Raw genomic sequence first — 121,896 nt, 5'->3', positions numbered from 1 at the left:
TGTATGCCTTAAGTTAAGGCATACAATCAGATGCGATGCGATATCGCATCGCATCGCATCGCATCCGATATCGGATGCGATGACCCGATTTTTCCATAGGAATCAATGTTAAAATGATTCCTATGGAAAAATGGGTCCTTTTCATACCCCTACTATCCAAGTGGGCATGGAGTTGGATATAAACCTGTGGCGAGCGTAGCGAGCCACCGAGCCCGAAGCGTGGCGAGCGAAGCGAGCCCCGCGAGGGGACGGTATTCGTCCCCTCGCGGGGCTCGCTTCGCTCGCCACGCTTCGGGCTCGGTGGCTCGCTACGCTCGCCACAGGTTTATATCCAACTCCATGCCCACTTGGATAGTAGGGGTATGAAAAGGACCCATTTTTCCCATTGAATTCCATGTTAAAATGGACTCAGTCCATTTTAACATTGATTCCTATGGAAAAATCGGGTCATCGCATCGCATCGCATCGAATCGCATGGTCGCATGCGATGCGATGCGATCTCCCGATCCGACCCGATTTAGAAATCGGCAGCCCAGATACTACATAAGTACCCAATATTTTAGACTGCACACAATAATTGCTTAAAAAATAATACACAAACACAATGGTATGCGGCTAGACATTTTTACTTCTGTATACTTTCTCAGACGCAATCTGCATTTTTGCAGGTGAAAAATAACAACTCTGGGGGCATGTTACAAGATGATTGGGAATGGGAAAAATAATGAAACATATGTAGGAGCTACCTTCTCCCAGCATCAGGCACCCCTACACCACTTCTAGACCCTGTACCAAGCCCACCACGGGTCCTAACACTCCGACGGGGTGGGGAAGTGGGGGAGCCACTTATTGGGGTGCTGGATACACTGCTGAGGGTGGATGCTGTGCCACCTCCCACATTGGCTTCCAGCTGCTGGATTTGGGCCTGCATAGCTAGTAAGGCATTAGTCTGCGCTGTGCATGATTGGGTGAGTGCAGCAATACTTTGCGCCAGGCTGCCAATATGCCTATTCTGCTCCCTTACAGCAGCAGTTAGCTCAGCAAGACGGGTGTCAATGCTGTTAGCAATGCGCACATGAGTGCCTACACCTACCCGTACACTACGTGCCATTTTCCGTAACTGAAGGAAGGTGTCACGCATGTACCCCTGGATATTACCTATTTGGAGGCTTTGGGAGGCCATGAATTCTATCTGTTTTTCCTTGAAATTAACCAAGGAGTTAGCTACTTGGGAAGCCGAAGCGGCTGTATGGGGTGTGTTGGTGGGTGGGGGTGGGTTGGGAGACACCCCACTTGGGGGAAGATCACTCTGTGACGAGGTCTGTATTTCTTCCTCTGCCGCAAAGGTGTCCACTGGTTCAAGAATGATGTCCATTTCGTCTAGCACCATCATTGAAGAATCTGTTTGGTTTGACCCTAGTTGTATAGCACCTGTGGATACAGAGAAGAGGTAAGTACTCATGCATATATAGGCCACACTGTCCTCTATACTGTTTTACATAGGGCTTGAGATGCTGGACGCAAATACCTAGGGGTGTTATGTACTTACACATGTACCCCGATACAGCATGTAACATTCACATTAATAATATGTCACATGCGTAGCTCAGATGACATTCATTTCTGTTGCAATGTAGCAACAGGAGTTGAATGTGGTATGAGATATTGTTGAGGTGACATGGGTGTGTGTACTGTATGTGTAATGGTGTGTTTTTTGTTCATTTACCTGCTTCCGCAGATTCTGCAGCAACGGGCCTTCTGGTCTTGGATGCGTGAGCACTTCGGGATTGACAATCTGTAGAAGGAAAGATGGCCAGGCATTATGGACCTTGCAATGGGGAAGCATTTTGTGCAAACAGGCATTGAGATGACAATAATGGACAATACCCTTTGGACAAGGACTGCTTTATTTCTTTGGCACCATTTTGTTTTGGAACCCACAGATTTTTCTGTGACATTAATAAAATTACACTATTGTACACATGACAACTATTGTATAATCTTTGCTATGTAGGCATGGCAGCTAAACCACCAGTACACCTCTGGGTTTTTGTCCACATACATGTTAGGCTGCTAGAAAGAATGTTACAGTGTTAATCAATGTGAGCAGTTGTGGAACAACAAGGCCCAGCATTATCAGCAATTTTAAAGGAGTAGCAGGCAATTTCTTGTGCATGACCTTGCTGGGCTATGTAGTTCCACAGCAGCACTTTACTTAGCATAACAATACAAGTGAACATTATAGTTATAATACATTAGCATGTATGTTTAGGATTGCATGTGGTCACACTTACCAGCTCTAGATGGCGTTTGTGGCCTATCGGTATCCGCCACGTGCATGCCAGGCAGGACCTCAGGGGGGATGATGCGCTTCAGCTTCACCTCATACGAATTGTAGCACACAGTGGTCGGGCTTCCTCCTCCAGTCTTGGTGGCCTCCTCCAACTCCATGGCCATTTTATTCTTCAACTGCCTTTTGATGTCGTTGAATCTCTTTTTCACATTGCGGACCAGGCGCTTGTGCTGACTCACAGCGTTCACCGCCTGGGTGATGTCCTTCCACATAGCCCTTTTGCGCTGTGCAGTGGTCTTGTGGTGAGATTTGCCAAGCAAACGCTCAAACACTGGCAGGATAGCCCGGACAAGTGCTGCATTTTCTTCATAGGAAAAACGCACCTTTCTGCCACTTTTGGTGCGGCCAGCTTCAACCTCCTCCTCCTCATTTTCAACACCAGCCATGTAGCCCTCCTCCTCCATGGCAGTGTCTTCCTCCTCCTCACCACCATCTGCCTCCACCTCTGACATGTGGCCCTCCTGCAGCTGGTGTGGGGTATGATCAAGGTCTTGGCTGTAGGATGGGGATGCCAGCGGATCCTCCACCTCCTCCTGCTGGGGCTGGACGCCCAGGGCCTGGTGTGAGGCTGCCCTTGCTGTGGCCATGCTGCCTGCCACACTGCTGCCTCTCACACTTGTCTGGCTGCTGCCACTGGTCCCTCTGCCACTGGTCCCTCTGCCACTGCTCCCTCTGCCACTGGTCCCTCTGCCACTGCTCCCTCTGCCACTGCTCCCTCTGCCACTCCTCACTCTGCCACTGCTCCCTCTGCCACTCCTCACTCTGCCACCAACACCTGTTCCTGAACGCACACTGCCACTGCTCCTCTCCATGCTCCTTACTTCCTATCAAAGAGTGAAATGGCGCCAATGACCCTTTATATAGGGGGTGTGATGCATAATGGAGGGGACACAGGTGGGCCTATAGGTTGGGGGGTTCTTACTCATGCGGAGACAGTTTTGTATATCGCACTCCGGTTGGTCCAAAAATCGCACATGACCGGCGGAAGAATTCGCACTATTTTGTTACTTAAAAGCGCACCACTTCGCCGCAAATCGCACCTATTCGCACTTTTCAGCCTCCAAAACGCATCACATTAAATATGCGAATTATGACTGAAAAGTGCGATTTGTAAAAGTGCGATTTGCGGCGATGTGGTGCGCTAAAAAAACATGCGCATTTATGTGCAAGCATAGAATGTCACCCATCGTGTGTATCTATGGCAGCCTATCTGTATGGCACTGGCTTACTGACTCTTTGCGAGTAACGCACACGTCGCATTCCCCCACACTCATGCGAATGGATGTTTTGCATAAACATCCATTCGCTGCTTGCATGCGGGGAGGAAATCATTCGCTGCATGAGCAGTTGCTCAAGAGGGAAGCGTGCAAACCAGAATAAGACCTCATAGTAAACAAGGTAATGATTTGGGGTCCTCCTCAAGCACTTCATAGCAATCCCCAAAAGAAACTTCCCCAGTGGGGAGCGCTCCCTAAAAAAACACCCTACCACTAAAGGGGTTAATTGCAATTAGGGCCTGATTCAGACCTCCTTGCTGGACTGCAAATGTTCAGAGCTCAGTGTGCAGTTAGCCCCCTCATCCAGAATGCACGCCTCCCTGCCCCTGTACACGGCTGTGAACAATTACGCAGCCCTACACACGGGGGGAATCATTCACCATGCAATGATATTCCCCCTGCGTTGAGTGAGCCAGGACTCACTTGGCAATGCGAAGGCCATGGGAGGGAGGAGGCCACTGATGAAGTCAGCGTTCTTCTCCCCAATGGCCAGACCTCCTGGTAAGAAAAGTAGGAGATGCGCTATCTTGAAGGCCGTTTGAGAGATCTTACAGCTCACACACCAGGAGACATAAAACTTCCATATACGGTAGTGATGGGCCAAGGTCACCTGTTTCCGAGCACTCATCATGGTCGGAAGGACCGCAGAGAGAATACTTGTCTTCCCCCAGATGGACCTCTCAATAACAACGCCATAAAATGAAGACGCCTTAAGTCCGTATAGGCGAAAGTCCAGTAGAGGCAGGGCAGGGGCCATGGCTCATCAATGAGGAGAAACGTGAGATTAGTGTACCAGGCTCTGTAAAGCCAATCAGGGGCGATTAGCAGAACAGTGTCCTCCCTGGGAATGCGTTGTAGGACCCGAGGCAACATTGGAAAGAGGTAAAGGAGCCGCTGGATCCTCAGTACATTGCATAGAAGTTCATATGTGGAATGCTGAAGCTGACATTTTGAATATTTGCGCACTTGCAAAACTGAGGGTATGGGTAAACACCGGACCAGGACAAAACCCCCGGACCGCCGTACCGGACATCAAACTCTGCATTTTGGAGCTTGTAGTGTCCAGTTTGGGGGGGTGTCCTGTCCGGGGGGGTGTCCTGTCCAGGAGGGGCTGACTGTGACACCTGTAACCAGGTAGAGGAGGAGGAGTAGAATAAAGTCTCCCTGTATGGTCCGGGCATGTAGCAAAAACCGGACAGTCTGGACTACACGGGGAGGCTGTAATCTCCCCTCCCCCATGTCCCTGGTGATAGCATTTTGGAGCTTGTAGCATCCGATCCTGGGGGGGGTGTCCTGTCCGGGAGGGGCTGACTGTGACACCTGTAACCAGGTAGAGGAGGAGTGGTAGAATAAAGTCTCCCAGTATGGTCCGGGCATGTAGCAAAAACCGGACAGTCTGGACTACACGGGGAGGCTGTAATCTCCCCTCCCCATGTCCCTGGTGATAGCTATCACAGAGACCCCCCCCCCCCCGGACAAGACACCCCCCGGATAGGACCCTACAAACTCCGGTCTGCAGATTTTGATGCCCTGTCCAGCAGTCCGGAGTCTAGTCCGGGTCCGGTTTTTACATAGTCCCCAAAACTGATAGAAAACGCAGCGGCACATTGGATGCATGTACTGTACCTCTGAATCATCATCATTAGGGTAATGCGTCAGATCTACAAACTTGGGCCGTCCAACAACTGCTAGCCGGCACATTGTGGAGTGGATAGCACATCAGAAGTGGCTTCAAAATTTAGAGTGGTTCTGGAAAGGATTACAGCAGCACTCCGAAGATGATCGGCCTTTGCAGCAGCTATTTGTGCTGAATATTCCTGTGCTCTGTGTGAAACAGATCCCATAAGTGGTAACTATATTTCAATTATATTGCATCTGACCATCTAACCTATCACAACGTGACTAACTTCTGTTACTGCCTGCACTTTAAAAAGACTGCTATTACATTAACTTAACAAACAATGACGGCTTATTAACCATTAATCAACTAAAATACCATCAGTGGATCAAAAATCCTTTTTTTCCCAGACTGCCAGACTGATCATTATTAATATATATTTTAATAATAATATTTTTTATTTATATTTATATTCTTTTAAATTGTATCGACCAGTACTTATGAGGTTGTTGGTTTATAAGTAGTTGTTATTTTATCTTAATTTTTATATATGTCTAGGAATTATTTTGTAATATTTCATGTTTCTATAAATGTCGACAAATATACATTTTTTTTAAACGAATTCTGATTGGCTTTTATTTTGCGTTGCTCCCATCTGTCTCCGATTGACCTCCTTCATGGCCACGCGACTGCGCATGCCTCCCTGTTTGTTTATGTAAGCCACACCTGTGGCATTGTCAGATTGTACTCTGATCGCCTTGCACTAAAGGAGATCCTGCGAATTGAACAGCGAGTTGAACACTGCCCGAAGCCCGAGGACATTTATAGAGAAATTTGCTTCCTCTGATGTCCTGGAACTGGCAGTCCACCGTGACCGCTCCCCAAACTCGGAGACTGGGATCACCCAATGCGGAGGCTGGTGAGGAGGGTCCAATCCCAGATCCCAAATCATTTCCTTTCCAGGAGATTCACAGAAATGAGCTACCAGAGTAGAGAGAGGTGAGCCCTGCGAGACAGGGTCATCTGTTGCTGGAGGGATAGGTGGGAACCTGACCATTGTTACAGGAGACAAAGCATTGGAGTGAAACCCAATTGTACTGCTTCAAACGTGGCCACCATCTTTCCCAGAAGGTGGGAACAAAGATGAACAGAGACCAGTTTGTGCTGTAGCACCAGACTAACAGTTGGAGGGACTGAATCTTGTCCAAAGGCAAGATTCTCTTACGAGATGTATCCATAATCAGGTACTTATGTAATATCTGGGCTCCCGTTTTTCTTATGAGACCGCGTCCGCTCGCCACGCTTCGGGCACGGTGGCTCGCTGCGCTCACCACACTATATAAAATCAACTCCATACGTAGTTGGATAGTAGGGGTATGAAAAAACGGGGTGCATTTAACATGGGAGCCCAGATAATACATAAGTACCGTAAAATGCTAAAACCATTGTCAGCTGTGTGTGATTATAGGTGTGGAATACAATAAAATGTTGCTCAAAATGAAGCAATTGGAATTGCTTAACCTGAATATTAGGTATATTAAACCTTTAGCTCACAAATGATATTCAGAAATAGACATTATTCTTGCATCTTCACTCATCTAGGTAGCATAAAACTACCTGAATTGGCTGTGGAATGTTAGATCAATGTTGCACTGATGTTATAGTTTAGTGAATAGAATGAATACTATTTGGCAAGTGTCTATTTGTACATCTTTCGGTACTTATGTATTATCTGGGCTCCCATGTTAAATGCACCCCATTTTTTCATACCCCGACTATCCAACTACGCATGGAGTTGATTTTATATAGTGTGGCGAGCGCAGCGAGCCACCGTGCCCGAAGCGTGGCGAGCGGACGCGGTCTCATAAGAAAAACGGGAGCCCAGATATTACATAAGTACCCATTTCACTTTAATATACCTATTACACAGTTTTTCACTAATAAAATAACTGAATAATATTTAGCAAATTTTTAACAAAATAATGGTACTTATGTATTATCTGGGCTCCCATGTTAAATGCACCCCGTTTTTTCATACCCCTACTATCCAACTACGTATGGAGTTGATTTTATATAGTGTGGTGAGCGCAGCGAGCCACCGTGCCCGAAGCGTGGCGAGCGGAGGCGGTCTCATAAGAAAAACGGGAGCCCAGATATTACATAAGTACCCATCTTTCATAGCTGAAAATTGGCAAAAGAAGCTAGTCTAATGATTCTTGCTTCTGAGCTCATCTCCCCCATCTTAAATGTAACTACCTCTCAGTCGTATGTCAATAAAGGTTCCCATAATAGTGTTATTTATTTCAGTTTCTTGGACTGAAATTTATAATTCACTGGAACTTATATTACAGATGGGGTGCACTTTGTATCTATATGCATACCAGAAGCCTCATCCTAATTTTCTGAACATCTAAGTAGGTCTATTGAGATGATAATTCAGTGGCATCTATAGTTTATCATGTATTATGAATGATTGTGCATACAGGGTGAAGGGAATTGGCAGGTGGGAATCCGCGGCTGGTGAGGCGATTCGTGCAAACTAAACAGGTTTTTATTAATAGATTGTTATTCACAATATTTCATTCCACATAAGAACATGTTTGGTATTTTGTATTTTCATCATGTGCCCTATAGCATGTCAATGTTGTTCAAACAATGTCGTGTTAGGCCCTGCTGTATAGCGCTTATATTCGCTGTTAGGAGTATAGGATTGTTACCACATGGGTTTGCTTAATGGGACTGCAACAGTTATAAGGCATGGAATGTGTCAGGACTTGTCTTCATGCCATACATCATTTAATATACTTGTTAATTCGCTATTCCTGCTAGGGTGGCCAATCCCAGGATCGGTGGGATCCCAGGATTTCGCCCCAAAAATGCCAGGATTTCAATTGGAGTTTCCAATCCCAGGATTAGACTGCCCATGCGCAGTCTAATGCCGGGTAGCATCTGAGCACTAGCTCAGATGCTGGCTGGCTGTTCCCGATGCCCAAAAGGAAAAAAGTGTATACAGCGCTTGGGTTATTCTGAATGATGGTCAAACACAAATAGGTTGAAAAAGTACAAAGACATTTATTATATAACACAATTTAAAGAGAATTCTCTGTGTATAAAAAATAGAAAAAAGATTGCGTAATGAATTAAAAATAGGGGGGGGGGGGGGGGGGGGTGATAAAAACAGTCAATGCATGCACATTGCTCCAAAGAAGAAGAAAAGGCAGTTCTTTGGGCCCAAATGGTTGAGTATAATTACCGCCAGTGGTGATCAAACTTCATGGTCTCAATGACTAAAGGATAATTCCGGTCAATTTCCCAGCATGTGGGTCCAGGTAGCCTCAGATGGAATTGGAGCAGGAATGGTTGGTTTTTGGCTACCTGGACCCACATGCTGGGAAATTGACCGGAATTATCCTTTGGTCATTGAGACCCTGAAGTTTGATCACCACTGGCGGTAATTATACTCAACCATTTGGGCCCAAAGAACTGCCTTTTCTTCTTCTTTGGAGCAATGTGCATGCATTGACTGTTTTTATCATCCCCCCCCCCTATTTTTAATTCATTGCGCAATCTTTTTTCTATTTTGATCGTGGGGTGGCATAAACGACTTTTGGGGGGACATTTCACTGTTCAGCTGTGTTTTTTGGGTTTTCTGGCCCATTTACCATTGTTCCCTATGATGATTTGGGTAAATTGAGCCATTTAACATTGATTCCTATGGGAAATCGGGGGCATCGCGGGTAAATTGAGGTATTTAACATTGTTCCCTATGGGGAAATCGCAGGCATCGCGTTGGTACCATCGCTCCCGATTTTTTAGTGCATGCGATGGCCGCGATGCCCACGATCAGGATCGTTGTGGCCGTGCTAGGAAACAAGTACCAAATTTATTCCACTCAATTAATGCTATGGCTGGTGAGTCAGATCGCAGTGTCCTTTATGCGATCAGACACATATTGTGCAGTCTTTAAAATATTGTGTGCTGCTGAACACCAGCTCAATAGTCCTGACGTACATATAAAGTTAGCCTTGTAAGTGCTGGGATTCAGTTCCCTATTAACAGCCCTGAATTGCTTCTGACCGCAGCTGCTACTGAGTCTATACCTAATACAATTACGCAAACAGCGGACACTTGGGCCGGGCACACGTGTCAACTGTACACGTGTCAACTGTATGTTGTGCAACAAGATCTCCCATGTGGCATGGGACATCCATTTGTCCAATTCTGGACTGAACAGGACTGTACCATTGAAGGCCAAGGCTTCCTCAACCCGTTTGGATTTAGCATCACAATGCAGACATCAAGCAACTGCCTCAAAATGTAGTCCGCTAGCACCACAAGGTCACCTGCTGCTGGATTATTTTTCAAATCTTGTGCAAACCTGTGCAGGACGCTGTAAAACCCCTGCAGCAGTGTAAATGGTCTTTAGGCTAGTCTGTCATTTCCTGTCAGAAGGCTCCTTAAGAGACGAGGCTTCTGGGATGGGAAGTACAAGCTTCTTGACAGTCTGAAAACTGAAGGGTCAACAGAAGGTGGGGTTTCACACACCATCCAGCTATCCGCATGGAAGGGAGAGGAAGCTGAAAATCTACAAGAGATCTCAGTGTGTTGTCAGGGTTTTTCCAAGCCAAGGCAGCTTTTTGTGTCTTTTACTAATTACGGTAAGTCGAGCCAGGGACTGATCCTCATCCTCCACCAGCAGAGCTAATTTAACCATGGCAATTAAATCTTCCAAACCCTGTGAAACATGGTCAGACTCCTCCACAGTTGGTTATCTAATCTGGGTATTTACCTTCCTCTAAGGCTGGCATGTAATTATCAGACTACACAAACTGAGGAAACAGTCTCTTGTGTTGTAATGGAGTAGGTGCTAGAGGAGCAGAGAAGTCCCTCTATCTCACGGAGAGGCACATAATTCAGGGGATAAGCTGGAACACCACATCTGAGAGCTGTGAGGTCCAGGCAGGGATTTCCTGGGAAGGTAACAGGAGAAATTCTCTTTCTAATGGACAAAACCATGTGTACTGCAGGTGGGGCAGATGTAACATGTTCAGAGAGTTACATTTGGGTGAGAAACTGTTTCTGTGCAGGGCAAATAAGGGCTGCTTCATTTTTACACTGCAATATAGATATCAGTTTGAAGTACAAACCCCACCCAAAAGTAACTCTGCACGTTACATCTGCCCCACCTGCAGTGCACCATTTTGACCATTAAAGGGAGAATTTGCTTTTGCAAGTGAACCAGAATCAGGGTCTCAGAACTTATAAATTTGAACCCCTAGAGCAGTGGATTCCAAAATGTGTTCCGCGGAACTTGCAGAGGTGCTCTTGATTGGTGTTCTAGGACCAATCAAATAATTTATGGTAAATGGAATTGTCAAAACTAGCGCTGGTGCATTAAAAAGATAAAACTTGTGGACAAACAGAAGTAAATCCTGTCCCTCATTACACAACTGAAACTAAGGACCACATATAAAACTATTTCTTAAGAAACTTGGGTATCTGTTTCCTAGCACGGCGCCTTCGATTTTGATTTTATCCATCAGGTCCAAAAAAATTGCATAGATCGCATCGCATGCAACCAAATCGCATGCGATGGACGTGATTTTTAAATCGGAACCAATGTAAAATGGTCCCTGAGTCCCGATTTTACATTGGGCCCAATGTAAAATGCCCCCCAGACCCCAACTTTCATTGGATACCCACCCTGATGGGTCACATGCGCCCCGCCCCCCCCCCCATTGTTAACGCCACCCCACGATGAACGCCAACCCGAAACGTGGCGAGAGCAGCGAGCCAGTGAGGGGCGGCGGTACGCGTCCTCCGACCTTTTCATACCCTCACTATCCACGTCAGCTTGTAGTTGACTATATATAGTGTGGCGAGCGCAGCAAGCCACCGAGCCCGAAGCGTGGCGAGCCCCAAGAGGGGACGCGCATTACTTCACAGGTATTACGCGTCCGCTCGCCACGCTTCGGGCTCAGTGGCTCGCTGCGCTATATAAAATCAACTCCACGCCGACGTGGATAGTGGGGGTATGAAAAGGGCGGAGGACGCGTACCGCACCCCCTCTCAACCTTAAGTTAAGGTATGCAATCACCTGCGACGGGCGCCGTGCTAGGAAACAAGTACCAAAACTTGTGACTAAGGGCAAGAAGCATATTTAAGGGTTGTCGCTTCGAGGAAAAAATATTATTGGATCACCCCTTAAATGCCTTCAGCCTTAACAGTCATGGCTGTTAAGAGCTAGCTCTCTATAGCCATTATTATAGTGCCACTTTTAGGTGACACCATTATGGCTCAGGCTTTGCCTTCCTGATCCCAAAGCTGTAGCCTCCCAGCAGACGGCAAACAAGCTGGTATCGCCCCAACCTCTCATGCATGCAAATTGCCACCTACAATCTCTTCAGCGGCTTTGGTGCAGGGTGGCCTGCAAAGCCACACCCCTAGGCACTTGAGGCCTAGTGTGAAATCTGACACTGCCTAGATGTGATGTAAAAAAGTTTGGGAACCACTGCCCTAAGGGATTACGTGAGGGGAAGGAAGAGTAATAGGCATTAAATCACACCGTGATTTCAAAGCATTCTGGCTAGATTGCTTAGAAAATAAAGCACGTATGTACAGCATCCTTCACAGAGATAGACAGTGCATGCACTGTCTATCCTGTTTAGATCGCAGGGTTTTGCCTAGAAGCATAGTCAAAACACTGCTACCCAGGTGCATCGCATGTGTGCTGAGCAATTTTAGCTTAGGCAGCTCGCTCAGCATGGGGCACCAGTTGCCACATGTGTACGGGGCTTTAGAACAGAAGCCTGTTTCAGCATCTATCGATGTGGCTGCGATACAAAGCAGAAACAATTATTTCAGTACACAATAAGGTGTAGCTGCAGCGCTGAATCTCTGAAACGCTACAATGCAGATTCTAACATTCAGAACTCCACTTAAGTCAGACATAAAAAACCTCCTTCCTAATTAGCAAAGTCTAAATGAAACTGATGTAGCTAGATTTTACTAGAACATTACACTAAAACCCATTTTATTTAATAAAAGCCAATTCTGATATTCGTCTAAACACCAACATTAAAATCACATGAATAATTGACCATTTCCCTCTTTTGATTAGGAAAAGTTTTGTTTTTCTAAAGAGAAGTTGGTGAATAGTATTTATTCTCAATAAATAGATACATTGTTTTATTACTAACTTATATTGCTATATTTAATAATTACCAATATAAAAAGGCAACTGTAGATGTATAAACGCTAACCTGCTAACCGTAGAAACCTCCACTGCCATGTGCTTCTACACACATATACATTTAAAGCCAGAAGTCAAATATTTGTAGTTATTTTTTTATTATTTCCTAAATGATTCAGTGTTCATATTATTCATCAATCCATATTTTTAATTAAATAGGTTTTAAGGACAGAGTGGAAAAAAAAAATGGGGAGGGGGGTTCAGTGCATGATTTAAAAAACAAAACAAGAGACAACCTAAAGGCAAAATGGTAGGACAATCCCTGGTATGAAGAGTTTTTGAAAAAAATTGATGTCGCAATGTTTCATCCTGAGTACCCGCAGAGAAAAGTCTGTTTCTTACAGGCCGAAGGGACAAATTTGCGAACCTGTTCCACCACGTTTATGGCAAACTAGCATTCCATTTTGATCAAAGCACTTTATAAGAGAAAGGGTTGATGTTGAGATCCATGCACAGGAGTTAAAAGATTATGTTGAAATTCAATCTCCAGTGCTTAAAAACATTTTCCTGGTAGCAAAACTCCTGAATGTTTGCATCCTTACAGCTGTTTTGGCTTCCAGGCGACTCTCTGGACTAGCCTGTAAAGCATCCCAAAGTTCTGTAAAGAAAGAAGCAAAATGAAATAGACATGTCCACAAAAGTAACCGTCCCGTCTAGCCAGATAGAAGCACAAACCAGATGCAAAATTAGCCAGCCACTACAGGATTTGTTTCTTTCTACACATCGTATATCTGCATAGAGAAGGGAGGCTAGTAGTATTACACTAAAATGGTTTAACTGAGTGGGCAATGTGTTTTGTACATTATCTGTTCAGTGAGCATGTAAGATACATTAGTGCTTGTATTCAAAAGGTATATTTGATGAGCGCATTTAACAAGATAGTGTATAATGAAAAATTACTAAAAATACTGTACTTAATCTTAACCACTTGAGTGGTATGCCCAGAAAATTTCCCATGTAGTAGGTGCGCTCCAGTGGTGCCTCCGTCGGCCCCTCCACCCCCTCTGGCGATCGTACACCGGAACTCCCCTGCCGCCATTCGCCATTTACAGCAGTGACGTAGGCGGCGGGCTCAGGAATGTTCGGGAGGCTCGAGAGTGCTCAGGAATTCAGGCGCCGGAGTCCAACAGAGCCGCCACGAGCATCCCCGAGCCTGCCGCCTGTGGTCAATGCTTACTGTGACTGGCGGCTGGGGCAGCAGGGAAGCTACGGCGTACAAATGCCAGAGCGGAGGTGAGGGGGGCCTCCTACATCCTGTGGTGGGTTTTGCTGGGGCAGGTGGTAGGTTTGTCCTGCCCCAGCAAAAGCCACCACTCAAGGGGTTAATACCCACCTTACTATAGGCATTAAAAGCTCCCTATACTGATGCCTGAAAGTGTGGGAGTACAAATTTTATACTTCCGGCCACCTTAATGACCAACAAATACTAACTCCCTTTCACAAGGATTTCTGTAGTGTAGGAACTCCTTCCTTACTCACAGGGACCACTCCTCTCAGCAAAGAGAACAAAAAAAAAAAAACTTCAATTTTCATCTACTGGACCTTTAAACCACTAACTACACATTTAGAAAATATATTTTGCTGTCAAAATTGTGATCACACTTGCAAAACTGCAGGACAATTTCTCAATATTTTTTGTGGTGTTGAAGCACGCATTGACAACATTAGCAGTTAGCCATTAGCCCCTTCTATGATTGAAGTAACAACGTATTATGCCACCTGTTATTTACCACTCTAAACATTTAAGAGAGGAAAAAACAAAAAAACACATCACAAATATTTTCTACCAAACAGTGATATTAATAGAAACGTAATTAATAATCTTGGTACCTGAACCGCAAGGTAAGATAGGCCAAGGTATGCTGCAATGCAAAGCGCTAAGAGCAGATCAAATATGGCTGGCTTCACTCTGAAAGAGAATAGAAAGAAACAGTTACAGCTGCGTTCCCAATTACAGCATAGACATGGGTCTTTGATATTTAAACAATGAGAAAAATGACAGTGATATTTTTTTTAAATTTATTTTATTTTCTAAATTTCAGTTGATAAATTTGTTTATGTTTGCTATGTTTATCTGTGTACTAGAAAATTTAATAAAAATCACTCAATGAAAGAAAAAAAAAAAAAAAAAAAAAGAGGATGGGATTTATCTTTTAGTTCTAATATCAGGAAAGGAATATTTTTACAGTACAAAAACGAAAGCAAAGTTTCAATAAAAGATTTTTTAAATGCAGTAAATTGGAGGTAAAAGAGGTTTTACTCACCGATATGCATTCATCGTCTGCTTCAGCTGATCATAAAATACAAATTCAGGGTCTCTGCAGGAAGATCACGGTGATCATTACATACTGTATGTTATGGGGTGCTTTTGCCGTGTTAGACAGAGCGGAGTTGCCCCACAAACTCCTTAGAAAGCATATATCATTCATGGATTTGAAAAGTCACATCAAATCTACAATCTCAGCCTCTGCTGCAGGGACTGCAATTATTGCCATTACTTTGTATATACTCAGAAAAATACGCAGTGATGAAAGTTTTTAAGCAATATCCTATTAAAATATTTAGGATTTGTGTTGGACAAACAGTAATTGTTTTTAAAAAAAAAAAGGCTGCAATTATAGAACGGCAATTGTTACCTTGATTAATCTGGGTACATTCCACAGAGAACATGTGCAAGCCACACACAACTGTTTGCCAATATATCACAGCTGCTTACCTTTTATCAGCCTTAACATGGTAAACTTTGACATCTTTCAAGTATCGACTCATATAATATTCAAGAGTGTTTAGTACATTGCTGTCCTTATCAACCAGCTGTGCTGCCCGGGGCTGGCTGGTCAACCATTGCATCAATGCTTCTAGCTGATCCTTATGGACTTGCTGCAGAGAGAGAGTGTGCAAACTTCTAGATATGGACATCACATACAAATACTGTACACCCAATACTACCAAAAAGCACGATATTTACTAAACTGAAGGATGATGCCCATAGCAACTAGATTCTAGCCATTAACCCACTCATAATAGTCCATCTTCAATTTACTATGATTTTAGTTTTTAGAAGTGCAATGTAGTTTAACTTTTGGGGTATCTTCCCACGAAACATTAAATGGTAGCCCATGTCTATTCGGTCAGGCTTGTGTTGTCTTTTAATAAACACTCCATTAACACAACACATTTTTGTTACACTCACCATCTGCTGTGTAAAGATCTGAAGATCAGATGGGGCTCCCTGCAAAGAAGGAGAACTTGAATATGGACAGGTAGTCTAGGTGGACATCACAAATAAAGCTAGAGGTTTAGGCAAAGGAAAAAAACAGTGTACCTTCTCTGTCAGATTATAAAGGACACGGGTTAGTGCCTCAGCAATGATACGGGTGTTACGGGTAAGAACCTGTGTGTCCACTTTCCACCTGTAGAGCAAACAGTCCCATTTAAATACATAAAACAAAGGAGCATATTTGTCGCTAGAAAATACATTAACATTTCACACATAACATTTGTGTTGAGAAGATTGCCCTCCACACGCAGTGACAATGTTTGATTTTACTGGTGGTTCACCAGGTCTTTCATGATATAAACACTGGCATTACAGTTATATAATGTAATCTTCTGTTCTATGGAGCCCTAGGCATAGAGGAATTGCTTTGGTCATGATGCAGACGATGTGTATGATTGTAAAAAATATGAATGCACCGTATTTCTGTTCAAGGATGCCCACAGCATGTTTTGGTGTCACTAGATAAGTACTGCCTGAAGATACGTTTTGTGCTTTACAATATTGTACCTGCGGGGACACGCATCGCATCCATGCAGGTACATGGTGCGATTATCGCACATGCAATGCGTTTTGTACTTTAAAAGTACAAAACACATGCGATAATCGCAGCGTGTATGGGCACCTTAAGTGCTGGATAAAGTACAACGATGCAAGGTTGTAGGGAAATGACTTCAATGGTAACACATATACTACGCAGTTAAGGAATCAGAAAATACTGTCCATAGGCTTAAAGCACCTCTATAGGCCCTTTGATTTAGTTACACCCTGATGCGAACCATTACTTTGTAATATTGGTACATGCTGAACGTGTTCCTTAAATTTAGCTACCAGTACTTTTGTAAAGAATAGTGTAAAAGGCTCTTGATCAGCAGCTCCTCAAACTCTCTCTCTCACTTGTCCTGCCCAGCAGCTGCTGCCGCCACTCTTCGATCCCTCATCTATATGCATATATCCACAGGTGGCACACAGCTGTCAGTGGAGGCACTCCTGGGTCCTGGTGCTTCAGAGCTTTAGGACCCTGGTGCAGGACTCTGAATATGTGAAGAACCTCTTGTAAGTGCAGCATTGGTGGGGGACTTCATTTGTTTTTTTGCCTCTGCAATGTTACTGTGCATGTGCGGTCTGCTAACCAGACATATGGAGGCCATTCAGCAGTAACTTACTAGGGGGTCCTGTAGTAATGTTTATTAACTGATGGGGTCTGAGCAATATAATTTCAGAACCCATGATCTTGAAGATTTTTGGGTACTCTTTACTTAGAAGGGCGCCCATCTCGGGCATCTCGGGGATTGAATGCACTAAAAAATCGGGTGCGATCAACCGACGAGATGCCCGAGATTTCCCATAGGGAACAATGTTAAATGTCTCAATTGACCCGATTTTCCTGTTCAATGCCTCAATTGACCCAATTTTTCCATAGGAAACAATGTTAAATGGGCCACAGAGGCCAAATAGGCACCCTGAAGTGAATAATGGCCACCCGAATTGTTAACGCCACCCCACGATCAACGTCAACCCGAAGCGTGGCGAGCGCAGCGAGCCCGCGAGGGGCAGCGGTACGCGTCCTACGACCTTTTCATACCCCCACTATCCACGTCGGCGTGGAGTTGAGAATAGAAAGTGTGGCGAGCGCAGCGAGCCACCGAGCCCGAAGCGTGGCGAGCGGACGCGGATACCTTCACAGGTATCCGCGTCCCCTCGCGGGCTTCACAGCTGTCCGCGTACCCTCGCGGGGCTCGCTGCGCTCGCCACGCTTCGGGCTCGGTGGCTCGCTGCGCTCGCCACACTTTCTATTCTCAACTCCACGCCGACGTGGATAGTGGGGGTATGAAAAGGTCGTAGGACGCGTACCGCCTCCCCTCGCGGGCTCGCTGCGCTCGCCACGCATCGGGTTGACGTTGATCGTGGGGTGGCGTTAACAATTCGGGTGGCCATTATACACTTCAGGGTGCCTATTTGGCCTCTGTGGCCCATTTAACATTGTTTCCTATGGAAAAATCGGGTCAATTGAGGCATTGAACAGGAAAATTGGGTCAATTGAGACATTTAACATTGTTCCCTATGGGAAATCTCGGGCATCTCGTCGGTTGATCGCACCCGATTTTTTAGTGCATTCAATCCCCGAGATGCCCGAGATTTTTTTACTAACGATCCCCACGATCAAAATCGTGGGCGCCCTTCTAAGTAAAGAGTACCGATTTTTGTGTCAAGGGATAGCTTGTTCACCAAGCATCATTCCAGGCAACAATTGGTGAAATGTGTGTCCAAGTGGGATGAGGATTGGAAGTGCTGCCCAGTTGTAAAAACAAATACTGCACTTTATTTCACTAAATTTTGACCCTGTCCTCTGTAATCTCAGCTACCCATCCACTGTTCTTAGCAACACTTGGGTGGGTAGTAGAAGCAGGGTTATGGCCATGTGAGTATGTTTATGAGTGGAGTGTCCTCACCTTGCTCCCGCTAGGGACCACTCGGCAGGCCAAATTACTTCTGAACAGAAAGTGAAACAAAATTATGTTTCAAACTTCCTAGATAAGGATAGAGGGAACTGTGAAGACAGATTGGAGTTAGGAGCCGTCCTTTTGACAGGCGTTTAACTATTGTATGTATAAATGGTGTCTGTCTCCCCAACTCAACTAGATCAATTACTACTTTTCCTATATGCATATACTCCTTTGGGAATTTAAAATGCAATTTATCAGACACATTGCGCTAACATGGGATCCTTATAAGTAAAAGTTATACAGTACACATGAGTATCAGTTACAAGGTACTCCAATCATTGTTTCTCATCATTTCACTTTTACATTATTTTGTACAATAGCCAACCCAAATAAAAAGGCTCCTTAAAATGGGATATTAGCAAAGCTATTTTCTGAGTCTACTTCCCAAAGACACATCCAGGGGGATGTCCATGCCACTGTTGCTGATGCCATATACCTTGCTGAAAAAGCAGTGGTCCAAATAAGCCTCACACAGGAATTCTCTATCTAGTTACAGGATTGAGACATTATTACATTACATTATATTATTGCCCGCTTACATTACCCTGAACTTCTGTATGGAGTGTTATGTAGAAGGCTCTGGTCACTGAGGTAGCAGCTGACTTAAATGTGGTTTCTGCTTAAAGCTTTATACCTTTGACCTTCTAGGGACATCATTTATACTGTATATATAGTAGTCTTTGCTAACAATAATTGATTTAACTTCTAAATCAGCTTAGAAAAAATTACTGCTGTTGCATTTAAGTGCGAGTTTTAATTGTAATCAAAACAGGCTGATTTAGCTGGGCACCAGCATTATTTTTGTTGCCAATACAACGCTCTGCAAAACTCTTCATTTGACAGAGTAATTGGACGTCTGTGTTGGCGATTTCTGTTCCATTGGACGGTGGGAAAGGCTAACTCTGTCCGGCATCCATCCTTGGTGCGGCGCAGGGACAACAGGCTGGAAACTAGGTCTACTCTGCAAAACCCAAAGATGTATTGTTTTTAAATTGCCTCCGGCAACTCGAAGGGTTAGTTGCACAAGGTAGGAGACAGCTTACACCTCTCCAGCTGTTGAGAAACTACACATCTCAGCATGCATTCCATAATAGCAGGACAATGGCAGGGCATGCTGCAACTTTCACAACAGTGAGAGAGACACAGCTTGGCCAGGCCTGTCATACACAGTCCCTAAAAGCAACAGTAAAAAAAAAAAAAAAATGCTACTAACCACTCAGGTGATCAAGGTCACGTTACCTTAAATCCAAGACACTATTGCGGTGACCACTGCGGTGTCCATCTAGGTGAGAGATGGTGAAAGAAGGCAGCCGGCGGATAGCAAAGCGCTCATGTTCCCATGCCAGTGTGTCATCAGCCAGGTTTATCTTCTTATGTACCATGGAGAACTTCACCTCAGGGTACTGATTTGAAATAATCTAAATAGCAAGAGAATTTTTTTTTTATATATAAAAAGATAAAACATTAAATATTGAACTATTCCAGAAAGCAAACTATCCTTAAGAACAAAGTGGCAGCGAGAGAGCAGAATATCTGCCCTGGTATTTACCGTTTCCATTTCCTTGAGGAAGGTGTGTTGCAGGGTGCCTTCTTTGGGAGGTTTGGAGACATGAAGGTGCAAGCTGTTTTCACTTCCTATAGTGTCCAAGCAAAGTACAAAGGCCACATTGTCCTGAAGAAGGCTGGAATCTATATAAAAAAAAATGGTAGTTTTTAAAATAAAAAAACATGTCCAATGCAGTCCCAAGTGCCCCCAACATCCATACATTAAATAGTGACAGAAGCAAACACGTCTCATTCACAGTAAACTGTGATAACGCAACTGGCAAAGTCACATTTGCTGCTCATCAACCACACTCATCATCCTTCCGTCTCTTCAGTTTCATTCCCAAAGCTGCTCTTAATGCAATAATACCTGTGTGATCCAGATGATCCTCTATCCATCTCTTTGTTCCCTGATAGTTAAACTTCCCCCCTCCTGATGCGAAAAACAGCAGATTGTAACTGTACAGGGGAGAAATGTGAATGTAACCGCACGTGATATTAGATAGTAATGCAGCAGACACATACTATTTATATAGCATTAACCAATACTAGTCTAATTTACACCTAATGCATTAGTGCAGTGGTTCCGAAACTTTTTAGAATCACGGCACCCTATAGTATCAGACTTTTATCCTAGGCCAAAAGTTTGTTATTAAGAAACTAACAATTAACTAAACTGTATATTAAATCACAGACCTTGTATTTAAATAACATCTTTAGGTTTATTTATGTTGTGAGGGACACAATTTGCCACATATGTTATGTCTGGAAGTCACAAACACTGGTTTTTGCCTAGCACATTGGCAAGAATTGAATTTGAATTAGTCCTGGGCAGCCAAGGCACCCCTACAAGAGTCCCGAAGCACACCAGGGTGTGGGAACCACTGCATTAGAGGAAAGCTGTATTACTGAAAAATAGCTGGCTTCTTTGTGGAAGATTAATAATTAATGGTCGAGTAAAACAGCTACTTTATTTAGCATTAGATTTCCACATCACTACAAATAATAGGATTTTGGGTACCTACCAGTAAATCCTTTTCTCATAGTCCATATGGGATACTGGGTTGTATACTATGGGGATAGAGATCCTCCGCAGGAGAGACAGGCACATTAAAGCTTTCAGTGTGGGTGCACTGGCTCCTCCCCTCTATCTCCCTCCACTAGTCAGTTAATGAAAAACTGTGCCGAAGGAGAGCTATGTGAGGAGGTATGTGAACAATAACGTGGTGAGATTCCCACAGCACACCCAAACCAAAATAATAAACATAAAATAACGAAAGAGGTGAATCATAACAACTTTTGAGTTCACCAATAATCATTGAAGAAGGTCAATATATATGACAACAAGGCAACAAGCCCTAACCGTGATAGTAACAGTGTCGTTACAGCAGAAAGCCGCACAGAGGCGGGCTCCCAGTATCCTATATGGACTACGAGAAAAAGATTTACCGGAAGGTATCCAAAATCCTATTTTCTCTACCGTCCAATGGGATACTGGGTTGTATACTATGGGGAGGTCCCAAAGCTACCAGAACGTGCGGAGCCTGCTGTAGAACCGCTTGTCCGAACTGGGAATCCTCCCTGGCCAGAGTGTCAAATCTGTAAAACTTGACAAACGTGTTACTCCCTGACCAAGTTGCGGCCCTGCACAACTGCAGAGCCGAGACCCCCTCGGGCAGCCGCCCAAGAAGTCCCAACAGATCTGGTGGAATGGGCCTTCAACGCTGGAGGAAGGGACAACCCAGCCGATGCATAGGACTGTTGTATCGTGCATCGAATCCACCGGGCTATGGTCCTTGTAGATGCAGGAGAGCCCTTCTTTTGCGCATCATACAATACAAACAAACTATCCGACTTCCGGATTCTAGCCATAAGTTTAACATACGCCTTGAGGGTATGTACCACATCCAAAGAGAGAGGTATATCAGGATGTACCGCGCTGGAAGGAACCACAATAGGTTGGTTCAGGTGGAATGCGGATACAACCTTTGGCAGAAACTGCGGCCTGGTTCTGAGCTCTTCCCTATCCTCGTGGATCACCAGGTGAGGGCTTTTACAAGACAATGCCCCAAGCTCAGACACCCGCCTGGCTGAGGCTAAGGCCAGCAGGACAACAGTCTTCCAAGTAAGATGTTTTAACTCCAATTGTTCCAAAGGAATGAACCAAGAGGACTTGAGAAAGGTGAGGACCACATCCAAGTCCCAAGGCGCGGTGGGTGGTACAAAGGGAGGCTGAATCCTCAGCACCCCTTGCAGGAAGGTGTGGACCTCCGGCAACAGCGCCAGTTTCTTCTGAAAAAATACTGACAGAGCCGAGATCTGTACCTTCAAGGACCCCAACCGGAGGCCCAAGTCCAAACCGGCTTGAAGGAATCTTAACAGATTGTTAAGACGAAATACCGCTGGTGGCAAAGCATTTCTCTCACACCAGGCTATGTACTTCTTCCATATCACATGGTAGTGAGAAGCCGTGACTGGCTTCCTGGCATGGTTGTAATTACAGAGGGATGTAGTCCCTTGAGGCCTAATATCTGCCGCTCAACCTCCAGGCCGTTAAACGCAGCCGCGGTAAGTCCTGAAAGACAAACAGTCCCTGGAGGAGAAGATCTTTTCTTAGAGGAAGACGCCACGGGTCTTCTACCTGCATGGCCTGAATGTCCCCGTACCAGGCCCTTCGAGGCCAGTCTGGAGCCACTAGAATGGCTTCTACTCTCTGGTGTCGAATTCTCTTTAGCACCCGTGCCAGCAACGGGAGCGGTGGGAACAGGTACGCCAGCTGAAAATCCCACGTCCAAGTCAGGGCATCTACTGCTGTCGCCCCTGGATCCCTGGTCCGGGCACAGTACCTGTCCAGCTTGTGGTTCAACCGTGAGGCCATAAGGTCGATCTGAGGGAGCCCCCAAAGATCTACCAGGTCCTGGAACACCTGAGGGTGAAGTCCCCACTCCCCGGGGTGGAGATCGTGATGACTGAGGAAATCCGCCTCCCAGTTGTCGACTCCTGGTATAAAGATGGCCGACAGGGCTTTTACATGGCGTTCCGCCCAGGAGAATATCCTGGTGGTTTCCCTCATACAGGGCATGCTCCTTGTCCCTCCTTGGCGGTTGATGTAGGCAACCGTAGTTGCATTGTCCGACTGGACTTGTACCGCCCTGCCCTGCAGCATAGGCTCCGCCTGTAATAGGGCATAGTGAACAGCCCTCAGTTCGAGGTTGTTTATATGAGAAGGACCATCATTTCTGCCGTGAGCTTGGTAAAGACGCGCGGGGCAGTTGACAGCCCGAAGGGTAGCGCCTGAAACTGGTAATGGCTGTTTCCCACAGCAAATCTTAGAAAGACTTGATGGGGAGGCCAAATTGGGACGTGCAAATAGGCGTCCTTGATGTCTACAGAGGCCAGAAACTCCCCTTTTTCCAGAGAGGCAATCACCGACCTGAGCGACTCCATTTTGAATTTGAACACCTGCAGAAAGGGGTTCAGCGACTTCAGATTCAAAATGGGCCTTACTGAACCGTCCGGTTTGGGGACAAGGAACAGGTTTGAATAGTAACCCTGACCTTGTTCCTGTATTGGTACAGGTAGGAATACTTTGGACAGGAGGAGCTTGTGAATTGCTCCCTGAAGTAGCAACTGATCCTCCACTGAGGCTGGGAGGGCCGACTTGAAGTAGCGTCAAGGAGGGGGCCTGGCAAACTCCAGCCTGAAACCTAGCGAAATAAGACTCCTGGCCCAGGAATCTAGGCACGAGGCGTCCCACACCTTGCTGAAGTGTGACAGCCGAGCCCCCACCTCGAGACAGTCTCGTGGTGGGTGCACCCTGTCATGCTGCCGGCTTGGAAGCGGCAGGGGCGGTGGAACGGTCCTGATGACCTGAGGGGTTTGGCTTCCTGAATTTCCCGCTAGTGCCTCGGCTAGCATTAGAGGCGCCTCTGGCCTTAGGGCGGAACTTGGACCCACGAAAGGACTGCTGGGAGGGACCAGTGAAAGGGCGCTTTGCCGGAGTGGGTGCTGATGGGAGGAAAGTGGATTTGGTACTTATGTAGTATCTGGGCGCCCGATTTAGAAATCGGGTCGGATCGGGCACATCGCATCGCATGCGATGGACCCGATTTTTCCATAGGATTCAATGTTAAAATGGTCTGAGTCCATTTTAACATAGAATTCAATGGGAAAAAGGGGTCCTTTTCCTTTTCCCACTATCCAAGTGGTCATGGAGTTGGATATAAACCTGTGGCGAGCGTAGCGAGCCACCGAGCCCGAAGTGTGGCGAGCGAAGCGAGGGGACAGTATTCTGTGTCCGCTCGCCACAGGTTTATATCCAACTCCATGCTCACTTGGATAGTAGGGGTATGAAAAGGACCCCTTTTTCCCATTGAATTCCATGTTAAAATGGACTCAGACCATTTTAACATTGAATCCTATGGAAAAATCGGGTCATCGCATCGCATGCGATATGGTCGTATTCGATATCGCATCGCATCTGATTGTATGCCTTAACTTAAGGCATACAATCAAAAAATCGGGCGCCCAGATACTACATAAGTACCGGATTTCCCTGAAGTAGCCTTAGAAATCCAGTCGTCCAGCTCACTACCAAAGAGCCTCTCCCCTGTGAAAGGTATGCTTTCCACACTCTTCTTGGAATCCACATCAGCCACCCACTGACACAACCACAGAGCCCGCCTAGCCGACACGGCCATTGCAGAATTCCGCGCATTTATAGCGCCCAATTCCTTTTGTGCCTCACAAAGCACCCGTGTCGTGTCCTGAATGTGACGCAGGTTTTCACCTATCTGAGCCACAGCCATGTCCCCCAACAAACCCTCTTGGATCTGCGTGGACCAAGTATAAATGGCCTTAGCCATCCAGCAACTGGCCAATACCGGGCGTTGTGAAGCCCCACTGGCCGTGAACATAGACTTAAGTGTTGCTTCAAGTCTCCTATCTGCACCATCCTTGAGCGTAGACACCCCAGGAACTGGTAACAGCACCTTCTTTGAAAGGCGGGAAACAGAGGAATCCACCGCTGGCGGTTCCTCCCACTTCTTCCTACCAACAGGATCAAAGGGATACGCATTTGTGAACCTCTTTGAAAGCTGGAACCTCTTTTCAGGGTTCTGCCAAGCACCTTTAAAAGCACTTTCTAATTCAGCCTGTTCTGGGAAATACACCGGCTGTTTTCTCTGGGTCATGAAAAAGTAATCTCCCTCAGAGGGTTCCTCCATAGGAAGCTCTAACACTTCCCTAATGGCCTTAATAAAGCCTCACAACCATGAACTAAAGACTGCTCCTGAACAGTATCCCCCTCTCCCACTTCAAGGATGTCATCATCATCATCAGAGTCAGGGGCCATTCCAGTAGCAGTGAAGGCTGAGCAGGGGGAGGGGTGAGAATATCAACCCTGGCAGACAACATGGCTAATTCCCTTTGCACCCTCTGCGTCTGCTGCGTATTTGCAGAGAGCTGGGAAGCAACAGAGTCCATCAGCGTTTTTATGCTGCTGGCCCAGGCAGGCTCTTGACTATCAGCCTGTGACCCATCCACAAGTTGTGGGGGCACCCCACTGACCTGAGTGGTTACACCACTGGGCTGTGGCAGCATACACGGCTCACAGGTAACCTGTGACTGTGAAGCTGGAATAAACTTTGTGCTGCACACCATGCATGTTAACTTTTTCACCATGATGAAGCAACAGGACACCCCCAGAAGCGCACACACACAACACCCACACTTGATGTACTGTAACTCTACACAGTATAAGTGTAATACACCTCTGTATTAGAGACTATGGTGTGTGTACAAGTGGTTAACTAGCCAGTGGGGTAGACTCAGAGCAATATGAGGAGACCAGTACACCCTAAACCTTAACTCACGGATTTGAGTGAGCTGGTAACGCACAAAACACACAGTGATAGGTCATACACAGTGTAAATAACACAGCTAAGCAACGCTGCTGCGCTGTTATAACTTGCGGTCTCTGCCGCTGCTGCAAAGGATCAAATCCACCACGCCGCTGAGGAGATGTAATGGCGACCTCTGGATGTGTGAAGAAGCAGGAAGCAGAGACAGGGCGCGCCCAGCAGAGCCTGGTCCCGCTCTGAGCGAAGCCCCGCCCCCTTTACACGGAGCTGGCGCTTCCAGTATATTTAAACTGGCATAAGAAGCGCTTTTCACATAAAATGCTTAAAAAACGCACTGGGCATCCCTGGTGGTCCAGCGGCATCACCCTACGCCATCTTGCCGCACGGAATGGTTTGGGGTGTCCCCTTGTGGGACCCCCAACCTGTACTCACCACAGACGTCTTCGGACCAGTCAGGGGGTGTGCGGCAGCTGGGGGGCCTGCTCGCTACAGCGCAATGCTGTGCGGTGACAGGCCCCACTCAGGACAGATTATCCTGCAGTAGGGTCAGCTCTGCACCTTAAGAGGTCGGGGATTGACCCTACACCTGACACCCTCGAAGTAGGACAGCTGCCTGGTCAAAGCAGCGCCCCAAAATAATAAACTAAATAAAATTTGAAGAAAAAGTCTGGAGCATCCAGAAAGCACTGCCTCTCCTGAGGCACATTTTTCTAAACTGACTAGTGGAGGGAGATAGAGGGGAGGAGCCAGTGCACCCACACTGAAAGCTTTAATGTGCCTGTCTCTCCTGCGGAGGATCTCTATCCCCATAGTATACAACCCAGTATCCCATTGGACGGTAGAGAAACATGATTTAGCTACACACAAAAACGTACACATTTCTATGGATTATGATTATACTTTACACTTCTAGTAACTCTGTGACCTTGCTAGAGAAGAGGTTGTGGCGATTTTGCATTTCCTGGTAGATACATACAGAAATATGTGAGGCTGGTATGACAAGCCCAGAGTTTCTGGGTGTGGGAATCTTACCTGGCATGGGTACGCTTGTACGTGTACAGACGAGAGAAAAGACGTGCCAACTCCAGTAGAATGGCAACACCACTGCCATTGGAATCTGCCCCATAAGACAACCACTAAAAGCAACAAGAAACTAAGTGCCTTTAGACTAAACTGGTTATTTCAAGACCAATACATTTTCAGAAGCCACAGGGATTGCTCAGTTTTTCATATATACGTACTGTATATTACAATGCAAAAAAAAAAAAAAGGTACTTGTTTAGTTTCACGGCGGCAGCATGGCCGCCCGCTACTTCCTGGTTCGGCGCTCGGCAAACTATCTAAAATAAAGTCCATGCCAATGCGAAATAGTTCATACCCCCAATATCCACATTGGCATGGAGTTGATTCTAGATAGTGTGGCGAGCGCAGCGAGCCCGCAAGGGGACACAGACGCTGCTGCCGTGAAACTAAACAAGTACCCAAAAAAATACATATATTGTATTTGCAAACTGAGTGACAACCTACAAAATAATAAAAGATACATAGTTCTCCAAAATGTAATATAATATAATTTAATGTGTGCTAGACTTACTGGAGCAACTCCAAAGGCATCATAGTGAGCAACAATGGCAATAGTGGGTAGGTCTTCAGAACCAAGACCAGATAGACGTCCCTGAAATACAAACAATGAAAAGTATATTAGGGTTTTTTTTTTTAAATAAAGTCCCATACACACTAGAGGACATTGTAAAAGATATCGCTCAGAAAGGGTGTTCTGAGCGGTATCTTTTACAATATCTTCTAGTGTGTACACTCAATAGCGTAACTGATATGTGCATCATTAATGATCCTTCTTGTCTGCTGAACATGCAGGTTAATTTTGGAAAATTGGGGGATTGATATACTGCGCTCACCTATGTTTTATGTGTTTCGCAGGCGCTGCTGTGTCTTTAGGGTTTCCCAAACCCTTTAGATTTAAATGCAGTCGGTACAGTGGGCTTTAGCAAGGTTGAAAAAGGCTTACTACAAGCCGGAATGCGTAGGAGAGCATAAACATAATCATTATATCATCACTCTCAACAATTCTCCCCAGCACCAACAGGGAGAAAAGAACAGCGGCATTTGCCGCAGCCATCGAGATTCACAGTGTGTCCGGAGACCCGCGTGAAGTCATCAGTATGCGCTGGGAAAAGGAACACTGCAGACAGAGAGGACCCCAACACCGCGGCTCCACGGTCCAATACAGACGGGCACCGCCAGACACTGGCAATTATCACCAACAACCTGGACAGCGGGACCAAGGAGCATCTAAAATCGACAAGCGTCAGAATTGTACGTCCAAACACTTGCACAGCAACTCACCACCTAAGACACAATATAGACAGCACAGTTCAGACTTAATCCTGGTGGGAGAGGACAACCCTTAGCCTATGAGATTGTAAAGGGGTCATGCTGAACGACAGAAGCCACTAACCTGGCTACCTCCGACTCAGATTATTTTCCAAGAAAAGCACAGCAACATCACTCAGAGAAATGTGCCCCTCCCCCCCCCCCCCTACTATTCTAACTTTAGAAAGACATAAGTGAGAAAGGACATAGGCTTTTAATAAATCTATGCGATTGTAAAGGAGCTCCACCGGAATTGCCTTAAGCCCTCAGAGCTCCTTTCCACTCACAGTTCCTAAGACAAGACATGTCAACCAATTTTTCAGTGTATATCACCCAGAGAGACCATAGATCCCGGTTAAACAAAGAGACCTACGGGAGTTTAAAGGAGCCCCTTAAGGGATTACCTGAACCCGTTATGGGACCCTCTCTGGAGTGACACTAAACTGAAAATTCCCCACTGGGGGGACCCCAAATAGGCGTATCAGAAACACCATTTAATCAATACCCACAATTATAAATCACCAATAAACACCAGTTTTTAAACACACTATCTTTTCCATCTGTCTTCTTTCCTCACACCACACTATACTATTTTTACTCAAAGGTCCATCTCAACACACAGGCAGCGCTAAAGCCCACTGTACCAACTGCATGCAGGTTAATTTGGCTATATAGCCAATGACCCACGTGTTTAGCGAGTCCTGATGATGTCACTGAACGATGATCTTGTTCAGTTGGTGCACTCAGAGCATCCATACGTGGCCAATATTGTTAACTAGTGTGTATGGGGCTTAAGTAACAACAGGTTAGAGAATGGCAACTACAGTTTAATGCCAAAAAATGCAAAATCATGCACTTGGGTCTCAGAAATCCAAAGACTAAATATAGTATAAATGGCACTATAATGGAAACTACTGAGAAAGAGAGGGATCTAGGTGTCACTATTTCAGGGGACTTAAAAGCAGGTAGGCAATGTAACAAAACAAAGAAGAACGCAAGTCAGATGCTTGGTTGCATAGGGAGAGGTATCAGCAGTAGAAAGAAAGAAGTAATAATGCCACTGTATAGGTCATTGGTACGACCTCATCTAGAGTATTGTGTTCAGTTCTGGAGGCCATATCTCCAGAAGGATATAAATACATTAGAGACTGTACAAAGAAGAGCAACTAAAATGGTGCATGGCCTACATCACAAAACGTACCAGGAAAGACTAAAATATCTTAATATGTATACTTTAGAGCAGAGAAGGGAAAGGGGGGACATGATAGAAACTTTCAAATATATCAAGGGTTTTAACAAGGTACAGGTGGGAGACATTCTTCACAGGAAGAGGAGCAACAGAACACGAGGACATGCACTGAAACTAGAGGGAGGAAGATTCAGGGGAAATGTGAGGAAGAATTTTTTCACAGAAAGAGTAGTATATAAGTGGAATAGCCTACCATCAGAGGTGGTAGATGCAAATACAGTAGTACAATTTAAACATGCTTGGGATAAGCATATTGAGATCCTACAAAAAAATAAGGATCAAATATGGTTTAAGGTAACATGTTTAAAAAAAGGGGCAGACTAGATGGGCCAAGTGGTTCTTATCTGCCGTCAAATTCTATGTTTCTATGTAACAGGTAATAGACAAAAAGCAACATTTTACTCGTATAAATACAATAAAGCGAGACATCACATTGGTCTTTATGAAGCATAAAATAAGGAATGAAAGACAATTTCTACTGTATATAGTGGTCTCTGTGAACAATATATTGTAATAGGTAAACATTTGGCACAAAATAAAATTTTATGCATTTTACCTTTATCAAAAACATGACAGTATTGTAGTCTGAAGCAGAGGACATGTCTTTATATATCTTTATTTTTCTATTTATTGAGCTTGATGATTTGATAAGGAGAATAAAGCACTGTACGGTTCATTTCATAAACTTTATTCCCCAGCTAAAATATAAGCAGTTTACAGCTTCGAAATAAGCTTTCTAATTTCAGGATTTGTTCAACTTCTCTTGTATCGGTTTAAGTTTTTCTTCATCACCAGCTAGTAACAATGATGGAACATCATAACAGTAATGTAACACTTGAATGCCCCTTTCCCACTGCAGGTCTAAAACCGTAAATTGCCGATTTTTCAGCGCAATTTACCGTTTAAGGCTGCAGTGGGAAAGCGCCAGAGTTGAAATACCGGTTAAAGATAACCGGTATTTCAACCCGTTTAAAAAGCAGAGTCCTACACGGTTAAATACCGTTTTTAAGGCAGTGGGAATGCCTTTTAAACGGCATTTAAATTCCAGGCAGTCCCAGTGCCTGATGAGAACTAGTAGTTCCCACTTTGCGCATGTGTCATGAGTGCAGTGCATAATAAGCAGCTCATTACATATGCACATATGTAATGAGCGGCTCATTATTATGCTCTGCGCTCATGACACATGCGCAAAGTGGGAACTACTAGTTCTCATCAGGCACAGGGACTGCCTGGACCCCGTATGGACCCCCGCTGCCTCCCCACTGCCCTGCATCCCCGGCCTGGATCCCTGTGCAGGTAAGTACAAGGGGAGGGGGGGGGGGGGGTAGGCACACTTTACACTTGGGGGGGGGGGAGGGGGGGGGGGGGAGAGGAGGCACTCTTTACACTTGGGGGGGGGGGGAGGCACTCTTTACATTTTAAATGGTTCACTGCAATGGGAATGGTACTTAAGCGGTATTTAAAAAGGTAATCTGCTGCAGTGGGAATGCTAATACCGTTTTAAATACCGTTTAAAAATACCAGTACTTAAAATGGGTCTGCAGTGGGAAAGCAGCAGAACTGTCTTATCAGGCACAACACTGCACAATGCCTCACATATGGAGGTGAATATAAGCAACTATACATTGCTTTCTAAAAAAGATGTGCTGAAACTTTGAACATGCAGATCTCCTTTGTTTAAAAGGTGATTGCACAGCTTACAGCACTAAATAGATAACCAGCAAATAGTTGTAAATTTGAACTTCAAGCAGATTTAAAGGCAGATAGTAATAGGAAAATAGAATTTAAAGGCAGATAAGAATCACTTGGCCCATCTAGTCTGCCTCTTTTTTGAACATGTTACCGCAAACCATATTTGATCCTTATTGCTTTGTAAGGATATCAATATGCCTATCCTAAGCTCTACTGGATTTGCCTCTACCACCTCTGATGGGAGGCTATTCCACTTATCCACTAGCCTTTCTGTGAAATAATTTTTCCTCAAATTTCCCCAGACTCTTCCTCGTTCTAGTTTCAGTGCATGTCCAGGTGTTCTGTTGCTCCTCTTCCTGTGAAGAATGTGTCCCACCTGTACCTTGTTAAAATGGGGGATCCTATAACGCCACAAGAAGGTGGGAAATCTGGCCCTGGCTGCTGCGCTGCAGGTTCCCCCACTGCCAGAAGTGTCCCCACGGTCCTCTGCACCAGCGCCACAACTTTCATCAATGTCTATTACACTATTATACAGCCTCCTGCTCTCATGCACCTTCACTCCCTCACAGTGGGAGGAGACACAGACTACGCTGGACGCTCACCCATTGCCGGGAGCTGCATACTGTCCCCCACCTTCCTCCAGTTCTAGGGATGGCCATCAACCATCAATGATTTCAAATCATCGATGGTTTATGGCCGATGTTGAATACTTTTGCCATCGATGTGGGAGGACCAGATGGTTTCCCTACATCGATGGCAAAGGAGAACCGATCAAGTTTAAAAAAATTTTAAGGTGCCGGGACACTGAGCATAGCTCCGCACCCCCACACCCGGAAGTCCCGCCACTGAGTTCTGATTGACCCACGGCCTATTCAGTCAGATAAAATGGATGACCATCGATAGCTACAACAATCGATGGATGTCCAAGTAATATTTTACGACTATCGATGGCAGGGTGCAAAATCGCCATGAATGCCAATGGCGTCTGCACCAATGGCCATCCCTACTCTGCAACAGCCAAAAACCTTTACTACCCCTCATGCCCACACACCCCTATCACTGCCCTGCCTCCTATTCTCCTGCCCCGTAACTTCCGCCAGTGGGGACCCGCTCACCCTGTTGCCCACATTACCCTATCATGCTTTACTGCCCAGCCTTCTGCTCTCATGCACCCTTACTGCCTCGCAGTGGGAGAACACACTGACTCAGGGGAACCGTCCTGTACGCCTGTGCTGGCATGCTGGATGCTCACCCACTGGCTGGAGCTGCGCAGTGTCCTCCACCCTCCTCTGCACCAGCGCAAAAGCTTTAGTCCCCCTCATACCAACACACCCCTATCACTACCCAGCTTCCTGCTCTCCTGAACTGGAACTTCCACCACTGGAGAGTCGCTGACGCAGTGATGCCCACATACCCCTATCATGCCTCATAGGGTGCAGGAGGCTGGGCTAACTCCCACCCAGTAGGATGAGACGCTGAATCAGGGCCACCATCCTGTACTCCTGTGCTGCCACACTGGACCCTCACCCATTGGCAGAAGCTGCACAGTGTCCCCCACCCTCCTCTTTAGTCCCCCTTATGCCCACACACCCCTTTCACTACCCAGCCTCCTTTTGTCCTGTGTCGTGATCTCCGCCAGTGGGGAGCCGTTTACTCAAAAACGCCCTACTATACTATTGCGCACACACACACACACGCCCCCACAAATGTCACTCCACCCTCCACACTATCAATGTACATCTTACTCCATAACCGCTTTTTAATTAAACAAAAGAATACACACCCCCTTCCAAATCATATGCTCTCTATTTAACACATTTCACCTATAACTCAAGTTGCAATACAGGGCATCTTTCATACAATTCTAACCATATTTCACACAATACAAAAGTTCACAAATTAAGGGGGCGCAGCCCCTTACGACGGTGTGAAGAGCGCCCATAGGGCGCGATGAATCACATAGTTTTCTATATAAAAAAGGTAAACATTACAGGTCATTTAGATGAATAAAAATGTTTGACAATTTTCACACCTATTTTGAAAAATTAACTTGGGACCCAAAGGATTAAAATTTTGGTACTTCTTTACTTTCACGGCGCCACTAGAAATCGCGGTCATCGCGGGCATTGAATGCACTAAAAAATCGGGTGCGACGCGATGCCCGCGATTTCCCATAGGGACCAATGTTAAATTTCTCAATGGACACGATTTTCTGTTCAATGCCTCAATTGACACGATTTTTCCATAGGAAACAATGTTAAATGGCCCACAGAGGCCAAATAGGCACCCTCAAGTGTGAAATGGCCCCCACAATTGTTAACGCCACCCCACGATCAACGTCAACCCGAAGCGTGGCGAGCGCAGCGAGCCCGCGAGGGGCGGCGGTACGCGTCCTCCGACCTTTTCATGCCCTACTATCCACTAGGGCGTGGAGTGAGAATAGAATAGTGTGGCGAGCGCAGCGAGCCACCGAGCCCGAAGCGTGGCGAGCGCAGCGAGCCCCGCGAGGGGACGCGGATACCTTCACAGGTAAACGCGTCCCTTCGCGGGCTTCACAGGTATCCGCGTGCGCTCGCCACGCTTCGGGCTCGGTGGCTTGCTGCGCTCGCCACACTATTCTATTCTCACTCCACGCCCTAGTGGATAGTAGGGCATGAAAAGGTCGGAGGACGCGTACCGCCGCCCCTCGCGGGCTCGCTGCGCTCGCCACGCTTCGGGTTGACGTTGATCGTGGGGTGGCGTTAACAACTTGAGGGTGCCTATTTGGCCTCTGTGGGCCATTTAACATTGTTTCCTATGGAAAAATCGTGTCAATTGAGGCATTGAACAGAAAATCGTGTCCACTGAGAAATTTAACATTGGTCCCTATGGGAAATCGCGGGCATCGCGTCGCACCCGATTTTTTAGTGCATTCAATGCCCGCGATGACCGCGATTTTCTATCTGTCCTAATCTAGTGGCGCCGTGAAAGTAAAGAAGTACCAAAATTTTAATAGTAGCGGTCAGACAGGTAGAGTAAAAAAAATAATAAAAGCTAGGTTCAACAATTTACCTCCACGCTAGTCACCAGCCAGTCACTAATTGCCTTACTCTGAGCTCCACTAGTCACCATCTGGAATCCATTTGCCGTAGCTGTATGGAGGAGTACTATATGGGCAGAAAGGATGCAGTCAGCAATTTATACATCATACTTGATTATGCTTAATGACATATCTCCTTACCCATTCACCCACTATTACTCTGCATAATAACTCACCTTCAGCAGCAGAGGAGGTGCCCTGGCTGGCAGAAGCTGTAAGTGTCTGCTCATAGATAGATATAAGCTCTGCATCCTCAACCGCAAAATATACTGGAACTGGAGTCTCCATTGACAGCATTTCAGGCTCTATGTCCATAAATTGCTGCTAAAACAAGATCAAGTATTACCAACGCATACAAAACCTACAATTCAACATTTCTGTAAGATTAATGGGTGATTTATGGGGCATACACACAGAGCGATTTTGTGCTATTTTCTAAGCAATCTGACTAGATTGCTTAGACAATAAGAACAGTTCTCTGTGTGTATGCTCTGAGAGATTAATTATCTCCTGCTAACTAAGTCAGTGCATGCAGTCAAAATCTAGTCAAATTGCTTAGCAAATGACTGCAAATATCTGTGTGTACAAAATGAGAGATCTCTCTCATTCTGAACCACTACCCGCCCTATTTTTTACTTAAGCAAAATTGCTTAGCACAATCTCTGCATGTTTATGTGCTCCCCATGGGAGATCTGGACGCCAGGAAGTTTCCTACCCTAAATAGCTTTGCAAAAGTGCTTAGCACACATCTCTATGTGTGTATGCCCTTTTAGAGTTCATCAGCCACAATAAATAAATAAATAAATAAATAAATAAATAAATATAGTACATAATATATACATACAAGATCAGCAGAAGTGACCGGTAGATGTATTAATTGCAGAGTCAAGCAGTAAGGGTACTTACTGTGAGAGAAGGTCACCCATATTTTCTAGTTTGCAGATGTATTTAATATCCCCCATGAAACAATTAACAAAAGGATTGAGTCAAATTACAGGGTAGCATGTACTTCTAGGAAATGGGAATACAATTTGATAGTTATTACCATTTCAAGTTTAGTTAATTAGCCATTTGGTGCATTGTGCCCATTATATTTATTAAAAGATCAAGCACAACTATCCAAACAGATTAAGATATTGCATGGCAAGTGTAACCAACAAAAGGTAAATGATCACTGATGGCACTGACTATGCACACGTCTGTAAAACTGTGGGCTTCTAAACACAAGACCCCTATGGGTTCTGCCTGGTGAAAGCAAACATGGTAAAGGAAGGGTTTGTGAAAAGTTTATATCAGTGGTTTTCAAATTTTTTCCTCAGGACCGCAAAAAGCTACATTTTCCAGGTCACCTAGCAAGTACACTCATTATTCACTGTTACATTTAAAAAGATCCACAGGTGGAGTCAATTCTTTGTTATAGGCTGGACATGAATGCATACATTGCGTCAGATGTCACACATGAGGGGTGCAGTTAAATAGCAAAGTAAAAAAGTGGACAAAGCTGTTTAGGTTATTAACTTGATAAAACAGGACATTAATGATCCCATTAGGATGAAGGCAGGGAACAGCCGCCCTCTCAAAACAGTGCAACCTTACCAACATTGTCATGAGCATCATTATAGGGGGCATATGCCTGGTCTCCGACATCACTGATGGGGATTTGCCCACAAGCTCTCCACTTAATGTGAACAGATGCCATGCACATGGCATCTATTCATTGGCAATGGTAGTAGTTTGTTTATTTATAAGGTGCCACAAAGTGTCCGCAGCGCCGTACATAGCAAACAAATTACAAGGTAACACACAGGGTGTGTTGATAAAATACAGCATAAATAGGGGTATAGCTGGTATAACTAAAATCAGCATCAGTTCAGAAGTAGGTGTCGAAATTGTCGAGGACGCTGAAGATGAAGTAGAGGAAGGCAAGAACAAGGCAGGAGCACAGGTGAGGTAAAGAGGTAGGATGAGTACGTGAGGAAGGAGGGCCCTACTCATAAGAGTTAACATACTAAAAGGAGGTGGGTGGACGGATGAAAAACAATAGGATAAGTAGGAGCGGATGGGAACGGAGGCAGGATAGGAGGATCAAAAGAGGTTAGGAGGAGGGATCGGCTAGTCGAAAAAAGTGGGTTTTGAGGGAGCGCTTAAAGGAGGTAAGGGAATCAGAAAGCCTGATGGGTGGCGGGAGGTTGTTCCAGTGCAGGTGGGCAGCGCGAGAGAAGTCTTGGACACGGGAGTGGGAGGAGGTGATTAGGTGAGAGGTCAGTCGGTGGTCAGCGATGGAGCAAAGAGGACGGAAGGGAGTGTGGATAGAGATCAGTAAGGTAAGAGGTAAGGAGCGGTGGAGGAGGAGAGAGCATTGTAGGTGGTGGTGAGGAGTTTAAAGAGAACTCGGAAAGGAATGGGGAGCCAGTGAAGAGATAGACAGAGGGGGAGGCTGAGGTAGAGCGGCAGGAGAGGAAGATGAGCCTAGCAGCAGCGTTAAGAATGGATTGGAGAGGTGTGAGGTGGGTGCGAGGTAGCCCAGAGAGAAGGATGTTGCAGTAGTCAAGGCAGAAGATGACAAGAGAGTGGATGAGAATTTTGGTCGCGTCAGTGGAGAGGAATAGTCTGATGCGTGAGATGTTGCATAGGTGAAAACGGCAAAACTGTGAGAGCACGAATGTGGGGGGGTGAAAGAGGGAGGAGTCAATGATGACACCGAGGCAGCGCGTTTTGGTCGGTGGAGGTGATCTCGGTTTCACCAATGCTGATGGAGATAGTGGGAGAAGAGGGGATGGAAGATTAGAAATTCAGTTTTAGCCATGTTTAGTTTCAGGAAGCGTTGGGTCATCCAGGCTGAGATGGCCGTGAGGCATTCGGAGACCTTGGACAGGAGTGATGGGGATAGGTCGGGGGAGGAGAGATAGCTTAGGGCAGTGGTAGCCAACCCTAGCCCTTGAGAGCTACCAACAGTGCACATTTTCCAGACAACCTAGCTGCTGCACAGCTGTACTCATTAATCACTGACACATTTTAAAATATACACAGATGGAGCTAATTAGCTCACATGTGATTCTGTGAGGAGACCTGCAAAACATGCACTGTTGGTAGCTCTCGAGGACTAGGGTTGGCTACCCCAGGCTTAGGGTATCATCAGCATAAAGGTGGTAATGGAAACCATAGGAGCTGATGAGGGTGCCCAGAGAGGTGGTGTAGAGGGAGAAGAGGACCAAGGACTGACCCTTGGGGAACACCGACTGGCTGCGGGGTAGTAGGAGAGGAGGAGCTCGGAGTGGAGACGGAGAAGGAGCGATCGGAGAGGTATGAGGTGAACCAGGAAAAGACTGTGCCAGGGAAGCACGATCAGATCTGAATGAGGGCCATAATCTGCAATCACATTGTTACCACAACTGCAAAATAGGAAAATAAACATATCGGGTTATTACCTGAACTATATCTTGTGGCAGGGCTGCCATGTCACGAGGCAGGATGATCACAACCGCACCCGCTGACTGACGCAATGCTTTCTGGTATTGCTGAAAAGAGAAATCTGCTAAGCGTATAAGCACACATCGCCGACTCAGCACATCTGCTTCCGCTGTACGAGCCTCTGTGTTTAGCACTGAATTCCGAGTACCTGCAGCCAAAGTCAAGTTATGTGTGTGTTATTGAAAGTAAGGTATCTACATAAAATAAAGGTTACACTTATTATGCGTGGATCGGGGAATAAATACCAGGTACACCAAAGATGGAGTCATCCATCACCAGCACTGAATAAAATACTTCCCTTATTTGTGATTATTCCTCTCAACAGGATCGGTATATATCGTATATCCTTGGGCTCATATTCATATATAAATCCTGATGTATTTTTGTGTGTGATGTACTAAAACAGTATACACTATGTGAATTATATGCTCTCTTTTCATGTATAAATGAATATGAGCCCAAGGATATACGATATATACCGATCCTGTTTAGAGGAATAATCACACATAAGGGAAGTATCGTTTTATTTATCCAGAGTTGGTGGTGGTTGAATCCATCTTTTGTCTACCTGGTCTCTACTTTTTTTTGGGTGTTAGAGAAACACCCTAGGGAAATATTTACCCTAGCAGTTGGTGCACACTTGGATATACACTTTACCCCTTTTTTGTGCGGGGAATAAATACATTACCTAAAAAAAAATACGTTTTTTTTAAATTAATAGTATGTTTTCCTGCTGACAAGAAAATGTGCTACCCACACTGCAATCTAAGCAATTTATCCAGCTACAGTTTATGTCACAGGTGTATGAGAACTAGACATCTGGTATAGGAACTCAGGTCATGAAAAAAATGCAACCCTTAACAGCTGTATGTGGCTATTTAACAGCTGTTGGAGCAGTAAATCTGCTGCAATGTCACCATATCAAGCAAAACTCACCAAGCCCCATACATACTACCCAGTTTCTTAAGTTATCACTTATGGGCCCTACACACGGCGCAACATTCAGGCATTTTCTGATTTTACTAAATTACTCAGAAAATACCTGAAAACACATGTAACTCACTGTGTGTGTAGACCACACAGTGATTTAAGTGCATGGCCCAACCGGTCTAAATCTGGCCGCAATTAATAACCTGCACAAAGGTTATTAATCAAGCTGGGCCAGCGTTCTCATTGGAGAACACTGACCCTGACAGCTCGCTTAGCACACAACGCCCTGCAGTAGAAGTAGCTTCGCTCAGAACACTTGTCGGCCCGTGAGCAGGGCCCTTTAGAGGAGCTCTTCTGAACAATATCTTTAAGAAAAAAAATATTTGTAGTGTGTACACTCTATATAGTTAATGTATTAAATAACAACCTCATCAGGACATGAAGGTTAATTTCGGCTATGTAGCCAATGACCTACGTGTTCAGCGGTCACAGGTGACGTCACTAGATGGTAACGTCCAGTGTGTATGCATGAATCACCGGGGGTCAACATCGTCCGCGGTGTGGGTTATCTAGTGTGTAGTGGGCTGTAAGGTCCCTATCCACTAGTGTGAGGTATCATATGCGAAACCCCGCCATCTCACGTGGTAGATACATCATATACCATACATCATATGCAGTACTTTTGCATATGATTTATATTATGCAATCCCAGTCATTGCTGCAGGTGCCGGATGACTGACTGTCGAGATTCCGACAGTCGAAATATCGACTGTTTAAACCCCAACAGATGGGCAGCAGCTATTCTCCCTCGTGGGGTCCACGATCCCCATAGAGGGAGAATAGAATAGGTGGCGAGCATAGCAAGCCACTGTGCCCCCAGCGTTGCAAGAACAGCGAGCCCGCATGGGGCTTTGTTGCGCTCACTCTGCTGTCTGAGTCCCAGCAGTCGGGATTCTGACGTTGGGCTAATGACTGTCTGTGTGCTATACCACACCTATGGCTGCAAGAGCCAACAAATCCTTGTGGAAGCCATGATGATGTCCGAATGTGAGCCGACCCGCATGGGACCACCTATCGGATCAAAATCACAGGAATGAGCTAACTGAATTTATTCCATGATACAAAGACCTACAATTGAGGTCAATTCACATAGGAGTCATGCATTGAAGACACCAGCATTTGATTACGGCCAATGGCATCACTCTATCTCTATGTATTATTGTTCACAGCACCCTAGGGGCAAAATTTAGGAAGTTTTGCGCACTGCACAACTAAATTATTCGCCACTGTAAATTGACCCAGGTTGTAAATAAATGTGATAAATGTTAGCATAAGCAATACAGGGTATTTCCTATCAGAAGCTCTGTACATTACCCCATATACGCCAAGCAGCAAGGGCAGGCAGGACAGGGTTGGGCTGCATACTACAGAAGGATCACATATAGGAGAATACAGAGCGCCTGACTATGTATGCAGTGCTAGTGACAGCCCCAGTTATAGCAAGGCGCAGGTGGCCGGGCCCATGGGAAGAAGACGCCGACACTGACCGTAGCTCTGGCCCTGCAGGTCGTACTGCTGCATGCGGTACACGGTGAACTCATGAGCCGCCTCGGCCTGCAGCGGGGACACGAGGAGCAGCACCGCCGGGATGAAGACGATGAAGGTTAGCGGGAGAGACGCCTTCAGCATATTATCGAACACCTCGCTGGCTTCTTCCAGCATCCTGCCAGCTATACGGGAGTGGGGACCGGGCGGCGAGGGGGCTGCAGCGGGCCGGGTGGAACCGTACAGACACAATGGCGAAGACGCAAATGCCCACAGCTTCCTCAGCACTGACACCGGGGACCAGCAGGCACTGCAAAAGGCAGCTCACACGGGGGCCTGTGAGAGCACCAATCAAATTCCGTGCAGGCGATCCCTGGGCACCTGAAAGCAAGGTCCTCTGCAGACAGTTGTCAGCTGGCTAGTAGTAGTAGAAAGTGTAATGCTATCATAGGTTCCCTTCGTTGTAATGACCTGCGGGTCCCCTAGTGGTCAGGTCCAGCACACGTGGGGCAAATAGCCAGCACTCTACAAGATAGGTATTTCCCTTTCGTTGAACCGTCCTTCTCATTTGTGAGGTCCCGGGAAGGAATGTGAATTAAGCAACTTGCCTACCTGACCCTCTCCATAAGGGAGAAAATGCTCTGTTCCTGGACTTCCTTTCTTATAAATTACCTAGCTCCCCACACGTGACGGCAATCATGCCTTAGTCCATACCTCCCAACTTTTCGCGGGAACGTCCTGGTTTTTTGGGACAGCGGCGAAAACAGGGGTGTGACCTCACAGCAGCACTGCGAGTAGAGACCACGCCCCTAAAATTTCGGTGCAGGCACTTCAAGGCATCAAATGTTGGGAGGTATGCATAACCAGAGAAGTCCACAAACAGCCGATTTTACAGCATTTTCCTATGTATTAAAACCCAGCCGCACCGATACCGCATTGTAGGGTATCGCCACCTTTGGGTGGTGATACCCTATAGAAGCCTATGCACTTCTTTTCGCCACCCGCTACCTCCGACGCAACCCCGCCGCCTCGCCGACCCCCCCCCTCTCCCCCTCCCTTGGGCTTACCTTCCTGAAAGGTCCTCCTGGACCCCGGGAGGTAAACCCCTCCTCCCCCTAGCAAGGCAGCCGGACGTCCTTCCGGCTGCAGGGGGAGGAGGAGGTGCTGGGGACAGCCTGCTTAGCTGTCCCCGGCGTGAGGGGAGAAGCAGGTGGCAGGGAGATGACTGAGACCCCCCGCACACCACAGTACAGGTATCACGGGAGGCCTCTGTCACCGCACCGTGATGCCAGCCGCATATGTTAGTACATATGCGCTGGCATCGCGGCGGGCGGGTGGTGATGTATTTTAATACATCCCTTCTCAGTGAGAGGTTCAGGTAGACGAGTATGATGTTAAGGTGGTCTACATCAGAAATACATGCTTACAATCATGATTGTGTCCAACTTTCCCTTTAACTCCCCAGTAGTTCTTGATGATTTTTGGACACAGAATGTACTAACAATCCATTCCACGATTGTGTGCACACAATCCATCATCCAATCCAGGGCCGGCAATACCCACTCAGCAGCTCCTGCAAAGCAGGGAGGTGCCATGCTGAAAAGGCGCTGTCTCCCTCTCTGCTCTGCTAAAGCTGCCTCAGCCCTCACTGTCACTGCCTCCTGCACGCCACCCGCATTGTCTGTCTGACAGCAGGCAGGCGGCAGTATAAACAGCTGATCCCTGCACCGCGAGTGCACACAGCCTGCATGCCGCCCGCAGTGCCTGTCTGACAGCAGGCGGCAGTATGGAGAGGCTGAGCAGCTCCCTGCACCGCGCACACACTGTCGTCCTCCTCCTGCGACCTGCCCCCTCTTCCTCGCGCTCAAGGACACTTGCGCTGAGGCATGTAGCGCTATCTGTGAATGCCTGGATGACATGTCATGTCTGGATCCGCCCCCTACCCATTGCTCACTGCGCCTGTCAGTTGTCAATCAAATGACGAACAGGCAGCAGTGCCGCCTCCCCTTCCATCCCTCTTCTCAGTGTGCTGTGCCAGTGCCACTGCCAGTCCTCAACACTCCGCCCCCTCTATCTCCTCCACTCTTCTTCCATCTCCTCCTTCTCTCCCCTCCTTTCCTCCTCAGTCACGAGAGGGGTGTAATGGCGTCCTCAGCGTCCTGCCTACGCAGATAGAAGAGGAGGGACTGCAAAAGAACAGCGAGTCTTTTATTATACATGTTTATAACAAATTTTTTAATAATTTTAGATTTTTTATATTAATTTAGACACTTTTTAAATAATGGGCTGGGTTATGTGCCTAAAGGTGGCCATACACGCTGCAATAGCAGCGTGCGATGCGATGTGCGCTCCTGCGGGCATCGCATTGCACAGTACAAAATGTGCTGCACATACTTTTTGTACTGCTTTCAGATCACATTGCACAAACATTGCATGCATGCCGTGCGATGCGATCTAGCCCATAACATATGCGATTCTCGTGCCTGCAACATTTTGCGGACACAGCACTGAGATGGTGTATTGAGGAATAGAACACAAGGTTCTGAAGCAGCGCTACTAAAATATGTGTGGTTCTAAAATAAACTAAATTTAAATTAAATGAATTAAAGATTGGATGATCTATTACAATGAATGTCATTATTTATTTTAATAAACTGATATTATTATTAAAATGGACAATGGTTAAAAATTTACGTACTTAAAAAGCATGATGTTGAACATTGTATTGCACACTCTGTATTATGGACATTGGTGAGTAGTCCCAAAATAAATAACGATTTGGTGGACAGAATACAGTTTGTGTTATCTGGATGTAGTTACCACTCCAAAGGTGACATATGACGCTGGTAATAGGAGTCCTCCTGCCAGATGGTTTGTGGGGGATGGATGTACCGATAGTTTCCAATGTGGTTCTCCTATTATATGTGGAGATTGATGGTAAAGCCCCAATAGGCTAGTAGCGTGAATGGCTCCTAAACGCTGGATCCTCTCTAGAAAATGGCCTCGGAAAAGGGGATGGAATTCCACGGCCACTAGAGGTTTTCCGGTTGTATTGTCAACAGTTCAATGGAAGTGCTGAGTTGTTATTGTATCCAGTTTGTTTGTATGTCCGGAGTTCGGCAATGGGTGTTCAACAGAGCGGTGGTGCAGAATAAAAATGGGTCACCAACGCGTTTTGCTGCTTACCCACAGTGCAGCTTTATCTTGATAAAAAACTGGGCCTCCAATGCGTTTCGCTGCTTACCCACAGTGCAGCTTTATCTTGATAAACTTGATAAACAGTGACTGTGTTATACAAGGAATTCTTTTTCGGTATTTTTTCTGTGTTTTTTATTTGAAAGTGACTTTTTAGATGTGAAGTTTTTTTTTTTCCGAATAAATGCTTTTTATAAATCTTTAAGAGAGGAGTGGACTGCAAAATTTCCTGCAAATAAGGACCATCCAGTTTACACTGATTCCAAAGGTCTAGCGCTGTGCTGAAAACCTCAGAAAAAAATCTTTTTTGATCTGTTTTTGATCTTTTTTGATTTTTTCCTCTTTTCTATGTTTTGCTAGTATACAGTTGTACTACTTGGGGATAAGTAGCTGCAGGACTATTTTTTGGCGCTTAAGAGCCACTTTGTCATTTGTGTGGTATATAGCTGCAGCATTGTAATTGGTCATCAGCATCCTGCTTAGAAGAAGCCTGTGCTTCGTTCAGTGCACCTAGCACAGTGCAGGCAGCACAGCTGAGGCGGGGGGGGGGGGGGTTATGGTGGGCAAAATGAGCTGCCTGCACCCTTCCAGAGGCCGGGGCCCAGGACAGCTGTACCAAGAGCACCCCCTATCAGCGGCCCTGCGGCGATGGGACACTCCTGAGAAGGTAAATCTGTGGAGCGGGGTATTACCGGATGTATCTACAGAATTGATACCCTTGGACCCTGCGCAGGTACTGCTGCTGCTAACTGCCCCCATTTCCTTATCAGACAGCAGTACCGTAATTAAGGAATCCCCCAGCGGCTGTGTGGGAGATACTCCAAGAAGTGCTGCTGGAGCCAGTTCCTGGCTGAAAGAGGTCACAGAGGGGTGCTATCCATCATTGGGACACTTCTGAGAAGGTGAACTACAGAGCGTTGTTGGAGCCAACTGTTTACTGCTTGAGTTTACTTTCTAACTTAAGTGTTAGGCAATGAGGCTCCACCTGATAGCAGGACTGACCTGCATTTGCAGGACCCCGCTTGAGGGTAATAGCTTGGATTGCTATAGTACCAACATTGTATGTGTCCCCTTTTTCTTACTAATCTTTTAGCTGCTCTTCCCTCTCAATTATCTCCCTCCTCTCCATGGCCCTTATTCTGATTGACGCGGACTTTACCGCGTACTTACGGATCGCGTCTTTATGACGTCTGCGCATGCGTGGAGAACGCTACGCGCATGTGCCACGCCTTGACTCGGTACCAGTTCGGCCAAATCCCGTCCAAAACTGTTCACCGCTATCAGTCGGGAAATAGGGGCGTATTATGGGCGTCATGCGGAATGACACATGGGCGTAGTTTCAAAGTGGGCAAAACGGGGCGGAAACATGGGCGGACACGGGGGAGTACACTTATGTTGGGGGGCGTACATTCGGAAACCACTCCGAATGCACGCGATCAAAAAGGGCAGAAATGTGCGGTGTCCACAAGTGTACTATTGCTTTGCGGACACCACTCGTTCATGCGGTAGGCGAACGTACGCCTAATGACTACAACCATTAACACCTGAACCCAATAGAATCTACTCCTTTACTCATTACTCACTAATAGGCCGCTTGTCAGTGCTTTAATTGAAACCATTGCTGCTTCAAGGAAACCTTACTAGTCCCCCACATATGCTGTACTTGTCAGACACTTTCAAACTGCTAACAATGGACATGACAGAATATTAATACTAGCAATACACATGTGTATTTGACATGTACTCATGAAACCACACATTTTGGGTAAAGTAAACACATTTATTTATATTCAGGTAATTGAATAAGTGGGTCATGTGATGTATTGCAGAATTGACATAATAGTGGGTTGTTTGGCGTAAATACTCCGCTTACGTGCGGTAGCACCGCTTGGCTCCCGTTCGGATGCGGTATTCCCGAGCATACTCTGTAATACTCTGTAATACCGTGCCGAATCGGAGTGTTTCTTCCGCACACGCATGGTTTGTATGTCGTCCGTAAACACGCCCTGTTCTTAAAGAGTGAGTCCGTCCGAATGCGGAGGACACGTGGGCGTTTCTACGGACGATGGCCGCACGCGGCAAAACACCGTGGCGTGCGGACCGCACCGTAAGAATGCGGGAATATCCGCACCGATCAGAATAAGGGCCCATATATGTGGCCCTTTCCCTACTTAAACCTTCTTCCCTTACCTTGTTTCTTACCCAACCCACTCCGTTTTACCCACTGTGGAGAGCACTTAGGACATCTGACTGGAACCAGCTGATAGCTGTCTATCATTAAGACTGAGCCCCACTGAACTGTGATCTTGGCCTGCAGACTCCTACATGGCAAAATTGCTCCTAGTCCTTGTAAATCACCTAATTATTGTTTCAAACCTGCGGTCATACTATATAATCCCCCCTCACCCCTTTTATTATTTATATTTCTTACTCTTATCAGTGTTATGCTCAGGGGCATAGGGAGGGCAGAGCCAGTGGAGCACCAGCTCCGGCGCTGGGAGATCAAAGGGCGCCGGAGCCGTGCACCACTGGCTCCCCCTCCCTGCTTGCCCGCTCCCCCGCTGCCTCCCCGCCTGCTCCCTGCTCTGCCCAGAGATGCGCTGTGTCCGCTACTATTTTCAATTAAGGATCACGCTGGACCGCTAGCCAATAGGCGCTTGCTGGACTTCGAGTGCCTATTGGCTAGAGGTCCAGCGGGAGACTTAATTTAAAATAGCAGGGAAGCTCAGCCAGGCACAGCGGGGCTGGGGCAGGGGGTGTGGCCTGCACCCTTCAGTGGGGTGACACCAAAAGAGACCCACTCTGCCTGCATCCGTGGAAGACAATTAACGCCCGCACCCCCTACACACACCGTCATAGCCGGGACCAGGAATCACGCTGCTGCAGGCAGAGAGATACTCACTGCGCTGCTGTGGGTAACATTCAGGAGCATCGGAATGGGAATGTAAGGGAACTTCACACAGTGGAGAGACAAAACACTAAAAATGCAAGGGGGGGGGGGGGGGCATAATGATAGTCAGCTGGGGGGAGGGGGCATAATGGTGGTTAGCTAGGGGTGGAGGCGCATAATGATGGTCAGCTAGGGGGACGGGTGCATAATGATGGTCAGCTAGGGGGAGGGGTGCATAATGATGGTCAGCTAGGGGGAGGAGCATAATTATGGACACATAGAAGGAGGCTGGGATAATAATGGACAGCTACGGGGAGACTGACGAAGGGGTAACACCCAAACTTTAAAGCAAATAAAGTAACCTTAAAGCTACCTGCCACTTGGCAGTTTGTTATATAATATGTAATGGGCATCATGTGTGGCCTTATGTGTAATTGGCATTACGGTATGTGGCCTTATGTGTAATTGGCATTACGGTATGTGGCTTTATGTGTATTGGGTATTACAAAGTTCGCTAAAATGTGCAATGTGCATTACGGTGTGTGGTATAATGTTAGGCTGCTCCCCCTTTTTGCCGCACAAGAGCCCCTCCTACTACAAATGGGGGGGCGCAAAACATGCCCTTGCTCCGTGCACCGTGGCACCTAGCTACACCACTGGTTAGGCTGTGTACACAAGGTGAGATTCCCTTGATTTTCGACTTAAGATTCAAGTGCTATGGAATTTTTGCTAACTCTGTTCTATTTACATACAATTCATGCTATCTACATTCAGTTTGCACTATATAGTCATTGCAGTCCTGGGATTTGATATTGCAGCCCTGGGTTTCGATTTGTGTTGCCATGGGAGCGAGTATTGGGATTGCAAGGTAAAAAACCTGTGCGATCTGCATACGCAGGGCCGGCGCCACCACTAGGCAAATCTAGGCATTTGCCTAGGGCGCCGGCCACTGGAGGGCGGCATTTTGCCCCCCCGTGCCGCCCGGGTACCTGTCCTGCGGCGCTGTGTATTTAAAGCTGGCGGCGGAGGCAGCGGGGGTCCCTGCAGTCCATTAGAAATAACGAGCGCTATCCGCCAGGCTATGCGGAAGCGCTTCTGTTGTGAAAACACTGGCAGCACGGCGCACGCTGATCTCAGCCAATCAGCGTGCTGCCAGTGTTTTCACAACAGAAGCGCTTCCGCATAGCCCGGCGGATAGCGCTCGTTATTTCTAATGGACTGCAGGGACCCCCGCTGCCTCCGCTGCCAGTTTTAAATACACAGCGCCGGAGGACAGGTACCCCCCTCCCCCGGTACCGGACAGCGCCGCAGGACAGGTACCCCCCCTCCCCCGGCACCGGACAGCGCCGCAGGACAGGTACCCCCCTCCCCCGGCACCGGACAGCGCCGCAGGACAGGTACCCCCCCCTCCCCCGGCACCGGGGCGCCCCCACCCCGACTCGCCTGGGGCGCTCCGGTGCCTTGCACCGGCCCTGTGCATACGATCATCTGTATGCGATCCCGATTCCATTTTGACTATACCCGTGTGTACACACCATTACTCTTAATTGTACTTAATCATATGCAGCACGGTTATGACCATGGGTAACCTGTTATTAGAGGAGACACAGACCATTGGGGGTTTAATAGCAAAAGGTATATTACTAAAATAAGGCTTGCTGTTCTCAATATGTTGTAAACATTTGCCATCTAGTGGAATTTGAAATGATTGCACCCCGAAAACATTCTCACGGTAACATGCTTGAAATATATTTAATAGATTTCCATGGCACAAAGCTTAGAGAAACAATCAGTAATATAAAGTGATGCAACATATTTTCAGTGAAAACAGGAAAGCTACGTTGTTTTATAAGGAGGGGATTGAGTGATCATATCTCTTTCACCTCCTCCCTCCTGTTCTCACAGCACTCTTCTTGTATTTCAACTACAGCTCTCTTACTCATCTACAATCTATACCTGCATCTATTCTCATTCACTTCCTTATATCTCAGCTGTATTGTGTACTAAAGGCCCCCATACATTAGCCCGACTTGTCCTAGGGACAAGTCGGACCTGATTTCCCCGGCAGCTCCCCGGGAGGTTTCACACATGATGAGGCACTTGATGTGCCAAGTTTTGCATATGATAAATCGCCATGCGATTTATCATATGAAACTCCCGGGGAGCTGCAGGGGGAGAGCCTGGCAGAATCAGCGGGGCGAGGGGCCGGGCATAGTAAGCTGTCAAATAGGCAGCGGGCGGGGGGGCGTTGGAGAGCCGGGCTGGTGACACAGGCAGCGTGCGGGGGTGGACGCCGGTGAACAGACGAGGGAGCTGGGCAGGAGGATCGGGGACTCACTCACTCTGCACTGCAACCCAGGGGAAAAAAAACAATACAAATGAATGGGTTTTGAATTGCTGATTGGCTGAGAGCTCTCTCAGCCAATTGCTGATTGGCTGAGAGCTCTCTCAGCCAATCACTGGCTGCCCATTCATTTGTAATGTTTTTTGTTTTTCTTTGCAGATGCAGAGTTGTCGCCGGTCCTCCTGTGCCCAGCTCCCTCGTCAGTTCACCGGCGTCCACCCCCGCACACTGCCTGTGTCACCAGCCCGGCTCTCCTGCGCCCCCCCCCCCTCAGCATCTGCCGCCGCTGACTCTGCCCAGCTCTCCCCCTGCCCGGCTCTGGCGTCCCCCGCCCGGAGGCTGCACATAAGATTTAGGAAATCTTATGTACAGCCGGTCCGACTGCCCGACTCCGATCCGATGTGCACGGGACCGCGCATCGGATTGGAGGGGATGTCAAAACATGCGATTTGGGCCGATTTCATGGCCCGATTCATCCGAATCGGGTGAAATCGTGCCCAAATCGTATAGTGTATGGGGGCCTTAAGAATTGTGCTTTAATTGTGTTATGAGTAGTTCTGTGTACCCTGTACTGTTCTTTTGTGTTCTATATGTACAATACTGGCTGGTGCAATCACCATGTGGCGCCGCTGATTGGCTGCCTAGGTGCTGCACAGCTCAGTAATGATATGTTCCCCATGTCTGTGTTCCTCATTAGAGTACATCTAGTGTATATATCAGTACTTTTACTGGCTGTGCAATCACCATGTGGCGCCGCTGAATGGCTGCCTGGGTACTGCACAGCTCGGTAAATATGTTCCCCATGTATGTGTCCCTTATTAGAATGCGTCTTGTGCATATCTGTATGTGTGATGTACATCTGTTCTGCCATTGTTGCCAGTTCCTTGTACTGATAACTCTTTGTATTGCAGTATGTGCATTGTTATTTTTAATGTCTGTAAAGCGCCTTGAGTCCTGTTGGAGAAAGTGCGCTATATAAATAAAACTTACTTACTTACAAATGTTCATTCTAATAAGCATTATGGCAGGACAAGCTGATATTATTTCTTCAGTTATCTTTGTTTTAATGTCATTATTTATTATGTGTTGATTTCTCATATTGATTTACCCCAGGGTAGGCTTTATGTATATATTTTTATTGTGAAACAAATATTAATACTTTATTATCTGTCTATGTATGTATTATTAAGCACCACTTAACTTGTGCTGTTGGTATTATTCTACTTCCCTGACACAGCCTTCTATATCCCTTCTGTCATGGAAGGTGGGTGGCCTTAACCCCCCAGTGAAACTTAAGAAGGTTCTTACAAATATATGTAGATTGCACCAGAGCCAGCCTTAACCAATTTTATTCCCTGCCTAGGCAATATTTTGGCTGGTGCCCCCTCGCACCACCACTAGTTACACCTCTGACCTCCCTTCTCCCATAGCAATGCCCTTTGTCAGCAAGAGCATTGGTGCCCCCATATTTGAAATAGGGAACATGCTCTCAGTCAGTGTGTCTGCCCCTGTAGCTCTCTGAGGGGGTTATTCTAGTCCATTCTTTCTGACAAAATCCTTCTTAGATGGACAAAACCATGTGCACTGCGGGTGGGGCAGATGTAACTTATGCAGAGAGAATTAGATTTGGGTGGGGTTTTTCTTCAAAGTGAGATCTATATTGAAGTGTAAAATCATGCAGTCAGTATTTTTCCTGCACAGAAACAAAATAACTCACCCAAATCTAATTCTCTCTGCACATGTTACATCTGCCCCCCTGCAGTGCACATGGTTTTGTCCATCTAAGAAGGATTTTGTCAGAAAGAATGGACTAGAATAACCCCCTGAATCCGTGACATTGGGGGGTGGGTGTGTGAGGCTGATGATGACATGGCTGGTCCTCTCCTCTGGTCATGTGCTGCAGCCCTCCTCCAGTGGCCTTTTTGTATGCTCCCCACTGCCCTCACTTACTGCTCTCAATGATCCTATTGCTGCCGGCTCCTATATGAGCTGCCTGATCTGAGCTGAGAGCCATGATTGTAGTAGCCAACCCATAGCAGGAACTACGCCTAGCGAGTGGTGGGCCCAGGTGCAAAAATATATTTTGGACCTTCCACAAAATGCCCCCATCCCCACTAAAGGAATGCAAGGCACTTAATAAGAAGTTATCAGTTCATGTGCCTCGGCGAGTGTGATATCTGCCGTAGGCATTCACACAGCGGGTCTGCACATGCGTATTTTTGCCCACATGCATGTGCAGACCCACAACATCTAAATAGTGAGCCAACCATCACACCACATCACTACACTGTACACCCGACTCTATAATCCGCACTACATCACTACGCTGTACACCGCCCCTATAATCCATACTACATCACTACACTGTACACCCACCCCTATAATCTGCACTATGCTGTTTCCATCCAATGGGGCTGCTGTGATATCTGTCAGTACGGAGAGAAGGGGAAGAATAAAGCCTCCCTGCATGGTCCGGGGGGTGTAATGAAAACCGGAACAGTCTGCACCATACGAGAAGGCTGTAATCTGACCCTTCCCCATGTCCCCGGTGAAACCTAACCTGTGATCTGGTCCGGTTCCGTTTTTCACTTAGTCCCCTCAGAAGGGAGCAACAGAGGTATTGGGCCACGCATAACTGCATCATGGCAAGGCACCATAAAGTAATTTGTGTTCTTACTCCACAGGCAGTTAAGTCATGAGGATGTATATCATGTCCTTATGCGCCCGTTCACTTCAAAGGAGATGTGTGAGCTATTCAGAAGCACTGTCTATTCCCTAGGATCCCAGCAGAACTTCCCCAACATTTGGAGTCTCCCAAACATTCTGGGACAGTAGGCAAGTATAGGTTACGTTCTGAACCAATGTATTCCAGAAATGGTGCAGGGAAATTCCAGAATAGCTAGTTTTGGGGCTCATTTCTGTCAGGGCTGCCAAGAGATATATTGAAAAAGGGAGTGTGGCCAAGCTTGGGTGGGCATGCCACACCCCATTGCCTGGAACCTGCTTTGCATCCTCATTACTGACTGTGCCGCATGGTGAAGAGGAAATGGCTTTCCCTCCTTAGCAGCCCGATCCTGGCACTATTGTGCTAATGTCTCTCTCTAAATGCAGACATCCTTCAATTTTTTTCTGAATTATGTGGAAATAATTAACTATACTCCTTCTGTGTTGGTATTACCAATTTTTTTCTTGTAAAAAAACAACAGATTTATTTTGTAAAATATACTGTACATACATAAAATATACATTTATTTATTTACAGTTTCTTATATAGCGCAGCATATTCCATTGTGCTTTACAATTGGAACATCCAATATTTATATACATAAGTCTTAAACTCTTAACATAAGGTTCTATCTATCTATCTATCTATCTATCTATCTATCTATCTATCTATCTATCTATCTATCTATCTATCTATCTATCTATCTATCTATTCTATACACAGCAACAATATGCTACAGCTCTTGGATACCCAATCAGTGTGGGTCAGTGTAGAGGTTTTTGCCATCTAAGTTGTTCATCATTTAATAAGTATAGTAAATGTGTATTTCAAAAAAACTTCTCTTCTGTCCCTGGACCTGACTGTTTGGGAACAGTAAAGAGGACTATTGCTAAGTAAGAAACCTATTGTCAGTTTTGGAGGTTCCTTTCAAAGTTATCCAATCAGAAAGGTGTAAGGACAAATATCATTGGGTGTTGGATTCTTAATTCCCAGAGAAGCCGTCAAATGTAGTGGCAATACCAAGCTGGCCTTATGTGTCCTTGCAACCATTTTTGACTGCTCAGAAAAAAAATCACTTGTTTCTGTATTTTCTGAGATTATTACATTCTACAAAACTTCAGTGTCAACTGCTGCATTCTTTATTTGGCAGCATTTGATTCACTTTTACATATCCTAGTAAATTAACTGTCACCAGGGCCACTGAGAGCTTACACGTGCCAACGCTGTGTGGTGGAACAGAGTCTTGTGTTTTGGCCTTGAAAAACCATCCTCAATTATTTTGGTTTGGATTTCAAATTGGAAATTGGATTTTTTTAAAAATCTATAAAAATAGCTAAAATATGTACTTTTTGTAATCCAAAACCAGAAATTTGGATTTAAAATTCAAATTGCGAACAGTGTGGAGATTTAGGAGATTCATACTGGGTTTGGTACAGTTTGGACCTACAGCAAAACAAATAAATACAAGAGTTGAACAATATTTTCATTGTCTTGCTGGGCAACACAATGGTTTTGAAAAAGGTGTTTGCTTGTGGTACAATATTGGTTGATAATGCTATATAAGTTATTCTTAAGAATCATTATTATTTGACCATTGTGTTACATCTGTTTTGTTAAATATTAATAATATAAATTACATTTTATGTTCATGATATTGAGGTAGGAAAACCCAGCTCGTTATGGCTTAACCAAACTTACTGTTTGGAAGTATGTTGTGAAGTATATTGATAATATACTGTATAACTCTGTGGTTCCCAAACTTTCCCAAACTTTCTTAAATCAAAATGCCCTAGAGTTTGCATAAATTTACATAAGGAGGCAAGGTCACATCCCTGAAAAATTACCTAGACCCACCACAGTGCTCCACATACCTGCGGTCCTATGATAAAAGTTTTTTGATAACCTTTTTTTTTTTTAAATATTAAATTAATTAAACTGTGCCTACCTGCCATCCTTAGGGTCAGTTATGTGGTGGTGTACAGTTGTACCCAATTGTCCACATATTTTATATTGACAGCCACTAGCATTAGTTTTACCTAGACACACAGTTTGAGAACCTGTGGTATAATTTGATGTCTGTTTAATAGCACAAAGAATAAGATTTAGCTATATGTCTTATTACTGACTGGGGACACTTGATATGCTGGTTAGAGGGCTCCTAACACTCAATGAACGTGAAAGGCGCACACTACTTATCCGTCTGAGTGAACTTTCATTTGATGAGCCAGAGGTGACCTCTGTCCCTTGCTGCCAATATAGAGGTAGCCTTACTCCTGCCCAGTTGCAGGCACAGCAAAAGAATGCCAGCATAGCCTTACGCACCTCGGAGCTCCGAAGCGAGTAAATCAGTGGGTTAAATGCTGAATTCAAGACAGCTACAGCCAGCACCCATTCCAGACCAAGTGGAGATTGGCAGGAAGGGGGAGAGCATGAGGAATCCAATAAAAGGTATATGAAAAGTGGACTCCAGCAGATCACAAAAGATCCCAGGATGATGAGAACTGTTTGAAGTAGGTGGAAGGAGCGCCGACTTTGGTTTGTAACTGCCACACGCTTGGCACTTGAGCATACTAAGAAATAAATAGTGCAGTAAAATCCAATTATACCAAGAATGGTAATAGACAGCAGGATAAGGCTAAAGAATATGTATTGCCTAGAGTAAAGAGGAAGAAGGCTAGAGCAACTTTCAATGTGGCACAGACAATTCCATCCAAACAAAGGCAAGAGTCCAACGCCCCCGGCCAATACCCAGCATAGGATGATCAGACCTTGCACACGTATTACTTTCATAGAGCGGCTTTCAGTAACTGGGGCCACCATAGTAGTGTAACGCTCTACTGCAGTTACCAACAGGCTGAAAGTGGAGGCAGCTAGAGTGGTAAATACAAGCCCTTCTCTTAAAAACCAGAATACTGGAGTCAGGAGGAAAGTGGTAGGTCCCGAAAGGCAAATGTTTAGCAGGTATGAAATGCCAGACAGTAGGTCACTGAATGCGATGTTTGCTAAACAGCAATGAACCCAGCGTCTCACTCGCACATACCTAAAACAAAAACACATTAATTATAGGTTAGGATTATTATAGCAAAATGCACTTAGTATTTTTTATTAATAAATATCATACCTCCCAAAATGACACTTTCCAGAAGGGACAGAATGCTCTGTTCCGGAATTTCCCTCTTAATTTATGATTGCCATCACCTGTGTTGAAACACCTTTCTTATCCCAGTAGTTCTCCACATTGGTCCTCAGGTGCACAGGTGTACTCATTATGTACTGACAACTTTTAAAAGATCCTCAGGTGGAGCCAATTCTTGTTCTGTGTTTCTGTGTTCAGACCTGGACAACATGAACTTTTGAGGGTCCTTGTGCACTGAGGTTGAGAATCACTGCATTAACCTTATCAAAACAGGTGATAGCAATCAAAAAATATGAGGGAACAGGAGGGAATAGAGCATTGTGTCCCTCCTGGAATGGGTCATGTTGGGAGGTATGAAATATGCCAGTCTAAAATGACCATTCCACTGAAAGTAAAGGACACTTTAATGCTCCTTGAGCATGCCATAAAACTGGTAAAAAAAAATATGGCTTCCGATGTTCACTATATCGGCAACATCGGAAGCTATATCTTACCGTCTGTACACACTATAACAGTCCAGTTGTTAGTGATTTTCAGGATAGAGTACAGGTGACTTAATTAGTACCTCAGTTATTTTGATGTAACCACCTGTGTTGAAGACACCTGCACTGTTATTGTGCCTTAAAGAACAAGGTTGGGAAAGCCTGACCTATCAGGTTAAACCACAAAGTCACAGTTAAATGCAGTCAACTCTTTTACGTTATATTAAGAATCAATATTCAAGAGGATTTTGTTTAGCAGCATAGGGATATGTATTGTTATTTCTCAGTTTTGCAGTTTATTTTAATTTATTATACTGTAGTAATTATATGTGACATCTACAGAAACAGGTCCTGTTCCAAAGTTTAAAATAGCTTTTGCCAGTAGTGTGAAACACTGAAAACAGTCTTGTTTGGAGAATCCATTAGTGCACACGGGCCACTGACGAATGCCACTCTCAATTCAATGTCCAATTTTGTAGCATACAGTACATGGTTGTTCCATTTTAGACAAGAGATTTAGAGTCCTGGCTGAGATCACTACCAAGCCACGCGTGCATATGTAGCCGCGCTCATTGTTGCAGCGTTCTGGCCGCTTGTGCTTGTTGGCCAAATTTGCACACATGGCACAGAATCATCTTGCTACGTTATGCCGCTCAATGCGATTCTGCGAACCAGGGGAGCTTGCCAAAGGTCATGGCCACAATGAGCGTGGCTACATTTGTAGATGGACAATGAATGCACACAAAGCATTTTTATTTATAACCTAAATATTGAGTCTATTAGTCTATCCTCCAAAAATTGCAGTTTGTTTATGGAGTTCTGTCAAGTATGAGGTATATTTAACAATATGTGTACCATAGTAGATATCAGAGATATTTAGTACAGTCCATAAATTTGCAATCACAAATGACGCCAGGTTTACCAAGCTCCTAAAAATGTGCTTTTTTGGGGCTTGGCTGAGATAGTGCACCCCTTATTTATTGTAGCCTCTACGTCTAGGCTAAATGTGCAGGATATGTAGGGATAATGGGTGAGATGCATCAAGCAGCATCCCTCCACCCCCAATGCAGAGCCCATTTTCTTGCTTATTATTTTTTTAATTTGACTATTCATATGTCTCTATTAATTAAATGTTGTCCCACCTGAGCAAGGCCATCAGCACGGAGAAGTTCTCCAGAATGATTAACAGACTGATGAACATGAAGACCCCTTTGAGAAGAGTGCTGCTGTTGCTTGATCGACCACTTAGACGTCCAGTTAAGTTGTAATGTAGCAGAATAATGTTAATATTTTGTTTAGCAAACAAATCCAAACACAGGCTCTTTGTCAGGTTCATGGTGACAAGGTCAGATCTTAGTCCTGTAAATAAAAAAAATAAAGAATTTAATCTATGCAAGGAAGCATATCCATGGGACTTCCCATTATCCAACTGCGGGTATGGTGTAACTTACTGACGTTTCTCCGATATCGGATTCCCGACTGTCAGGACCCTGACACCGGCGCTCAACACCTATTCTATTCTCCCTCTATGGGGGTTGTGGACCCCCACGAGGGAAAATAGCCCCTGTGTAAGTCAAGATTCCGACTGTCGGGCTCCTTTCAGTCGATGTCGGAGAAAGGACTGTTAGAATCTGACTGTGGGCGAGTCATCCGGCACCACCAACAGCTAGTATCGTTCTTGCTTACTATTCTTCCTGTGTATATGTCAGTGGTTTCCAAACATTTTTTATTGAATTAAATGTTATTTATGTAGTGCATGCATATTACATAGCAATTTTAAGAGTATATATGTAATTCACATCTAACCGATACTTCGCAACATTTAGAAAATGGGAGTTGGGGCCACCATGCACTCCAATAAAGAGGGAGTGGCCTTGACAAAAAGGGGATGTGACTTTGAGAGAATGCCGCAATTGCAAGCCACGCCCTTGCTTTCATCAATGTAGGGCCATGGCCAATGTTCTGTGAGTTGCTGGCCATACCCTAGACCTTTTGTCTCCAGTGAATCAACGCTTTGAGGTCAACATAAGTTTTTAGCAATTTTTTTCATTATTTGGACTTTTTCATACTTTACCATTTGATTGGTAACAAAGCACAGTGAGGGGACGCAGCACAATAATTGGTGGTCCACATTCTCAGGTGTCGACACCCAAAAACCTGAAAATCTCATTAGTCTTTTCATGTGTCGAACCTTTTACTTTTGTTGACCATTTGTCAATGTCAACCTTGTGCATCGACCTACACATCGTATGATTCATACCCAATAAAGTAATGTTTAGCCTAGTGTGCCTAGAAAGCTCCCACCGGCAGAGTGTTACTTTAATTGAAAAAAATGGGCCCACAGACGAAACATTATACATTAGTGATTTTCTACTCAAGATGAAAAAGTGTTTGCTTGAAAAACAAGGTGTTGTGCAGAAAAATACTCAGCGTTGTAAAGGTTTTCTGCTTTGTGGTTTAGGCGTTGTCCTTTATCACAGACGGGGGTGTGGAGACTGAGAGACACAGGAAGGGTGGAGTGGGTATAGTGCCACAGAGCATGGCAAAGCAGATGTTCCAGTAATAAAGTGGTTCATTAATATTTTATCACTGAGCAATGTTTCTATTTAGTAAATGCCGTTTTATGCAGTACATGTTGGGAAGAATTTTATTTGATTATTGCGTATATAATTATATTGAGTGCAGTATTCAGAATTTAATTTATGGTGCCAGGAATATAGGAAGGAATGATGTTCACCAACTAGTGTCAGACGGGGCATGCACCATACTTTATCAATGTGTAAATAAAGCCATTTATTTTAAAGAAAAAGGACTTAAGGAAACATTATTTACACGTGTAGCTCTTTCATTCATTGCTTTACCCATGAGCAAAACATAGACTTGTGCCAAGACAACGTTGCCAAATTTCTTCTATGGTAAAGTGAAAGGGTATTTCTCCAGATTTCCCATCCCTAGATGGGAGGTATTTGCACATGATTACATTCACTTCAAGGGTTATGGTATTTTAAGTGGACCATGTCTAGGTTGACACTCACTAAGTTGACCACTATTGGTCGGCAGTGAGAAGGTCGACACCTATGAATGGTGGACAAGCCCAAGGTCGAAAAACATTTTCCTCTCAATCACTAGCGATGTGCACTCCCCCGGGTCACTAACGACGGGATATGGGTCATAGTGTCAACACAATTAAAGTCAATAGGTTGACCACTATTGGTCGACTGGCTAAAGGTTGAAACATGAAAACAAGTGGTAAGTCACATTCTCAGACGTTAGTCAATATTTTTTCTGACCAATGAGACCATCTGTATTCAATCTTCCGACAGTTGGAGCGGTTGAAAACAGCCACATTGAATAGATGTGTTCCATTTTTTCCAACTGTAGGAATTATTGATACATCAATCACTAACCTTTCACCATTTGCTTCCTCCTGCATCAGTGGCCTAGGAGTTGTCAGTAACAGATGACAGGGTTGTAAACTGGAAAGCTGCTTAGGATGAGTTGCATAGATCCCACCTTACTAGAAAATAAAATACAAGTTATTTAAAAGGCTGTTAGGTAGTGAGTTGGTTGCATATGATACAAACCCACGTTTCCCAAAGTGTTATTGAAAAAAAAAAAAAAAAATAAGGTCAAGTTGTTAGCTGATGTGACAATAGATTTCGAGACTTCAGTACCAATAGATGAGCAGCCAGGCCAGCGATGATGTGGGAGTGTGCATCAGCGCTCACCGCTCATCACTGCCCCATACATTAAAATCAGATATATGTGATGACTCACATATATCTAGAGAGCACCATACATTAGAGAATGTAATCAATATAGATTTATTTATTTATAAAAATATATAAATTTCACAATAAAATGTACAGTTTAATAAAGACTCATAAAAAATATGGGTACTTATGTATTATCTGGGCTCCCATGTTAAATTCACCCCATTTTTTCATACCCCTACTATCCAATTATGCATGGAGTTGATTTTATATAGTGTGGCGAGCGTAGTGAGCCACCGTGCCCGAAGCGTGGCGAGCGCAGCGAGCCCCGCGAGGGGACGCGGTCTCATAAGAAAAACGGGAGCCCAGATATTACATAAGTACCAAAATATGAAATATAAAACAATAGGAAAACAATAAATTAGCATACACTCCTGATAAAGTCTATTAAGGACTGCGTTGAACAGTAATATGTCCTCTGGTTATCCCTTAGTAGGGACTTAGGGCTTATTATACGGTGATAATTTCATTTAGAATGGTAGAACCGACCTCAATTCCTTTTCCTATAGCCGATGAAACATATCGATGTTAATCTGTATTAAGTGTGATTAACAGATAGCTCAAGCTCCCCTGTCAGCGGTCGCCGCCTGTTGACGAACCGCTGATGTGATGTTTGTACAGGGGACGAGCCGTCCGTCTCCAGCAGGCTGCACAGGTTTGCTGTGTGCCGGGAATCACATATATTGACACTGTGCAAGACTCACCCAGGTTTGATGGAATTACCAGTCGGACGCCGGCTGTTGGTGGATGTTGGATACACTGGGGAGATCACAGTTGAATGGCAGATGGAAAAAACGGCTTGAAGGATTTAGGAGGCAAATAGTTGTAACGATCACTCTGTATTAGCTGTAGGAGATGTATGCTGATAACAATCCTTTACGCCTTTCTCCGCTATAGCAAGGCAGCGGTTTCTGAAGGGGAGCTTGAGCTATCTGTTAATCACACTTAATACAGTTTAACATCGATATGTTTCATCGGCTATAGGAAAAGGAATTGAGGTCTGTTCTACCATTCTAAATGAAATTATCACCGTATAATAAGCCCTAAGTCCATACTAAGGGATAACCAGAGGACATATTACTGTGGGTGCCGGACGGGTTCCCGACAGTCGATCCCGACGTCGGGATAATGACTGTCGGGATCCCGACTGTCGGAGTCCCATACCACACCCATTACTGTTCAACGCAGTCCTTAATAGACTTTATCAGGAGTGTATGCAAATTTATTGTTTTCCTATTGTTTTATATTTCATATTTTTTATGAGTCTTTATTAAACTGTACATTTTATTGTGAAATTTATATATTTTTATAAAGAAATAAATCTATATTGATTACATCCACTGGTGTGGCGCTCTCTAGATATATGTGAGTCATCACATATATCTGATTTTAATATATTTGTCCCACTACAAACCATCCAATTTGTAATTGGGAGCAGCCAACTACACATTTATATACATTGGTATTGGTATTAACACCATATAAGAATCTTAAGCTCTTTTGTGCAATTTCCAATTCCTTAATACCATCCCTGTTTCTCCTTCCCCCCTTTTTTTAAAGGGTGAGGTTACTCATTGCGCCCAATTGGTTTGGATTTTCCAAACCACAGTTGTTAGTTCTACTGCCCCATACACACTGGGCAGATTTCAAGCTGAAATCCACTCAAACGAGTAAACTTAGCGGCATTCAGCTGAAAGTCGACCAGTGTGTATGGGGCTTAAATTAGCACTGCAGCCATTTTCCCTCTATTCTAATACAGTGATATTATTTTCCTCTATTAATCAGCACTACGAGTGCTATGGGTTCGGATGTCAGCTCTGTCACCCGGGTGCCTACCCACATGTGTGCTTCTAGACATCTGGTAAAGCCTGGGGTAGAGCTAGCCCCTCAACACACTGATTGCTATGATCAGTACAGATCTCCAGACTCTGTAATCAATGGTTAGGTGGAAAGAAGTTGTGGGGGGTAGGGTGCATGCAGGAGGAAAAAAGAATGTAGAAATCAGTATGAAGGCGAACTGTTCGTGCCCCCAGAGAACACTGCGCCTGCAAATGCTGCCATGTGCCTCCTGATTTTTGCTGAAGCTGAGTGGTTCGAGGGCATGGCAAAAGACCCTTACCAGCCAGAGCAATGGCTGCATGCCTGCTCCATGCTGGCTGCCACCTGATTATGTGAAGAAGCAGGGCAGAGGGGTGCACAGGCATAAAAATCCTCTCTCTAGGTTTATTCACAATAGCGCTCACTACTGAGTGCAAGATTAATTAAAAAAAACAGAAAACACAACAACCAAAATCGAAAATTAGGGATGTGCCCTGGCCACTTTTCCTGTTTTGTGTTTTGGATCTTCGGCGGTGTTTTGTATTTGGATCTGTTTTGAAACACCACTGGTCCGTGTTTTGGGTTTTGTGTTTTGGATCTGGACTTTTTGGAAAAAAACCTATACCCGCTAAAACAAAAGAAAAAAAAGAGTTGCAAGATGTAACGAGCTGGTGTTTCCGAGATACTGCTACTGCTGCTGCTGCTGCTGTTGCTGCGGAAGGTGATGCATCTGCCCAGTGGGCTGTCACAGTCCAATATCTACATTGGCCATGGCTCAGCATTTTTCAGGGCTCGGAGGACACTGTTTTGAATGTTTCTGTACATCAGGGTTATCGCCTGCCTAGTGAAGTGGAATCTAGACAGGATTTGGAATCTAGACAGATATCGGGGACAAACTACCTCCTTCAATTGTCTAAATCCCACTCCATGAATGATGGATACCACATGCACGTCTAACACCAACATAACAGTCAAGCCCTCAGTTATCCGCTTTGCCATAGGATGACTTCTGTCATACTTCTTCCTCATCACAAAGGACTGTTGGATGGTCAATTGCTTAGTGAAAGAAGTAGTGGTGTTCCGACTTATAAGACGTCACTTTTAAGGCAGGATGTCCCTAGGTGGCCAACGTCCTTACCTCTGCTTATTGCAGCTTTACAAAAGCTACATATGACAAGACTATTGTCCGGATTTAGATAAAAATTATTCCAGACCAAAGAAGTGGATTTTTTGGTCTTCAGCCCATGCATGATGATTTGCTTTTTCATCCCATGGACAACAACTGTCTTGCCCGGTGTCTCATTTAAGCAAACCACATCAGCAGCATTCTCCTCGTCAACTTCCTCCTCAGCTCCAGCTACATCAATACCTTTCTCCTGGTGCAATTCAACAGTGGCACTTTCCATATCAATATCAGGAACTGCACTGTGGGTGCTCCTTCCAGCATATGCAGAGGGCGTGCAAATGGTGGAAGGAGCCACCTCTTCCTGTCATGGGAAGGTCAGGCACCGCAATGACCAACACCCTTGGACTCTTCTTGGGGATTTGTGATACCATCTTAGAGCGCTTTTGTGCTTTTGACAGCTTAACTCTCTTAAAATTTCTATCAGGGGAGGAGGATAGCTTCCATCACCATGTGAAGCTGTACCACTAGTCATAAACATAGGCCAGGATTTTACATGCCCTCTAAGATGACATTGGGCCGATGCCTTGAGAGACGACATTGATGGCATTTCATTGTCTATGTCATGACTAGTGGGAGCAGCTTCAGCACAAGGAGTAAGTGGTTCTTGTTTCATTATTTTATCCTCCAAATTATTGTTCTCCATTGTTTTTGGAGTATCACTGGACTTTAATGGCAGTACCACTGGACTGGACTTATATAGCAGTATCACTGGACTTATGCAGCAGTACCAATGGACTTTAATGGCAGTACCACTGGACTGGACTTATACAGCATTATCACTGGAATGGACTTATGCATCAGTATCACTGGTCTTTAATAGCAGTATTGCTGGACCTATACAGCAAAAACACTGGACTGGACATATGCAGCAGTACCAATTATTATTATTATATTTTTATTTATAAGGCGCCACAAGTGGTATGCAGCGCCGTACATATAGAACACATTAGAACAGTACAGGGTATACAGAACTAGACATAACAATGACAGAAGAACAAAAAAAGAGCACAATTAACAGCACAAATCTGAGATGTAGGGAAGTGAGTGAGAAGAGATGCAGGTATAGATTGTTGGTGAGCAAGAGAGCTGTAATTGAAATGCAAACATGGCGCTGTGAGAACAGGAGGGAAGAGGACCCTGCTCTAAGGAGCTTACAATCTAGAGGGAGGGGGAGACAGACATGTGACATGAGGTGCAGGTACTTTAACGGCAGTACCACTGGACTGGACTTATACAGAAGTATCACTGGACTGGACTTATGCATCAATATCACTGGACGTTAACGGCAGTACCACTGGACTGGACTTATACAGAAGTATCACTGGACTGGACTTATGCATTAGTATCACTGGACATTAATGGCAATATCACTGGACTAGACTTTTACAGAAGTATCACTGGATTGTAATGGCAGTATCACTGGACTGGACTTATACTGGACTTATACAGCAGTATCAGGAAGGCTGAGGGCATGTCCAGCAACTCACCAAGCTCTGGCCATGGCCCCTGAGTGCCATATCCCTGCTGATGCCATGCCCCCTTCTGCAGAGGCCATGCCCCCTTTTCAGCCATGTGAGGTATGTGTATGTATTAATGAGTGCATCAGTACATGTATGTATAAATGAGAGTATCAATGAATGTATGTGGGAATGGATGAGTGCATGTATACACATCGGCTTCCTTCACCCCAATGCCGAGTCCCCCCAGTGACTCCTGTCACTGCAGAACTCAACAGCCAATCAGGGAGCACCATGTTAGCAGCTCTCCCCTGATTGGCTGAGCTCTGCTGACCTGTCATTCAAGTGGAGCTCTCTTTCTATTTAGAAAGGGGAGGGATTTTCAACTATAAATAGGTGTGGGAACTTTGTGGTTTCCAAAACCACAAAGGTTAATTAGATCAGACCACACACTTGACCTAATTAATCTTTGTGGCTTTGGAAACCACAAAAGTTAATTAGGTTAGACCGCACACAACCAGCATGTGGGGGAAGCTTGCTGGGTTTTGTAGTTTTATGTGTAGTTTTACTCTTTATTTTTACACAATTAGCCTGACGCCCAACACCCAGGGGCGCCAGGGACAGCCTCGGACTTATGCTTGGGCTGCCCTGGGGGGTGCCCATTATTGGGGGGTCCCCACTCCCCCAGGGACCCGGCCCAACATTATAGAGGTAATGCTTTGGCCGTGGGACCTTATATAATAAGTGTCCCCCAGCTGTGGCATTACCCTGATGGCTGTTTGAGCCTGGTGCTGTTGGCTGAAATACGGGGGACCCTTTCTTTTGTACCAGCCCGGTGCCGGTTATATAAATACAGGGGGACCTTATTTAATTGTTACCCCTGTATTTCTGCAACCAGCATTTCCGCAGAGAAGCATCAGTCAGATCCGTGGGATGCATCAGCCTTGCCCGTATTTGGAAACTTGGCAGCCATCATCGGAAAATGCGAATACTGAAAATACGGCAGCTTCGTAAATCAGCCGTATTCGCAGGTCATATTTTCGTCAGATCCCAGTCATATTCTTTCGTACCATGGATCGGCCATAATTAATGGGAGTGGCAGTGTATGTATGTGAGAGGCAGTGTATGTATGTATTTTATATATGTACAGTATGTATGTGAGAGGTAGTGTACAGATATGTTCTCATACAGTGTTTCCGGAGTCAGTGCGCATGCGCCCATCTCTTATTGAGTATAATGAAGCATACATTTCCTGGTGTCCAAATTTCCCATCGGAAGCACATACACATGCAGAGCTTTGTGCTAAGCAATTTTGCTTAAGCAAAAAAAGGCCTGGTAGTGGTTCAGGATGAGAGATTGCGATCAGTATCTCCCATTCTGTACACACAGATTTGCAGTCACCTGCTAAGCAATTTGACTACATTTTGAATGCATGCACTGACGTACAGTAGAAGGAAATAATGAATCACTCAGGGCATACACACGGAGAGATCTGTGCTTACTTTCTAAGCAATCTAGTCAGATTGCTCAGAAAAGAGCACAAAATCAATCTGTGTGTATGCCCCTTAAGGGGGGCCCCTTATAGATTTTGCTATGGGACCCACCAAGTTCTAGTTATGCAATCAAGATATAGAGGGGGTGTTGGTTTGGGGCCGAGCACATCGTTGACAAAGTGCTCTGTTGTCTATACATTCCGGAACGACATTGTAAACGACCCACGGGAGTGTGCATTGTTGATGAAATTGAGCATACACCCTAAGCAATATTGTAACTGTTATTCACTACTTGACGATTATCGAATGACAAGGTACAATGTACGCATTCGCATGCCATGATTGACACCCTGCGGGTGTCTCGGGGTGGGAACGCAGTATTTTCAGTGAGTGTCCTGGAAACCGCAGGGATTCCCCAGTCATTGGAAGGGAGGGCTGGTGATGTCATCAGCGACCTCCTTCTCCCCACGACCATAGCTGCGCTGCGTAAATCAAGACTTACTCTGCGCTGTGATGAGAGGCAAAAACCATTCGATGGTGAGTGGATGTGATCACATGCACAGCTGTGCACATGGGAGGGGGGATTGCAGACGCAGCGGCGGTGGGGCAGTATTTACCGAATCGCTGACCTCTGAAATATCACAGCCCAACGACCAGGTCTGAATTACCCCCTGAGTGCAGGAAAGAAGATTTTACTTTGATTTAATTTAGATTTGTGTTCATATTTGAAATAAATGACTTTCATGTGTATAAACTGTCCAGACATGTAATATATGTGTAATATAGTAACATAGTAGTTCAACCTTTTTTGCAGATCTTAATAAGATGTATGGCCCAGCCACTGACGTAACAATAGCTCCGCAGTTGCTTGGAGAGGCTTAGTAAATTAAGGCGCCAGGGGTCTGCGGGAGCTATTGAGACGGTGTCGGTCTCTCACATACTGGCGCGCATGAGACGGCGGTGCCAGCGGCTGCTGGGTCTCTCACATACTGAAGCAAACCCACTCAGCTCGGCTACATCTCCCTGACCCTGCCCCCACCATGACCAGTCTGTCACTGCCAGCTCCGAGGGCAACCTGTATATCCCCGGGCTGGACCCAGCAGCACCTGTAGCAGCATTGTACCCAGCCCCATTGTCAGACAGCAGCAATAGCAGCAGCAAATCACTCCGGCGTGGCCTCCCTCCTCCAGCAGGAGCGTATACCATAGAAACGCAGGATTTTCAGAAGGGGGTTTCCAGAGGGGCGGAGCATAGCCTGGAGATGGACACTTAAGGAAAACTCTAAGTCAGACAGAACCTGAAATATGTGACTGGGAAGAGCAATTAACCGGCTTGGATGGGGACCACTGCTTTGAAGTCAGATATCTCCGGTTCCCAAGGGACGATTTTTAATTCTTGTACCCATGGAAATAGGGGATCCTCAGCTTTCAGGGCCCTTAGACTCCTGGGGGGGGGGGTTTCTAGCCCTGCCAATTCACAGTGGGCACCTTAGCCACACATATAAGTTTAATGTCTGCCCACGTGTAAAAAAAAACACCATGGGTGTCGACTTCACTTTACTTTTCTTTATTGCCAGTAATAAATGCAACACTATGGGGTTTATTTACTAATGCTGCTTTCCCACTGCAGACCAGTTTAAAGTACTGGTAATCTTAAATGGTATTTAAAACGGTATTAGCATTCCCACTGCAGCAGATTACCGTTTTAAATACCATTTAAGTACCATTCCCATTGCAGTGAACCGTGTATAATGTAGAGTGCCTAACCCCCCCCTTCCCCCAGTGTAAAGGTGCCTAATCCACCCCCCCCCCCGGTGTAAATAGTGCCTAACCCCTCCGTACCTGCCCTGTGCCCCCACCTCCCCTCCCCTTGTACTTACCTGTGGGCAGTGGGGAGGCAGCGGGGGTCATTTCAGGGTCCATGCAGGATACAGGCAGTCCCAGTGCCTGATGAGACCTAGTAGTTCTCACTTTGCGCATATGTAATGAGTGCACATGCATACTAATGAGCCGCTCATTACATATGCGCATATGTAATTACCAGCTCATTAGTATGCACGTGCACACATTACACATGCACAAAGTGCGAACTACTAGGTTTCATCAGGCACTGGGACTGCCTGGAGGCTAAATAACGTTTAAGAGGCATTCCCACTGCCTCTTAAACGTTATTTAACCATGTAGGACTCTGCTTTGAAAACGGGTTGAAATACCGTTTAACTTTAAACGGTATTTCAACTCTGGCACTTTCCCACTGCAGCCTTAAACGGTATTTTGCCCTCAAAAATCGGCAATATACCGTTTTAAGGCTGCAGTGGGAAAGGGGCATAAGAGGGAGTTCTTTTGAAGATGGGATGTTGTCTATATTTATTTATTAACAGTTTCTTATATAGTGCACACATAGCGCACACATATTCCGCAGCGCTTTACAGAGAACATTCACATCAGTCCCTGCCCCAGTGGAGCTTACAATCTATATTCCCTACCACATGTATATTCACACACAGACATTCTAGGGTTAATTTTGTTGGGAGCCAATTAACCTAACAGTATATTTTTGGATTGTGGGAGAATATACAAACTCCGTTAGGGACATGGTGGGAATTGAACCCATGACCTCAGTGCTGTGAGGCAGTAATGATAACCATTACACCATACGTACTGCCCTACTCCATCCGTACTGGCTATAGCAACCAGATTCCCATTCAATAGAACTGTCGTCTTAGTAAATTTAGCCCTATGTGTCTATGGTATTTTTCTCTCCGTTAGGGATAAAATGCAGCCACACTTGTCCACCATAATATTTAGCTTTATGTCTGTCCACTTTACATTATAATTTAGGTACTTGTTTAGTTTCACGACGGCAGCATGGCCGAGCGCTACTTCTGGGTTTGGCACTCGACAAACTTTCTAAAATAAGCTAAATAAAATCCATGCCAACGTGGAAAGTTCATACCCCCACTATCCACGTTGGCATGAAGTTGATTTTAGATAGTGTGGTGAGCATAGCGAGCCACCGAGCCTGCAGCGTGGGCGAGCGCAGCAAGCCCTGCAAGGGGACTCAGACGCACGGCCATGCTATCACCGTGAAACTAAACAAGTACCATAATTTAATATCTGTCCACTATGCAATGCAGCTCAACATGTGTATCCACTGCACAATACTATTTGGTGCACAATGCACCCCATGCACTTGCCATCTCTATACTATGCTTTCATCTGGTATGCGGTCTCTGGGTAGACACTGTCTAGGTCGACAGTCACTAGGCTGACCACTAATGGTCAACAGTGTATAGGTCGTCACCTTGAAATGGTCAACAAACCCAAGGTTGATACTGACAAAAGGTTGACACTAGCTTATGGTCGACATAGACATGGTCAACCTGAATAAGGTTGACATAGGTTTTCCAGGTTTTTTCTTTTTTTTAAAGGTGTTTTTCATACTTTACTATACAAGTGGGCATAGATTCAGAATATCATAGTGTACCCTTATACAGTGTCCTTGTCAAAAACCGCGAAAAACTATTGAACTTTTTCATGTGGACCATAAGCTTGTGTCGATCTTTTGTCAATGTAGACCTTTTAGGTATGTCAACCATTCAAGGAGACGACCTAGTCACTGTCAACCATTAGTGGTCTACCTAGTGACTGTCGACCATTTTTTCCATCACTACGCTAATTTAGCCCAACCTCTTCAACTATTCACTACACACTACTGTACACTGGGGATGCGGTCATATGCCGGTGGTCGGAAACCCGACGGACTAAATACCGACGCCGGAATCCCGACCACTGCAATGCCTGCAGTTTGTCCCTCTATGGGTGTCCATGACACCCATAGAGGGAGAATAAAATAGTGTGCCGAGCATAGCGAGGCACTGGGCCCGCTACGTGGCGAGCGCAGCGAGCCTGCAAGGGGGGCGAACCACAGCCCCTTGTCGGCATTTCGGCGGTCGGGATTCCGGCGACGGTATTTCGACTGTCGGGGTTCCGATTGCTGGCATTTAATACTGAATCCATACACTGTAGCATAGAGAAGCAAAATGGTTATATGAGCTCATGCAAAAGTATAGTCCTCCTGTCTGAGAAAGTAATTCAATCTCTCTCTCTCTCTCTCTCTCTCTCTCTCTCTCTCTCTCTCTCTCTCTCTCACTATAGTTGCAATAGGGCCACTCCATAAAAGTACAGGAGTAGCAACCCAAATAGGGGCCAACACAGCTCCGAACACAAATATCCGCATGGAGGGTGCACTAACCAGACTTGAATAAAGGTATAGGAGTTTATTTAATAACAGCCATTATTCATCTCATAAACGTTTCGGACCCCACATGGACCTTTGTTTTGTCAGCACTGATTAGTTGAATTATGCTTGCATTTGAATAAAATTCTATATCTTCATTCAAGTCTGGTAAGTGCACCCTAGATATGACTATTCTTATATTTTATACATATACTGTATACAGTATGTATGTATTGGTGATCTGAACTAGGTCTCCCCTCATACAGTTTATCTCATGGCTCACCTGACAGCTGACCGTCACTGCATGCATGCATAGAGGTAATGATGAGTGCAGAATGACAGCTCATTGACTGACTGTAGTCATGAAAGGAAACATTTGTAAAATCTGTCACCACAGGTTTCAGGATGAACCCCACCCAAAGGAGAGGCAGAGGTGCAGATAACTGGTAAAACTGACAATACATCACTGTGCTGCTTTAATCATGAAAGTGATCTGTATACTTGGGTGCTATTGCTATGATGAATATCTTGTCATTTTAGGTAATCTAATTTTTTATTTATTTAAAATGTAATCACCTTTTGTATATTCGTTATATTGTTTATTTTACTAAGGGGAATTTTAAGTTATATACTGTATTATAGAGCTGACACATATTCTATAGCGGGATGCAGTTTAAATCCCGGCAGTCGGGATCCCGGCGTTCAAAATCCCGACACCGGAATCCCGGCGTTCAAAATCCCGACGACGGAATCCCGAACTCCGAAATCCCGACACTTTCTCCCCCCGTGGGAGAATAAATTAGTGTGCCGAGTGTAGGGAGGCACCGGGCCCGCTGCATGGCGAGCGCAGCGAGCCCGCAAGGGGGGGGGGCGATCCACGTCCCCCCCTTGTCGGGATTTCGGCGTTCGGGATTCCGGCGTCGGGATTTTGAACGCCGAGATCCCGACCGCCGGCTTTTCATGCCGAATCCTTCTATAGCAGGTTGCTAAAAGACTTTGGGTGACATTTAATAGGATGCGATTTTTTCGCACTTTCAAAATCGCCCATTATCGCACTTTATGAAATAGCATTTTTTGCTGCGAATTCGCATATTTAATGAGGTGGGTCTTCCGGAAAGAAAAGTACGATTAAGTGCGATAATGGGCGATTTTTAGGCATGAAAATGGCGAATTTTAGGCATGAAAATGTGCGAATTTGAGGTAATGTGCGATTTTGTGTTTATATATAAAAAAAAATTATACGTGAGGGGGGCCTCCTGAGCATAACCAGCCCAGGGCTCATTGAGCCGGACCTGGTTCCAAAAATACGGGGGACAAAAAATCTGGGGGTCCTTCGTATTTTGAAACCAGCACCGTGCTCCAACAGCCCACGGTGTCATGCCACAGCTGAGGGAAACTTTTTACGTAAGGTCCCCCGGCCGAAACATGAGCACCGTGGCTTGTCAGCCTTGGACGAGGTACCTGGAGGAGTGGGGAGCCCCCCAATAAAGGGGTTCCCCCAGGGCCGGCGCTACCCACTCAGCAGCTCCTGCAAAGCAGGGAGGCGCCATGCTGAAAAGGTGCTGTCTCCCTCCCTGCTCTGCTAAAGCTGGCTCAGCCCTCACTGTCACTGCCTCCTGCACGCCGCCCGCAGCGCCTGTCTGACAGCGGGCGGCAGTATGGAGAGGCTGAGCAGCTCCCTGCACCGCGCACTCACTGTCCTCCTCCAGCGACCTGCCCCCTCTTCCGCACAGACACTTGCGCTGAGGCATGTAGCGCTGTCTGTGAAGGTCTGGATGACATGTTATGTCCGGATCCGCCCCCTACCCATTGCTCCCTGCGCCTGTCAGCTGTCAAGAAAATGACGAACAGGCAGCAGCGTCGCCTCCCCTTCCTTCCCTCTTCTCAGTGTGCTGTGCCAGTGCCGCTGCCAGTCCTCAACACTCCGCCCCCTCTATCTCCTCCCCTCTTTTTGTACTGCTTTCGGGTCGCATCGCACACACATTGCATGCATGCCGTGCGATGCAATCTAGCCCATAACGTGTGCGATTCTCGCAGCGTGTATGGGCACCTTTAGTGCCTGCAACATTTTGCGGACACAGCACTGAGATGGTGTATGCATACATGTACATGCACCAGAGATCCTCCACTGGATCGCATGTTGCATACACTCCCACAACTGGGCTGCAGCTTGTTGCAATGGCAATGTGAAAGGGCGCAAAATGTATGGTTTGCAGGAGGGCGCCGGACACCCTAGCACCGGCCCTGGGTTCCCCCTCAATAAAGCGGACCCCCCCCAGGCTTCACCCGTCCAGGACTGAAGCCCGGGGCTGTCACCGGCATCTGTGGCCAGTGGACGCTGGCCTGATAGGGTTATGGACCCATACATCAGCAATTAATTGTGACAATCCTGAGATCTGGAGATGATTGCCACAATTAATTTTAGATGTGTAGGCTCTCCCTTTTGGCAATCCCAATCAAACATTAGTAGGGATCGCCAATCGATTGCTTAATCAGATTTTTAAACATGCTTAATAATCTGGTATTATCTGCGGATCTTTTTTATATGTGTGGCCATTCCCAATTCGTCTTCTTCATCTATTTACATTATGAACAGCTGAAATGACAATCGATTTCCAGATATGAAGATGCAATCTTTAGATGAAAAAATCTGCCGATCACTGAAATAAATCTGTAATGTGTGGGCAAGTCAGATAGATTGTAAAATCCATTTATCTGGTCAAAATATCACTGGATCTGGAAATCCATTAATTGTGATTGCTGATGTATGGGGCCCATTAGAACTCACATTTGTAACATTGCTTTATCCAGGAGAACTACAAGTACCAGAAGACCTCCCCCGCATGCTGGGACTTGTAGTCCACTTGTAAAAAGAATGTTAAAATAAAACACGCACACGCAGAAAAGTATAACTTTATTTCACACACATACACACACCTCACTTTTACACCAATAAACTTACTGCACCAGGGTCCAGCGCTGTCCTCCCTGCTCCACAGCCGGCTCACCCCGTACTGATAGCGGGGTGAGCCGGCTCTCTCCGGCGCAGCTAACAGCCCCTGTAGCGCTGTCCCAGAGCTACAGAGGCTGATAGCGTCATTGGCCGATGTGTCTCCATGGAGATGCATAGCTCAGCCCTGATTGGCTGTGGAGCATGCCCCGCATGCTGGGACTTGTGGTTCTCCAAGTCCCAGCATGCGGGGGAGGTCTGCTGGCACTTGTAGTTCTCCTGGATAAAGCAATGTTACGTATGTGAGTTTTAACCCTATCAGGCTAGCGTCCACTGGCCACGGACGCTGGTGACAGCCCCGGGCTTCAGCCCTGGATGGGTGAAGCCTGGGGGGGGATCCTTTATTGGGGGGTCCCCACTCCTCCAGGTACCCCGTCCAAGGCTGACACGGTGCTCATGTTTTGGCCCGGGGAGCTTACGTAAAAAGTGTCCCCCGGCTGTGGCATGACACCGTGGGCTGTTGGAGCCCGGTGCTGGTTTCAAAATACAGAGGACCCCCAGATTTTTTGTCCCCCGTATTTTTGGAACCAGGACCGGTCCAAGAGTCCGGGGCTGGTTTCAGAAATACGGGGGACCCCTATGCTTTTTGTCCCCCAGTATTTTTGGAACCAGGTCCGGCTCAATGAGCATGGGGCTGGGTATGCTCAGGAGGGGGGACCCCACGCCGTTTAAAAAAAAAAAAAAAGAAAACACTTTAACACATTTTATAACACAGGACCATGCACAGATCTCAATGATCTGTGCTGGGTTCTGACCAATTTCAGAACCTGGTCTAAATGTTTGGCGATTTTTAGACACATTTTCCCAAATTCGCATCTCATTAAATTTGCGAATTGTGTACTTTTCAATGGGAAAACATCTGGATGCGAGTTCCGGCGCAAATAAAATCTGCAATTTTTTTTGCAGTTTTTCGCATCTCATTAAATATGCAAATTCGGGAAAAAGTGCGATTTTTGTCAAAAATATCGCAAAAGACATTTTCGCATCTCATTAAACATCACCCTTTGGGTCTGATTCAGACTTATTCGACAAGCTGCATAATATGTTTGCAGCATAGCAAAAGTAGGACAATACTTACTTTTCAGATGGCCGCTGATCTCCGAATTCAGGGTAGGAGCTGACATCATGTGATGTCAGCCTTCCGCCCCGAGCAGGCACTGACACACGTGGATTCCCAGAGGAGGTGCGGGGCCGTGCATCACTATGGCCCCTACAACAACAAGTACACAATGCAGCTACTCTGTTACACTAGGGGTTGTGCAAATTTACTAGTTACAACACTGCCCACCAGCCAGTCTTGTTTGAAGCCCCACCTCCCAGACCTGTCTGAAGCCCCGCCTCCCAGACCCGGCTGAAGCCCGCCTCCTGGACCCATCTGAAGCCCTGCCTCCCAGACCTGTCGGAATCTCAGCCTCCCAGATCTGTCAGAAGCCCCATTTACCGGGCCCATCAGAAGCCCCACCTCTCGAAACTGTCAACAGGTACACAATGCAGCTACTCTCTTACGCTAGGGGTGCAGCTCTTCATGTTCACATGCTGTGCCCCTGACCCCACTTGTGCTCCTCCTCTTTGTCTCTGATGCTCCTATCCCCACTGCACTGCATCCTTTCTTTCTGCTGTCACCCACTGAGAAATGCAGGTCAGTGGTGGTGCATATGACATCAGACTTTCCCCTGGTTGGCTTAAGACAGCTGGGACCAACTACATCAGTCATGCCACTGCCCCCTTAGAATCTGTTCCACTGACTGCACATTTTTTCACCTGTGTTTTTGACTCACTCCCTGCCTGCATTCCCATGGGACTGCCCAGTGCTTTCATGGTGATGCCCCCATGGTCCAGCGCCATTTCCACCCCCGGCCCTCCCTCCCCGTAACCAGCTGGTCGGCGAATATAAAGCCGTTGGCGACAGGGTCTGCACATGCATAAATATGCACATGTGCAGACCCCACACCATCGAAATGAGATGCATTTGGCCCTTTTCGAATGGTCATGAATCACCCCCGTATAGTGTAAAGGTGCCCATACACAGTGCAATGAACTCTGTGCTTTTAGTACTAGATTGCATTGTATCTAGTATATAGCATACAATGTGCTACAGCACCATACTTTTTGTACTAGATACAATCTAGTACTAAAAGCACGGGCTGTACAGACTTGTGCGCGGCAGCTTGCATCTAACTAAAAAAAAACACCATGTAAGAGGCATTACAGTGTGTGGTGTATAGTGTAAGAGGCATTACGTTATGTGGCATAATGTGTAAGGGGCATTAGGGGGGACGACGACACACTATTGTAGCTTTCACATCACACTTTTAAAACGGTATATTGCCGTTTTTTTGCCTTTTAAAACGTTTAAGGCTGCAGTGTGAAAGTGTCATAGTTGAAATACCATTTAAAGTTAACTGGTATTTCAACACGTTTAAAAAGCAGAGTCCTACCCGTTTTAAAGCCAATTCAGAGCCGTTTTTTGTGCTGTCTGAATGGCACTGAAATGGTATTTAGTAAAAAATAAAGGTTAGAGCACTGTGATAGGCTGTCCCTTGTCTTGTGTCCCTTCCCTGAACCAGGAAATAAGCTGTGGGTAGAAACGTGTTCAGAGGTTAAACGGCTTGACTGGTGATGTGAATGGTACTTAAACGGTATTTTTAAATGGTAATCTGCTGCAATATGAACACTAGACCCGTTTAAAATACCATTTAAAATTACAGTTTTTCAAAACGTTTCAAAATGTTTTATGTGATGTGAAAGCTACATATATAACTAACAATTATATGTTTATATTTATATATGTTTATATGTTTATATTTTTTATTCCCCTGAAATCAGTCCTGAGAGATTGGAAATCTCTCCTGCTACATCTCCCATTATGAATCTCTCTATGGCCCTTATTCAGATCTGTGCGGCCGGAGCCGCACACGGTGCTCCGGCCGCACAAACCAATCCCCGCCCACGATACGGATCGCCACGGCCGTCCGTACACGGACGGCTGGCGATCCGCAAGAAAATGGTGGGGCGTACGCCTCCACCATGGTGGGAGCTGCCCCCTGCATTCGATGGTCGGCGACCATCGAAGGCAGGGCCGCACGCCCCACCAGGTCCCGCAAGCTGAGACCACACGGACAATCGTCCGTGTGATAGCTTGTATGGGGGCTGAGAGCTGACATCCGGCGACGTCAGCTTCCCGCCCCCATCACTGGCGTCATACCCTCATTAGCATGCATACGCCCCGCGTTTGCATGGGAACGCCCATGAAACGCGGGGCGTATGCATAGGGAAATGAGGGTATGAAGCCCCTCACGCCCCTATACGCCCCCTTTGCGGCGGACGAACTACGTCTGCGGCGAATTGGGCTGCACATGCGCAGATTGACCTCTGCGCATGTGCAGACTGAAAACATCGGCGGTACGGCCGCACGCGGGCCGTACCGCACGATTCAGAATAAGGGCCTATGTTGGGCCCTTCATACCTTTTCACAAGCTTACTTTGTCCTGGAAAAATGGACTAATTCAGCAGCAGAAAGTTTAATATATCCATTGGATTAAAGAGAAGCTACTGTATAAAACAATAACTGAGACAATTTAGGCTCTGTTCATGAACCCATAATAATCTCTGGATTACACACAGAATTAATAATAGATCTTACATTTATTGGAGCAAGATGATGCCATGGATGGCTGTCACGGTACAGCACTGCCAAGCAACCTTTTTATTTTTACCTTTCCTCTTTTTGTACATTTGTGTTCGCCCCGTGTGCACTGTAAATATACGCAGCATGAATGAACTGTTAAAGTGTTCAGGAATCATCCCCCGGCTGAACAGTCTCGAGCTGCTGGCTGTCTCAATGGCCCTTGCTGCCCACTGCGTCCTGTGTGCTGGCAACGGAGCAGGAGCTGTGCTTCCACTGCAACCTCACAGCAGCCCATGAAGAAGAGGCGCCATAGCTGGGTATGTGTGGCTGCCCCCCCCCCCAAAAAAAAAAATCCCTGTGGCGCCCCCCTGGAGGGGCACCCATGAGAGAGAGGTCCGATAAGGAAGTGGTGCTCCCAGGACCGAAACAGATCTAGCCACAACCCCCAGGCAGCAGGCATCTGACCTGTAAAGAAACCAACCCACAACCCAGCGACCTCACCCTGGCAGCAGCACCTGGAGGAAGACCATCAGAGATGGAGGTGAAGAGGCTGCTGCCCCGGGGAATACTAGAAATGGCCCCAAATCCAGTGATGGTCTAGCTATCAGGAGGCCAAACAGCCATGTGACTGTGGCCTCCAGAGGCGATGGCACAGGGGACACTGCCCAGAAAAGGAACAGAATGCCCCAGCCCCACAGCAGTGAGGCCATAGCACCCATAGGCAGCCCCCAGAAGTGGCAGCAAAGTTGTGCTTCGCAGAGGAGGTAACCGAAGAGGTGTGGAATGCGTGAGAGGGGCTGCCGTGCTGGGGCTACTCTTGAATACCCGATCCCTTGTCAAAAAGGATGAGCTGTCCCTGCTCATAAATGATGCTAGGTCCGACATTCTCCAACAAGCTGACTAACAACCTTTCAGCTACAAGAAAACACAAAGCCCCACCACCATGCATCAGAAACTAGCTGATGAGCTAAACAACTTTTACTGCAGATTCGAGATGGAAGCCCTCTGCATCAACCCTACCCTCATTCTGGGCAAAGCCACACCTCCACCCCCTTACTTGAGGCTCTACGGGTTGAACAAGGTGAGGTAGAAGTTATGTTCAAAAGGGTCAAACCCAGGAAAGCTGCAGACCCGGACTGAGTGTCGCCATCTGCCTTAAATACCTGCACTGTTCAGTATGCCCCATCTTTACCAGAAGGAGATGGAGACAGACAACCAGCCAGCCAGCAGGGGGACACCCAGACAACCAGCCAGCAGCAGGAGCAACAACAGTGAGTTGTGCTGCTGCTGGGAAATTGATGGCATATAGGTTTCTGGCACAGTGTGGGCATACCTGGCACAGTGGGGACATATCGGGCACAGCAGGGGCCTACTTGGCACCATGGGGGAATACCTGTTTCTGCCACTGTGGGGCATCCCTGGAACCGTTGGAGCATATGTGTATCTGGCACTGTTGGGGACATATGTGTATCTGGCAATACTGGGGGCATATGTGTATCTGCCACTATTTGGGTATATGTATATCTGGCACTGCACTATTGGGGCATATGTGTATCACACCCCCATTGCAGATGACTCCACTGTCATCGGCCTAAACAAGTATGAAGATGAGTCTGTAAACAGATGCGAATCGGTCATGCGAAGCGGTCTGGCTAACACAGTGGTGCGGCAGGAACAACCTCGACCTTAATCCCATCAAAACAGTCGAGATGGCGGTGGACTTTAGAAGGAAACTAAATGCCATTCTCCCACTTGTTCACTTCAAATTTCTAGGGTTAAAAATCTCTGGAGACCTCAAATGGGGTCCCAACATAAGTTCTGTTGTCAAGAAGGCTCAGAAGCAGATGTTCTTCCTGAGGCAACTCAGGAAATTCAACATCCCTCAGGAGCTGCTACTTATCTTCAACACTGCCATCGTAGTCAGTCCTATGCTCCATGATCACAGTGTAGTATGGAGCTGCCAGAGTGATGAGAGCGACAGACGAAGGTTGCAAGGGTAGTAAAGTCAGCGGAAAAGATGGTTGGGGCCAACCTCCCGCCTGCTCAGGAACTATACCTGTCTAGGGTCAAGAAGCATGCTGGGAAAATTGTGGCATATAAGCTGCACCCTGGTCATAACCTGTTTGAAGCACTTCCATCAGAAAGACGCTACAGGTCCATCCATGCGAAGTCGACCAGAACCTCTAAAACAGGGGTGCCAAACTCAAATTCATCGGGGGCCGCATCAGCAGTTTGGTCACCCTCAAAGGGCCGGTTGTATATGTAGGACTATGTGTCCACTCTTTATTATCATAAATTATTGTCACTGCATTCAATTATTGTATACTCAGCAGTAGCATTTCCCTCCTGCTATTGCTGTGAACGGCAGTTCATTAGGGCACACGCTGCCTGCACAGGGGGGCAGCACTCAGTCTTAGGGCATATGTCCTGCTTATTATCATGGGACACAGCAATTAATGATGGGCTGCAATGTGCCAGTGCACACACACACACATAGGCAGAGAGTTTGACACTTACCCGCGCTGATGCGTCCACTCCAGTCTGAGCTGCTCCACCACCAAGGACACAGCTGCGCTCTCACACAGGCGCATTTCCCCCTCCCTCCTGTGAGTAGCGCTCCTCGCACTATCTATCCAGGAGTGGGGGGCAGCGTGCTCCCGGTCACTGTGCAGTGCACACTCAGCAGTAAGTGACCTGGAGCGCACAGCAGCAGCAGCACCATTTACCACGACGGACCTGCTCTTTCCTCTCTGTGGCTCCTATACAGCAGGTGGGAGCGGAGGAGGGGTTGACGACCGGCGGCACTGCGCTAGAGGGCAGACGTTCTCTGGCTTGTAGGCTGCCGCGCATGCGCTGAAGAGGCGGCTTTCTTGTTTAAAAAAAAAATCAATAATAAAAGGTGAAGGCTGGCGGCGGCTGCGCGGGCCACATGAAGAGGTCTGGCGGGCTGGATTTGGCCCGCGGGCCTTGTGTTTGACACCCCTGCTCTAAAAGCTTCTTTCCAATAGCTGTCCATCAACTGAAACATGTATAATGCGTAAAAGAACATTTAATATGTCTAATATGGCGGGCCCTATGCGCTCATAGATAGATTAAGTGTCCTGCACGAGTAATGCTAGTAATGTGTGTTATGTATTGTCCCCTACATATTCTTGCTTAGCAATGCAATGTTACCGTCAAAAATTCTTAGTATACGCGAGTAAACCTGGCCAATAAAGTTTATTCTGATTCTGATGAAAGTATGAACTGCTTCTAAAGCCAAAGTCTGATAAGATTTATTTGCTTACAATCATATTTTGTGGTAATTTCAGAACTGCGTAAAGTAATGGGCCCCACACACAGCACGATATTCAGGCATTTTCTGAGCGATTCTAACAAATCGCTCAGATAATGCCTAAAAAAGGAAGTAAATCGCTGTGTATATAGCCCAGAACGGACGGGCTGTACAATTCAGAGCAGTCGCTCAGAAAGCTCCTGCTCATCTCCCGCATGTGTGGCTGCAGGCAGATGAGCAGGGCGAGCGACTGCAGACGCCGCAGAACCCGCCGCCGCCGCCACCCCAGACCCCCCTCCCCCACCAGCAGTAGCACCCATCGCCACCCCCACCTCACCTCTCCTCTCGGCGGCAGCATCGTGACGGAAATGTTTAAAAAAAAAATTCAAATTTCAAAATGGCCGCGGCCAGCCAATCACGGCTCGCCGCGTCATTGCCCCGCCCCCTAGAGCTGGCTATATTAGCCAGCTCGAGACAGGGTAGGGGCAGTCAGTCCGACGGCGGAGGAGGAGAGAAGAGCTCCTGAAGTCCTGGGAGGCGCGGCCAATGCAAAAGAGCTTAAAAGGCCGCCGCCCCCAGGTGAAGAACACAGATGAAGAGGCAGAAGCCCTGGGAGGCGGCGGCCATGCAAAAGAGCTTAGGGGGCCGCTGCCCCCAGGTGAAGACACCGCAGAAGCCCTGGGGGGGGGGGGGGGCAGGAGCCCCCCTGGGTGAAGACCAGATGCAGTTAATAAAATACTAAAACATCTGTGTTTGTGTTTTATTTTAATATTTCCTTTACAGTGGGGGCTATAGGTACCGACGGGCCTTTAATGCCCCACATGCTGGTACCTGTGGTGCTCCCAAGTGCCAGCATGTGGGGCAGGCTTGCTGGGACCTGTAGTCCTACTGTAAAAGACAATATTACTGTTAAACAAGCTATAAACCCTGCACCCACCGTCCAGGGGTGCAGGGGATAGCCCCGGGCTGCAGCCCAGGCCTGGGGTGCCCTGGAGAGGGGGGACCCCCTTATTTGGGGGGTCCCCACCTCCCCAAAAACTCCCGGCCTGGGCTGACTAGTTAGGGTGGGTAATGCTTTGGCCACGGGACACCATCAAGCGTGTCCCCTGGCTATGGCATTACACCCCCTGCTAGTGGAGCCTGGTGCTGGTCTCCAAAATACGGGGGACCCCTATTCATTTTGTCCCCCATATTTTGGAAACCAGGGCCAGCTCAAGAGCCTGGTGCTGGTCCCCAAAATCTGGGGGACCCCACGCACTTTGTCCTCTGGATTTTGGGAACCAGGACCACTCAAAAAGCCCAGGGCTGGTCATGCCTGGGGGGGGGACCCCATGCCATTTTTTTATTTTACAAAATGATTGTATGACAGGACGAGACGCTGGACCCCGGACTTGGTAAGTATTTTTTTTTATGTCTGTTCCCACTGTACCACCAATGTTTAAAAGTTTGCATATGGGGGGGAGGGGGGGTCGGTTCTGAGGGAACCACTAGCCACCATGATTACATTTTTTTTGGGGGGGGTCCACTAGCCACCACCAATGATTAACTTTTTAATATTAGGGGGAGGTGAAAGAATACTTATTAAAGAAGACATTAGTTATGTGCTAGATGTGTTCAGTTATAATGATATTTTTGTGATGAAGTGCAGTGTTTTACTTCACTTTCTGTGACAGATTTGAAATCTCCCGTGCTGAATATCCCAATTTGAATCTCTGACATAAATCTCTCTGTATGTGGCTCATTGTCTGAAATGAGCCACAAGAGTGAAATCTCTTGTGCTGAATCTCCCGTTATGTATCTCTGGCACACATCTCTGCGTATGTAGGGTCCTTAACACAGAACAGAACACCCTCCAACATTGGCATGTACTTAACACCAACCCTTTTTTCGAAACAAGTTACTAACTCTTATACTATAGGATTCTGAGTTGGACACTGAGTAATTGTCAGAGGGTGGTAGATAAGGTGGATTAGTGAGATAGGGGAAAATGTGAGCATCAGGGTTAATGATAGACTGAAGGGTGGGAAGATGGGTGGGTAATGTGAGATATGAGTAGGCTGATAAGAGCACCGATACTGGCTTCCACTGGGTGATGACTTAATTAACACAGGAGTGCAATATAATGTAGAGGGAAAGGGTGGGAAAGGAAAGGGGGGTTTGCAGGGAAAAATTGATAACTTGTTTACAAGAAGTTGAGTTACAGAAAGCAGTAAAATGACCAAGTGTTGGCAGAAAGCAAATGGAGAATAGGAGGTGAGAGGTTAAGGGAAAAGAGGTAAATCTGGTTCTGCTCTGTACTGTATGAAGGTGATATTGTTGATATTAGTTGTTCAACAGTATCAATTCATGCTGTATGGTTAAGGAGGATCAGTATAGAGAAGTTAGGGTCCATACACACTGGGCCATTTTGCTCAGCATATATGATGACCGATTATAGGAAAAATCACTGGGCTCAAAAAAGCGCTCAGTGCATACACATTTAGAGATTTTTGCCCGTTTTAGCAATTTTCCTGGGGGTGGACAACTTTCCTAAGCAGTTTGTTATGGAAGGCTGTTCTCACGCTCATCTGCTGGCAATACCAGCCGATGAGTGGCCGGGCTGGGCCAGTGATGATGTGGGAGCCCGTACACACTGGACAGCTTTTGAGCTCACATAAAAACTGAGCAGCTTTCAGCTCAAAGTCACCCAGTTGTATGGGCCTTTACCCATATCACTCACTAATGATCTTATGAATTTACCAGTTGCTAAACATTTATTTATATATTTTATATAATTGTTTTTATTGATTTTCAAAATACAGATGTTAAGATAACTTGTTTGGTACATAAACAAAATTGTGGGGAAGGGGGGAGTAAAGGAAGATGGAAAGAGAGGGTGAATACCCAATTGAAGATACATCACATGTACTTATAATACCATACACAAATAAACCTTGAATAGGTGAGACATCAAACATAGTACTGTGAATAAACAGTCCAAGAGGTCTGAACTAAATGAATAGCTAGGAACAGAATATAGATTAACCAAGCAACTATCGAACTAATGCATACTGTACTTGACAGACTGTTCTTTGTATCTACTATCGCTGGATAGTTTGGTGACTATCTTTTTTGATAAGGCTGCACCCTTTGTTTAGAGCGCAGGATCTTTACCCCTTTTTTGAGACTGTTGACTGTCCCCTCTAGGATGGGGCTGGGTGTTTAGCAATGAAATGTAAAGGGGGTTGTGAAGTGACCGGAGTGGGTGGGTCTGGAGAATTATGATCAGTGGCACACGCAGGGGGGTTTCTGAGTACCCAGAAACCCCCCAGGAGTCTAAGGGCCTTAGGCTGAAAGCCTACCATGGGTACAAGAATTTTAAAAATCGGCCCTTGGGAACCAGAGATATCTGACTTCAAAGCACTGGTCCCCATCCAAGCGTGTTAATTGCTCTTCCCAGTCAGATATTTCAGGTTCTGTCTGACTTAGAGTTTTTCTGAGGATATATTCCAAAGGCTGGGACTCTCCTACTTTAATGGACACTAGAAGCTTGTCTCTAATGTTCCCAGAACCAGAGATATCAGCCTTCCAGCAGCTGGTTACTGCTCCAGCTCCACACACCTGGTATGTAGTTTTATATTCTCGTTGGCAGATTGCTCTGCCTCATGCACTCTGACCCCCTAGTCCTCAATACCATTTGGTAGGTGGGATTCTCTAGTTTTTAATTCCATTAAAATCTAAGAAATTTCCGGGAACTGGAGATATCTGCAGTCAAGCAAGTTGTCCTCCCACCAGAAAATGATGGATAATAAGCCCACTCCACTATACACCTCTCCTCTGCATATTAAACATCCTTTACCACCCTGGAAGTTATGTATCAGGGCCCCTTCATTCAGCCCAATGCCCCCTTTTCCCACCTCATCTCCCACCATCTGTGCAGTAAAGGGGTAATTAGTGGAAATTACTGATCCAGGTCCTACATGCTGAGCGGTTTATATAATACCCCCTACCACCCGCGGGACATCAAAGCTTCCCCCACCCCTACCACTGGAGGATCTGTAATGGCCCCATTACATTGCTATGCCCTGGGGTCTACACTGATGTTGACGCCCCTGTATGTATGTATATATATATATGTATGTATGTATAGGTATGTATATAGTACAACAAGGTACAGCAATGGGGACCAAGTTTGCCCCCACTTACGCCAATTTACATATGAGAGCTTGGGAGGATCTACATGTCAGGCCCCGGGGAAGTGTCCGGTCAGCAGAAAGGTCTGCTGTGGCCTTTCACTCCCCGGGCGCCTGTCATCCTGCCCCGATGTCAGACTCACCGGCGCTGCTGCTGCAGGAGCCGGCGACGTCGGGACGCACTCCGGCGGCGAAGGGGTGCCGCCGTCGCTCCAAGGCAGCATCACGCCCGGTTGCCTAGCAACCGAGGACGCTGTGCTCGCTCCCCGACGGAAGTGCTGGGGTTGCCCAGCAGCAGGAGACGCCGGGGAGAAGCATTGTGCGTCTCCTGGTTCTCGCAGCGGCGGGCGGCGCTGTCACGCTGTCCCAGCTGCTGTTATCAGCAGCAGCATGCTGATTGGTCCAGGCTCCTTTTTAAGGGAGCTGGGCCAGTCCATTATCGCCGGTTATAGCTTTTGCTACAGGCTGGTCACCGGTTCCGTGCCTTATTCTGTTTGGCCCGATGCCAGTGCTTTCCTTTGTTCTGCTGCTGGTTCCAGGACATTCCCATCTGCTCCCTTGTAAGTGCCCCTGTTGGGGTCTTTATTTTGTATCGTTTTTTGCCGCCCAGTTGGGCCTTTTTCCCTTGGTTCTTTATCTGCTTATTACCTTGCCCATCTTTTCATTGTATGCTGGATTTGTGCGACGGAGTCGCGATTGTTGGCGACTAGGTCGCTGGCGCTTACTGGCGTTAGGCAGGCTTGGCTAGTTGCCATTTATTGTTTTTCTTTAGTTAGGACGTTAGCTAGTTTTCACCTCTTGACTGTACCTTGGGGGGGTCCCGACTCTTTGTCCCACATAACACCTGGCTGTACCGGAGTCTGAGCGGGCCTAACCAGCTCACCCAAACGTTGCGGCTACAGGCGAAGCCTAGTTCACCGCAAGAGTCGGTTACCCAACCCAGGGGGTCAATAGAGAGAGTGTAGGACCGCCGTGGCTGTCCTAAACAGCAGTCACGGCTGCGGGTTAACACCCAAAACCTAACATTATAACCGGCCATACACAAAAAAAAAAAACATTTCTTCGTGCTTTGGTGGTCAGTCAGTGTGGGTGTTACCTTAGGATTTGTGCTGGTGTTCATTGGCTTCCGTTAATATGAATCCCACTTTGCCAACTTCTCCACAGGCCTTTGCTAATCAGATTCAGGGGTTAACCCAGATGGTGCAGGAGTTATCCTTACGTGTTAAATCACAGGAAGATGCTTCTCGAGGGGCATCTGCTCCCTTCCCTGAACCTAAGATGAACCTTCCCGACCGTTTTAGCGGGAATCGTAAAGATTTTTTTAATTTTCGCGAAAGCTGCAAGCTTTATTTCCAGCTGAGGCCACACTCCTCAGGGTCTGAAAGACAGCAGGTGGGACTTATCATTTCCCTACTTCAAGGAGATCCTCAGACGTGGGCCTTTGGTCTAAAACCTGAGGACCCAGCTTTCCGCTCTGTTGACGCCTTTTTTAAATCCCTAGGACTGTTATATGATGATCCAGACAGGGAGGCATCCGCAGAGAGTCATTTACGAGCTCTAAAGCAGGGGAGAAATCCCGCAGAGACGTATTGTACTGAATTTCGTCGCTGGTCAAACGACTGCGGATGGAATGACCCCGCTCTTCGGAGCCAGTTCCGTCAAGGGCTTTCCGAGGCAATTAAGGATAGCCTTATCCAGTATCCGGTTCCGGAGACCCTGGATAAATTAATGGAACTTTCCATTAGAATTGATAGGCGTCTCAGAGAGCGGCGATCAGAAAGAGGATCAATTCTCCGGCCAACAACGGTCGGGTATGTTCCGTCTGAAGACGACGATGAGCCCATGCAAATGGGGGCCTTCCGTATCTCTCCTGACGAGAGGGTCCGGAGACTTAGTTCTGGACTTTGTCTCTATTGCGGCACCAAGGGTCATGTATTGCGCAATTGCCCCAATAAGTCGGGAAATGCGCGGACCAAGTGAAGTTAGAGGGGGTTCATCTTGGTCTGCAGCTTATCTCCCCTCATAATGCGCTACTAGTACCCGCTGATATTCATTTTCATGAGAGTTCTATTTCCGTCTCGGCCTTCATCGATAGCGGGGCCGCCGGGAATTTTCTCGATTTCTCCTTTGCTAAGAAGTTGGGGATACCTCACGTCAACTTAGATCAGATTCTCATCACGCGGGGTTTAGACGGGAGTCCTCTTACTAATGGTACCATTATGTATCAGACTCCTCCTCTGCGGTTAACTGTTGGGATCTTCCATGAGGAAACTATCTCCTTTTATCTCACTTCTTGTGCCACGGTGCCTCTAGTTTTAGGCCATCCATGGTTAAAGGCACATAATCCTCATATTGATTGGCGATTAGGGGAGATCGTTCGTTGGGGAACTCAGTGTCCAGGTCGCTGTATGACTAATCCCGTACTGCTGGCTACAGCTGTAATTGATGGGATCCCGGCTTGGTGCTCGGATTTTTCTGATGTGTTTTCCAAGGGGAAGGCGGAGGCATTACCGCCACATCGCCCTTATGACTGCGTCATTGAACTTCTCCCTGGGGCACAGCTTCCCAAGGCTCGCATGTATTCTCTCTCGGGTCCCGAGACTCACGCCATGGATGAATACATTAGAGAAAACCTAGCTAAGGGTTTTATTAGGCCCTCTAAGTCCCCGTTAAGCGCGGGGTTCTTTTTTGTTTCGAAAAAGGACGGGTCGCTCCGACCCTGCATTGATTACAGGGCACTGAATAAGATTTCAGTTAAAAACACCTATCCTTTGCCCTTGATCTCGGTTTTGTTTGACCAACTTCGCACAGCTAAGATTTTCACCAAGATAGATTTGCGCGGAGCATACAATCTTGTGCGCATTCGGGCTGGGGATGAATGGAAGACTGCCTTTAGTACCCTCACAGGGCATTATGAATATCTAGTCATGCCCTTTGGCCTATCGAATGCGCCCGCAGTCTTCCAGGACCTAATAAATGACGTGCTTCGAGACTTCTTGGGAAAATTTGTTGTCGTCTATCTAGACGACATTTTGATTTATTCCGGTTCCGTAGACGAGCACAGAACTCAAGTACGTCAAGTACTCCAGAAACTTCGCGAAAATTCTCTTTTCGCTAAAATTGAGAAGTGCGAATTTGAAGTGCCTGAAGTATCCTTTTTAGGGTACATTATTTCTGCAAATGGATTTCGCATGGATCCTAAAAAACTGCAGGCAGTCATGGATTGGGTCCGGCCAACCAACTTAAAGGCCATTCAAAGGTTTCTGGGGTTCGCTAACTACTATAGACGTTTCATTAATTCTTTTTCCGTGCTGGTTGCGCCTATTGTCGCTCTCACGAGGAAAGGGGAGGATCCGTCTAAGTGGACGGAGGCTGCTGAGCATGCGTTCACCACTCTTAAACATGCGTTTGCCTCAGCCCCAATCCTGAGACATCCAGACCCGGAACGGCCTTTTGTTGTTGAAGTTGACGCCTCAGAGGTGGGGGCAGGAGCGGTATTGTCTCAGCAAGACCCAGGTTCCTCGTCCTTATGTCCCTGTGCCTTCATGTCACGAAAATTCTCGTCGGCTGAGGCCAATTACGACGTTGGCAATCGAGAACTTTTAGCCATAAAATGGGCCTTGGAAGAATGGAGGCATTGGCTGGAGGGGGCCCGCCATCAGATTCTGATAATCACGGATCACAAAAACTTGCAGTACCTAGAATCTGCTAAGCGCCTTAATGCTCGACAGGCCCGATGGGCCTTGTTTTTCACACGTTTTAATTTTATCATTTCCTTCAGACCAGGCTCAAAAAATATCTGTGCGGACGCCCTCTCCCGCAATTTTCTCCCTACTCAGGAGGCTAAGGAACTCCCCTTACCCATCCTGTCGGAGACACAAATCCATGCCGGATTAACACAAACCATATTGGAACAGCTCCGTCACTCCCAGGAGCAGGCTCCCAGTGCCACTCCTACTGGGCGTTTGTACGTTCCGGCGAGGTTCCGCAAAGAAATCTTGGCCGAGTTCCATGACAGTAGTATTGCAGGACATCCAGGTGTCAAAAAGACGTTTAAACTCCTCAATCGGAGTGTGTGGTGGCCAGACATGGCTACGGATACCAGAGAATTTGTCCTCTCATGCCCGGACTGTGCTCGGTACAAGACCGCTAGAGATAGGCCTATAGGACCACTCTTGCCGCTGGCTATCCCTTCCAAACCCTGGACGCATATTGCCATGGATTTTGTGGTAGATTTACCCGAGTCCTCTGGTTTTCGAGCTATCTGGGTTGTAATCGACAGGTTCAGTAAAATGGCCCATTTTGTTCCTGTGCCCCAGTTACCATCAGCGGAGGGGTTGGCGGAATTGTTCTTACGCCATATTTTTAGATTGCATGGTTTACCTCAGGACATCGTGTCAGATCGTGGTCCGCAATTTGTGGCCCGATTCTGGAGGAAGTTCTGTGCTGCTTTAAGGATCAAATGCAGTCTAACATCCGCTTATCACCCGGAGTCAAATGGGCAAACAGAAAGACTAAACCAGTCCCTTAAACAATACTTACGCTGTTTTGTGTCCAAGGCGCATCATGATTGGTCTGAATTTTTGCCCATAGCAGAGTTTGCGTATAATAACGCACATCACTCCTCCACCAAAGTATCCCCGTTTTTTGCGGTGTATGGTTTCCATCCCAGAGCTAATGCCTTGGGTCCAGAGGAGCCAATAATTCATTCAGGAATTACCTCTCGTCTAAGAAATATCTGGAGAGGAGTACGCTCGGCGCTTCAGTCAGTGGCTCAACAGGAGAAGAGATTTGCTGACCGTTCAAGACGGCCTTGTAATTTCAGGGTGGGTGAGAAAGTCTGGCTTTCCACTCGCAATATTAGGATTCGCCAACCTTCACACAAATTTGGTCCTAGATTTATTGGGCCATTTCTTATCACCAAAAGGGTCAACCCAGTGGCCTTCCGCTTGCAGATTCCTAAGTCTCTTAAAATCTCCAATACCTTCCATGCCTCTCTTTTAAAACCCGTTTTTTTGTCAAAGAAGTTTCCAAGGAGGTTAACACAAAAGAAAGCGGCAGTGAAGGTTCGTGATCAGCAAGAATTTGTGGTGGAAAAAATCCTTGATTCCAAGGTAGCACGGGGATCTCTTCAATTCCTCGTGCACTGGAAAGGGTACGGACCTGAGGAAAGATCCTGGGTCTGGGAGAAGGATTTACATGCTCCCAGACTGAAAAAAGTTTTTTTCCGGAAATTTCCTCATAAGCCCGGTAGTAAGGGGTTGTTAACCTCTCCTCAAGGGGGGGGGTAATGTCAGGCCCCGGGGAAGTGTCCGGTCAGCAGAAAGGTCTGCTGTGGCCTTTCACTCCCCGGGCGCCTGTCATCCTGCCCCGATGTCAGACTCACCGGCGCTGCTGCTGCAGGAGCCGGCGACGTCGGGACGCACTCCGGCGGTGAAGGGGTGCCGCCGTCGCTCCAAGGCAGCATCACGCCCGGTTGCCTAGCAACCGAGGACGCTGTGCTCGCTCCCCGACGGAAGTGCTGGGGTTGCCCAGCAGCAGGAGACGCCGGGGAGAAGCATTGTGCGTCTCCTGGTTCTCGCAGCGGCGGGCGGCGCTGTCACGCTGTCCCAGCTGCTGTTATCAGCAGCAGCATGCTGATTGGTCCAGGCTCCTTTTTAAGGGAGCTGGGCCAGTCCATTATCGCCGGTTATAGCTTTTGCTACAGGCTGGTCACCGGTTCCGTGCCTTATTCTGTTTGGCCCGCTGCCAGTGCTTTCCTTTGTTCTGCTGCTGGTTCCAGGACATTCCCATCTGCTCCCTTGTAAGTGCCCCTGTTGGGGTCTTTATTTTGTATCGTTTTTTGCCGCCCAGTTGGGCCTTTTTCCCTTGGTTCTTTATCTGCTTATTACCTTGCCCATCTTTTCATTGTATGCTGGATTTGTGCGACGGAGTCGCGATTGTTGGCGACTAGGTCGCTGGCGCTTACTGGCGTTAGGCAGGCTTGGCTAGTTGCCATTTATTGTTTTTCTTTAGTTAGGACGTTAGCTAGTTTTCACCTCTTGACTGTACCTTGGGGGGGTCCCGACTCTTTGTCCCACATAACACCTGGCTGTACCGGAGTCTGAGCGGGCCTAACCAGCTCACCCAAACGTTGCGGCTACAGGCGAAGCCTAGTTCACCGCAAGAGTCGGTTACCCAACCCAGGGGGTCAATAGAGAGAGTGTAGGACCGCCGTGGCTGTCCTAAACAGCAGTCACGGCTGCGGGTTAACACCCAAAACCTAACACTACATGTCTACAGCACACCATTTGAAGATAACATCATCTTGTATGGCAGATATATTGATGATCTCCTTTTTATTTGGCATGGGGATGAAGCAAGTATAACTAATTTCATGGCCCATATTCAAGTGAACGACTTCAATCTTAAGTTTACTTATAAATCTGACCCAAGAAAAATAGAATTCTTAGACCTGGAACTTGAAGGCAACCCTGGTGTCTAGATTTCCACTAGAACACACTTTAAGGCTGTAGATGCTAACAGTTATATCCATGCTGGAAGTTGCCATCACCCCACATGGAAAAATAGCGTACCTTATGCCCAGTTCCTAAGAATCAAGCGGAACTGTAGTAACACAGAAGTTTATTGGCTGCAGTCTGAACTTTTACATGCTAGATTTCTCGAAAGAGGGTACAAAGAGGAATTCATTGATGCTGCAAGAAAGAAAGCCTCTATCAAGGAAAGAGACATGCTACTAACACCTGTACAGAAACCTAAGAAAACCATGAAGTGCAGGCCCTTCATAACACAGTTTAACTGTGAAAGCAAATCCATCAAAAAAATCCTTGAACAACACTGGAGCACTCTTTTGAGGGACCCCATTCTAGGCCAACATCCCCCAAAACCAATTGTGGTATTTAGACGAGCTACAAATCTGAAATCTATGCTGGCACCTAGTAAGCTAAAATCCACAGATTCCGGAAAATCATGTGCCCAAAAGAATTTTTTGATTAAGAAACCAGGAGTCACGGCTTGCAATAAGTGCATTTGTTGCAAATTTCTTGATAAAGTTCCCTTTAGTTGCACCCTTGATAATGGAAGGGTGCATTAAAGATGCAGTGACCTGCAATTCGGACCACATCGTATATATGATTACCTGTGGTTGCGGCCTAAAATATATCGGCAAAACCATCAGACAGGCCAAGGTTCGCATTCAGGAGCATATGTGTAACATCAAAAATAAAGTCAAGATTCACAGCCTCCCTAGACATTTTATGGAGAAACATGGTTCGACAGTAACTAAGGAGAATTTCTCATTCACAATCTCATCCAATCTGAGAGGTGGGAACAGAGGAAAAGAACTCATCAAAAAAGAAAGTTTCTGAATTTACATCCTCAAATCCTTAACTCCTAAAGGCCTGAATGAAGGAATTGATATAGTGGCCTTCTTATAAAATTCCTATCCCTCTTTTTCTCCCCCTCTCCTTGTTTTTCCTCTTTTCTCTTGTTTATGCTTTCATAATTATGTATATAAATTGTATATGTTATATATCTGTAAATTCAATGTAAATGCAAGTCCAGTAGAGGTGTCAGTTCCACTAAAAATGAATCCAGCTATCCAATTAATGTCATCATTAGCATCCCACTAAATTATGAATCCAGCCATCCAGTTGATGTGATCATAGTTTTACAAAATTTAAATTATTCACGTTTTGGAGCACCAGTAGATATAGTTCGCCTTAGTGCCCATTTCTGATATTATGGAACAACAATTTAGTTCCATCTATCCATGGCGATATCATAATAATAGTTTCACTTAATAAAATAATAATATCATTAAATAGGGACTTAATTAGTTCCCACAACCTTTAGTTTATCACTATTTCACTATGCCCCCTTCAGGAACATTAATAGATATACCACATATATATACTGTACTCAGCATTTAAGGAACACTAATTTAGTTCCAATTAATAATAAATTAAACAATAAATCACATTATCACTATTAACACTAAAACCATTTCCACTATGTCAACATCCATGCCCTTAAGTGTGGGGTGTAATTAGATTATTGGTCACACCAGTTCACTCGTTTTAGGCTAGGATAATGCACACAGGAAGTGATGTCATGATCCAGCACTATATAATCTTGTACAGGCACTATCCCATTCATTCACTGAGGTGGACTCTAGCTGTGCACACTCCCTCTGGACTTCATTGTAAGTATAGCTTATCTTTGTGATTCTCTTGTGGTCCCCTCTATTGGGCTTGCATGTTTAATTAAGGCTGGGATATTTTCCCAGTAATAATGTATCCATTTTGTGTCAGAGAAAAAAGTGTTTGTACGCACATTTAAGCTAAAACTTAGCAATCAATTTTGTCATTAGATTGTGTGGGTCTCATACCACTGAGCCTATCACCTTTTGTTTCTGGAGAAAATCAAGCTCTTTTGGTATGTAATTAAATTGGACATCAAAGAAATACTAATGTATCCATACTTGCAAAATGTAACTGTCAGATACTTACTTTCTGTTAATTTGTGTCTAGCTTCTGTTGGAGTTTGCCTATCTGGTTATCTATGAGAAACTCTATCTGGATATATATTTTTGATTTGGATTGACATTGGTACTGTATGTGTTTCAATCATTGTTTTTTGACTTCCTTCTTCTACTGGTGACTCCATCTACCAATGGTTTTTAATGGTGACACTTCCAACTGTAGTCCCCCTTTTTTCATTTTTTTTTTCATTTTCGCTCTCCCCCATCCCGAAAAACCTGTTCTTCGTCCTTTTTTGTGTATATTGTTATACATCTGGTATGTTTTTTCAATATTGAATATTGTTACTTATAGGTATTACAATATGATCCACAGCTGAATCGGTCGCTCTGTTGCTCCTGATGAAGTTGCCCCTGATAAAGTCATGAGAATGACGAAACGCGTTGGAATTTCCACCATCAACCCACCAGAATTGTGCATACATTTGTGAACATCTTTTGAGCAATTCATCTACCCACCAGAAGTGGCATATTGTTGTAACACTTGTGTTTGTGTTTATTTGTTACACCCGATATAGGGTGATTCATGTGAAATTTAATTCTTAATCCTTTTGTATTAAATACAATTCTTTTTATCTAAATTGCTGTGTTATTCTAGCGCCCTCTGAAACCCCCCTTTCTTTCTCATGTATGTATATATATATCTATATATATATATATCTATATATATATATATATAGATATATATATATAGATAGATATATATATCTATCTATATATATATAGATAGATAGATATATATATATATATCTATATATATATATATATATATATATATATATACAATACCAATTGTAGGTGTCACTCAGGCCAATAAACAGACAGAAACGGTATTTGCTTTGTCAACGTTTCATTTGCGGAACGCAAATTTCATCAGGATACAAGCCAAAAGAAGTGAATCGGTGCTCACCTTATACCCCCCGGTACAGCATGTCCTGATGTCATCACCGTGCGTCGCAGGGCTGACCGACCGTCGGCGTCACCTGTCTGCCGCATCACCGTGTCAGCGGTGACGTCGTGACGTCATCACGCTCCAGCCGTGTCACCGCGTCCGCGGCGACGCCGTGACGTCATCAAGCTCCAGCCGAGGTCACCTGACTCTTCCCCCGACCATGTTACGGGACAGGAGTATGCTGTAACCTAGGAGACAATCATAAACAAATATAACCGAAGTGCAAGTGCAATCAAAACATGAAAAATACAAACATACATACAATACATTGTAATGCATGGCAATTCACACTATAATAAATATAGATGTAACCTATAAATCGTGTGCCTAGAATCACAACGATGTATTGAATTGTGAAATCTTACAATAGCGTCAAAGCCTGTTAGATAGCCAATGCATCTAAGAAGTCCAGATACAAGAGGACTAATTATCTAAAAATATAAGGAACTATGCAGGAGATAAGACAGGTAAAGGCAACAACGTAATATAAGTTGAATAAACATGTAGGTCTTAGTCATGAGATAGGAGGGAAATTTAATGTAATCTTAGAAAAAACAAGACAAAGGTACTGTCTCATTTAGGTCTTTTGGGTGGATTACATTTAAGCGGTGTATCCACCTTGCCTCGCAGCGTAGCAAGGCAGCACCCCTGTCACCACCCCGCATGGATGGTTTGACATTGTCGATCATGCGGTAATGTAGGCTCGGTAGATTATGCCTAGCCTCGACAAAATGTCGGACAACCGGTTGCTCGCTGGTGCCAGATACTAGAGCAGCTTTGATCGCCGAGGGGTGTCCTGCAATCCGCTCTTTAAATTTTCTGGTGGTCTTGCCAATGTAGACAAGACCACAGGGGCATATAATTTGATAAATAACAAAGCTGCTTTCACATGTTAGATGGTGTCGAATTTGATATATATTACCATCATGTGGATGATGGAATTTGTCAACAGTGATTAAAAATTTACACGTTGTGCATGCACACTTGAAGCAACCCCATCTTTTTTGCTGTAGAAAATTTTTTGACGGGGGGGGTCCCTTTGCCTGCTATGTCTGATTTAACCAAGATGTCTCTTAAATTTCTTGGTCTGGAGAAGCAAGGCAATAATTTAGTGTTTTCTAGCCCTAGTGCTGGGTCTGACTGTACCATGTGCCAATTGGTTTTGGCAATTTTATTAATTTTTTTCTGAATGTACATTATATTGGCAAACCCATGGAATTTTGGGTGTCATAATATTCTTTTTCTTATTGGTGTTACCAGATAACAACTGCTCACGTGGGATGGAAAGTGCCTTGGTTTTGGTATTAAGTAGATCACGTAAGTGATACCCCCTCTCAGCAAATCGTATGATTAACTCATCGATCTGGGTGGAGGCTGTATCAATGTTACTGTTGATACGTAGTATCCGCAGCATCTGCGAATACGGTAGACTCAGCTTAAACTTAGTAGGGTGAAAACTTCGGTTGTGCAAAAAGGTGTTACGGTCGGTGTCCTTTGTGAACACCGTTGTATCAATTTTGCCAGCTTCTACAGAGATTCTAACATCTAAAAAATCGATGTTAGTTTGGTGCATCTGGTATGTAAATTTAACAGGGCTGTTACTCTTATTATGGGTTTGCATGATCGTGTCAAACTCCTCCTTTGTGCCACACCAAAAAATAAGCAGATCATCTATGTATCTTGTAAATAAAAAAATATTAGTAGAGATCTGAGGGTTTGAAAAAAAGAGTTCATCTTCAACTTCGAACATGAAAATGTTCGCGTATGTTGGCGCCACCGAGGAACCCATAGCGCATCCACGAGTTTGTAGAAAAAACTCGTTATCAAAAAGAAATTTTTTTGGTTAGGATGATTTCCAGCAAATTTGTGATGATCGATGTTGATTCCTCATCATATTTCCCAGAAGCAAGTAAAAGTCTCTTCACAGCCATGATCCCTTCATTGTGTGGAATCACTGTGTACAAACTTGAGACGTCTGCTGTAATTAGCCATAGCTCTTCAGGTAATGGTCCAAGTTGTAACAATTTTTGCAACAATGACGTGGTGTCTAATAAAAAGTGGGGATGAGAAATGATTAAAGGCTGCAAGAGAGAGTCCAGGAGAACTGAAGTGGGCTGGAACAGTGACCCGCGGGCCGATATTATTGGTCGTCCTGGTGGTGGAAGTCCCTTATGAACCTTGGGCAGTGTATAGATCAAAGGCACCAAGGGAAATTGAGGGATAAGTAGGTCAAATACTTCTTCCGTGATGATAGCCGCATCTTTAGCAAATAGTAATGCTTCACGAAGCTCTCTGGTGAAGATTGGAGTCGGATCTCCTTTTAATTTAATATACACACCTGGTTCGGACAGTTGTTTCTGGATCTCAGTCCGATAATCAGTGATGTCCTGCAGGACAATCGCCCCGCATTTGTCCGCAGGACGGATAACCAGGGAATTATTTTTGCTTAATGATGTCAAAGCTCGGCGTTCATCCTGTGTAAGGTTCTGGTGAACGATCTGTTCTGATCTTTTAAGTCCCGTGGTGTCCTTTTCAATCAGTCTCATGAAAGTCTTAATACTTGCATTATTCGACAAGGGGTCGAAATTAGATAGTTTCTTAAACTGCTTTAATTTTTCTGGAATTGGTGGTTGGGTCGTTGGTGGCGTGATTTGGTTGTTAAAGAATTCTTTAAGTTTTAGTTTTCTTTGGAGCTGTTGTCTTTCTACTTGACAGCGTAGGTCATCGAAATCTTGCTTTGTTATATAGGATAGACCTTTAGACAATAATGAAGTCTCCGCTGATGACAACTCATGGCTCGATAAGTTGAAGATTAGGTCCTTTTGCCCGTTGCTGGCGGTTTTTTTGTATTTTGCTTGCCGCTTCCACTGACCTCCCCTTCGGGTTGGTCGTTTTTTGGCGGACCGCGGGTTCGGGTGACCATGCTAAGAGGTGCATTAGGTCCTCGTCGTCTCCGCACTCGTCTATCCCCATCACCAATGTTATATCTTAGACCCGGTGCCCACCAATTCCCCGGTGACCAAGACAGGGGAGCTGTATACGATACCAATTGTAGGTGTCACTCAGGCCAATAAACAGACAGAAACGGTATTTGCTTTGTCAACGTTTCATTTGCGGAACGCAAATTTCATCAGGATACAAGCCAAAAGAAGTGAATCGGTGCTCACCTTATACCCCCCGGTACAGCATGTCCTGATGTCATCACCGTGCGTCGCGGGGCTAACCGACCGTCGGCGCCGCCTGTCTGCCGCATCACCGCGTCAGCGGTGACGTCATCTTGCTCCAGCCGTGTCACCGCGTCCGCGGCGACGCCGTGACGTCATCACGCTCCAGCCGAGGTCACCTGACTCTTCCCCCGACCATGTTAAGGACCATTCTAAGATTACATTAAATTTCCCTCCTATCTCATGACTAGGACCTACATGTTTATTCAACTTATATTACGTTGTTGCCTTTACCTGTCTTATCTCCTGCATAGTTCCTTATATTTTTAGATAATTAGTCCTCTTGTATCTGGACTTCTTAGATGCATTGGCTATCTAACAGGCTTTGACGCTATTGTAAGATTTCACAATTCAATACATCGTTGTGATTCTAGGCACACGATTTATAGGTTACATCTATATTTATTATAGTGTGAATTGCCATGCATTACAATGTATTTTATGTATGTTTGTATTTTTCATGTTTTGATTGCACTTGCACTTCGGTTATATTTGTTTATGATTGTCTCCTAGGTTACAGCATACTCCTGTCCCGTAACATGGTCAGGGGAAGAGTCAGGTGACCTCGGCTGGAGCGTGATGACGTCACGACGTCACCGCTGACGCAGTGATGCGGCAGACAGGCGACGCCGACGGTCGGTCAGCCCCGCGACGCACGGTGATGACATCAGGACATGCTGTACCGGGGGGTATAAGGTGAGCACCGATTAACTTCTTTTGGCTTGTATCCTGATGAAATTTGCGTTCTGCAAATGAAACGTTGACAAAGCAAATACCGTTTCTGTCTGTTTATTGGCCTGAGTGACACCTACAATTGGTATCGTATACAGCTCCCCTGTCTTGGTCACCAGGGAATTGGTGGGCACCGGGTCTAAGATATAACATTGGAAGAGTGCCGGCTATATGTTTATCTATATATATATATATATATATAGAGAGAGAGAGAGATAGAGAGAGAGAGATAGAGAGAGATATTTTTTTTATTATTATTATTTTTATTATTTGTATACATTTGGTCTATCTATAATACTTTAACTGACCCGGCATATACTGGGTCGCCTAAGTGTCCATCTCCGTGCTTTGCTCCACCCCTCTCCGGAAACCCCCTTCTGGAAATCCTGCGTTTCCCCTGCACCTGCCAGGGTGGATGACCAGGGAGAGTGATCACCAGCGATGGTGTGTATGTGTAGTCATCTATAACCCCACTTTCCTATAGTGACTGTTCTTTGGTGCCGCCACCATTTATAGTTATACTGTAGTTTAATTGTCCAAATAAATTTGACATTCATTTTGAAACGCCAGCACTTTGTGTCTGTGTCTTTTTTATTAGATAAGTTAGTTGGTTAAGATTAAGTTAAGGTTTGGTTTTGTTGAACTGTAAAAGGTGGACCTGGGGATACCAGATGGCGAGTTTATTGAGACAGAGGATCATCAGGTACCCTCTGCACATCAGGGTACAGCTCTTCATATGTGACTGCAAGCTCTGTAACTTGTTATATGCACATTTTGAAGGTGCAGGTGAATAGGCTTGCTACAGATTATTGAAATCAAATTCCCCTTCTCATCCAAGATGTTATCATTCTAGTGTCCACAGCAGCACAAATTATTTAAGAGTATACAGTACTTTGGTGAACTTGTAGGAGACATTGACCTACAAACTCATGTGAAAGTGAGGGCAGGGCTGCTTGTGGTAAAGGAAGTGTCTTTATGTTACTGTAGGTGAGGAATTGGAAGCAAACAGGAAACCACAGATTGTGAGTTATTTACTGAATAGTGATTAGAAAAGTGATTACGTTAAAGCTAAGTTCATGCATTCAACTTGATTTCATGTATTCTAATATGAACTACTGATATGGACGATATCATATATATATATATATATATATATATATATATATATATATATATATATATTTATATAATAAGTTGAAGAGTGTGAGTGTGTTTGCGTTTCTGTTGCATTGCGGGCACACCGTGGCACTCAGAGCCGCCAAATTCGGCAACAAGGTACCTCTGGACCTGGTGGTGTGCACCTCGAAGTCGTTTTTTGGGAGATTTCACTTAAAAATGTAAAAAACACCAAGGTTTAATTTACCTTAATTGATGATCTGAAAAAAAACAACACCACACCACACCTGATTTCATTGCTGTCATTGAGTATGAATGCAAACACATTCTAACTAGGGAGGCCAATCCCGGGATCGGGATCGGCGGGATCCTGGGATTTTGTCCTAAAATCATCGGTATTTAAATCCGGAGATTGAAGCTTCCAATCCCGGGATTCCAGGATTAGTACCCCCATGCCAAAAAAACGCCGGGCAGTGCTGAGCACCTTATAATATGGCTCAGACGCTGCCCGGCTGACTGCATCTTACCCCCGGTGCCGCTGTTCCAGACTCAGGACAGTGCGCTGTACTGATTGGCATGGCGGCGCCCAGCCAGGCTGCGCAGCGTGACCCCTGACATTACGTCACGCTGCGCAGCCTGGCCGCCGCTATGCCTATCAACACAACACAGCTCACTGTCCGAAACACAGACAGCCACCCGCTACGCAGCCCCCCCCCCCTCCCAGTCGCCTGCCTGAGATACTGTAGGCAGCAGCAGAAGTCGGACTGTTTCACTGTCACAGTAAGTGATGTAACAGGGCAGGTCAGGGGGGTTGGGGAGGATTGGGGGGAGGGTAGGTTTAGAAATCCTATGGGGGAGGGGCCGTTTTTATTTATTAGGGGGGTCAATCCCGGGATTCAGCATTTTTCAATCCCGGGATTGAAAAAATGCCCCGGGATTGGCATCCCTAATTCTAACATTATGGTGGAGGCTTTCAACAATTGGGAATAATTGTAGGGGAAATACATAGACCACACATCACACACACGTACACATTGCACACACACATCACACACACAGTACACCATATATGCACACACACCACACTACACACACATATATAGTATATACGTAGCACACCTCACACACTTACACATTGGACAGATACACATAACACACACACATACACATACATAACACACCACAAGCAGTACAACACACACCCAGCATTTGGAATACGGATCCAAGCCAGGTGGGATCCGGGATTTGCATCGTTTACACAGTGCCTACCTGCAGTGTAGACGGAGGTGGCACTTGAAGATGACATCATCGCCAAGCGCTGGGACCGCAATCACCCATGCCCATTCCGATCATCACGCTGGGGGCAAGCCCAGCATCAAGGTAAACTGCTGCCAGCCCCCGTGCACCGCCCCAGCCCATGTCCATGAGGTGGATGGATGCCGCACACAGGCATCAATTCACTTCCTCCCTACCTCCACTGCTGTCTGCAGAGTACAGCAGACAGCAGCGGAGGCTGTGTGCGACCCCCACCCAGCCTCCATACTGACCACAGGACGCTGCGGTCGGGAGGTTGGGCTTCCCCCATTGATGTAAACAGGAGCCGGGTCAGATGAATGTGACATGTAGTATGACATAGAGGTGCATGTCCCTGCATCACTCCACCATCTCTGTCCCTGCATCACCCCGCCATCTCTGTCCCTGTGTCACCCCGCCGTCTCTGTCCATGCGTCACCCCGCCATGTGGCATAATGTGAATTTTGGATCAATCTGGGTGGCACAATGTGAATTTTTGCTCAATCCGTGAGGCATAAAGTGAATTTTGGTTCTTTCAGTGTTGCATAATGTGAATTTTGGCTCAATCTGGGAGGCATGATGTGAATTTGGGCTTATTCCAGGTGGCATGATGTGAATTTGGGCTCAATCCGGGTGGCATAATGTGAATTTTTGGCTCAATTTATGTAGCATAATGTGAATTTTGACTCAATCCGGGTGGTATAATGTGAATTTTGGCTCATTCCATGTGAATTGTTTTGCTCATTCTAGGGGTTATTTTGGTTCACTCTTTCTGACAAATTCCTTCTTAGATGGACAAAACCATGTGCACTGCAGGGGGGCAGATGTAAAATGTGCAGAGAGAATTAGATTTGGGTGAGTTATGTTGTTTTTGTGCAGGGAAAATACTGACTGCTTTATTTTTACACTGCAATATAGATCTCATTTTGAAGTAAAACCCCACCCAAATCTAACTCTCTCTGCTCAAGTAACATCTGGCCCACCTGCAGTGCACATGCTTTTGTCCATCTAAGAAGGAATTTGTCAGAAAGAGTGAACCAAAATAACCCCCTCTGTGTCGCATAAGCGGAATTTTGGCTCTTTCCGCATGGCATAATGTTTAAGGGGCAAGTGTAAGGGGGTCTACTACTGTTTTGCATAATGTGTATAAGGGGCATATGGCATGGTACACTGCACTCAAGAACATTGAGTGGCAGCACCCTCTTTTTCTGGAGTGTGCACATAACTTCAGCTTTCAATATCCCATACCCCCACTTAAAAATGTCCACCTCGACCACTGCACACACATATATATATATATACATAGAGCACCTCACACACTTACACATTGGACAGATACACACAACACCACACACAGTACACACACCCACATACACTACAACACACATAAAAACAGTACAACACACACAAACACACACAGAAAAATGCATCATAGGTGCTAAATCTCAGGAGTGGATGTGGAATTCACTAGGGGCAGTACAGATGGTGTAGTGGTTAGCATTACTGCCTCACAGTGCTAAGGTCATGGGTTCAATTCCCACCATGGCTCTAACTGTGCGGAGTTGGTATATTCTCCCCATACTTGCGTGGGTTTCCTCCGGGTACTCCGGTTTCCTCCTCCAATCCAAAAATATACTGGTAGGCTAAGGGCTCCAAACAAAATTAACGGTACTTGTGTATTATAGCGGCGCCCCCGATGTGCATCGCGTGATGTTTATATCGCGTCGCATCGCATGGCATGCATCGCGTAGCATGCAATGCGATTTTTGCCCCCTATGTGATGAAAGATCGTATAAGCACCATAAAGAGTGCTTTTAAGCACCCTAATGGGTGCTTACAATGTGAAATACACCCCCACACCCCCCCCCCCCCACTATAAACTTGAACCCGAAGCGTGGCGAGCGCAGCGAGCCCGCAAGGTGCGGCGGTACGCGTCCTCCGACCTTTTCATACCCCCACTATCCACGTCGGCGTGGAGTTGAGAATAGAAAGTGTGGCGAGCGCAGCGAGCCACCATGCCCGAAGTGGAGCTTACAATCTATATTCCCTACCACATATACACGCACACACAGACATTCTAGGGTTAATTTGGTACTTGTGTATTTTGGCGGCGCCCATCGCATCGCATACCATAAGGCATACGATGGTATGCGATTCGACGCGATATTGCGCGATGCTGTACAATGTCATACAATTTTTAAATTGTATGACATTGTACATGGCATACAATGCCATACAATGCGATGCGACGCGATTAAACATTGTATAAGCACCCTAATGGGTGCTTACAATGTGAAATGCACCCCCACGCCACAGCCCCCCTGAAGAAGTCTCTAACGAGACGAAACGCGTTGGGTATTGGTCACTTGTACTGAAAATAAAAAGAGGAAAAACTTCTCACAAAAAGAACTATTACAAATGTATTGTTATTATTTTAAAAAATATAGATTTTTTTCATATATTGGAATGTTTGAGGGACATTATTAAGTAAGGGCGCTGAGGACACTATTGTTGGTGTAGTGAGGTGTTGTCTATCCCAACTAGTAGGGGATAGAGTGTCAGCAGCGACCGCCTAGGAGTACATTTTAAATAGCGCAATCTTTGGGGATTTTGTTTTTATATATATATATATATGTAGGAGAGTCCGCACTCAGGGTAAGTCGTTGTCATAGGGGGTGCTCCAACAGATGAATGAACATCACAAAGGTACAGAGGTATATGAAATGGGCACTCACCAAGGTCTTAAATTCAGCAAAAAGATTTATTCACGACATGAAAATACATCCGACGTGACGTGACGTTTCGATCAAAGGATCGTCATCAGGAGAATGTCAACACAGGTAACAGATATCATTCCCAACCAACAGGCAACCTGGTATCCAACCTGGTATCCATCGCCTGCTATATATATATATATTATATATATATAAAACAAGACTCTGTGGTACTTGTTTCCTAGCAAGGCCACAATCGTTGGGATCGTGTACCTTTAAGTTAAGGTACACGATCCCAACGATGGACCCGATTTCCTTTGAAATCAGGTCCATTTAGCCGGCAAAGGTAAAAAATCGGGGGCATCGCGTCGGTCGGGACCATTAACATTGGTCCCGACGCGACCGACGCGATGCCCCCGATTTTGCCATAGGCTTCAATGTTAAAATATTTTTTAACATTGAAATCGTGAGCATCGCGTCGTTCTTGTGCCATTATAATGGCACAAGATGAGATGGACTTGATTAAGTCCATCTCACATTGAAAAAAATGTGAAAAATGTGAAATGGGACAATATGACCCATTTCACATTATATATGGCCCCGTCGTCACCCCACGATAGACGCCAACCTGAAGCGTGGCTAGCGCAGCGAGCCCCGCGAGGGGACGCGTATCACTTCACAGGTATACGCGTCCCCTCGCCACGCTTCGGGCTCGCTGCGCTCGCCACACTATATATTCTCAACTCCACGCCGACGTGGATAGTAGAGGAATGAAAAGGTCGGAGGACACGCACCGCAAGGGGCGGCGGTGCGTGTCCTCCGACCTTTTCATTCCTCTACTATCCACGTCGGCGTGGAGTTGAGAATATATAGTGTGGCGAGCGCAGCGAGCCCGAAGCGTGGCGAGGGGACGCGTATACCTGTGAAGTGATACGCGTCCCCTCGCGGGGCTCGCTGCGCTCGCCACGCTGCGCTCGCCACACTATATATTCTCAACTCCACGCCGACGTGGATAGTAGGGGAATGAAAAGGTCGGAGGACGCGCACCGCCGCCCCTCACGGGCTTGCTGCGATCGCCACGCTTCGGGTCGGCGTCTATCATGGGGTGGGGAGGTCTAGGGAATATTTTACATTGAATCCAATGTAAAATCGGGTCCCAGGGACCCTGTTCACATTTGATTCAATCAAAAAATCGGGTCGGTCGCGTCGATCGCATCGCATGCGACCAAATCGCATGCGATGCGATCGACGCAATTTTTCCGACACGACCACCCCAATGTAAATCGGTGTGGCCGTGCTAGGAAACAAGTACCGACTCTGCTTACCGGCACTCCTCGGACTTTGCTCAGGTATTCAAGAAATTCAATCGAACACAACTGGCTTTGTGCAACGTTTCGGGATCCTTTATTTAAATCCCGTCATCAGGCAGTATGTACACTGCCTGATGACGGGATTTAAATAAAGGATCCCGAAATGTTGCACGAAGCCAGTTGTGTCCGATTGAATTTCTTGAATACCTGAGCAAAGTCCAAGGAGTGCCGGTAAGCACAATCTTGTTGTATACCTTGTATACAAGGCACCCCGGCAGCTGCAATTGAGAGGAGAGTGCCAACTACTCGCCTGCTATATATATATATATATATATATATATATATATATATATATATATATATAGACAGATATTGGCAGCGGCACTCGGTGTAAAGAAACAGTCGACACAACGCCGTGTAGACGGCGTTGTGTCGACTGTCTCTTTACACCGAGTGCCGCTGCCAATATCTGTCTGTATTGAGCTTGCTAGCGCATGCCGTGGAGGGCACCGGGAAAGTACACATATGTATGCAGTGAGTGCCGGAGCTATCATCTCTCTCTCTCTCTCTCTCTCTCTCTCTCTCTCTCTCTCTCTCTCTCTCTATATATATGTATATAAAAATAAAATGATATGCTGGTCAGGCACTCCCAATAAATAGCTAGAAAGTCTGGTGCCTTCACAATAGGGAACAATGTAGCAGGAGAAGGTGCGGCACTCGGAACCAATAAATGAAAAAAACACCCAAAGAGCCATAGGTGTGGACAAAGTTTCAGTTGTATTAAACAACTTTTTTCAAGTCTTACAACATAAGTACAAACAGTGTGAAAACATACCTTTATAGATAACATGCAATACCATGTGAACAGTGCTGGACGGCGCCGGGCAGGACACAGCGTCAATCCGGAAGCCGCCACTGATGATGACGTCATGGCGCATCCGCGTCATGCACGTCAATTCTGTGTACCCTGTCACCATGGAAACTGTCAGGGACAGAAAAACAAAAACGAGCTGTCAGGACAAAATGTAATAGATATAAGGCAGCGTGCCAGCTAGTACATACATGGCAAATACATGGCGGTACAAGTTACATAAACATGCCACATCAATAACAAACTTAGAGGAAAAAGCAGGGTTAGTGAAAACATATGATGCCATGGAGTAGCCCAGCAACAGCAGCCCAAAGAGCCCCGTGCCCCAAACACAGTCCCACAGACTAACACTCAGCATATATGTATAGTAGGACTTACCCTCATAGTGCCAAGCTGAAGTGTGCAGTCTTGAATGTAGGACTCCAACCTAATTAAAAACAATCTGGGACAGGTGGTAGATCAATAACAAAAAGATAGTGAAATGGAAAATAGAAGTACAATCTTCCACCGAACTACCGTGAATGCAACAATGCAAGAAGATGTTATACATAGAAATAATACTTCCCAGCTAAACTGGGTGCAGAAATACAGGAAGGTGTTTAACATAATATGTCCCGGCTGACCTCCTAAATGCAACAATGCATGAAGGTGTTAATGATATACAAAACAACCTATGTGGTGCTGGATGACAAAAACACAAGTATGAGAGACCAGATAACTCAGATATATACTAGCAATGGACAGCAGAAAAACTGCAGGAGATAGAACAAGGACTTATCTCTGTCCTTGCAGGATATGTGAACAAGCAGAGAATTCCAAGGACACAGGACACAGGTTGGATTTGGGAAGCTGAATAAACGGCAGATGACAGGCAAACAGAATAGGACAGGCTGCACTAAGAATTGCCAGCACCTTGGTGAAAGGGATCATGGGAGATAAAGGGTACACTCCCAATCAGAATAGCCAAGGCTGACATGCTCCCTTAAGGAGAAGTTTTACTACAGGTAAGCAGCCTGAGACACAAGGCCCAGAGCTAATGGTCTAATTATACAGCAGCTGCGCTGCACATTGAGTACGCAGGAGTCAGGCTGCATTTACACAGACCCGCCAGAGGCGTCTCGTAACACCAAAACGGATAGTGTTGGGGAGAAGAGGAGAATGTGAGATGTCAAATATAGTGAGAGATGAGCACCACTTCTTAGGTGAAGGTATTTAATTGACCGAGGCCCAGGTTGTGAAAGAGAAATATATTGGTGATTTTGGTAAATTCAGATTCCAGGAGAGATGAAGATTAATCAGACCAAAAGAGACAGTCGACACAACGCCGTCTACAACGCCGGCTGGCAGTGAGGGAGCGATGAGGGGGGGGAGGGCTAGGGAGCAGGGGCCATGCTGCATTGAGCAGCATGGCCCTTATTCTGACGTAGTAGAAATAGATTGTGCTGCACAGTCTATTTCTACTTTTAATTCTGATGCCGTTGAACCGCGCATTGGGATATAATTGCAATCAGGTGCGGCAAACCACAGTGCGATTTGCACTAACTTGCCATCAATTTTGACTATATAGTCAAAATCAATAGTGCAAATCGCATCATATGTGCACACCGTACCTTTCTCTGCACATACTGTATTACATTTGTCCCACCTGCAGTGCAGCATGGTTTTGCCCATTTGCTTAAAAAGCAGCTTTGTAAACAGGTCTGAATTAGGCCCTGAGAACATAACACTTCATAGCTATGACCACTAGAGGGTAATGTTGCTCTTGATCAAAACTATTCATGTTCACGTCAGGCACAAAAACAAGACAAGATTACCAATTGGGCAGCTGCAGCTCCAGGCCTTCACATAAAATAGGCCTATCATCATGACAGCATGATTACCAGGCAGACACCAGCTGGTTACATGATCGTTCATAAATCACAAGTATTAAAATTGCATTCCTATTTTATACATTTATGCCATTTTTATACTTTTATATATATACGGAGGCACTGGTGGTTATAGTGTATAGGTTCTATATGACTACATGACTTTTCATAATAGGCCCTCGAACATTCTCAGCTCCGGGCCCATTAGGCCCTTAATTCAGCCCTGCACACATCTGATACATTTTTCTACAGGGGTGGCATATTTATAATGGGTGCAGTGTGTGCAGTGCACACAGGCCCATCAGTCCAGAGGGGCCCTTTATTTTAATGCTTACCCCTCTGTCCACCAATGAAGGAAATCAACAGAAATATGACCATCCTCATATGCTTATTACAGTGCTCTAGTGCATTTTCAAGCAGCAGCCAGGAGGAGGGCCGGGACCCGGACTGCGGACAAGGAGATTTGCGGGTCCCGGCGGCAGCATCACTTTTGAATGGTAAGGCAGGCTGCTGCTCCCGAGCAGTGCAGCGTAACAATAGCCCTGCAGACCCCCAGTGTCCACCCTTAACTCAGTGCCTCCCCGCGACCGCGGGGTCTGCGGAGCTATTGTTATGCCACTGATATAAACAATCAAACATGCATATATATTAGTTCTGGGCACGTTAACGCGTTAATATCGCGTTAACGTGCCGGCACATTAACTGCGATTAAAATATTTAACGCAGTTAACGCGGGGAGGGGGGTGCGTGGGTGCACAGGGGGGGGGGGGCGATGTGGCAGCAGGGAACAGGAAAACGGGGCTGGCAGGCATGGGAAACGAATGGTTGATAGGGCTGCACCGCAGGGGTGCAGAGCACCCCTCCAAATATGGCCACCGCTGTGTAGGAGAGAGACGCTAGAGGTGCTCCTTTACCTCTAGCGTCTGTCAGGGAAGTTCAGAGTGCACACACAGCGCTACCCGGAAGTGCGGATTCCGGGAGCGCTGTGGACCTGCAACCCCTGGCATGGAGCAAGTTAACCCCACTGGCATGGAGCAAGTAAACACCCCCTGGCATGGAGCAAGAAAACACCCCCTGGCAACGAGCAAGAAACCCCCCACCTGGCAATGAGCAAGAAACCCCCCTGGCAAAGAGCAAGTAAACCTCCCTGGCAACAAGCAAGTAACCCTCCCCTGGCAACAAGCAGGGAATCCACTATGGCAACATGCATGCAATCCCCCTTAGCAACACGCATGTAATCCCACCTGGCAACGAGCACGGAACCTCTGGCAACAAGATTTTAGGTAAGCAGCGCGTATGTGCCTATCAGTGTGATTAATCGCAGTTAATCGCAAAACTTTCATGCGATTAATTGAGTGCTAGGGGTGCACAGGCACCCCCTAATGCTGTGCCCACCCTTATGAACACTTCCCTGCCGCTAACAATACCAGCAATACCTTTTAACAAAAAAAAGTTTTCTTTTTAGAACTGGATTCCACTAAAAGAAGCATGAATCAATTATGTGTGTTTTGCATTGTTAATTGTACTGGACCATTGTCACTACATACCTGCATCTTTCATATATGTTTTTGACTTTATTTGCATGTACTGTGACACAGAGTAATTAGAAGATTAAATCTGAAATAGGCAGGAGATTATGGTGTGGCTGAGATATGGTGGTAGACACACCTGATTGGCGGTGTTAGACACGCAAAATAGCTGGTGCTAGGCACAACCCTTTGACGGTGCACTACCTAATAAAATGTGCTGAGCACCCCTATGCCTAAGAGAGACATCCTCGTTGAACTTAAGGCCCCCATACACTGTGATTTCTCCTCCAGGATAAGTGCGATACATAGCATGCGGCTCTTCTGCATGCTATGTATTACAGCACGTATGATCTCCGGGTCTGATACGAATCATACGATGCGCACGGGACCGCACATCGGATTGGACATCAGACACATGCTATTTCACCAGATTTCTCAGCCCGATCTGCCAGAATCTAGTTAAATCGGGCTTAAAATGCATATTGTATCAGGGGCAAACGCAGGATTTTCATAAGGGGGTTTACAGAGGGGCGAGCAAAGCATGGAGATGGACACTTAGAGAGAGCGAGGGCTGCCTAGGCATGAGTGAATATAAGAGTCTGTGCAGTTTGGGATGGTATGACAAAGATAGAAATCAGAGTGTCACTTACCCATAGAGGTGCAGTGTAGATGGGGTAGCCAATCAGGTGTAGAAGGGGTGGTAGCTTAGGTGGAGGTATATAAGAGGTAGTGAGGCGATCCATCTTCCTCTTGAGTCTGGATTTCTGGGAGGTTCTCGTTGAACAGGCTGAAAGAGATAAGTGCAGCAGTGTTACATCATCATATTTAAACTTATATTTTCAGACTTATCATATTCAGACAGGTTCCCCTCTGTGTGGGGTAGTGGTTGAGCTGGCCACCTAGGATGTGAGCATTTTGAGATTGGCACTGCGGCCGGCGGCTGTAGCCTGCCGGCTGACAAGTGCTGGGCCGCCCCCCGGGGCGGTGTTTTTGCCACAAGCGGGTAGGGGCTACAGCGGGGACTAAGGCTCCCCTTACATGGTTAGGCTGTCCCGGGAGATACGCTACGACCTGGTCGTCTGGTCTCCATTGCTGGTGGACTTCAAGGGGGAGCTCTTTGGACCGCAGAGCCTTCGCCTATGGCCAGGCTTCAGTTATTTACGCAGGCCCCGGGGTCCTCGGGTTTCGGGGCATTTTTTCAGGGCGAATGGCGCGCACCCCCATGGCCCCAATCATGGATTGGGAGAGGTTTCACGGCCAATTTGCTGCTATTAGAGTTCTTCCCATCGCTGTAGCGGTGGGATGGTGGGCTCTCACGTTGGCAAGCCAGACGGGAGGTCATGGTGATATAACCGAGGAGGGGTGCACACCACTAGCAACCAGGGCACCTTTTTCACCCCTGACACTGCTCAGACATTTGCTATTATGCTGCGTGCAGGGCAACATACATTTCATGGCGCAGCACGTTACAGGGGTTGACCATGGCATCGCCGATGCCCTGTCGCGGTTCCACTTGGGGAAGTTTCGCGAGTTGGTACCCATCGCTGCGCCCCTTGGGCTCACTTATCCATGTCCTGTAGGGCAGATCGTAGAGCAGACATGGGTGGATTACCTTGCCATCCCTGGCCCCCTCCACCGGTAGGGCATATGCAGCCACGCTGCAGGACTGGGCGGCCTTTTTAGGAGTCCTCGGGGAACAGCGGAAGTCGGTCGATGACCGTTGCTGTTTTCGGGCGTGGGCATTATTGGCGCGGGCCTGTCCATCTGCCATGGCTGCGGCATTAGCCGAGATATATTCCGTGCTAAGTTACGCGGAGAACGGGACACCATCAAAGCCTTCGCACTAGCGGGGGCTTTGATTGGTGGGCGAGAGGGCAGACCATGACAGCGGATGCCCGCAAGTCCATCGAGCTGTAGACGCGGTGGAAATTGTACCCTGTGTTCAGAGTGTAGCGGAGAGCACGGAAGAGACGTCACTCTTTCGGGTGGCGTTCTCTTTTGCGTTCTTTAGGGACTTTAGGGTCAGCGAGCTGGTTGCGGCCAGCAAGAATGCCACTGATTAGGTGCGGTTCGAAGACATGGTCTTCCAGGACGGCTCGTCCTTTGTGTGCTCCGCCGGTCTGAGACCGATCAGTTGGGCAGAGGTCGCTGGGTATCCCTTAAGTCCCAGCTGGAAAGGTGATCTGCGCCGTGCGGCTGGCCACGGCATATCTGCCTTTGAGGCCTGCCGCTCCGGCCCAGTTCCTCGCGCATGCTGATACATGGCCGTGACGCGCTTACCGTGCACTGCTGTGTTTAAGCGTTGTGTGGCTGTGTTGGGTTTGGAGGTCACCGACTGCAGGACGCATTCGTTCTGCATTGGTGCGGCCACCAACGCAGCAGCGGAGGGTCTTCCAGTGAATGCCATACAAGAACTCGGCCGCTGGAGGTCCTCCGCTTATAAATCTTATATTCGTTTAGATAAGGTTTAGCACGCGCCTTTGGCGCTGGATCCAAAAACGATGTTTACACTCGGTTCTGTAACGGCAGCGTTACGGAATCGAGGGTGTGAAAGGAATTTTTTACTTTTTCCTCCGACAGTGGGCTGATTACAATTGGCTTCCCCCCCTCAAGTCCACCGGAGGTTTTTTAAGGTTTTCCCCTTCACTTGGATTCTAGTGTACTAATTTATGTTGTGCATTATCTGTCTAACCCTACGTTGTGCATTGTACAGTTTAAGTTTGAATGCTAACTGGTTAGGGTTTTACTTTTCAGCCCTCCCCCCCCCCTTCAACGACTCATGCCACTGTCTGGTTCGTCGGGCATTCATACATTTTCTGGGCATCCAACCATCAGTTAGCTGTCAGGGCCCGGGCAGAGCTAGGGGCGAAGGCAGTACATTGGTTCTGTGCAGGGGTCTCCGGTGGAATGGTCTTTTACCATTGTTGTCAGATAAAGAGCGTCGCTGGGGTCGCCCGAATGTTTTGGTGGTACACCTAGGAGGTATCGACTTAGGCCGGGGAACCAGCATAGGCCTTATTTTGAGGATCGAGGCTGATCTTAAGACTCTGGTGGGCCTTTGGCCTGGATTGCGGATAGTTTGATCCGACATGGTGCCTCGTTTCAACTGGAGAGGCTGCTGGAATCCCAAGTCCTTAGAGAAGATCAGACGCAAGGTTAACTTTGCGGTCTCCAAAGCGGTCACGTCCATTCGAGGCACAGCGGTTAGACACCCCTCTTTAGCACTGGAGACCCCATCCTTCTACAGAAGTGATGGTGTCCATTTGTCAGAATCAGGCATGGCCGTTATACTTCAGGATTTGTTCAGTTGTTGCAGATAGGGGATTAGGTTTGGGTTACTCTGGTTGACTTAGTTATTGATAGGTTTGGCGGGCTTGGGTTCTACAGTAATTGTCTTTAAGTGGCAATTTTTGAACCCAGCTGTGGCGGGAGGGCGCTCTCGACCAGCAGTCCAGTTTGAAGTACAGGTGGTCACTGTGAGGTATTGCCACCCTCTGCCAGGAAGGCTGGTGAGTTCTGCCCCCGAGGGGGGACGCAGGAGACTTTTAGAACTGTCCTCATTATGCCCTAGGAGGGGCGGCAAGACAGTCACAGCGCAGGCTGGCTTTGAATTCAATGGGGGCGGTTTCCCCGCCCTAGTTACAAGTTGGGGCGTTGTAGTCGCCGCCATTGCTAACGTTTATGACTGGCTGGTCTCCAAGCGCTCTCTAGGCCATCCCTTTCAATAGGGTCATACCACAATAAATACCCTTTACCTTTTAAACTTATGCAGTGGTTGTCCGTGTCGTTATTTCAGGTCACGTGTCCGTGTGAGTTATTTCAGGTCTTGTGTCCGTGTGATTTACTGCTAGGGGTAATCAAGGTTTAAGTTGAAAGAAAAGGTTCATCTCAATAATGCATTAGACGCCTTAGAGAGAGCGAGGGCTGCCTAGGCATGAGTGAATATAAGAGTCTGTGCAGTTTGGGATGGTATGACAAAGATAGAAATCAGAGTGTCACTTACCCATAGAGGTGCAGTGTAGATGGGGTAGCCAATCAGGTATAGAAGGGGTGGTAGCTTAGGTGGAGGTATATAAGAGGTAGTCAGGCGATCCATCTTCCTCTTGAGTCTGGATTCCCACCCTCCCTCCCTTGTGCTAACCTACCACATGGCCTTTCGGCCGTCACCCAAATTTGGCTCTCATCAATTTTAATATTAATTGGCGGGAGGGCGCTCTCGACCAGCAGTCCAGTTTGAAGTACAGGTGGTCACTGTGAGGTATTGCCATCCTCTGCCAGGAAGGCTGGTGAGTTCTGCCCCCGAGGGGGGACGCAGGACACTTTTAGAACTGTCCTCATTATGCCCTAGGAGGGGCGGCAAGACAGTCACAGCGCAGGCTGGCTTTGAATTCAATGGGGGCGGTTTCCCCGCCCTAGTTACAAGTTGGGGCGTTGAAGTCGCCGCCATTGCTAACGTTTATGACTGGCTGGTCTCCAAGCGCTCTCTAGGGTCATACCACAATAAATACCCTTTACCTTTTAAACTTATGCAGTGGTTGTCCGTGTCGTTATTTCAGGTCACGTGTCCGTGTGAGTTATTTCAGGTCTTGTGTCCGTGTGATTTACTGCTAGGGGTAATCAAGGTTTAAGTTGAAAGAAAAGGTTCATCTCAATAATGCATTAGACGCCTTAGGTGACCCAGTATATGCCGGGTCAGTAAAAGTATTATAGATAGACCAAATGTATATAAATAATAATAATAATTAAAAAAAAGCTGTAGCCTGGAGGAGGAGAAGGGTTTCTGCTACCGCCCGTGCCGCCCTGTTCCTGCTATTATCGCTTTATTCAAGGTGGATTTTTATTTTACAGCTTAATAATGATGTTAATAAACATATTAATAAACTTGTGATTTGGGGGGGAGGGAGAGAGAGAGAGTGAGTGAATCTCTCTGGCTTCTGCTGCCTCCCTGATGTGCTGTATATATCTTTATTTATTTACAGCATCTTATAGCACAGCAGATTCCGTTACAGTGTCCTATATAGCGCAGCAGATTCCGTATCAGTGTCTTATATAGCGCAGCAGATTCCGTTACAGTGTCTTATATAGCGCAGCAGATTCCGTATCAGTGTCTTATATAGCGCAGCAGATTCCGTTACAGAGTCTAATATAGCGCAGCAGATTCCGTTACAGCTTCTTATATAGCGCAGCAGATTCCGTTACAGCGTCTTATATAGTGCAGCAGATTCCGTTACAGTGTCTTATATAGCGCAGCAGATTCCGTTACAGCGTCTTATATAGCGTCAGCAGATTCCGTTGCAGCACCTTATATATCGCAGCAGATTCCGTTACAGCGTCTTATATAGCGCAGCAGATTCCATTACAGCGTCTTATATAGCGCAGCAGATTCCATTACAGCATCTTATATAGCGCAGCAGATTCCGTTACAGCGTCTTATATAGTGCAGCAGATTCCGTTACATCGTCTTATATAGCGCAGCAGATTCCGTTACAGCGTCTTATATAGTACAGCAGATTCCGTTACAGCGTCTTATATAGCGCAGCAGATTCCGTTGCGCTTTACAATAGTAGACCGTGATAAAACAAACTGTGTGTGTGTATATATATATATATATATATATATATATATATATATATATATATATATATATATATATATATATATATATAACTTGAAGAACACAGCAGCGGCACTTGGAGACTTGTAAATAAACAGCTTTATAAAATTATCAAACAGGTGAAAACAAAGACCGAAGTTTCGGGGGGAAGCCCCGTTTTCAAGGTGCAGGAGTGACCTTGAAAACGGGGCTTCCCCCCGAAACGTCGGTCTTTGTTTGCACCTGTTTGATGATTTTATAAAGCTGTTTATTTACAAGTCTCCGAGTGCCGCCGCTGTGTTCTGCAAGTTATCCACTCTATATTGGAAGGCACCGGAGCAGAAACAACCGTCTGGGATTGAGTGCCGGTCCGCCCCCCCACGCTATATATATATATATATATATATACATGTTAGCCACGCCCCCAATTAATTACCGGTTGGGGGGGGGGGGCGCGAAATATGCCCTTGCTCCGGGCACCATGGCACCTAGCTACACCGCTGGTCACAAGCCATAGGGCACCCCAAAACTAGGAAAGGTGAGTGCCGATGTTTAGTGTTTACACATATATATATATATATATATATATACATACATACAGGGGCGTCAACAGCAGTGTAGACCCCTGGGCATAGCAATGTATTGGGGCTCCTACCGATCCTCTAGCAGTAGGGTGGGAGAAGCATGTAGGGCCTGGATCAGTAATTTCCACTAATTACCCCTTTACTGCACAGATGGTGGGAGATGGGGTGGGAGAAGGGGGCATTTGGCTGAATGAAGGGGCTTAACTTCCAGGGTGGTAGAGGATGTTTAATATGCAGAGGAGGGGTGTATAGTGGAGTGGGCTTATTATTCATAATTTTCTGGTGGGAGGACAGCTTGCTTGACTGCATATATCTCCAGTTTCCGGAAATAGATTTCTTAGATTTTAGTGACTAGAGAACTAGAGAATCCCACCTACCAAATGATATTGGGGAGTAGAGGATCAGAGTTCAGGAGGCAGTGCAATCTGCCAACGAGTATATAAAACTACATACCAGGTGTTTGGAGCTGGAGCAGTAACCAGCTGCTGGAAGGTTGATATCTCTGGTTCTGGGAAGAGTAGAGACAAGCTACTAGTGTCCCTCAAAGGGGAGAGTCCCAGCTTTTGGAATATATCCTCAGAAAAACTCTAAGTCAGAGAGAACCTGAAATATCTGACTGGGAATAGCAATTAACAGGCTTGGATAGGGACCACTGCTTTGAAGTCAGATATCTCCGGTTCCATGGGCCGATTTTTAAAATTCTTGTACCCATGGAAAGAGAGGACCCTCAGCTTTCATGCTATGGTCCTTAGACTCCTGGGGGGGTTTCTTGGTACTCAGAAACCCCCCCTGCGTGCACTACTGTGTATGGGGTTCTTTAATGCAAACAGCATTAATGCAAATGAAACAACTAACACGCCACCTACACACTTTTACATGAGATCATGGAAAGCCGGTATGCCAGTGGTGGTCGCAGTAAGCTTAAGTTTTGCCTAGAGTGTCGAAAAAAACCTTGCACCAGTCCTGGTCACCTAGAAATACAAGAGGAGAAATTAATGACTCTGGGGGTGATTCTGGTTGTTTGCAAAAGCAAACGCCTTCTTTAAGGGACAAAACCATGTGCATTGCAGGTGGGGCGGATGTAACATGTGCAGAGAGAGTTACATTTGGGTGGGGTGTGTTCAAACTGAAATTTAAATTGCAGTGTAAGAATGAAGCAGCCAGTATTTACCCTGCACAGAAAAAAATTAACATCAAAATCTTACTCTCTCTGCACATGTTACATCTACCCAACCTACAGTGCACATGGATTTGTCTATTAAAGAAGAAGTTTTCTTTGCAAAACAACCAGAAGAAGGGAAGGAGGGAGCCTGGATCAACTGGCCCTCCTCCTACTTTATTGTGCAACCCACCACTGCTGACAAGAGGGTTCAGGGGATTGCATGCTGGGTCCTCGGGCCCCGTCAACCCGCCGGGCCCCATAGCAGCTGCATCCCCTGGACCCTGAAATGCTTTTCATACTACCTTAAATCTGCTGTATTGCATATACTGTATGTGGCAGTTTTAAGAAAAGTAGGTCACCAGGCCAGAGTGGTTCTTAGAAAATTCATTGTGAATGGATGCGTCCATCTGACCATCCATTCGCACCCAAGCAAATATGTCCAAATTTTTTAGGAAGCCGCTCACCATCTCATGATTTTTACACTGGGCAGAGTCGGTGCTACTTGCTCAGCAGAGGGAGGCGCCAGGCTGTGTAAGCACTCTTCCTGCTCTGCAACTCTACTGTGTGCAGGTACATGTGCAGGGCTGCCTGCTGCGCCTTTCCTGAAGTGTTTATGGCAATGGCACCTACAGCAGAGGGGCAGGAGGACATCCATCAGAGAGAACAGCAGCAGCAGGGGAAGTCCCTGCATCTCCGAGGCTCACAGCGGTGCCAAACCCCCCCCCCCCCCTGTTCTTAGCACCAGGGTCAGTACAGCTTGTGCCAAGCTGTGATTGGAAGAGCTCGGCACATGCTGATTAGAGGAGACCCTGATTGGAGTTATAGGTCACCTGCTTCTCTGACCCCTAGTAAACTTGGTTCATCATCTAACAGAATGGCCCCATCCGTGAGTATGCATCCAGCACCCTGCCTCCTCCTCCTCCTCTCTCTCTCTCTCTCTCTCCTGCATGTTTTATATTTCTTCTCTATAGTCTGTGCTGAATTTATGCTACCTTCTTTGTCCAACTTCTGCCCCCTCCATCTACCCATATTCTGCCCTCCTTTTACCCAGCATCTGTCCTCCCTCTCTTTCTCAGCATCTCTCCCCCCTCTCTGCCCAGCATCTGTCCGCATTCTGCCCAGCATCTGCCCTCCTCCTTTCTCTGCCCAGAATCTGCCATCCTCCTCTCTCCCCATCTAATTACCCATCATCTGCCCCCTTCTGCCCAGCACCTGCCCCCTTCTACTCAGCATCTGCCCCCTCTCTTTTCCTGCACAACATTTGCCCCACCGCTCTCTCTGCCCGGAAACTGTACGCTCCTCTCTTCCCAACACCTGCCTCACCCTCTTTCTGCATAGCATTTGTCCCCCCTCTCTATCTCTCTGCCAAGCATCTGTCACCCCACTTTTTGTGCCTGTATCTGTACCCCACTGTGGAAAGTAGCAAGAAACCCTGGGATCGAGTAAGAAATCCCTTTGCAATTAGCATGAAAATCCTGGCAACGAGCATGTAGGTAAGCGGCACTTATGTGGAATAATATGTAATAGACATTACAGTGTGTGGTCTAATTTGTAATGGGTATTATGGCGAGTATTACAATGTCCAATACGCATTATAGTGTGTAACATAATGTGTAATGGGCATTATGGTGTGTGCTATAATGTGTAATGAGCATTACAGTGTGTAGCATAATGTGTAAGGTGCAGTACAGTGTAATTTTTTGCCTGATTTGTTAGTGTGTATGATGGGCACCAATTCCTTTTCTGGCACAGGGCAACAAAATATCGAGTTATGGCACTGCTGCTACTAGGCATGTTATTATGGGTGTGCACCAGGCACATTTCGTGTTTTGGGTGTAGGGTCTGTATCTCCGGCCATGTTTTGGATCTGGATCTGGATCTGGATCTGTTTTAAACCATAAAAAGTTTTTGTGCTCCTAAGCTATTATTAATCTCAATAACAATAATTTCCACTCATTTCCAGTCTATCCTGAACAGCTCACACCTCACAATGTTGTTTTTAGACCAAAAGGTTGCACCAAGGTCGCTGAATAATTATGCTAAGCGACACAAGTGGGTGGCACAAACACATGGCTCATCTAGGTATGCATCGAGTATCCGCCATTAGTGCAGTGGGATTTACACAGTTGATTGATGTACTGTGTGCCCACTCATTCAACTTCACTACACAAGCAATTCCCAGATTTCACAAGGGACATTTTAAAAAAAGTGTCATTGGTGTCCTCACTCAGAAATGCACTGTCCACTTAACCACCCACATGTGGACAGGACAAAATCGATCTTATTATCCGTATTGCCTTACCACATGTATTATTGTACGCAAATATGCAGGAGATGCTGTCGGCAGCCTGGAAAAGGTGGTCAATCTGTTGAAATCAGATCACTGTATTTGGGTCACTGTACTTAATCCCAGGTATTGGAAACCTGTATCTTTGTTTCTGACGGACAGAAATCTGCAGAGGCGCAAAGAGCTGTTGGTGGGAAAATGGTCAGCTCAAGCGGAACGTAACACAGCAACATCACCTTCTTTCTTTTCTCTGGCAACTGCTGGAGAAAACTTCATTTTCAAAACACACCCGCTACAATGACGGTCATATCTACTGTCACTGCATATGATGCTGTCTCCATTGAAACAAAGGTGGAGGATTATTTATTTCTTCAGTGACAGTATCCAAGTAGGCATGTCAGACAGTCCATTTATTTATTTATTTATTTACTTTTTTTTAAATTATCGCAGCATATTCCTTTGCGCATTACAATTGGAACAACAGTGATATAAAAACAAACTGGGTAGTACTAGTAATAGACCAATATCGAGGTAGGAGGTAAAATTTAAAGCGCACCCCTCAACCACAGGACTGGAATTATACAACAGTATCACTGGACTGGATTTTAACGGCAGTAATAATGGATTTTAACAGCAGTACCACTGGACTGGACTTATGCAGCAGCAGTATCATTGGACTGGAATTATACAGCAGTATCACTGGACTGGACTTTAAAGTCCATTGATAGTACGGCAGTACTATCAATGGACTTTATCGACAGTACATTGGAATGGACTTATGAAGCGGTATCACTGGACTGGAAATTTATAGCAGTATAACTGGACTGGACTTTAACGGCAGTACTACCAATGTACTTTATCAACAGTACCACTTGACTGAATTTATGCAGCAGTATCTCTTGAATTATACAGCAATATCACTGGACTGGACTTCAATGGAAGTACCACTGGACTTTAACAGGAGTACTACTAGACTGGTCTTATGCAGCAGTATCACTGGACTGGAATTATAAAGCAGTATCACTGGACTTGGACTTTAATGGCAGTATCACTGGCCAGGACTTTAATAGCAGTACCAATGGAATTTAACAGTAGTACCACTGGACTGGACATATGCAGCAGTATCACTGCACTGGACTTTAACTGCAGTACCACTGGACTTTAACAGCAGTATCACTGGACTTTATTGGCAGTGGCAATGGTCTTTAACAACTGTACCACTGGACTGGACTTATGCAGCACTATCACTGGACTGGAATTATACAGAAGTATCACTAGACTGGACTTTAACTGCAGTATCACTGTATTTTACGGCATGACCAATGCACGTTAATGGCAGTACAAATGGACTTTAAAAGCAGTACCAATGGACTTTATTGGCAGTACCACTGAACTTTAACTGCAGTACCACTGGACTTTAACAGCAGTACCACTGGACTTTAACGGCAGTATCACTGGACTTTAATGGCAGTATCACTGGACTTTAACGTTAGTACCACTGGACTTTAATGGCAGTACCACTGGACTGGACTTATGCATCAGTATCAATGGAATGGACTTTAACGCCAGTATCACTGGACCTTAGCAGCAGCACCAATGGACTTTAACAGCAGTATCACTGGACTGGATGTATGCAGCAGTATCATTGGATTGAACTTTAACTGCAGTATCACTGGACTTTACGGCAGTACCAGTGGACTTTAACGGCAGTATCACTGGACTTTAATGGCAGTATCAATGGACTTTATTGGCAGCACCACAGAACTTTAATGGCAGTACCACTAGACTGGACTTATGCAGCAGTATCACTGGACTGGACTTTAACGGCAGTATCACTGGGCTTTATGGCAGCAATACCAATGGACTTTAACAGCAGTACTACAGGACTGGACTCATGCATCAGTGTCACTGGACTGGAGGTGAGGAGGAGGAGGGGGAGACTGGCCTGGAGGAAGAGGTGGACATGGCCATGAATGAGCTGGAGGAGGAGGGAGATACTGGCCGCACCCAAAGTGGCCGCAAGGTCAGATTCGCCTATGAAGAGAATGTCGCATTAGTGAGGGCCATGCTACCTGTATATGACCAGCTGTTGGGGAAACACCATCATAAGTCCACTGCACAGCGTAAGAGGGCCATGTGGCTGGCCATTACTCAGGCCGTCAATGCAGTGAGCAACCACAAGCGCACTGTCCAAAATGTGAAGAAGCGCTTCAATGATATTAAGCGGCACCTGAAGGCCAAAATGGGCGCTGAGATCAAAGAAGCTACCTGCACTGGGGGAAGACCTGCAAAACAAGTATCTTTTAACAGTTATGAGAAGAAACTGCGGAGGATCATACCTCCGAGGTGCTTCCTGGCCTCCATGTGGCGGATACTGATAGGCCACCAACGCCACCCAGAGCTGGTAAGTTGAACAAATGTACAACTGAGCCATACATTGCAATGTTTTTTACATCTAATGCTGTCTTATAATGTTAGCATAACAATAGTGCTGGTGTGGAACTACATATCCCAGCAAGGTCATTATAGATACATGTAATGCTCATTCATACAATCTGTTCATTATGCTGGGCCATGTAGTTCCACACCTGCTGCTTTTCCACAAATGTATACCAGTTTCTGTAGCAGCTTAACATGGATGTGAGCCCACACTTTTAGGTCTCCTGGTGGTATACCATAATCACCTATATCAGGGCCGTAACTAGGGGGGGGGCTAGGGGGTCACGCGCACCGGGCGCTGGAGGGTGGGGGCGCTAGTGTGAGGTCCCGGGGATGGGCAGCGGGGGTCCAGGGACTGGTGGGTTAACGCTGGCTCCTACCGGGGACGGTTAACGCTGGCTCCTACCGGGGACGGGTAGCGGGAGTCCGGGGACTGGTGGGTTAATTCCGGCTCCTACTAGCGCTGCCGGACGGTGGGCGGGAAGCAGGTTTTGAATAGACTTGCCGGACGCTGATTGGCTGAATTCAGCCAATCAGCGTCCGGCAAGTCTTTTCAAAGTCATCAGTGCTTCCTGCCGCCAGGCAGATAGCGCTAGGAGATGGAGTGAGTGAAGGCTGCTGCTACACCAGTCCCTGGACCCCTCGACACTGCCTACCCCCCGCTGGCTGCACACAGGTATGTTGGCAGCGGGGGTCAAGGGACTGGTGTAGTGGCAGCTTTCACATACACAGCCGCTCGCTATTTGCCTGGCGGTGGGAAGCGCTGATGATTTTGAAAAGACTTGCCGGACGCTGATTGGCTGAATTCAAAATCTGCTTCCCGCCCACCGCCCGGCAGAGCTAGGAGCCGGAGTTAACCTTCTCCAGTCCCCGGACCCCCGCTGCCTGTCCCCAAGGCAGTAATTTGGTGGGGGTTTTTTTTTTGGGGGGGGGGGCGACCAAGTGACTGCCGACCCAGGCGCCGAAACACCTAGTTCCGGCCCTGCCTATATACCAAACATATCATGCCAGTCCACAGTCCAATGCAAGATTTTTAATGGCACTCAATAAGTTTTAATAATTTTCATAAATGCTGCCCATGCAAGGTCCATAAAGTCTGTCCATCTTTTCCTTTGCAGATCATCCGTCCCCAAGTGCAAATGCACCGCAGCGCCCCAGAAAACATACCACAGAAGCAGAGGCTGCAGGTAAGGGGAAGCAAAAAAGCACCATTACACATACAGCACACACACCCATTTCACATACACAATTGCCAACATTACATTCATATCCGGGTGCCACATGGCTACAGAAATGAATGTAATGACAACCAGCCATCACTCTTATTACCAATGCTACCATGACATGAAGTCACAGGGTACATGTGTACCTACATAATACCCATTGGTATGTGACATAACCCTCAGTAGAGCTTAGTCACATCTAACTACACATAAACTGCACTATTATGCTTCAATACTTACCATTTTTATGTATCTACAGGACAATCACAACTAGGGCAACACCCCACAACATCATCACAAGTGGTTGAGGAAGATATGGAAATCATTCTACAGCTGGTGGACTCCTGGGCACCTGAGGAAGAAAGCATTGCGACATCAGAAACTCAGAATGCTGCAAGTGTGGTGACCCCAAACCAACCCACACCCACCACATTGACCCACACACCAATTATACCCACAGAAATTGCAAACTCATTGCATACTTTTAAAACTAGGCAGCTTGAGTTTATGCAGATGCAAAGTCACCAAATAGGTAACATCCAAGGCTACATTCGTAACTTGTTTCAACAAGTTAAAAAATTAGGCAGCAGTGTCCGTGTTGCTGTGGGCACACAAATGCGGATGTCTAGTACCCTAGACACTCGTTTGTCCAAAATAAGTAATGGCATACGGGAGCATAATACTCATATTGCCACCCTTACTGAAACCATTATTGGGCAAAATCAAGCTCTAACTGCGCAAGCAAATGCATTAATTTGTATGCAGGCGCAAATTACCCATATGGACCTTAATTTGGTAGGGGCACCTACCTCTACTGTTAGTAGTGTGTCTAGCACACCAGTTAGTGGCTCACCCACTTCTCCCCTACGTCGGAGTGTTAGGACCAGGGGCGGCCTGGGCTCAGGTGCCAAGGGAGGGTGTGCGTGTGCTCAGCCATCTCAAAAATAAAGCATTTTAAAAAGTATTTATTATCACATTTATGGGATAGTTTGTACATGTATATTTTTACATATTTTTCTTCTTTGAACATATTTGTAAACATTGTTCATGTTTGGCCACAAAAAAAGTGGCTTTTGTGGAAATTTTTCACGTAAAAATGACATGCACCAACCTGAAGTTTCTGTGGTCAATTTTAAATAACAATTTTTTTGCTATGCCAGAAAAGGTTTCATGCTATAGAAATGGTCAAAATGTGTAGCTATATTAGAAAATGTCACCACTCCCTTACCTTGTAAGTGTAGTAGGTATACAACTATGGAGTTGAAGTCATGGGCCTCCAGTTGCTGTGGAAGTATACATTCCAGCATGATCTGGCACACCTTTCATACAATGGATTGCTTAAACTGTGCCAGGGCATGCTGGGATGTGTAGTTGATCAGCAGCTGCAGACCCATGAGTGTGATGTCACTGTTATTTCCAAATGCAATAATGTACTTACCAGCATGCTGTCACCAAGTTTCCCTTCAACAGGCCTCTACAGGCCTCTGTCTACTCCCTTATATATTGATGAGAAAGTATTGTATTTGGTTCAGTTCATGTGTGCACACTTACAGGGTAGGTTAAAAGACACATTTATTTACCTGAAAAGTAG

At 46.1% G+C, this 121,896-nt stretch overlaps 3 protein-coding genes across 4 annotated transcripts; all 3 read right to left on the bottom strand.

The window, feature by feature from the left end:
* Nucleotides 1-618: 618 nt before the first annotated feature.
* LOC146073894 (uncharacterized) lies at nt 619-3,244 on the bottom strand. The gene is made up of 2 exons (XM_083181461.1): nt 1,727-3,244; nt 619-1,431 (listed from the first exon to the last, which is right to left on the bottom strand). The coding sequence occupies exon 1, from the start codon at nt 3,163-3,165 to the stop codon at nt 2,269-2,271; it is 897 nt and encodes a 298-aa protein (XP_083037587.1). The 5' UTR covers nt 3,166-3,244; the 3' UTR covers nt 619-1,431; nt 1,727-2,268.
* A 9,337-nt stretch (nt 3,245-12,581) lies between these two features.
* NCLN (nicalin) lies at nt 12,582-40,618 on the bottom strand. 2 transcript variants are annotated; one of them, XM_083181428.1, is made up of 15 exons: nt 40,050-40,618; nt 37,530-37,720; nt 34,278-34,425; nt 34,074-34,168; nt 27,285-27,365; nt 26,723-26,826; nt 20,200-20,288; nt 19,834-19,973; nt 19,524-19,702; nt 15,826-15,913; nt 15,694-15,732; nt 15,217-15,380; nt 14,765-14,818; nt 14,331-14,409; nt 12,582-13,098 (listed from the first exon to the last, which is right to left on the bottom strand). In XM_083181428.1, the coding sequence occupies exons 1-15, from the start codon at nt 40,222-40,224 to the stop codon at nt 13,039-13,041; spliced, it is 1,686 nt and encodes a 561-aa protein (XP_083037554.1). In that variant the 5' UTR covers nt 40,225-40,618; the 3' UTR covers nt 12,582-13,038. The 2 variants fall into 2 exon arrangements, with proteins under 2 accessions (XP_083037554.1, XP_083037561.1); XM_083181435.1 differs by having other exon boundaries at nt 34,278-34,422; nt 40,050-40,613.
* Nucleotides 40,619-53,264: 12,646 nt separating this feature from the next.
* On the bottom strand, nt 53,265-69,131 carry S1PR4 (sphingosine-1-phosphate receptor 4). The gene is made up of 4 exons (XM_083181449.1): nt 69,069-69,131; nt 58,227-58,336; nt 55,962-56,178; nt 53,265-54,241 (listed from the first exon to the last, which is right to left on the bottom strand). Exons 2-4 carry the CDS (start codon nt 58,234-58,236, stop codon nt 53,320-53,322), a joined length of 1,149 nt encoding a protein of 382 aa, XP_083037575.1. The 5' UTR covers nt 58,237-58,336; nt 69,069-69,131; the 3' UTR covers nt 53,265-53,319.
* Between the last annotated feature and the right edge of the window lie 52,765 nt (nt 69,132-121,896).

This window comes from Crinia signifera, chromosome 1, assembly GCF_055691185.1.
Source record: "Crinia signifera chromosome 1, ASM5569118v1, whole genome shotgun sequence".
Classification (NCBI taxonomy): Eukaryota; Metazoa; Chordata; class Amphibia; order Anura; family Myobatrachidae; genus Crinia; species Crinia signifera.
This window is presented reverse-complemented; position numbering and strand designations above follow the sequence as displayed.

Excerpts from the sequence above, each read along its gene's own strand:
- NCLN (XM_083181428.1), bottom strand. The coding sequence starts at position 40,224 with ATGCTGGAAGAAGCCAGCGAGGTGTTCGATAATATGCTGAAGGCGTCT. Across the intron at positions 34,426-37,529 it reads TGCCACAAGATATAGTTCAG|CAGCAATTTATGGACATAGA; the intron begins GTAATAACCCGA and ends ATCTTGTTTTAG. Across the intron at positions 27,366-34,073 it reads GGCTGGTGACTAGCGTGGAG|GGACGTCTATCTGGTCTTGG; the intron begins GTAAATTGTTGA and ends TTTGTATTTCAG.
- S1PR4 (XM_083181449.1), bottom strand. Across the intron at positions 54,242-55,961 it reads GTGCTGATGGCCTTGCTCAG|GTATGTGCGAGTGAGACGCT; the intron begins GTGGGACAACAT and ends TTTTTGTTTTAG.
- LOC146073894 (XM_083181461.1), bottom strand. The coding sequence starts at position 3,165 with ATGGAGAGGAGCAGTGGCAGTGTGCGTTCAGGAACAGGTGTTGGTGGC.